At 40.6% G+C, this 105,000-nt stretch overlaps 5 protein-coding genes across 7 annotated transcripts; 3 read left to right on the forward strand and 2 right to left on the reverse strand.

Moving 5' to 3' along the window:
- Positions 1–25,516: 25,516 nt before the first annotated feature.
- Positions 25,517–30,973, forward strand: nceh1a (neutral cholesterol ester hydrolase 1a). Its single transcript, XM_054613908.1, has 5 exons — positions 25,517–25,767; positions 27,246–27,501; positions 28,019–28,088; positions 28,362–28,533; positions 28,687–30,973. The coding sequence occupies exons 1-5, from the start codon at positions 25,627–25,629 to the stop codon at positions 29,305–29,307; spliced, it is 1,260 nt and encodes a 419-aa protein (XP_054469883.1). The 5' UTR covers positions 25,517–25,626; the 3' UTR covers positions 29,308–30,973.
- A 4,011-nt stretch (positions 30,974–34,984) lies between these two features.
- LOC129103521 (tumor necrosis factor ligand superfamily member 10-like) lies at positions 34,985–41,461 on the forward strand. Of its 3 annotated transcripts, none has more exons than XM_054614024.1 (6): positions 34,985–35,449; positions 36,406–36,546; positions 37,237–37,282; positions 37,385–37,501; positions 38,678–38,910; positions 39,317–41,461. In XM_054614024.1, the coding sequence occupies exons 1-6, from the start codon at positions 35,336–35,338 to the stop codon at positions 39,524–39,526; spliced, it is 861 nt and encodes a 286-aa protein (XP_054469999.1). In that variant the 5' UTR covers positions 34,985–35,335; the 3' UTR covers positions 39,527–41,461. The 3 variants fall into 3 exon arrangements, with proteins under 3 accessions (XP_054469999.1, XP_054470000.1, XP_054470001.1); XM_054614025.1 differs by lacking the exon at positions 34,985–35,449 and adding an exon at positions 36,136–36,196; XM_054614026.1 differs by lacking the exon at positions 34,985–35,449 and adding an exon at positions 36,263–36,285.
- An 18-nt stretch (positions 41,462–41,479) lies between these two features.
- LOC129103522 (E3 ubiquitin-protein ligase MSL2-like) lies at positions 41,480–46,238 on the reverse strand. Its single transcript, XM_054614027.1, has 3 exons — positions 45,727–46,238; positions 43,102–44,513; positions 41,480–42,612 (listed from the first exon to the last, which is right to left on the reverse strand). Exons 1-3 carry the CDS (start codon positions 45,866–45,868, stop codon positions 42,310–42,312), a joined length of 1,857 nt encoding a protein of 618 aa, XP_054470002.1. The 5' UTR covers positions 45,869–46,238; the 3' UTR covers positions 41,480–42,309.
- Positions 46,239–49,390: 3,152 nt separating this feature from the next.
- Positions 49,391–55,026, forward strand: pccb (propionyl-CoA carboxylase subunit beta). The gene is made up of 15 exons (XM_054613819.1): positions 49,391–49,663; positions 50,304–50,423; positions 50,551–50,619; positions 50,892–50,948; positions 51,029–51,142; positions 51,333–51,443; positions 51,712–51,820; positions 51,908–52,028; positions 52,138–52,219; positions 52,311–52,434; positions 52,679–52,786; positions 53,068–53,168; positions 53,647–53,745; positions 54,099–54,198; positions 54,339–55,026. The coding sequence occupies exons 1-15, from the start codon at positions 49,424–49,426 to the stop codon at positions 54,458–54,460; spliced, it is 1,677 nt and encodes a 558-aa protein (XP_054469794.1). The 5' UTR covers positions 49,391–49,423; the 3' UTR covers positions 54,461–55,026.
- Positions 55,027–56,447: 1,421 nt separating this feature from the next.
- On the reverse strand, positions 56,448–97,008 carry stag1a (stromal antigen 1a). Its single transcript, XM_054613261.1, has 32 exons — positions 96,766–97,008; positions 70,650–70,871; positions 70,172–70,292; positions 69,762–69,917; positions 69,344–69,440; positions 69,165–69,241; positions 68,495–68,699; positions 67,787–67,938; positions 67,480–67,553; positions 67,136–67,259; positions 66,849–66,947; positions 66,647–66,726; positions 66,101–66,208; positions 65,760–65,874; positions 65,290–65,407; positions 64,944–65,047; positions 64,186–64,278; positions 63,568–63,861; positions 63,276–63,346; positions 62,941–63,109; positions 62,054–62,146; positions 61,451–61,625; positions 61,167–61,306; positions 60,490–60,591; positions 60,214–60,362; positions 59,772–59,900; positions 59,466–59,668; positions 59,153–59,321; positions 58,547–58,663; positions 58,267–58,381; positions 57,664–57,744; positions 56,448–57,121 (listed from the first exon to the last, which is right to left on the reverse strand). Exons 2-32 carry the CDS (start codon positions 70,676–70,678, stop codon positions 57,098–57,100), a joined length of 3,783 nt encoding a protein of 1,260 aa, XP_054469236.1. The 5' UTR covers positions 70,679–70,871; positions 96,766–97,008; the 3' UTR covers positions 56,448–57,097.
- Between the last annotated feature and the right edge of the window lie 7,992 nt (positions 97,009–105,000).

Here is a 105,000-nt window from a genome sequence, read left to right on the forward strand (position 1 = left end):
ATGTGACCGAGCTAAGAAAAAAGGAATTTCTTTACCTCAAATGTTTGTCTCCACCTAGAGAATGGCTCCTCATTTTGCCCCTTATTTGACTACAATCTAATCATGACAACAAGACGTATTTTTTAGATTCTTACAACATGACTTTTGAGAAAGCAGTCCGACAGTGTGATTAATATGCCTGAGGTGTGTGTTGCATCCAGAGGAGGGGGAGCTTACGGAGGGTGACGCTGGCGTCCTGAAGTGTACAAGCCTATATATAAGTCCTGACGCCTGCGGGTAAAGTAGCCTGCATTCCCCTGATTCAGCCTCAATGATGGATACTTTAGATACCAACTCTCACTGTCACTGCCTCCCCAGAGGGTGAATCTTAACACTCAACTCCTAGCCTCACCTCCTTTGCCCCTTTATACCCCTGCATGCCAGAAAATGTGCCACTTGATCCCCATATCTTTTCAGGGTGCACCTGGAACAAATAGCAACATGATTGGATTGTTGTATCATGTGTATGGATAGCAGTTTTAATCATTTAACTGTTAAAACATTAGTGCTGCACAATTATTAGACATTTTTTAATGGAGATTTCAATATGGCCTACAGCTATTTTAAAATCGCAGGAGGAGCTATATTTGTTAAAGGCAAAATATTTGTCAAAATTAAATATGACACTGTAGCTTTTTCATTCAGTGTATATCAGTGGTTCCCAACATGGGGTCTCGACCCCCACAGTGGGTCATGAGATCATTGACAGATTTTGAAAGGAGATAACTCAAATTTGCTACACACAAATCGCCTTTATATTTTGAGACTTTCCCTTTGTTAATACCTGGCTAACTTTACTTCTAAAAAACGTATTCAAATAAAAATTTTTACATTCTTTTGATATGTTCTACACTGATTGTAAACATAGCGTCAAAGAGGGAAGAAGGAGGCAAGAAGAGGAATCAAGGAAACAAGGAATGTGACTCAACAACAAAGTACCAAAATATTCCCCCTTAAAAGGACAGATGACGGAGGAGTCTGTTTGTTGTGTGTTTTTTGGCTCCGCTCCACATCTCTGAACTTCAGCTTTTTATTTGTTTGGGTGCATTTTATGTGCATGTGTGTAACCACACATACAGTATCTGATCTTCAGGGCATGTGAACATAAGCATTAGTGAAAGCATGTGAGGTGTGTGTGTGTGTGTGTGTGTGTGTGTGTGTGTGTGTGTGTGTGTGTGTGTGTGTGTGTGTGTGTGTGTGTGTGTGTGTGTGTGTGTGTGTGTGTGTGTGTGTGAGTCTATGAAAGTTAGTCTCCTGAAAGTTGACATTATAATGATGCCAAATTTACCCCATCTATAACTATATTGATTTTTCAGGCAGGAACTTTTCTCCTTGTATGTTCGTGTATGTGTGTGTGTGTGGGCACGCTGTATGTTTTGGCCCAAAAACCGTGGGAGTGCCTTTATCGTCAACAACAACAACAACAACACAGTCCCAGCCCGGGTCCCCGAGGACCCGAACACTAAAAGCCCCTCTGGTTCCCATGAGCGCTCCGCCCACGTACTCTGTCACTGGATTGTGTTGCCTTCTATTGTGAAGCTATTTACAATGTTGCTACAAATAAACCCGTTAAAAAAACTAGTTTAATCACAGCGTTACCATCATGAAATGACAGTATAATTACACACACGGGCCACATCAATGTAGTCAACATGAAGTTGGTCCTGTCACTTTGTTTTCTGAGATGAATGCTTCAAGACTCAGCCTTTAATCAAGACGCAATCAGAAAAGTACAGACTGGGAGAGGCTGCGCGTGGGATTGTATTCTAATTGTAGCTAAATTTACCTTGTAGTATGTTGACATTGTAAAAAGGCACTGTGACTTCTAAAGATACATTTACAAAAATAAAACCCCAACACTCTATGTCTTGATAAGATATATTGAGTTTGACTGTGTGTGTGGCAGGAGATATGTACTTCAACGGGGGGAAGGATATAAATCATCTTTAGAAAACAAGATTAATGCCCTTCGAAAAAACGATGACTCACTGTTTGTGTGAAATGGAAAACGATTAGGAAAATGAAATAAAATGTTAGGAAGAGAGAAACAAACATAACTGTTTATAACAGCCATGTCATGAGTATATTTATAAATATCCCTGCAATCCAAGGCTGATCAAGATAATCCAGATATTTATCATTGTATAATCAACAAGAACAGACTGGCTCCAACAGTAATTTACCACTAGCTTTATTCCACATGACGGATGGAAGTATAAACGTTTCCAACACCGACAGCAACAGTAATTGATATAAAAATATAATTATTCTCAAGTACTTCTTTTTAGAAAGCACCGATGCAGTTAACCAACAGCTTATTATGCAGATCAGGTATTAATTCTGAGTTTCTATCTCAATGTCAATGGAACCGTTACATTCAGTCTCAGTCAAGCTTTTATAGTACCACAACTCTCCCTGACCTCATGGTACCTTACATAAAAAAGATTCCAATCAGAAGCTGGATGCTGTACAAAACGTGGTGACGCAGGGTGTCAGTTATTAATGCAAAACAAAAAAATTGAGGGTTAAAGGATAGGTCAACATTATAAACATCAAACAGTATTGTTCTCTGTAACTGTTTCTTCTAAAATGAGTTCAGCGTAAGAGATGGATCTACAAGTCTATAAAAATCCCCTTTTTCTGTTCCCTCTTCTCTGACTCCTCATCCACCCTTGGGGAAAAAAACAATGAACAAAGCCCAGAAAAGCTATGAAAGATAGCAAAAAATAAAGAAAGAGAGGGAGAGAAAGAAAGTCAGAGTAGATGGAGTGTGCAGGTGATGTGGCCCCAGCTGCAGCTGTACAACAAGCTGTCTTTGATTCACTGCAGTTCAAACACATAGCAGGAGAATCACCTCACTGATGAAAGGGCGCCAGTGGTATCAAACTACCGAATCTTAGCTCTGACACACACACACACACACACACACACACACACACAATGATATACTCACACTGGACAGGAATCTAGAGTAACGGTCTGAGAGCATGAAGATATTTATACCAGTATTATAAACGGCAAGGGTGCAGGTATGTGCGGCAGTTTATCTTCTTCTGTATATGGACAAACACTGTAATCACACACACAAAACGAGCCATTCAGTTTGGATCAGACAGTGACGCTAACGTCTCTGGTGTTTCCCCCTGAGGGGCCTGTACCTGGACAGATGAGAAGACAGAGGAAGAAGATATGGGGGGGGGAAGAGAGGAAGAAGATGTTGTCAGGGCCGTCTGAACAGATCAGAAGACAGATGAAGAAGATATAGAGGACAGAGTGATAGGTAAGGAGACGGGAGGAAGGAGAGAAAGAAAGAAAAAGAGAGACAGCGAAAGTCAAAATCACCGAACCTACCCGCCATTTAGTCCTTATACGTGTTTGAGGCTGCTTTCAGAAAGTCGAAATAGAGGACGGAGAAGCTTTGTTTCCATCCAACCGTCAAGGGAATTTTGAGTAAACTCTCAAAATGTCACAAAAAAAAAATTAACTAAATGCTTAAATTCCTTATCCCCAGCAGCTGGGCTTAAGTGAATAAACAGGCTTCCTGAACGGGAAAAAAAAACATCCACAAGGAAAACTTAAAGAGACAAGCTGTTATTGTCTTTAACTGTCAGCAAATGATGAGCATATCTCATCCGTCCATCCTAACCGGATCAGAAATAAAAGAAAGGGATGAATTTATAATGCTATAATGCACAGATTATACAGCCGGATCAGGAAACTCACCTGTGCAGCAGCAACAGGTGTGACGTTTCTGGGAGGTTTTCAAAGAGTCTGACAGACAACATTTCAAGACCTTTCTGGGCTCTGGCACAATGGAGCTGAACCACGTGACCGATCATGCCAAACCCATATAATTTTAAAATTGAATCCACTTAAAAGTCGGAAAAAAACAGTTTTGCGTGATTGGTAAGATTTGATCTTAATTGTAGCCTTGCTTCAACTCAGTAGAGACGGGGGAAATGTCTGTGATGCCTCTCCAAGACATCAGAAGATGAGACAAAGAGAGAAAACATTAAAAAAAGACCCCGTTAGAGGAATCCTCGGGTCTCAGCTCTCAGCACGACTCGACTCTAACTACCGGTTGAAGTTACTCTCATCTGTCTGGTGTCGGTGCGTGTCTGTCTCACAGCAGGGATCCAGCACTGTCTGTAGCCATGGAAACCACAAGGATGTAGTGCTGAGGATTAAAGGAAGTGATGGTATATAATACAAATGCCACACACGCACAGAAACCGTCTTTCAATGATCAAAGCGAGCGGAAAGTCACGCAATTGGTGTCCTCAAGAGTCCGCTGGTGCTTCCTCTCTGTGTTTTGTTGGAGTGAAAATAAACTTTTCGATGGAGGCTGAGCAGAGCAGCACACTGGATGTGGAGCCCTGCTCTGCTGTTGGCAAAAGAGCAGCTTCACTTGAGTTTCTCAAGCTCAATGTGTTGCTCAAGGGCAACTTGACCTGTTTACTTTAGGCCTGTTTACTTTCCTCGCCCTGCCTGGCCCTGCCTTTCTCAACCCATAACCTCATAACCTCTTCTGGTTATGAGCCTGCGGCATCAGCTACAGCTACTTAACTCTAAAATAACAGCCTCGCAGTTGTATGCCTCTGCAAACCAGTCAAGTTGTAGTTTACATCCATGTCTGTCCAAAATGTCATCACTTCATCATTGTATCCTATTAGTCATTTGCATGACATTGTCATTGTCATGTGTTTTGTGAGGTCACAGTGAACTCCAAATCATTTCACCCTGTAGTTCTACTGAACGTTTGTGCCAAAATTTAACAAATTCTTGAGATATCACGTCCGCGAAAACGTCCGAAAACATAATCCCTCAGGCCATGGCTGTCGCTGAGACATAATAAAACCTCTTCCCTGGAACTCCAGGCCCCAAAAACGAAACCAACTCCGTTATGAATCAGCCATCATACCGTGTATGCATGTAACGGGAAGTTGAACCTCCTTCTTCATAGTACTCATATTTCCCTCCTTTTATTCTGCTGTAGACTACCTCATGAAGCAGAAATGCTGTGTAAGTGGATTGTAAAGACAACGCTCATATACAGACATGATCAGTCAAGTCCAAATGTGTATGGAGAAAGATGGATCATTTGGATTTAGGTACGCTTAGGTTGGTTGAGCAGAGAGGACAGATAATGAGGTAGACGGGTGAGGCGGTGAAGACAAGAAAGATAAAGATGGAGGGAAAGAAGCCGTCAGAAATCACAATAAATTTACCATACAGTGCATTTTATTTACCCTGTGGCATTTCATTTCAGTGTCTGAACTTATAGCGTGAAATATATGCTCTATACTGGACAGTGCTCTCAAACAACAGCAGCTTGAAGGATGACATGAAGGATCACCATCTTTAAGCATTGCTCTCCTTCCAAACAAACTGCAACCACACTTATGCAAACACAGATAGCGTGCATGTCATGTTAGATATTCTCTGTCATACAATTTTCCATATGAGCAGCTAAGAGAGAAAAAAGAAGAGCAGATCCACACACGGCTTTGTATGAAATTATCTCTGGTTTACAGCAAACTCAGTTGCACTGAACTCCACAACGCACACACACAGCCACTAGTGGTCAGACTGGCAGGCATGAGGGAAGCTTGAGTGTGCTGGGCTCTGACCAGTTCACCGTATACTGGCTGCCAACAATCCACCACACACACACACACACACACACACACACACACACACACACACACACACACACACACACACACACACACACACACACACACACACACACACACACACACACACACACACACACACACACACACACACACACACACACACACACCGCTGCTTTATCCAACCACAGCCTCTGAGCGTATGCGTGCACACATGTGTATCTACATGTGCCTTGCATACATACACAAGCAAGCATGAGTTTGACTTGTTTTTTGTTTTTGTGTGTGTGTGTGTGTGTGTGTGTGTGCACACCGCGGGCCTGCGTATCCATTTATACATAAGTGTGTGTGTCTCTGTGTGTGAGCGACTGTGTAACAGTGTCCTCTAAGTGTGTACGTATGGGAGTGGGGAGTTAGAGACGCAGTATAAACAATGTAGGGACTCCCTTGGCTTGTGTTTACTGACCGAGATAAAGGCTGTCATTCCTCTCTCACCACCAGCCTACTGTACTTCCTCCTCGTCCAACCAGAGAGAGGCAGAGATGCACTTAAGCCTTGGCAATGTCAGAGCGATCTTATCTTGCCAATAAAGCCTCTTGAATGGATTTAGATTAATATGAGAGAGGGGTGAAAAACAAGAGAGGGCACACTGGTGCAATGGGGTCATCCCCCCCCCCCCCCCCCCCCCCCCCGAGAAAAACTCTTCTTCTTCTTCTTCTTCTTCTTCTTCTTCTTCTTCTTCTTCTTCTCCTCCCATCTCACATGTTAATGTACTTACAGCCCTGCAAAAACCTTCACGCTGCCCCGAGATGCCGGCTGGCATAACAAACAGGAGCGAAGCCTGAAATAGTCTCTCTCCCCCCCGTTTCCCATGCTGCACTGGAGGCATTTTTTTGTGGTAAAGTGAACTGCCAACGTTGGATCAAACAATCTACCAACTTCGCTGTCTTCCTACTTCCCTCTCTCTGGGAGTTTTGCTGGATTACTGTCAGTCTCCGTACGCCGCCTTCCCTTCATGTCTCATTCCTCTATCTCGTTTTGTTTCTCCATATTTTCCCCCCCTCTGTCTGTGGTAGGCAGTGAGACGCATGGTCTACCCACACTGACCAATAAAAAGCAGCCTTTTGCCTCCGTCCTTTAGTCAGCCTGTTATACAGCTCAGGACGTTGCAGGCCAGGACACACAACGACGTTCTACTTATAATGTCACAAGTTTGGAGTCATCATGACCTTTACTGCAAGCCGTCCTCTCTTTTGCATGCTGTCTCTCGAATGTCTTCCCTCTGTTTACCAGCGTTTTTTTACCCAAGGGGCTACTTGTACATATTTACACCTTGAGGAACTGCAACCACAGGCTGACTCTATAAAACCAGAAATGCTATTAAACGCATCCTAATGCAGCGCAGGCCTTATTTGCATGCACTGTGAGAGAGAACACAACCGAGGAGAAGAGTAATGAGAAGAGCAGGAGGAGTAAAAGGGGCATAAAAAAGGAGGCAGTAAAATATTTTTAGCTTCAGACCCATTCATGTCTGGAACCAGAGCCAGGAAGAACCACACTGCCATATATGAATGGTACTGTTAGCTAGTTAGTACGCTCTCTCTTTCCCTTTTGGCAAAGGTCCTGTCACTGGAGGAATGCCTGGTTCAGATCTGTGTGTCTGTGTGTGTATGTGTGTGTCTGTGTGTGTATGTGTGTGTGTGTAGTCTGGACAAAGGGAGCCAGTGTGGACAACAGAACACAATCAACCACTCAATGGATCGCTATTAACTCATCGCACACAAATGCACACAAACACACACACGAATTCCAGAGTCCACGGACGAGAAGCAGTGACATTCAGACCGAAACAACCAATCAGGACGCTTTTTACTGCAGCCACAATAGCGGCAGTCAATGAACAGCAGAGGACGATGGGAGATCCGTGAATCAAAGTGTCCGGCTCCTCATCCCTGTCTCACTAATGTTCTCTGCCTTCTCTCACTCCTCCTTTCATTCTCCCCTTCCTGCTTTTTTTTTTTTTTCTCAGGGTGGATCTCTCTGTGGTTAAAGGTGGTTAGAAGAGGCCACCAGGCACAGTCCGCCTCCCACACACTCATCTATGAATCACCCCGTTGTGGACTTGGTTAGATTCCTAACACTGGTGTGGGCTTTATTGTGACAACCACATGCAACTATCATGTCAGTTGTTTTTCTGTTTGGAGGAAGGAAAGAAGTGAATCACGTTAAGACTAGGGAATATGGATTTCAAGACACCAGAAATTTACTGCATTTGAAGGATATATCCAGGATGTCAAACTGATTCCACAGTGAGAAAAAAAGATGGTGAAATGAAAAATAGAAGCTAAAGCCTACAGGTCCCAGTGTAAAAGTGAAGACCATCTGCTTTCGACCTAGACAGAAGACAATCAAACTAGGGAACAGTGTTCCTGTAAAGCCGTGTAGGTCTTCACCAGAGAATCATGTCATCTTAATTTTCCCCAAACATCTTACAAGCAGAGGTCAATATTTCCATTTTTTTTTTTTGTTATAATGTATCAATATCAAGGAAAAGATAACATAATGACAGCAGTTTTGCCCACAACTACTTCAAGGCAGCTTTAGGCTACCACCAAAACTGACAAGTCGTCACCCTTATCTAACCTTCCCCCTGTAATAGTAGCCCACTTTTATGGTTCGCCACAAAAACCACAACATGCCGGAACAACAGATGAGCTGCTCGTAACATAACTTTAAAGTATCTCCTCCTCCCTATCTTGTCATTTCCCTTTCTCGATTTCTCCCCATAAATCTCTCTTTCTTAAACCGAACAAAACTCAAGCTCTGTTCGTTGATGCTGTATTAACTTTCATACACTTCTCTATTGGAAATTTTTATTCGATTTGAGAAATGAAGGTTACCAGTATGAGTGTGTCTAAACAAACCTGATAGAAAAGTCAGAAAATCTATTTGACTGGACACTTGAAAAAAAGAAGCAGAGCATGTAACCTCGGCTTATTGAGATGCAGCTCCCCCCCCCCCCCCTGCCAAACACACCCCCACCCCCACTTCTCACTATCACACTCACACTTCCCCTGTCACGTCTTCATTTTTAGCAGCCGGCAGTGTTACATGGAATATGAGACGACCACCCACGCACACACATGCTGCTGGGAAATGTGAATGACTGTGTCACTAAAAGTGCCATGAAGCTGCTAAATACAATAGTGCCTTATGTGCTGCTGTGATGAGTAACTCAGAGCTTCTGTGTGTCTGTGTGTGTGTGTGTGTGTGTGTGTACACATGGGCACACCAGTGCATGTGCTTACTTGTGTGTGTTGCACAACTAAAGGCAGGCGAGCACATGTGGGTGCCGAGAGCTACATAAATCACACTCTGAATCAATTAGAACGCATAAATGTGAGAAGTCCTGCAGCAGTTGGTGGACTGGTATACAGTTTAATGCTGGCTTGATTTTAGACACGCCACACCCAAACAACTCACACATCCAGACGAAGAGCAGACACACACACACACACACACACACACACACACACACACACACACACACACACACACACACACACACACACACACACACACACACACACACACACACACACACACACACACACACACACACACACACACAGTGAGGGTGTGGGTGTGACGTAACTCATAATTACACATGAAAGTAATCCAAAAATGAAACTTAATTAAGATTTTGGATTCTGCTGGATTCTGTCTTCTCTTTATGTGCATCTCTCTCTCTCGGTTAATCCTTTTATTACTCCCTTCACGTAAAACACACACAAGCAGACAAAACTGGTATTATTCGCACACAGTGGCTGTCAGACGGAGATAAAAACAGTATCGGGGAGTTGTCCTGACAAGAGGTGTGTGGCTGTCCATGTGAGCTGAAACACATTTTCCTCCTTCTTTTTTTCTTCTATTATATAACTCTGTTTTATTGACTGCACTCCTGTTGTATACGACCTTGCATGTCTGTGCCGGTGTTGCTATTTGGATTTGTAACATCTGTATCTGTTGAATTTATATAACAAGGCAATTTTCTTGCATTTCTTCTCACTTGATTGGAAAACAGCGAAAGGCGGTTGTTTACGACTGAGTTTAACCATTAGGCTACTATGTCTATACTACACTATACTTTAAATTGGCCATGACTCAAACAGAGATAACTAAATTAGTAAAGACAGAAAAGGCCTGCAACCTACTGAACTCTGCTATGTGCTTAATTGGATGTACATCCTGTGATATCTTTATACCGTATTTTCCGCACTATAGGGCGCACTGGATTATAAGGCGCACTGTCAATGAATAGTCTATTTTCGATCTTTTTTTCATATATAAGGCGCACCGGACTATAAGGCGCATTAAGCGAAACAAAACAGTCAGTCAGTCAAACTTTATTAAACGTGTTCACAATAACTCTCAACATTGTTCAAACGTTAATGAGCGTATTCACAATAACTCCCAACCCTGTTCAGTTGTAACACGTAAAAAAAAACAGTCTGAAACCGCTAAATCAAACGTTAGCGTATTCACAATAACTCTCAAAATTGTTCAGTTATAACACGTAAACATAATATTTGTATGTAATATTATGGTGAAGCACAGTATGTATTACTCCGCGACGCTCCTGACTACGGTAGCCGTAATGCTGCAAGCGGTGCGGCTTTGTAGTTTAACAAAGTCGTACTAAAACATTTTGACAGAGCGCCGTGTACCACACAAAATCGCTTCGAGGTCAGTAAGCACAACCAGAATTAATCCATATATAAGGCGCTCCGGGTTTTTTGAGAAAATTAAAGGCTTTTAAGTGCGCCTTATAGTGCGGAAAATACGGTAATATAATATTCACTAAGCCAAATTCCTTGGATGTGCAAACGTACTTGGCATTAAACTGTTTCTGATTCTGTTTCTAATAATAATATAATATCATAAACAGTCCTTACAAATGTCCTCATACCTCACTGTTAAAAATATCAAATTTTTTTACACAGATTAATCAACTAACAAAAAATAATTAATGAATTAATTTCTGCAGCTCTAATTATGATCCTTATTAGGTATTGGACGGACATGACTGATCCACAACATGAAAATGAAACAGGACGAGTCTACGTTTTTGTGACTCAGCCCACTGATCCCACCTTCAACTGTCTGCACTAAACCACCCTAACCACAGTCATTACTCCATTACATCAGGACACTCCCAATATATTCCAATGGGATACATATCAACGCTAGGCACATGCTGTCCTTCTACACCTATGTGAGAAATGGATAAAAACCCAGATTAATATCACACATGCATGCACACTATTGCACAAACACAAAGCTTGGGAACAACGAGCACCTGTGAAAAGACGCACATCTGTGAGGGACCGCCGCGATACACCAGGGCTCACATAAATGCAGTTCCAAAACGTACTCGGACTCTGTCGCCCCAATCTGCCCACCAGTCCACCCCACAAACTATCCATTCGAGCTGGGAAGCAACAGACCGAATGGCTGATCAGTCGACTTATTCGAAAAGTAAAAAACACGCATAAATCAACCTCCTCTGCTATGTGTAGATGAAAGGAACAGAGAAGGGAGAGGAGAAATTGAGTCTGTGACAAGAAGAGTAATGATGTAAAATATGGAAGGCAAGTGCTACAGCTATTAAAGCCATTCATTTAAATGGATTCAATTGATATAAGTAGCCTTTTCAAACAGATAATGATGGGAAAAGAGTATCTTTTCATATAGTGTCAGCATTTTGGTATCAAGAATAACAACTCTGGCTCGGTTAAGATGATTAACACTGAAATCCTTCCCTATAAGAGGAAAACCAGAACTACTACTGATCACTGGAGGAAGGAGGATGCAGACTGTAATTGTGAATTTACTTATTTCCACACTGGGAGTTGAGATTTACACACAGAGTAGATATCTGGCCCAGAGCTAGTTCAACATCATGTTTCAAAGCATTCTTCTGCATCAGTCCATCCATGAGAAAAAGGTGAGAATTACAAGTTTGTTTCTGTCATGCAAACATAATTACACTAACAAGTTATCTTTTCTATTTCTGCTTGAAAGGAAATATCGGTTCAGATTGAGAAGAAGATGGAAAACATGCACTAAGCCCTCTGTTTTATTACAGACCCGTCATCAAGACACAATCTCTCTAGGACTGCAACTCATTATTTTGAATATTATCTCATCTGTCAATTATTTTTTTATGATTAATTAATGGCTTTGCCCATAAAATGTGAAAGAATTTTTTAAAAATAAACTAAAAAAGCCAGTCACTTATCCCAAATATATTTTCTTTTTAGGACTGCAACTAACGATTGTTTTCATGATTTATTAATCTCCCTTTTTTTTATTAACCAATTATTTTTTTATCAAGAAAACATCCAAAACTTTATCCTAGGAAAGATGATGACAGCTCGTCTGATCCACAGTCCAAAACCCAAAGATATTTGCTAATGAAAGACGTGTTGGTTTCCTTGCAGTGAGGTATTAAGAGTTTGGATTTTTACTTAAAAGAGCTGAGGTATTTGATTGGTACTCAAGTAAGGTAAACCGAGAAAACTAAACGATTAAAACAACAGATTATAGTTTATCGGAAATAATTTTGGGAATCGATTAACTGTAATCTTTTTTGGCACAATTTACAAACATTCCTTTGTTCCTGCATCACGTTTGTGAGAATAAGCTACTTTGAATTGAAAGCAAACTTTTAGACACTGGCCAACTTGGCATGCTGCTCACTTGTTTTGCCGACCCTGCGGCGTCCAAAGACTGTTGGTCACGGCTGTTACAGCAAGAAACACGTTTTAACTCACAATGATACAAAACTGTGAAAAGCAACAAATCCTTATTAATGACCTGAACCAGCAACTGGTCATTATGTTAATTATTATAATGGTGGAGATTTTGTCTGTGGGTGAGTAAGTGTGTTAAGGAGTCTGGTTGGTGATGGGATGTTTATGTGCACACACACACACACACACACACACACACACACACACACACACACACACACACACACACACACACACACACACACACACACACACACACACACACACACACACACACACACACACACACACACACACACACACACACACACACACACACACACACACACATTCCCCACAGTTCCTGCAGAGCCCTCTTTGTGGCCTTCCAAGAGTCAGTGTGTCCAGCCAGGCTCAAGTTACGGAAGACAAGATCCTCTCACTCCTTCTCCCCTCTCCCTCTCACACTCTCACACACTCACACACTCACACACTCACACACACTTTCAAGCATCCATCATCTGAACATGCCGGGGAGCAATGGTTTGATGCTCTTCTAACGTATCCCTCTCTGACTCATTCCTGCCATTCTTCACTGTCTCTAAGAGTAGAAAAAACAATAGCCATACAGCAGAAAGACAGGTAATCTGTCAAGTGCTAGGTTTGTCTGTATTTCCAAAGTGCCCTTCAGCAAGACATACCAACCAGCATCTGCGGTGATGTTTTGTGACTGTTGGACGCCCACTGTGCTCACCTCTAGGTATGAAAAAGTACCGTCTAAATCAAAATCGGATAATACAAAGAAACACATTTTCACACACACACACACACACACACACACACACACACACACACACACACACACACACACACACACACACACACACACACACACACACACACACACATATATGATTAGATATCATGATGTAGATGCAAGTAATGGAGATCGGTGTTAACATTAAGGAGAAGAACGCGGTCTATCTTCAGAGCACAACGTCACAGTTGCTGGAATAGTCCGGCTATTCACGGAGCCTTGAAATAAAGAGGATTTCAGGCAAATGAGCTACAGCAGCCGTCGCACATCATGAAATTAAAGCACTGCGGTCATTAAAATGGAAGGCATTAAAAGAAAAGACATTAAGCTGTCTGAAGATGAGCTCTAAGTGTATGCTTGTGCCGCATCTATTCTCGGAGAATTCCAGAGGGGAGACCCTGTGACTGACCCCCACCTCACAGGATGTGAAAGGATATCACCGGCCGAGCACACACACACACACACACACACGCACACACGCACACACACAGACAGATGTAGCCTCTATGTATTTATATATGCACACACACACACACACACACACACACACACACACACACACACACAGAAACAAACAAATGATGGGCGTAACGAAGGACATATGCACACTTGGATGCGGACGAGATAGACAACAGTGATGAACTGCAAGCACCACATGTGTGTATGTCAGCTAGCCACACCTAAGTTGATTTTTTTTTTTTACTGTGTTTTTAAAAAGCAGTTGTGCTTTGAAGTTCTGCTTTGTTTAAAAAGGGGGCTACAGAAATAAACTTGCCCTGTCTTATTCAGCACATTGGCAGTACAGTGAATAAACTGTGATTTAAAGTCAAACACCAAGCTCTCAAGACAGATTCATTGGATACTGGTTTTTAAATTTCACCGAATACTCCACTAAAATAAAATAAAAATACATTTTAAAAAAGAGTGGGTAGACGTTTGAAAACATTGCCTTTGGTGCTTTGTATCCAAACACAGTTCACTTCTTGAACTTCTGCAACAAACTCAAGTGTGTATCTTGAATCTAGACCACACATGCCTACACATGTTTTTAAAAGACTTTAAATCAAGATGTTAAGTTGACTTGTACAAACACAATTAGAAGTTACCTGTGCATACTTCAAGAACTGCCTTCTTTCTCAGGAAAAAGAACACTTCACTCACATGAAATATGGCTGGTTCTTGCATGAGGCAGGTTGCCCCCACCCCACCCCTTCAATGATCCACAACAATCTGTGCCTCCAATCTTCAAACTTCCTGTGACACAAGAGGATCCCCCCTCTAATGTGAAAGACAAACACAAACACACACACGCACACACACACACACACACACACACGAAATACTTTGATAAACACGCCCTAGTTATCAACAACAAAATAAACCTGCAGCTGATCCTCCACACGACACGAGACAGCAAACACACGGTGAAGTTCTCTAAACAGAGCGAAGGAGAAAACACTCGTTTTGACACCATCTCCTACCTTTCTTTTCTCTCTCTCTCTCTCTCCCCCTTACACCTCCTCCTCCTCCTCCTCCTCCTCTCCGCTGCTCCTTCAGCCGTCTCCAAACTCTGTCACGACGAGGCTCGCCGCAGACTGCGAAATCAAACAGCCGCTTTTTCGGTAAACCGGGGAGCGGCAGAGAGAGAGCAGCCCTTCAGACGTTTTCTCCAACACGCACCGACTTAGTGTGATTGAGCGTGTGTGTGTGTGTGTGTGTGTGTGTGTGTGTGTGTGTGTGTGTGTGTGTGTGTGTGTGTGTGAATATGTGTGTGTGTTTGTTTGTGTGTGTGTGTGTGTGTGTGTGTGTGTGTGTGACAGCTCATGGAGAGAATGAGCAGAGAGAGGAGAACCGGGGAACTTAGGGGGAGTTCCCGTTAACAGGCAGGCGGGGCGGGGGCTCCAGCAGAGTGACAGGCTGGACGGTTTTTAACGTTCCCAGCCTTGTTAAAAGCCCATTTATATTCAGAGTGTACTAGTACCAGGGGTGAGGAAGGAATATATACATAAACACATTAATGTTGAAATATGTGCATGTCACAGTTTCTGTTTATCCGATTGTATAGAGTAAATATACAGTACCAGTCAAAAGTTTGGACACACCTTCTCATTTAAACTACTTTGAAGAATCTAAAATATATAAACATATTCTGGTTTGTTGAGCATTTGTTTGTTTACCACATAATTCCATATGTGATCCTTCATAGTTTGGATGTCTTCAATATTAATCTACAATGTAGAAACAAATAAAAATAAAGAAAAACCATTGAATGAGAAGGTGTGTCCAAACTTTTGACTGGTACTGTATATGTTACTTTTTTTCTCTGATAGGAAGACAATGTCACAAAACATGCTGATAAAATATGATATTGCTATAAAAGTTGTAACTAACTTATTTTCATTATCGATCAATCTGAGGATGATTTTCTCAATCAATTGATCAAATAAAATAAAATTTAAAAAAAGGAATTAATTAATAATGAAAAAAAGAACTGGTTTAGTTTACCATAAACAGAAAACTAAAAGAACGCGTTTATTCACATCTAAGAAACTTAAACAAGTGAATTATGTGGCAATTTTTGCTCAAAAAATTACTTAAACTTTCTAACATTGTTGGACAATATTTTTCATTAATTGACTAATTTATTCATCAACTTCAGCTCTACAATTAATGAAACTACACAATAGTTGGGCTGGGTAACCTTTCAATACCAATACTGATATCTAAACATTCCTAATTTTGCATTTCATCACACTGAGGAATATATATATTTTTTTCTCCTAAAACCATTTTACCTTATTAACAAAATGTGTGTGTTCTTGAACTTCTCAAATGCATTGCTGTAAAGCAGCCTTACAAGAACTTTGTATAATATCTAATCTTAAACTTCCATATGAGACACAGCAGGCTTTAATGGTATGTATAGTTATGTATAGTTATAGATAAAAGGGTTGTTTTGAGAGTTTGGAAATACTTAATGATACGGCTCCTGTCTTAAAGTGAAGGAAAGTATTCCTCAACTCAATCATAATGTAAATTTGTTAAGATTAGGGGTTCCATTATGAATTCATATACCAGAATGTAAATGGACTCGACTGCAGATAGTGTATGTTGATTTGGGAGCCTTTCTTGAGCTTGGCTTATCTTTAAATTCATAAATCATTAGAGCCAGTGAGATATTGCATGACAATGTCTAATCTGTTTACTTTACAGAGTGTTGTGTCTTCATGTCCAGCAGACGATAATTCTGTTTCATACTAAATCAGCAACAAAACATTTTCTGTGGTTCATGATCTTAACAATATTGTTACACCCACAGTCTAAGAGTATGTGATATTTATGCCTCTTTCAATGATCAATGAATTATGAATTATAAAAGTGAAATGCAGCGTTCACTGCAGGCAGCAGGAATAGTTGAACCGCACAACTTATCGGATGAGGTGCAAGACTTCTGTGCTCAAAATCAGTGTTTCTATGGAGACCAGGCAGCAAGCGCACAGCACAGACTGCAGATCATGATATAGTTTAGTAAATGTAGAAAATAAGATTTTTCTTTTTTGGTTATACAGGTGGCTGTTTTGTGGTGGTAATCTGCTCTATGGCGACTCCCATTATGCATGACCTCTGCTATTAGATCCAGATGATCAGAAAGGGGTTGATGGGACTCCTGTGGCCTCCATCAATGTTGTATGAGAGGTGGTGGGGACGCCGGCGCCACTTGATTGTAGACTTTAGACCGCAGTTTTAGCGGTTGACCCAAGAGGAGGGGGAAAAACTATCTAAAACGGGATATGGTCTGTGGTTGTGTTGCTGGCGGTGTGAAGTTACCGTGCCGATGAGTGAGAGTACCTGACCTGCTGATGGATGATGTTCGGTGGATTTGGTTTAAAGCACCCCAGCTCTTTACAAAGACACACTCAGACCCAAGATCCCTCTACAAATCCTGATGGAATGTGTCTCCTATAACAACATTACTGTCACAAGGCCCGCATCACATGACAAGGAGGGCCCGTTGGTGTGTGTGAGTCTATATATTTCATGGACGTCGGTATGTGTGTGTCTACATGCTGCACAGTACCTTGCTTGTCAACCGTTACAGATAGAGGACAAGATAGAGGGACAAGAAGAAGTCTCCTAAACATTGTTAACCACTTACACAATGAGTCGCTGATGCCAGCAAAGAGAAGAATACAATTTTTTCCTGCATCTAATTTTGTTTCCCATGACCAGGAACGGTTCCCAGATACATTACCACGCGTATTGACCCCATTGACGAACAGCAACAAAGTGAAAATTAAAGCTTGTTCACCCTGAAATATAAAAAATATAAAATAATTCTCAATTACCACAGAAATATTTTGATTAAATTGCACAGCTTTTAGATGTACAGTCTTTGCGCCTCTAACCCAATACAATTGAATATTGCTGTGGTGCTCACAGCATTAAAAAAATATGGGTATTTTTTTTTCACAATATTTGATATTGATGTCTGTGGGTAATCCAGAGTAAAAAAAATTCAGTTTAACATCTACCTTAACTTCTGTTCAAGTTAGCTCGGGAAGCTGCATCCAAAAGTGCAACTAAATAAAAACGACAGCTTTAACTGGTTATACATTCCAGTAAATCACAGACTCAACCATGTTTTTTTCCACTCTGAGTAATAAAAAAGGTTGCTATAAAATGTACAGTTGGTGAAGACTTGCAAGTGATGCTAATAAGTCAGCCTAGACATAATAAGAGAGCAAATGCAGCTTTAAGTATCTTGTTCTCCATGAAATGAAGTGCTATCCCTGCTAAGTGAAACCATTAAGAAGCTGGAGGCTAGCTTTGTTTTATAATGAGTGTTAACAAGCCTTTGGGGAAGGAAATCTGAGGAGAATCAGCTTTATGCAAAAGAAAATAAAAAAACACCTTGACTAAAATGCCAAACAGGACCAGGCCACCCTGAACTGCTGAGAGCTGCAGCACAGAGCTGAAAAATAGATGGAGGAGAGGGGGCTGGAGGGGTGAAGAGAAAAAGGCAATGAGGGTGCTGACACATCTTGACAAAATGGAACAGGGAGTGTCACTCAGCACCTCACACACCAACACACACACACTACAAACACACGCACATGTATGCTGTACATGAGAGCTTTCCTGCAGGACAAGGCATCTGGATCTAAGCTACTGCTGAAAGCAACAGATGCCAGAAATACAGCATCACATACAGAGCCAAGGACAAAGAGGTCACACACACTCACACACACTCACACACACACACACACACACACACACACACACACACACACACACACACACACACACACACACACACACACACACACACACACACACACACACACACACATCACAGTTCAACTCTCCAGGCCTAAATCTGGCCAACAGAGGTGAGTTTATCACGAAGCCACAGCTAATAAGACCCTCGACTGCATGTGCATTTTTTACAAGGTGAGCCCTCTCGCCTGCATATGTGTGTGTGTGCTCATGATCAGCAGGCTGCCCCTTTGCATCTTTGGGTGTCCTTGTGAGTTTGGGTTTTTTATCTCCACAGGGAAATGTCAGTAAAAGGGGAAGAGTTTTATTAGAGTGTTACATGATACCAGCTGTGTAAACTGACCAAGATGCTTTCTTCCTGCAGATGCACTGCAGCTTCTCCAACACCTCAAGGTCCTCCGCTGCACCTCCTGGGTCCAAATGTTCTCCTCATCTTTGCATGCTTGAGCCACTCAAGCTACAAATTAGCTTCAAGCAATCCCACATGCCACAACCACGGACATATGTGCTGATAAACTGGCAATCGCTCAAGTATTTATCATATGGGATTCTGAATATGACCTGCACCACATGTCTGCATATCGGCCTATTTATCTATGCATCTCTTCTGGTTGCTGCCTACTGCATCAATCACACCCTCCCACCGCAGCAACAGCTGCCTCTTGTCAGCGTCGCTCTGCAGCTGAGGGCGATGAGGAGGAGTGCGAAACCGCGTTTAACAGCTTCGGTTCTGGCTGAAGGGAACGTGGGGAGGTGTGGGGGGGTGGTGGGTTTGGTTAACAGAACATCAGGATCGCATTTAAACCAGAGGGAGGAGGCTCATGGGAGTGGGACGGGGCGTCGGCTGAGTATGCCAAGGAGGAAATGGGAGGTTAAGTGTGTGTGTGTGTGTGTGTGTGTGTGTGTGTGCGTGCGTGTGTGTTTGCATGTTCATCTGCTTCTTCTTTTAATGCATGTTTAATCATAGCTGCTATGCTAATCCCTGTAGCCCTATGAGCTCTGCTGTGTTGTCTTTAATGTGGTTGTTTTTATTTGCCACCGTTTCCATTGAAGAGTCTTAATGAGGTTGTGTGCGTGTTTGTGTGTGTTTTTGTGTGGCGAAAACGCTGTAGCTCTCCGCTGTAGAACAGTACAGCACTGTCTTCATGCACTTCCAGGTTAAAGGTCAGGGCTGAGGCATGTAACTGTCCACATCTGTCCCTGTTTGACACTTGATCTTTGACCTCTCTCTGGCCAGGCCGGCTGCCAGACTGATGCTTTTTTCCAAACTCTGGGACGCACAGACTGAGGAAGCTGATGTTCTATTGATTGTTGGCAACAGTGAATGGTTTATAGCATCCATCTTCAAAAGTCCAGGATCCCCAGGAGACCAGTGGAAAACTTGAGTCTGACGGGAGCTAGATATGAGTGGAGTTGGTGGTGGAAAGACTTAGTTAAGAATGGAGGGGTGGGGTTTGGAAAATAAATTGTGGAACTGGTGTTGAAGAGAAGCGGAAAACTTTTCCCACCTCTGAATCAATTAATGTATTTCTGGCAGAGATAGAAGAGGTTGTTCTCACTTTCACATCTCCTCCTCTCATTTACAGTAATTCAAAGACTTTAATTGATTCCTGAAGATACTGTTAGTCACAGACTTTCTCTGCTTCTGGCTGTTTTGTGTGGGCATTTAATACTGCAAATTAGATTCGGAAAATCTTATTAGTGGGAAACCTCCTGACCCTCCAGCAAGATGTAGGTTTTCAAAATGATACATCTATCCATCCACAAAATAAGAGAAAATTAAAACCACGTTACACGTGTGTAAATTTGCGGCGCACGATGTGTGAACTCATCATTATCATCCTTCATCTTGTGTTGCAAGAGTAATTGCAACGGTTTGGGGCCAGTTTAGCTGTTAACTGTTTACTACATAAAACACATGTAGCAACAATCAGTGCTTCTTTTCTGTGGCATGCCAACAATCATATACATACTCAATGAGCCACCCAGACAAACTAAGGTAATGCAAACCGTCTATTCAAGTGTTTATACCATTTTGAAACAGATTTGCAACATCACAGATTAATGCATTTTGCTGTAGTTTGCTGGAAACTAAGAATAGAGATGATAAAGCTGAATGCTGAAGAGCAGATATGTAAAAACTGCAATGGAGATGTAGAATTAAAAATGAATTGATTCCACCCCTCTTAGATGATGTCAGTGTGTCTTCTGCAGCAGAGCACACAGCCTTCCACCAAAAAAGAACACTGTGTACTTGAACGCCTCGCACTAACAACAGCATGCCAACCAGCGCAAATCGGAGTCTGCTTCTGTTCCCGTTTTTTTTCAGATGTGACACCTTGCTTTGCAGAGGGCAGCGGTTGTTCTTTGTCATTATTCAGAAATAGAGTCTGTGTTGCAGACGTGACACCAACTGGCCTGCTGTCCATGACATTTCTGAATACCACGATACATCATTGTCAACGTGTGGTTGCATGTAGTGTGTGCCAACATACATATCTCATATGTGAGGGTATTTTAAATGGGTTATTAGCTAAAGTATGAAATCATAGTCCTATGCACACAGATTTTGCCTTCTGTCATGACTCTTTGGATCTGTTTTCTAACACACAGAAATGTACATGTATGTGAGCAGATCAGGTATTCAGATTAATTTCATTTAAGTTAAAGTGACGATAAAACAGAGTAAAAATACCCTGTAACAAGTAACATTTCATTCATTCAAAATCAAAAAAGGCTCCAAAATATAAAGTTGGAATACTATAAGTACCTCAAAATTGTATTTATACAGTATGTGAGCAAATGTACTATAATTGCACCACTGACTCAGGCTCTGCTTTCTATGAAAGGAAGGCAGTAATGCCACTTTCCACCACTTCTCTCCAGCTTCTACAATAGAACCATAGTCAAGATTGACTATACAGATAAAGTGCCTGGTTCCTCTGAATCACCACAACTACGATTTCTTCAGCAATAAAAAAAAAAAAATGACAATGAAATGGCAACTGATTATCTTGGTGTCCGTTGTTGGTCCTCACCAGTGTTGCTTCATCAGATCAGAGAATAGGAAAGCTACCAAACTGCAGTCTCCCTTTTTTAGTATCAAAGACTGACTTCCTGTCAGCATGAGAGGTGGCTGGTAGTTTTTTCATTTCAGAGAATAGTCGCTGTGGTGCTTTTAAATTCGTGCCAGTTAGATTTTAGGTGAAATATCACGTCATCCTCCTGTTGACTCAACTGAAAAAAAAGTGGCAACACATCTAACACTAGTGGCAGGTAATTGTAAGAGGAAACCGTCTGCTTTTAATGTTTTTTCAAGCAGGCCTTTTTCAGACCAGACATTTTGACTTGTCATGATAGGAAAAGCAGAGGTGTGATTTATAGCACTAACAATGACATTGTTACTTTAGAGTGTCCCAATGAATCAGCTGGTAAATGTAACTCAGCCATCATTTATGTTTTTATCGTTACATCCTTTGCTTTTCCTACTATGATATGTCCTCTGTGAAAAAGGCCTGTTATCAAAGAAGAAGACCTGAAGTATAGCTTCACCCAACAGGCCTGAATCCTGCATATGTACAGGCATCCTCTCATCCATCAGCGGGCGTAGTCGTCTAGGCCCCATCAGTTTCCAAGTCAAATTGTCTCTCCCTCACAGGCGAGCAGGGAGAACATTCCTGATTTTACAAGGGCGCTAGCCAATCAAGATGATGTAAACGATCTGTGAAGAGGTATTTTAGTGTCTTTTGAAAAAGATTTCAAAGATTAGAGAGGAGGAAAGACAAAAAATATCTTGCTCGATAAATGCTTAATGCGCCAAACTGCTCCTGACATTAACAAAAACAGTGACAAAAGTACTGCTTGTACATTTTCTTTTCATCAGAGCCCATTTGCTTGAATTCTCTCATTTTAACTCAGAGGAAGTTGTTGCTTAATTTCGTTTGACTCTTTTGAGCCAAGTCCTTGAAAAGAATACTATATGCACAGAAATCAGTTCAAAGTGCTGCTATTGGCCATACTCCTCCCAGTAATTCACGTCCAAACACATGCAAAGTCAGTGTAAAGAAAGAGGCTGAACGAGAGAGGACTGCCTGAAATGGAAAACCTCCTTTTCCGCCTTGTGCATTTAGTCATGTTGATTGACCATAAGTGTAATTCCAGTCGGCGACACAAGAGAGGCCCTCTCTCTGCCCTCCATACCACAGACTGGAGGGAGACGCCAGACCAACATACATGAGGGAGGGGGGGGCGGGACGGAATTTTAATGCACACTCTTTATGCTACACACACACACACACACACACACACACACACAAAAGCACATATATCACATTAACGTTTACAATTCAAGCTCTCTGCTGACGCTCTCATGCAGACGGCTTTTTTGGATAGAGAGCAAGTCTGGCATCTGTGTCTGACTCAAAGGGATCTTTTGGGTGTGAAACCTGATGACCCCCAGCAGGATGTAGGATTTCAAAAATGACGCAAAAGAATTTGTGGTTTTGTGCGTCATGAGAAACACCAGCTGTTGTCAGATTTAAGTATATTAGTTACAATGGCGACAACTTTTAACAGCAGAAAAAACAAAAAAAAAACAAATCCATATTTCGATCTGTAGCACAATCCGCCTTCTGCTGTTCATCCTTACGCTTAGTGTTTCACCAAAATATGCATTAAAAATAGAGTTTCTTCTTCTATCTTTAACATGTTGCACTGTACAGTGTATATGACATATATGTAATCCTTTATTCGAGGTTGACATTTTGGGAAATCATTCATCTTCTTTCTTGCTGAGAGTTCTATGAGAAGATAGACATTATTATCATTATTTTGAAAGAACAGATTTAGGTCTTGATATCCATCCAAAGTTTGTATACGGGGTCATCATTCTTTTTGCTGCGAACCTCATCTATACAAACAACTTAAGAGTTAAATGTTCTTTAATTTTCCAATATGACCGCTAACATTTAGATTTACAATTCTCTTCAGTTTTTGAAACCAGATATTGACCCTCTGCAGCCATGTCTTCTCCTGAGAACCCCACTCTGGTCTTCCAAGAGGCTAATCTGACATGGTCTGGTGGTCTAGCTGCTGTGTTTTGGAAAAACTAGTCCAGTGCAAGGGGTCAGATCCTCATCAGCTGTGATGTTTGTTTACATTCTCACTCGAGGCCGCCAGGGACGGACAGCGGCCATTTCAAAGTTAAACCGTGGGAAGAAACAGGGCGATAAATAGCACTGAGAGAGAGAGAGAGCGAGAGAGAGTGAGACAGCAACACTGAGCCCTGTGGTGTAAGACGCATAACACGTCAACCCGACCACGGAATTGCAACAGCCTTGATTTCAGATCTGTCTGGGGACATTTGTCACGACTCCACTTCTCTTTTTGAACTCATGTTTCCTGTAAGATCATTTTTGCGACCACAACAAAATCTTAAAAACAACTAAATCAGTGGATATCATACCAAATCGTTGCTGTAATCAATTCAAAAGTGATGCAAACAGCAAGTTTTCAAGTGTATACAAGCTTAGCTTTTTTAGTGGGGTCAAATTTGCTGTGATTGATGTGTTCCAGTGCAAATATTGAACACCAAACCAAACCAAAAAAGAAAATAATTACTTTTTATCGATCAGAAAAGTAAAGAGGTAGAGGGATCAATAGTCTGATCTACAGCCGATCAATTAGCGATCATGATAAATGTCTGATCTCTGTCCAACAACTTGCACCACTAATCCATTCCAGTAAGACGTCTGTCCAGTATTGATGTGTAAGCATAAAAGGAATCAGTAGTTGGTGAGAAAAGCACTTCTGACTTTACCAGAGCTACAGGGCCCTGACTTCACTCCACATCATTCTCCTGTAAATGACCTTTACAGCAATAACAGGATTTTTTCTATTTATGGACTGTGCTGTGTTTAAGTATGAACTTTACTTCTCTTACAATAAATGTTGATGCATTTTTGTAGGAATATTACAAAATTAAGAGCATATTATTATGGACATAATGATTTGTGTTTTTCATTAAGAGGAAATGGCCAAATTAAGAGTTATAACCGGTGTGTAAAGTAGCTGTTGCAGAAGAGGTAGTGTTTTGTAAAGTCGCCTCAATTCCGAGTATTCACACACACATTTTCACCAGATTGACCTTTAATATAAAGTCTACTCTATAATGCAATTCAAGTAATTCTGCATTTACCAGTCTTTGTTATAATTGTTGTTATTAAAGTAGTTATAATTTCCTAGACAACTTTCTTTTTTCAACGATTACATTTTTTACCTTGCAATATATGATGAAACTATTGATCAAACAGGATGTGTGGAGTCCTTGCTTCACTCTGCAGCTCTATCGTGCCTCTCTGTGGACACATGTATGTAATACAGCTTTGTATCCACCTGCAGAAGTCACGAAAAACACTCATTTCCCAGCTGCCCATTCGTTGCTGCAATGTAGCTTTCAAAATAAAAGTGCCAGTGTTGCAAAGTTTCTGAATAAAAAACGCTTTTGGGCTGAAAACCCCCCCACCAAATATTTTAAATGTTTTGGTTCTAATTGGATTAAAATCTACAAGTAAAACAATAAGTCAACAAAATAAAAATCGTAGGCTGATATAATAGGCTACTGGCATACATTTATGAGATAGTGCTTTACAAATGGGTATATGTAGCTATAGTTATTTCATATTTAATAACTATTTTTTTCTAAATAAAAATTAGCAACCATAATATATTAACTGCTATGTGAAATGATTGCTTAAACAGGTCGAATCTGAATCAGTTAAGCCAAATGTTTAAAAAGTATCAAACCATATTTAGTCTCCAGACATCAGGCTCAGAATAAAACGACTATCAATAAACTGTTTTATTTTGAAGATTTTCATCGGAAGTCTTCATACTTATCTGTCCCATGGAGTACTTTGGAGCTCTACCTCCGGAGCCTGATTGGACCTCCCAGGCCCTCCAGTGGCAGACCAGAGAGGATCAGCTGCAGCCAGCAGAGTCAGTCTGATCCCCGCTGTCAGCTCGTCCATCAGTCCCTGAAGACACTGCAGCGGTGAGACACAAGATGAGGCTGCTGCCAGTTGTTGTCACAGTGTCGCTGACGCTGGCGGTCGCTTATTACGTTTACATCCCGCTGCCTGATGCCATCCAGGAGCCGTGGAAGCTCCTGATGCTGGATGCTGGATTCAGAGCGACGATGCACCTGGTGAGAGAGAGAGAGAGAGGAGATGTTTTTGCATTGGTAATACATTTGAGGTGCATGTGCTGTAGGTGTAAGTGAGCAACTTGAGCAATAATTATGATCTGATCTGCACAAATAAAGGTTGATATTATTTATTATAGCAGTTGTTTACAACTTGAAAAAGATAAGTTGCATTTACTGCATAAAAACTGCTGTAATAGTGGCAAAAGACACAACTCTAACCCTACAACACTGTAACACACGTTGCCTTTGCAGACATGGACTTTGATCCTACTCACTTCAGCCATGTGTTATATAATATAATATAATGTCCAACTTTAGCTTAGTTATTATTGCATAATCCGTGTCTTACAGTGTATGTATTTAAACATTTTCAAAGCAGATGTCATGACATAAATCAACACACAGAGCTGTAAAATCAAAAATCTTTGGCACATCATGTTCTGAAACATCTCAGCATTGTGCTCTGTTATGGTTATAAGTGTGTACAGTGCTTCTCTTTACTAAGTCTGTTCACGCTTTTAACCATTAAGGCACATTAGTAACAGCATGGTGAAATGTACAAATTTTGTGAAAGAGCTTTTTCAGTACATTTACTCTTTGATTTTGAAACTTTGTTTGTCACAGGACTTATCGGTTGCAAAACAACCACTGTGGAGTTTATTCTGGGCCTTGACAACACACTCCTCACCTTCACCTTTGTTCTGCATTTTGGAAATGGCCATGTAGATCAAGAGTAATGATACAAGTTATTGCCAAACCGCCAGGGAGTCTTCAGATTAATGTTCTACTTTTAGGGACTTGTAATATTTTATCTTATCTTTCCTTTTCAAATTTTAAGTGAAAAAAACAAAACATTGAGTTTAAGATTAAATGAAGTCCTACTGGTCTGTCATTGTTATTTTAATATTTGTGCTAAAATGTTTTCTTTTATAACATTTACTATGATGTACTGTAGAAGAAGAAGCTAAAATGGTTTTAAGTTACACTGTGGTAAATTGCTCTTTTTCTGCATCTGACATTGTGACAGCAGGTTGTCGTGTTTTTTTTTAGTGAAATGTCTTTACAGCTATTAAAGGGGTTTCCATCAAATTTGGTACAGACATTCGTGTCCCTTCAAGATGAATTCTAATAAATGTGGTGATCCCCAAACCTTTTCAATTCTGTCTGATATCTGGCAAAGACATTGCGGCCTTATAAATTGATCAACCTAATATTATTTTTAAACGTTGTAAAGGACATGTCTTTGTGTGGCTGGCTGGTTCTGAATCCCCTCTGTGCCAAGCAGCTTAGTCTGCTGGCCTTGGTTGAACTATTGAGACAGTCTGAGATGTTTGTGGGGGAAGAGGGCAGACATACTTAGACACCCCAGTAAGATACAGTGCAGAAGGACAGAGGTGACTGGGTGAGACAGTTGTTTCTTCATCCTGCTGTTTTCACTATTTGCCTGAATATGTCTCGAATGTCTCCTCCGTCTTCAGGCGTCTTTGAAGGCTTGGCTGGGCATTGACCATTACATCACGTCAATCAGGCAGTCCACAGACGGTTTTGACAGCATGATGGACGGGCTGATAAGCTCTGAGTCCGGCGGAGGGGTCATGCCCGGAGTTAAAGTCAGCGACATCACTTTCGCCGGCGTCCCGGTCCGTGTGTACGAGCCCCCAGCTGGAGGGGAGGGTCATCTGAGGAGAGGGTTGATGTATCTCCACGGGGGAGGCTGGGCCCTCGGCAGTGCCAGTGAGTTCAGACATTCTGTAAAGAAAAAACTGTGACAAAACTTAATCATTATCACAAATTTGTTTGCACCACAGGAGCAAACAGTTCACCCAGTGTTTGCAGCTCAATGTGCACATCATTTCTCTCTATAATTATTGCTCTTAGCCTTTTATTCAGTTGGAAAAAAGGCAAGCTTTGTTTCTTTATTTTGTATTTTTAAAGCGTTATGAATGCAACTATAAACGCAGTATTAAGACCTTAAATCTAGCCCTTATGAAATCGATTGACCAACCGAACAGATTGCTTATAATTTTATCTGTTTTATTGAATGTGATCTGTTACATTTTCGGCCTTGAATGGAAATGATTTGTCCAGATTCCACAAAAGAAGTTTGTGTTGCAATTTGTGCATCTTGTGTGTGTGTGTGTGTGTGTGTCTTAAAGCCTTCCACTGATACTTCAAAAATTCTGATAATTCAGCTGCAAAATATTTGATGTTCACTTTTCCACACTCCTCCACCTCTCTCTCTCTTCCTCAGAGAAGGGCTCGTATGATACAATCAACCGGATGTTATCCGACGAGCTCAACACCGTTGTGGTGTCTGTTGAGTAAGTGTGCAACACCAGTCTACTATTGCTAAATGTTTCAGCACACACCTTAGAAATACAAAAACAGATTCTCAGACGTTAGAAACTCCCTTCAGAGCAGATGATGTTAAACAAGTGCTTTTTCCGTCGTACTGCTTTCGAGAATTTATCTTCATGTGCAAAATTGGTGGAGTGACCCTTTAACTACAGATAAATTGCTTACAGTCACATTCTCCAAAGTCTTTTCTAAGCCTGCAGTAAATTATCATTTTCAACCAATGTCTGTGTGTGTAGGTATCGTCTGTATCCAGAAGTGCACTTTCCAGTGCCGTATTTAGACTGCCTCGCTGCTGCCAAGCACTTCCTGTCCCCAGAGGTCCAGGCCAGGTATTCAATCGACCCTGAGCGTGTGGCCGTGGCAGGTGACAGTGCTGGGGGAAACCTGGCTGCTGCTGTCGCTCAAGAGGTAAATACAGAAGCAATCTCCTGTGGGAAAGTGTGTACCAATGCACTCTATACAATAAGATAATCCTTTATTAGTCCCACAGCGGGGAAATTTGCAATTTGTATATACAAATCAAAAGATGGAAGCCTTAAATGTTTTCTTATATTTTCCCAGATTGCTACGGATGACACTATGAGTGTGAAATTCAGCGTTCAGGCGTTGATCTACCCAGTGCTGCAGGCTCTGGACTTCAACACGCCCTCCTACCTGCAGAACCAAAATATACCCATCCTCCACCGGCCCCTCATGGTCCGCTTCTGGCTGCAGTACCTCGGTGCCGACCTGTCCCTCCTGTCCCAGTTGCTGGCCAACAACCACAGCTCCTTACAGCACTCGAACATCACCCCGGAGCTGAGGGCGCGGCTAGACTGGACCGTCCTCCTGCCCCCGAAACACAAGCAGAACTACAGGCCTCTGATTGTGGAGAAGGGGTCACAGGAGACGGTGAAGGAGGTGCCGGGCCTGCTGGATGTGAGGGCGTCACCGCTGTTAGCAGGACCAGAGGTTTTGGCTAAATGCCCACGAGCGTACATCCTGACATGCGAGTATGACGTGTTGAGGGACGACGGCCTGATGTACGCACGGCGCTTACAGGACGCAGGCGTCTCAGTCACCAGCGACCACTACGAGGACGGCTTCCATGGATGCTTCAGCTTTATAACCTGGCCAACGCAATTTGATGTAGGGAAGAGAGCACTCAGGGGTTACCTCAACTGGCTGCAGAACAACTTGTAAAGAGTGTGTATGTGTGTGTGCAAGTGAGTGAAAGGCTTTTTATGTGTGTGCATGCATGCATGTGTGTGTTTCATTGGTACTGCTTAATGTACTTGCTAAGGGCTAATACACCTGCTCTTTGTTTAAAAATACAAACTCAGGACCCTCATGTTCTTGCACACACACACACACACACACACACACACACACACACACACACACACACACACACACACACACACACACACACACACACACACACACTTGTTACATATGAAGGTCTGTCAGCAGTTTAACATCTGCCTGCAGTGGAGAAGGGCCGATTTGTTAACATTAACATGGCTAGCACTGTGACCAGCTAACAAAAATACCTGAAAGATGCATTGCTAATAAAGAAGCTAACAAACACAAGTGGAAACAACCAGTGGAAGCAGCTACACTGATTTATCCCCACCACAAACACATGAGCAATATATGTCACGTTTAAGTGGTTTTATACTGAACTTTTAGAATAAAACAAACAAATGTTCCTGTCAGCAGTGGTTTAAAATGTCTGAAGCACTTAAGAAAAAAAATGAAAGAAAAAAAAAATATTTTGTCTTTATCATTACAGAATTTGAATTTGCCCACATTTTTTTCTTTCACAAATACCTGCAAAACTAATGACATTCCCATCAGCCTCAGCAGTACTTTTTGCTGATTATCAAATGTTAGCATGCTAACATGCTACACTAAGATAGTGAACATGGTAAACAGTATCTGCTTAGCATCAGCATCACCAGTATTGTCATTGTGGGCATGTTAGCATGCTGACATTAGCATGTAGCTCAGTAGCTTTACAGAGCTGCTTGCATGGCTTTGGACTCCTGTTGTAGTGAGAAAGAACAAAGCTCACATTAAACAGAAGACAGATAAGATCTGTAAATTATATATTTTTAAAGGGGGGATCCGTGACCTTTCTTGTGGGCTTTTTGTGTGTTCAACCAGCTGTAGTATACACCAATCTTGTGCTTCCTGCACTACAAAAATGTGATGTCTTCCCTGACAGAAGATGCTTGACAATCACTAACAAAATATTTTTTTACTTAAGTTTAATGCCATTTATTAGTTACATTGTGTTCTACTTACAGAACATTTTATGTATCTGCACATGCCCTTATTCAACTACGAATTAAATGTTTTGTGATTTAAATGCCTGAATAGGGACAGTTATGAAACAGGAATGAATCACTGAAGTTGCAAGTTCACTCGACAGTATAGTCCCACAATTAGTATTATATTAATTGTCCTAATATATTGTGTAACACTGGCTATAGAGTTATGAACCACTCCTAAAACATTTTTTAAAGTACCATGCAGGACATCTAAGGTGCAACATTTGCTTATCAATGCATCAATTTAAACTGCAGGGCTTCAAATAACTTAATTTTACTTCTATATTTAATTTTAACATCTATTAAACATCACATACTTCCTGTGTCTCTGCTCTGCCTACTGTTGTGATTTTTGAACAAACTGATGAATAAAATAAATGTGATGTCATACTTATAAGCACAAATTGTTCTGTTCTTTTGCTCCTTTACAGGTAAACTGTTGTGCATCATCAACCTGTGATAATCAATATAATAAATGCTATTTTGTTACTCAGTGTTTTTCAAGAATGCCTTTTAACGGCCACCGTAATAAAAATGTGAATGCTGTGATTATTAATTACTTCAGCTGCAGTGAGTCATCATTCATCAATATGATGCTTGATTTAATGCATTGGAGTTGCTATTTGTATATTAATAGTATACATTTGTATAAAAAGTGCAAACATTAGAATTTAAACAAAGAGTTATAGCAGACTGAAACTTAAAACAAAATGCCTTTATCTTAATTAAGGATTGATTGTTTCCACGGCCTCTGTGCATTCAAATTGATATAGTTATCATATGCCACGTTTAGCTTAGTATGTTTTATTATTATTATTATTATTATTATTATTATTATTATTATTATTATTATTATTATTATTATTATATGTATAAAACCTAAAAACACTCAATGTTTTAAACTATTCTGTGGATATGCTTTCCAACTGGTAAAAAAAAAAAAGAAAAACGTGTACTCTACATTGCAATCACCAGAGAATGCAAAGACCCTCCCCGGGGCACTAACATCTGCACCAGCTCTCTATTATACTCAAGATCAGACGTGTTTTTTTTTTTTTACATAGACTGAGAGTGCATTTCTAGGTCACTAAATCCAGCAGGAGCAATAATCAGTGCAACAGCCCCCTCTAGTGGACTGACATGAACATGAACCTTCTCTGGTCTTAATCTAACACACAATTGGTAATCACAGGTGGAACCATGTACATTTACTCAAGTAGCCCATGCTACTTAGGTACAACTTTGTGGTGCTTCCAAAGGCACACAATTTTTACTTTCCTGCTACTACTACTACTACTACTACTACTACTACTACTACTACTACAGTATGACACATCGGTATAGATTAAACTACACAACAGTATGTAAAGAAGTTGAAATTAGTTACTTATTAACCAGCTACTTACACATGAATGCATTAGCAACAATAATCAAATAATATGACATATATCAATAAAACCCTCAGAGGGGTCTGTATGGCAAATATTTTTGAACTTTTAGTATATATTGCTTATAACCCTTCTGTAATTTAAAGTAACATTTTGAATGCAGGACTTTTATTTTTGTAATGAAGTTTTTGACACTGTTATGGTATTTTTACTTATACTCCGGTAAAGGATCTGAACTCTACTTCCAACACTGGAGGACATTGAACACATCCTTTTTTGATACCTAAAATTATTATTAGACTTGATGTTAATCCTCATAACTGTATGTCTTTATGTTATCCTGATCCTAACCTTGGTCAAATCCTGACGTTTTTTATTTATTTATTTTATTTTTGTCCAGTTTATCTGGTTGAACAACATTAGATATGATAAATCATATAAATAATAGATTGTGAATGTAATTGTTAAATATGAACCTGTACAGACTCTGTTTCTGTGCTCCCACATTCACATAGAGTAGTTTCCTATCAGGGAAACACCTTTCCACTGACAGTGCGGGTTAACACACTAAGTCGCTGCCAACTGTTTGCGTGCATTGTGCTGCTGTAGCATTTTTTTCGGCACTATAGTCTTTGTTTCATAAATGAGACAATGAGCAGCTGTAGTGCTCAGTCGGGAATTTAGGGAGATTCCATGACTTTACTGAGAGGAACGTGGGGAGGAGAAGCCTCAGGGGAGGGAAAAAGGGGAGTGGAGAACAGAGGAGGGTGGACGGAGCGTGATCTGTCCTTTAAATCCATTATACTCTATGTCTTCTGGGTGTTAGTCAAGCTGTTCTCCTCAGGGGGAAACTGCTTTCTTTTCCAAAGAAGCACACTTCTCCTTGTGCTTTCCTGTTTCCAATTGTTTATGTAACCGATTTCAGATCTACTGTCTGGAAAATAGTTTCATCAGAGTCACTGAGTGTAACAAGTTCACAGTACTGTTGCGTGTTCCTCACAGAGAGACAGAAGTTTTTGGTGCTGACCAACATTTGTTCCAGCTTTTTTTCCAGGGCTCTAAAGTTACAACCTTACAAATGTTAATGAATAGCAATAGCTTTCGATGCATTTACATTTTGCAATTACCTTTCTACACATTAGTTTTCATGGTTAGTGGCCGAGTCCAAAAATTCCAGCGATTGATTCAAATAGAAAAATAATTGTAACATAACATTCCCATAACACCTCAACTTGTTGCTTTGAAGCTTTGTTTTGTGGAAGGATTAGGCAAAGAAGCTATATGTTCATTTGTGAGCTTTGGAGGTGCTGGTCGGTAGATTTTGTTACCATTACACTGAGCCAGGCTAGATGTTTCCCTCTGTTTCCAGTCTTTATGCTAAGCTAAGCTAAATGTCTGCTGGCTATAGCTTCATATAGTAACCACAAGTTGTATCAATCTTCTCACTTAACCCTCAGCAGGAAAGCAAATAAACATATTTCCCAGAATGTCAAACTATTCCTTTAATCTTTAAAACACCAGAGGATTAAATCCAGTCTGGGCATGCTGCATGTGGACATGTCTGACAGAGGTCAAAGTTCACTGGCTGATTTGATCTAAGAGGAAGAAATACCAATAACGTGATAGGAAAAAAATATTTTAACATAGTTTTTTTCTCTCTGTCTGTCTGTCTGTCTGTCTGTCTGTCTGCCTGTCTGCCATGGGACTGTAGACAGGCATGTCTCTCAGGGTGTCATCTTCCCAGCCCGAGGGATATTGCTCATCCTCTACTCTAATACTTATCTGACAAGCCTGGGAATTGACACACCTAAGGCAACACAGGAACCTCTTATCACCGTCTCATCCACATTTCGAGATTTTAATCAGTGGAGGAAACAAACAAGATACTTGTTTTCCTCTTATGCTGCTGTCCTCGCTTACACTGCCACCCTTTTTCTGTTCAATCTGGTACAGCACTATCTTTCCTGTGTGAACATTACGGCTGCATGTGTGCCAGTGTGAATGTGTTACACATGCTTTACAGCAGGTCCGTTTTGATTGTTGGGAGTGTCGTGCACATCCAGGAGCTGTGAATTCCTTCAGCTCCACTCTCACTTCCTCACACTGACAATGGAGCAGGGGTTAGAGGTGAAGGAAAGAAAGTATAGGAACCACAGGGAATCACTCAAAGTTAAGCTCTGCAGATTGAATGACTCCCCTGGGACAAAAGCAGTTTAGGCCAACACATAAGAATACACAATGGCGGGTCATTTGGCACTATTATGGAATAGCATTCACTTAGATCCCTTCACAATTGCCGGAAAGAGAGGAAAATGCCCTTTTTTCATCTTACTGTTAGGATGCTGATTATCTGCTTTCTGCACTTGAGTGCTTTAGGTCATATGACAACATGACATTGTTTCTTTTTTAGCAACAGCCTCATACACTCAACTCTGTTATAAATGAAAGTGAACGAGTCACGAAAGGCCAAATATTTTCATAAAAACACAAAAATGTTTAGCACTGATTGTTTCCAGAGACTCCACGCTCACCCTAAATGCCTCATTCAACCAAGATGGTTGATGCTGCCTTCGGCTCCACATTTGGACTGGAAGTCGTAAAAACAATTTGCACTGCATTGAAGTCCTTCTGGCGGGAAGTAATCTAATATAATAATATAAATGAACCCAGCTACAAATTGTGGCAGATGTTTGGATTGAAGTTGAACAAGGATACTTTCAACCACAGAAAGGAGTAAACAATGTCAAACACTGTAAAACTGCTGCCCTAGACAAGCATCTGCTGCACATAACTAGACCCAACAGGACTTTACAAGCCATTAGAACATGTTCTGTCCTACACATGACAGAACACAAATCTTCTTCTATCTCAAAATTAGTTTTAATAAGTCACATCAGTCACATCTATTATTTTGGATTTAATAGCTTTGATTATTCTTATAAGCCTGTAAATTAAAATATTACGTATAATATAATAGCCTATATTTAATATAATGATATAATGAACTTTAAACCTCAACATTTAAGCAAACATGAACCAAATGTCTTTTTAAAGTGTTCAGAAACACATATTACACATAATAGATCCTAACTGTGGATGTTGTCAATGGTATGTGTATCATGAAAAACAATCTGAGTAACGTGTTTTTAATTATTTAATGAATCATTCAAAAAGGTCCACATTATTATAATTATCTCTGTCTGGGTTGTTAATTAGCTCTCAATTCAAAGTTTCCCCATTTCCAACAACACTTGAAGGCATCATGAAGTTGCAATGTGCAAGAGTAAGCGCCCAGCTCATTTCTCTCCATTAACAGTGACATCTTGAGGCTGTTCATCCTCCCTCTCCCTCCTCCCCTCCCCCTTTCCCTCCCTCCCCCTCTCCCTCTCCTCTCTCTCTCTCCGTGCAGGGCAGACATGCAGCAGAGCTTGATCTGACTTGTCCTCCCTGCTGGAAGTGTCTCTCGCTCCTCGGAACTTCTCTGGGTTCCCGTCCTCACGCAGCGGTATGGCCGTGTCTCTCTCTCTCCAGAGTCTGGGGCTCATCGTGCTCGCAGCGATCCTCCTGCAGACCATCGCGGTGGCCGTCAGCTTTGTGTACTTCAACAAGGTCCTGAGCACGGTAAGATATAGGAGTTTGTCTTAGAGATAATAATAATAATAATAATAGCATCAAACTGAATGCCATCTATCTAAAAGGAGAAAGGGGATATTTAACAAAGTTAACTTTACTGACAACAGAGAGCCTTATAGTGATTTAGCATTACTGTTACAGGAATGCCATGCAAGTGACACAATTGATAAACAAGACATTTAAGATATAAACTAGGTTATTGCAATGAACTCACTATCCAGTACCCCCCAAAACAGTTGAAAAGTAGGCCTAGTAAAATCTTATCGGAAATGTATGCCATCAAGTGGTCGTTATCAATATAAATAATCTGCTACTTGCAGTTCCTCAGAGGTTGAACAATGCTGGATTTGGTTTACAAATAAATAAACATACCAGTAATGCTAGAATATCTGCCACTTTTTTTTTTTAAAGCTGGACAATGAGAGAGGTGAAAGTTTGGAGAGCAGATAACATAAAACAATGGCAGGAAATGGTCCAGTTAGGACTCTGTGGTTGTGACACCCAAAGGCAACATATTTCAGATTTGACACTTTGAAAAGTGGAGAAAAAAAGCTGACTGATCAGATGCTGAGCTGTGATTGGCTGAGTCACAGTAAAACGCCCACGTGAACTCACACACACTTGTAACCACTTATGAGTTAATTGCATGCACTAATTGGCATCCACCTGTACCACTGCTATGTATTTTGCATTATAACTAAGGGACTAAATTACTCTGTCAACGATCAATAGCATGTATTCAAAATATATTCAAAATCTTTGTAGTTTGTGATTGCTTACCTTTGCATGTGTGGTACTATACAAACAAATAGTCAATTAACAATGTAACTGATTGTTTAAGACATTTTTATTTGCTGTTTTGGAGTCTCAAATGTAAGCTATAGAAATTACGAAAATAATAATAATAAATTGCATTGTTTGTCTTTCCTCTAATATGTTGACAGATGCAGGAGAGTTTCTCCCGCAGCAGCGTGTCCTGTCTGATAAACGTAAATCTGCGCTCTGAGGTTGAAGATTCAGAGGAGGAAAAGAAGAGCGATCCCTGCTGGCAAGTTACGCAACAGCTCCACTACCACATAGAGAAGGTTTTTGATTTTGATTTATCATTTGTTCTAATGTATCTTCAATTTCTGTTCCCTGATTGCAAAATTCAATGTGCAGTGTGTAGTATTTGGTGGCATGAACTATCTAGAGTCAGTGTTGGGTTTGTTGGTTTCGAGCCACCATAGAAACATGGTGGCCGTCCGAAGGGGACCTGCTCCCTATCTAGATATAAAGGGCTTCTACATTACATGCAGTTACTCAAAATTATTCTAAATCTCTTCTAAATGACACAACCAGACTAAGTACATGGCCACCCACCCAGAGCCTGGTTCTCATCGAGGTTTGTTCCCATTAAAGGGGATATCTCATTGCCGACATTGCTCTTGAGGGGAATGTTCAATCTCCGTAAATCAACAGTCTTGACCTGCACTTTATCAAAAGTGTCATGAGATAACTTCTGTTGTGATTTGGCGCTATATAAATAAAACTGACTGGACTCACCCACAGGGGAATACTGCTATTACAGGTCAACAGATGATGTATTTGTTGACCCAGGGGAAGAACTACATGATTAATGGGGCTAACAAAGCCCCTGGTGAATTACTGAATATTTATGATCTAAAGAGACCTAAAAAAGGCAAAATAACTAAAGAGGTCCAGATACTTGAACTTGTCACCCATTCACTCTCTGTTTCTTTTTCTTTCTGTCTCTCTGGGTGTTTTTCTTTCAGACGATGTCTGACAGATTCCAGAAAGAGATATCCACGGCTATGAGAAGTGAGAACAATGCCTCCATTGACTATCAGTTCGAGAAACGTATTACTTTTTTCTCCAATAAAAATGGCTTGTTTGTGTTTCTATCTGCCTGTGGTTTCACAGATAAGATGACAGGAGTGCTGCCTTTCCTGAACCCTGGGGACCGAGGGGTCCCTCTTCCTAAAGTTGCTGCCCATGTGACGGGCGTCGTCTCGTCCGCAGAGCCTCCAACGGCGGATGGTGAGGATCCTTTAATGTAGCGCAGGAGTAAAACATCCAGTGCGTGCACCGAGCAGAGTCCTGGAAAGCATAACTGACATCTTGATCACAGGACTTGGTTTTTATGTGACGCATATTCACAATGCTCACACGCCTGTGAGTACTGTTCTGTTTTACCCAAAACCTTTTCCGAGGCCAAGAGGTGAGGAATGTGCTTCGAGGCTTCTCAGGTTCAGTAACGTCTTCATGTTTGTCAGGACATGCAGATGTGCAGCTGCTTTATCCTTCTCACAATGTCTTTGTGACAAGTCACTGTCTCAATTTCTCTTCATCCAGATGTTAAACAAACACGCAGTATCTTCAGAAATGATTAGTCCTTACCAAATACAATTAGGTGGCCTTCATTGCTGTTTGTCACATTGTTACACTTTTTTAATACGACTACTGGGGGACGCCACAGTCAATTTCTTTTCAATTTGATCCGCTTTGGCTTCATAGAAAGGTCTGGTAATGTTCTATATTATTCATTATTGTAAATAAATCCCATAAAATGACCAAAACCAGCAATGAACTAATCCTACTACTTATTGGAGCGCCAAATCTATTTTATTCCGCAGTTGAATTTAATGTAATGTCCTCACCAGATGCACAATTTACTCTTTTTTTAGTTTGCTAAAATATTGAGTACCCTGCTGTTTTAAAGACTTATTTTGCCTTTCTTTTCTTTTTTTTTCTTTTTTATATTTAAACAAAGGCATATATTGATGACGCATTTTTTAGAGGTTTATGTCTGTAATGGGCACACAAATTAGCATAATTAAAGGCAAACTAACACATTGTTGGATTTGGTATTATTCATGGCATTTGTAGACAAAAAAGAAAAATAGATATTAATAAATATATATTCCTGAATGTCATAAAACCAGAGGGATGGTCAACCTTCTATCTTTACACGTATACACATCCACCAGGATGTCATCTGTTCTTGCCTTCCTCTTAACATCTGGCTTTGGTCAATTAACTTTCAAAAGCCTGCGGTCTGTGAGCACATCTGTAAGCGTTATTTGCACACTGAGACTTTCTTTAACATTTGTTTCTTATTTGAATATCAGAGACTGGTTATACTCAGTAACACCCTTTGCATCATAGTGAATGGCTTTAATTGAGGTGTAAGTGGGTGTTTACTTGCTGTTGCAGGCCAGCGGAGCAGCAGGGGGTACCTGGGGGAGCGAATCAGAGAGTGGGAGGGCCAGAGAGGTCTGTCCTTCCTGCAGAACATGGAGCTGAGGGGAGGAGAGCTGCTGGTGCCCCGAGCGGGTCTCTACTACATCTACGGCCAGACCTACTTCAGACTGCCCTCCACGGGGGAGACGGATGGGGAGGCAAAGGGGGAAGAAGAAGCACAGCTTGTCCAGTACATCTACAAGAAGGTTAGGCTTTGTGCACGCTATCGTTAGATTAAAAATGAAAAACAAGCTCCGAGCAATAATACAGAGTCTGTGTTGACTGAAAATGACACCAGCAGGAAGGAAACATCACTCGCTACTTGTAGGAAAGGGCAACACAAAACAAAATATCACTCCAAAATAGAAATAGGCTATTTATAATTATATAATGTCAGTTTGGATAAAGTGAAGCTACGTTTATTTATTGTTGGTAATGATTTGACAAGTCAACTTTCAGACTTAAAATGTCAGAGGGAACTTGAATGCACCAGAAGCAATAAAATGAAGCTATACATTGCAGATAGTATCGAAAGATTTGCTGATTATGAATTAATTCTATATGTCAATATAATGACGGAAGGTTTATGTAGTTCTTGTTTTCGGCCGACAGATGAGTTCCTACACGGTGCCCATCCTGCTGATGAAATCTTCACGGAGTGCCTGCTGGCCTCGGGGTCCGGAGCCCGGTCTCTTCTCCCTGCATCAGGCCGGTACTGCCTTTCTGCAGCCCGCTGACCGCCTCTTCATCACCGTCAGCAATGCCAGCGCCATGGAGATGGACGGGAGGGCGAGCTACTTCGGGGCCTTCCTTGTGGGCTAAAGGGAGAAAAACCTTCCGGGTAGAAATGTCCGGAACTGGGATGACTTGAAATAGACATCAACAGAAGTGACTCAGATGTTTTCTCGATACTTTGAGCAGCTGTCTGGTACAAGATTGGAGAAGAAGAATGGATTCTGAAGAGTGCAAAGGACTTCTTCTTTAGTCTCGGTACTTCTTCGGATCAAACGGAGCTGCAGTGGCAGACTCACAACCACGAAATGGAAAGGAAGAAAAGCCATCCGCTGTGTATTTACTCCAGCTGACACAGGATTTCAATTCTGTTTTTTAAGGCTGGGTAAACAGAAAGCAGTGTACGACAGAGCAAACTTGGATTACATGGTGCATTCAGAGTACTGTGCATTTGCTCAAGTACAATAGAGACAGATTAAATGTTGCACTGTCATGTGTGAATGACTTATATTGAGAACAGATTGAGTTGTCATACCTAGGAAATGACAGTGCTGTTGGACACGTGACACTTCTTTTATGAAAAAATAAGTATGAAAAAATGCCGTGAGACAAGATTTTAAATGTTCAGTATTATAAGAGAAGCTTCCTTTTGGCTTAAAGTTCTTTTGAATTTCTTCTTTGTGCAATGTCTTGAAAGAATGTGTGCCGTGACATAGATCATGATGTCCTGCGGCCTCAGACAGAAGCAGACTTAGTATGAATGGACTGAGTATTAAATGTTATGACACATTTACACTTCTGTATCGAATGGATACCAATACAGATAGTCTATTCCTTCTAATTTAGATATATATTTTATTATTTTACATATTTAATGACAAAACTGTCTACTTTTCCTAGGTCTTAATATGTTTGACTTTAGTATATTGTGTGGTAATGGAGGTGATCTAAAATGACAAAACTGATTTTTTTTTTTTAGGTCTTTAAAGCTCTTCATTGAAAGGGAAATGAGCATTTAAAGTAAAATACTCAGTTATCAGGGCAAATCATTTTTCAAAACGTTTTGTGTGGTGCAGTGTTTGCACAAAAAAAGACACAAAACTGAAAAAGTAAAAAACTATCATTTAATTCATGTTGTATTACATGTTTCCATATTATGGCAGTGAATGTTTCAGCAATAATAAGAGTCACTCCTCAAACAAGAGTTTTTTGTTTTTACATAAAAAAAAAAAACAATACCCAAAACTAATCAGGGTTCAAGTAATGCCCAAAAGAAATACATCTTGAAACAGACACGCACGCACGCAGGAAGATAGATCATATTTGCTGATCATACTGTAATCCACCTGCTACTTCCTGGTCTATGAGTTGAGAACCAAGGTGTTTTGTTTGGTCAGCCTGAGTCCTCCCACTCTCTCCTTCAGTCTCTTTTTTTGGTCACCGTGACTGGACTGACAAACATGTTGTAGTTACAGCTGAGACAGTAAACACAAACACAGACAATACACAGCCTCTCGAGTTATAGGAGGGCTTCAAGGTGCTTCAACTAAAACACAGATAAAGACAGTGGTACCAAATTTCAAACACTTGGTATCAAAAAATAGTCTCTGAGTTGGTCTCTAATCAGTCGGGTCACTACAACTGTGTGTGTGTGTGTGTGTGTGTGTGGGGGGAGATAAATGCACACGCAGAGGATATTTTGTCTTGTTAATGACAATCTATGGCTTCGGTTTATCTAAACACACACAGTCACGTACGATCCCATAATCAAACCGTAATATTGTGTAATATTTCAGAAGACAGTCAGTTATAGTCTATATAAATGTCAATACTGTAAACAACTGCGTGTGTGCACGAGAGCTGGGAGGCTCCTTGTTGGTGCTCCTATTGCTATGGTAACCAAGAATGGTTTTAGTTGTGATTTGGCCAATCAGACTAAGTGCTTACAACCCACCATCCGCCTCCCCACTGAATTTCAGTAAATCTCAGCAGGCGCATAAACACACACACATACACACACACACGTACACAAACAACACACACACACACACACACACACACAAACATACACACACTCTCTTACATGCACAGAAACTGTGGAGCCAGCCAAGTGCTTTGACATTATCTCGCTGCCTGTACAATGCCTGCATCAGTCAAGTTCATTAAGACAAATTCATTATCAGTCTAACAGTACTTTGATTGAGTGAGTTAATGAGATAGAAAAGGCATAGAGTCTTGTGTGGGACATAACTTCTCCATAGATTAGTCACAAGATTCATTCACAATTAAGGTGTGAACACATACAGGGTTAAGGATTAGTAAGGGCCGTCCTGATACCGATTATGCACTTCTTAAATACACACGGAGTAATACTCAAACATGGAAAATGCTGTGACAGGTGACGAGATTTGATGATGCGGTTTTTTTTGTTATCATTATGCACCAAAAATCACACATGCGCACACTGAAATCTATAATGGTGCGCAGACACTAACAAAAAAAACAAAAAAAAACTGATTTGGGTTCCTATTGCCTCTAATAGTATGTCTGTGGTTTATGAACGAAAAAAAAAAAGCACCTCTGGAGTACAGAACAGCCTTGGAACTGAGTATAAGTGTTTAACTACAGACAGGCAACAATACACACCGGCACACAGGCACAATACAGGAGGCTTTGGCACACCCATGCTAGTCTTACTACTCAGCATTTTCCAACACAGAAGGAGAGCAGGTTACAGAACAGGACAGACCCATAGCTGCCTTATTGCCTCCCCTCTGGTAGTGGGGAGGTACAGGTTGTCTTGACAGACACAATGATCAGCCGTCACATTCAATCAGCATCGAGCTGTCTGTTTTTTGGGAGTCCCTAGCCTCTCATCCAATCAGCAGCTCCAGGCTGTCCTCATAGTTGGGCTCTTGTGGGGGGCTGGGCGACAGAAATGTTGTGGTTACAGGGGTCCCGGTTGCTGTGGCGACGTTGAGGAGGGTGTTAGCGCGGATGCTGGTGGTTGCCGGGTTGCGGAGTGCAGCCGCCGCGGTGATGCTGGTGAGGTTGATGCCGAGTGTGAGCCGCGTCTGCTCCAAGGCTTTCTCTGGCACGGCGAAGGCCTCTAGCTTCTTCTCCCCGTTGGCCATGTAAGAGTTCTGGCAACCTCGACAGATACAATCCAAGCATGCCTGAGGAATAAGAAAATTGTCAAGGAAAATTAGTCTATTTGAATTCCTTCCATGTCACATATAAGCTGCAGAATTACCGATCTAGCCTCATGGTAATATTTAATACATTTACATTATCAAACCTGGTTTCCAGATCAAATAAATCCCAGGTGTCAGTTTTTGTTTACAGATAAATATTAAGCCCCTCGTTAAGATTTACAACTGCCATTGCTTGCATCAACAAACTGGTAAGTGTTAAAGCAATGAATCGAATTGCCATTAGTTGTTATCTTGGCAACACCTACTCTTCCAGCGGTCCATTTACAATTTTTTTTTAATCATAGCTTTATCAAAAAATGTTTACACTTGCACTTAATAAAACAATCATCTACACCCAATCGCATAAAAATGCTATTAGAGTTCTAAAATGCTGATTAAATAGAAAAATGCATCTTGCGGTTAGTAAAATAAATGAAAATTGACCCAGAAATGTTTTGGTATTACTCTCACCTTTCGGTTTGAATAGCAGGGACAGCGTTGGCCCCTGCATGTCAGTACAGATGGATTCTGGGTGGCCCTGCCACACTTACAGCCCTTCTTCTCCGCAGGCTTCTTATATGGAGGCCTAACAGGCGCTGGGGGCACAAGGCAGCCTGACAACAACCGCTGGTCTTTGACTCCGTCCTTTGACTTGGAGCCTCCACCACTGCGAGCCTTCGCATGGGGCTTCTTAGGGCCCGCATCAACATGCTTTCTGGCAGCTTTATTGTGGTTCGGCGCAGGCCGGCTGAGCTTGGGCGGCACCCCGTTAGGAAGGGACGAGTATGTGTGTGCTGGTACAGTTAAGGAGGGTGTGGGTGGTTGCATGTACAGTGTCTGAGAAGGGTTTGGAGTGTGTAAATGTGCCGAGGGGCCCTGTAGGATGGAGGCGATAGGGAGGGGCTTCACCTTTTCCCTATCACTCTCTGAACGAGAACGTTTTCGTTTAAGGCGGACTGGCGGGGGCTTGGAGGTCGGAGGGGGATCGAAGGAAGATGCGTGTATGTGAGCACCATGACTTGCCACCGTGTTAGTCCTGTCAGTTTGAATATGCGTGTAGTTGTGAGTCGAGTCTAGCTGTATGTACATTGGAGTGTGTGCTCTGTCCGTAGTTATGTGTGGGTGCGTGTGCATGCGCTCTGGCTGTGTATGAGGAGAATCTTGACCAGGTTGAAGGGGATCCAAAGTCTGTAACACCTCCTCCACACTGAGAAGCAACACCTCCCCCTCCTCCAGCTCCCTGCTGCCAGATTCCCCATCCCTGAGTGAGCACACAGTGCCTGGCGTTGGGGCTAAAGGTCCAGTGGTCAGACTCAGTTCCAGACCACCACAACCAGTACTTGACACAGACAGGCCTGCCTGTGGCTGCTCCTCTACCAGCTCACATACTTCCAGCTCAGGAGAAGAAGGATCCAGGTCCTCCAGCATTTCTCCATTGCATTCCTGTGGTCCATTGGAACGAGGAGGGTCCGAGGAGGAGCTCTGGGGTACAGCTGACAGCTCTGCAGGAGCAGGTGGTGCCTCTGTGGGGGTAAGGTACTTAAGGGCAGATGGATTCACATTTTCCTGTGCTAGGCTTGGGTCTTCCGTCTCTATCTCCTCTTCATGTGACATTAGCACCTCCTCTAGCAGGGCCAGAACCTCTGGAGACCCTCCCACATGGCTGCTGATCGACTGCAGCAGCGGCGAATGAGTTACATAGAGACAGAGCTTCCTGTAGCATTGCACCAGCAAAGAGAGCTGTTTGTTCTCCTGGAAGCAGGAATAATCCTTACAGCGGCTGCATGGCGGCCTTATCTGCATCTTCTGGCCTTTACAGCCCAAGCAAACAAAATGCTGACACTCTGCGTGTGTTGGGGAAACGGGATCCTGGAGCAGCTTACCTGAGACAAAAACAAGAGTGAGCTGTTAATCCATGTGTTTATCCCCTTTGCACTTATAGGCAGCAACTATGGCACTATCAAAAAGTAATTTAAAGTAATTTTCCATTAACCGTCAGAAGGCTATCCTTCAAATAGCTTGTTTAGTGTGACCAGCAGTTCAAAGGAGTTGCAGAATATTTTCGGTTGATCAATGAAATAGTTTCAGTATCGACTGATGCATTTCAAGCAGATCAGGGAAATCAATAACTTTAAAACCAATATCGTGACCACTGACTAATCTGGGATTTTAATTGTTTCTATAACGTTAAATGCAGGCGTTTCTTTTTTCTGAACTTATCTGTCTATTTAGTTAAATAAACAAAGAAGGCTCATAACCTGTGTAATCACTATGTTCACATCAATGATTTTCACTGCTCACATCACTCAACCTATACTTCTGGTTAAATATTGCACAAATTATAATGCCAAAAAACAACATCCCTTTTCAATCAATATTGCCCATTTCTCAATGCAAGCTGTCCCAAAATTGATATTCAACTACCTAAGCGAGGTGAGTAAATAAAACACAGATAGGAAACACATGGCTCTGCAGCAGCAGACAACAACAGAGGAGTCATCTGTCTTGTCAAGAGGACAGATGACTGGGGCTCAGCCTCGGTTGCTAAGGGGACCACGGAGAGCACGACAAAAAATCGTGTCAACTGCTGCGAGCACACGCACGCCCAACAACACATCAGTCAATATGCATAGTGAGGTTATGAAACACTAATCACTTTTAGGGAAAATAATGATGCTAATGGTGCAGTGAGGTGACACAAAACAACATTAGAGGGAGTTAAATGCATTGATATTATACATTGATATGTGTAGGATGCTTACCACAGACAAACCACATCAGAGGGAGTTAAATGCATTGATATTATACATTGATATGTGTAGGATGCTTACCACAGACAAACCACATCAGAGGGAGTTAAATGCATTGATATTATACATTGATATGTGTAGGATGCTTACCACAGACAAACCACATTAGAGGGAGTTATATATACATTGATATGTGTAGGATGCTTACCACAGACAAACCACATTAGAGGGAGTTAAATGCATTGATATTATACATTGATATGTGTAGGATGCTTACCACAGACAAACCACATTAGAGGGAGTTAAATGCATTGATATTATACATTGATATGTGTAGGATGCTTACCACAGACTAGGCATGCCACGGACTGTCTGAAGAAGGGCAGCAGCTTGTACATCTCTGTGAAGGTGTGAGGCTGCCGCGGGTCACACTGCAGCACGGCCCGGCTGGCGGACACGTACAGAGCGGTAGCATTGACGGGGTTCATAGCAGTGTGCTCCGCAGACTCGGGGAAAACACGGGCCCGGGGAGAAAAAATAAAATAAAAAAATAAATCCAGCCACTCACTGCGACGGAGCTGCAGACAGCCAAGCCTCAGAGCGGAGAGAGGAGATACGAGGAGGCCTGGTGGAGCAACAATCAGCCACTCCAGTGTGTCAGTGCAGGCACGTGAACATAGAAGAGACACAATAACAGACAAGGGACATGCTCTCGATAAACGCGCACAACGTTAGCTAGCTCTGCAGGCGGCTAACGTTAGCTACAGTTAGCATAGTTGTTTCTATTCACCAGCGAGAGCTTTCAGGTTATAATGTAAGTTCCTTTTAATAAGGACCAATCAGACCCTTGGGTATAACTACTCACATTCTCCCCACCCCACCCCACCCCCCAAACAGCGAGTCAAATGATCAGAACCACCCATGATCAGAAGGTTAGCATTGTGCAGCTAGCGTTAGCTCACGACATCAGCCGGATGATTTAAACGAGAGGTGGTCAATGTTAGCCATAGAGCCCGTTCACTATCCACCGCTGTGTGCCTGTTGATGTCTAACTGAACGAAAAGCTGCTCCGAGGACCACACATTTGTTCTGTTAGCAATTAGCTAACGTTTCCCAGGCGCGCACTTGATGTAAACAAAGCTAACCAGTTTGCGTTAGCATGGCTAGCCGAATTAGCTAGCGAACATTAAACCGTATCGTAACCCCCACCCCACCCGCAGGTCCGCCTTATGCCTCCCGCGTGGGAGGAAATGCAAGCTGTGACTCGAGAGCCTACGATTCTGATACGTTGTACTATAATACTTGGCAAGCAGCGACCGAAACATAGCTAACTAGCCGCTTTGCAAATGTATCAATCATTCGATTTTCCACTTTTCCTCGCATCAAGCTCTCTCGACAGGCATGATCATCGCGCGAGAGTTCACCTAGTTACCCTGGTTACCGTCGGTCTACGCGGCTCTCACCACAGCGCCTCGTTCACACCATAACCTGCCCACAACAAAAATACATTTATATAAAATACATTTTTTTTTTTAAAAGAAGAAGTAATAAAATGTGTCTCATTAAACAAGTAAAAATGAAATATAAAGTTATTTTAATAACAAAAATTGTACTGCTGAATCACCAGTTGACAGGACCATTGACAGTGTGATACTATTATTGAGAAAATATACATTTAACAGGCTTACATTAATGTTTAATGGTAAAAAAAATATGTTATATTATATACAGTACCAGTCAAAAGTTTGGACACACCTTCTCATTCAATGGTTTTTCTTTATTTATTTTTTTCTACATTGTAGATTAATATTGAAGACATCCAAACTATGAAGGATCACATATGGAATTATGTGGTAAACAAACAAATGCTCAACAAACCAGAATATGTTTTATATTTCAGATTCTTCAAAGTAGTTGAATGAGAAGGTGTGTCCAAACTTTTGACTGGTACTGTATATATGGTATTTCCACCAGTCTGTTGTTCACTGAATTGTCTCTCACAGTTCTGTCCATTTATTGACATAGAATTGATTGGAAAATTAAAAGTTGTTAAAACAACAAACCTCTTTTCCTACCTCTGAACAACAGAGTTTCAATTTAGGTTGGTTTCAATGCAGAATGAATTCGATTCAATCAAAAATACATCATATTACATATATTAACATTGGCAAATATATTTATTTCAGTGAAATTAAGTTGATGCATTTGTTCCTGTGGACACCAATGATCCTTGAGACATTGAATTGTTTCCCAGAAAGAAATGCTGTTATTTATCCCATCATTTAAATGATTTATTTATTTCATTTTTTAAGTTATGGTGAATTATATATTTTTTCTCAGAGGTTACAATTTCTGTTCTACTTAAAAAAAAATCACTTATATAAAGATATATCTGTTTAACTCATAAGTACATAGGCTTATCTGCAGGGAACATATTACTGTTATTGAACAGGGTGGCCTATATGTAAAACAGGATATTCCCCAGAATATCCATTGGGCAGTCTACACTTTGACTGAAATCTTTTGAACAAATAGTTTTAGAGACAAATGGGGGAAATAACTCCTTGTACCAAGGGTTAGGGTTAGGGGGAGGGAGGGAGCTTGGGTCCATGTTTACTTGATGCTATTCACAAATACTTCAACAAGAAGTAAACGGCTACTTTTACAAATGTATCATCTCTACAAACAGTTTCGGCGTACACGACGTAGTACATTTATGAACCCTTTCCGTAAATCTGCATCTCTGCATACTTTGCCCAAAGGAATTACCCACATTTCATTGCAATGCGATGTTAACCATGGGGTTACCAGTGTAAAAAAAAAAAGGGAATCATGGGTGTTCAGCTGTCTCATTACATTAACTCAGAAACATTAATGATTACAAATGGAACATTAAAAAAACCAAAACACAGCACCTCCCTCATTCACACAATAACCTGCCCACAAAAAATCAAAAAAAATTTTTTAAAGAAGAAAGTAATAAAATGTGTCTAATTAAACAAGTAAATATGAAATATAAAGTTATTTCAATAACAAAAATTGTACTGCTGAATCACCAGTTGACAGTACCATTGGCCGTGTGATACTACTATTATTGAGAAAATATACATTTAACAGGATTACAATGATGTTTAATGGTAAAAAAATCAACATGTTATATTGGTATTTCCACCAAAGTTTTTGTTGTCACTGAATTGTCTCTCACAGTTCTATCCATTTATTGACATAGAATTGATTGGAAAATTAAAAGTTGTTAAAACAACAAACCTCTTTTCCTACCTCTGAACAACAGAGTTTCAATTTAGGTTGGTTTCAATGCAGAATGAATTCGATTCAATCAAGAACACATCATATTAAATAAAGAAATCAGAGGAATGGAATCAGAGATTATATAACACAGAGTTATTCATCAAACATTTAATTTTTGAAATAACCTCTCATCTTTTGAGGAAAGAGCCTGGAGGACGTTCAAATCAGGGAGTAAAACATCTAAAATAAATACCTATAATTTTACATAATTTTTTGACGTTGTTATGGTAACGTGATACAGTACCAGTCAAAAGTTTGGACACACCTTCTCATTCAACTACTTTGAATAATCTAAAATATAAAACATATTCTGGTTTGTTGAGCATTTGTTTGTTTACCACATAATTCCATATGTGTTCCTTCATAGTTTGGATGTCTTCAATATTAATCTACAATGTAGAAACAAATAAAAATAAAAATAAAGAAAAACCATTGAATGAGAAGGTGTGTCCAAACTTTTGACTGGTACTGTATGTTGCAGCAAAGTGCTGTCCCATTCTTATTTACATCATTTCATGTCCTCTCACACTCTACCATTTACCAGGTAACTTAAATCCTTGAGGGTTCAGGGTTTAAGGCCTTAAGGATGGGACATTGTGATTGGTCCCTCCCAGGTCCCGCCCCTCACCACGTGGTACGCAATCCTTCTTTCTTATTGGCTTATTGTGAGAGCCCAGAACACACGCTTTAGTCTCTGCCCATCGCCATCGCGAGAACACACCAGTCAGGCAAACATGGCGGCCTTCAGTATGGCCCGGAGAAGCGCTGGACTGTTAAACGGGCTGAGGGCGTCTTTCAGGAGTCTCACGCCCGTGAAATATGGCGCAGTCGCTGCAGCAATGCCGCCGACGACCCTGCAACAGGACTGCCGCTGGAGCTCCGTCAGCCCCATGAGCGTCAAGCAGAGGATCGACAAGAAAAGGGAGATGGCGCTGCAAGGAGATCAGAAGAGAATAGATGTGCAACACAAAAGGGTAAAAGCAATGTTGGTTCTCTTCTATTCATGTTGAGGTAACATGTCAGTGGCTTTTGCTGCTACACTGACAGCTGGAGTTGCTCACATGCTTGGCTCAAAGTCAATAGTTGCTGCTGGAGGTTGTTTTTTCTCTCTCACACATTTTAATGACCTTCAAATACAAACTTTCTTACCTGTTAAGTGACACGTCGGCTGATTTGCAGTGTGACAGCCTACTGACACTCTGACAAAAGGTTGTCAGTATATACTGTGATGTATTTCAATATTTGGCATAAATTTGTGTCATAGGCTTAGAGATGGTACTCTATAAAATCAGTGTCAGTGAACCTAACCTATAGAAGGAAGTGATAATGATAAAACCCCCTGTAGATTTATGGAATATTATATTTTGATATCAAAATATCTGGTGAAATAGTTTATTTTTCAGAAAGTAATTAGGGTTAGTTTGGCTAATCCAGCAAGTTTAGTGTCTGTCAAATCAAGGTTGTAAAATCATAGGGAAAAAAATCAGTATTTCATCCTTCTAAATGATCAACAATACTGTGCACAAATGTGTATAGTATCATGGTATCTGTTGTAACATGCACCTGTAGTGTTCTCTCAGTAAATGTGTAGTAACGTGGTGTTTTGTGTTGCAGGGTAAATTGACAGCCAGGGAGCGACTGCAGCTTCTGCTGGACCCGGAGTCCTTCGTGGAGTCGGACATGTTCGTGGAGCATCGCTGCTCTGACTTCGGCATGGAGCAGGACAAGAACAAGGTACCAGCCGGCACGCAGAACACAACTCAGCAGCGTCATGCTTCATCCACTGGAAACAAGAAACTCTTTCTTCAACTGGGGTTTGAAATACTTGATCTTGTAATATCTTTGTCTCTTTCTGTCCTAGTTTCCAGGCGACAGCGTCGTGACAGGCCGAGGCAGGATCAATGGAAGGCTGGTTTATGTATTCAGTCAGGTACAACATGTTGTTATACTCAACGGATTCATCATTTATTGTCATTATGCAACACAGGGATGCACAATGGAATTCAGTAACACAACAAACAAAATAAAACAAAAACAGTAGTACATTCCTATAGTGCATTTATTTTAATTTGCATCATAAGGAATGTAAAACTGCAGAATCAAAAACAATTCTCTGGGCAGATAATATGGCCGACATCTTCAAAAATTCAATATAAGGCAAAACATTGTCCATCAACTTTGACTTTTTTGGGTTTCCCTCAGAACTTCACAGTGTTCGGTGGCAGTCTCTCTGGAGCTCATGCACAGAAGATTTGTAAGGTAACAGCTACTATATAGAAATATTAGCGAAATAGAAAATGAGAGTATGGATGTACAACGTAAAACAATTCTGCTCTCAGATTATGGACCAGGCTTTGACAGTTGGAGCCCCGGTCATCGGGTTGAACGACTCTGGAGGAGCTCGGATCCAGGAGGGGGTGGAGTCTCTGGCTGGATATGCAGATATATTCCTGGTATAGAAACTCATTTGCATGTCACTGCTCATTGACAAAAAAAACAACTTACTTTTTAACCTCCTCACATTTTTGTGCTTTTAACATATCAAAATGTTGGTATTTTGAAATTCACCGGGCTGGAGGTTTAAAGTTATTCAGACGCTCCAAATGACAAAAGTAAAAAAACAAAACGTTTCTCCGTTTCCAGAGGAATGTGATGGCTTCAGGAGTCATACCTCAGATCTCCCTCATCATGGGTCCCTGTGCAGGAGGAGCCGTCTACTCCCCGGCCCTGACGGATTTTACCTTCATGGTTAAGGTAGGGAGCTGCACAAATAAAACACTAAACTAATTCCTATGATTTTTTTAAAAATAAGTAATTATCTAATATCAACATTTTATGTTTTTTTTTTTTTGCCACAGCATACATCCAAAGTGAAATGTTACATATATTTTTTTAAAGTCAGCATTCTGCTACTTTTAGCTAATTGTGGATAACGGTGCAGTAAAGTGATACATAATGAATTATGCAGTTATTTTTCTAGGATTGTATTCCCTCTTACAATTGTGTGTCTGTCTGTGTCTAGGACACATCATACCTGTTCATCACAGGACCTGATGTTGTGAAGTCTGTCACCAACGAAGACGTGACCCAGGAGGAGCTTGGTGGAGCCAAAACACACACCACTGTGTCTGGTTAGTTCGTATGTCAAAGGAGGAGTTCAGGGTTCTGTTTGACTCGATATTTCAACCTTAATTGAATGTCTCCCGTCTGGTTCTCAGGCGTGGCTCACCATGCTTTTGAGGATGACGTTGAAGCCTTGCTCAACATGAGAGAGTTCTTCAACTTCCTGCCACTGAGCAATCAGGATCCCGCTCCTATCAGGGAGTGCCACGACAGCAGGTAAACAATTACCCTGACCTCCTCTTGTAAGAGAAAAACAATAACTTATTAAAGGGAGAATATCTCTTTGTTTTTTCAACTCATGCCTGACACGTCGTCCCTTTTCCAGCGATCGTCTGGTTCGCTCATTGGAAACGATCGTGCCGATGGAGACAACTAAAGCCTACGACATGTTGGACATCATTAAAGCAGTAAGTGCACACACACACACTGATATGTGCAACCACAACTTATTTAATCTCTGTAATTAATAAAGGTTTCCTCTCTTAATCATCTGTTCAGATAGCGGATGAGGGCGACTTCTTTGAGCTCATGCCCAGCTACGCCAAAAACATTGTGGTGGGCTTTGCCCGCATGAACGGACGCACTGTAGGCATTGTGGGTAACCAGCCCAAAGTGGCTTCTGGTGAGTAAAATAATTGAAGGGGCCAAAAGTAAGAGAGGCAATCGGAAGGGATTAATTATCAGTGTTGGGTCATTTCATTCTGTATTTTTTTCCCTTTTTTAAATTATAAATGCAAACAAACCCAGTCCTAAAAAGAGCATGGCGGGAATACGTTGGGAACAAAGGCATTGTTACTTAATTAATAATCTACTTTGTTGTGATTTAGTCTTACTACTCAGTTCTGAATATCTGTCTTGTTTATCAGGTTGTTTGGACATCAACTCCTCAGTGAAGGGAGCCCGCTTTGTACGCTTCTGTGACGCTTTCAATATTCCCATCATCACCTTTGTGGATGTGCCGGGCTTCCTGCCAGGTATTCTTTGAAAATCTAGCAGTGCACATACTGTACACTGGCTGCATTTAAAGATTTAGCTGCAAGCTCAGGGAGAGATACAGATACAGTAAAAATACACAACGGTAACACGTTTTGGTATGGGAGAAAGCCAGGTATCTTTCTCCTGAATATTGGCGAACCAGGATAAATCATGTACTGTACACTCAAGCTAAAAACTGTGTTACTTAACATTGAAAATGTAGCTACTGTCACATATGACCACTCACACTCAATATAACCGCGGTGATGGTTGTCAACAGGGACCTCTCAGGAGTACGGAGGCATCATCAGACATGGAGCCAAGCTGCTGTTTGCCTTTGCAGAGGCCACTGTCCCGAAAATAACCATCATCACCAGAAAGGTGCGTAAAGCAAAAAAAATAAAAATAACTGCAGCCGTATCAGCCAAGGAAGAGCAACCGAGGAAAAGATCCCATTTCAGATGGAGAGTCTTAATATATTGAACTCCACCTGACTCAGGTGTGGTTCATCAGCTGATGATCAACAGCCTGAAAGAGGAATTAGAGCCAGCTAACAGGACACAGACCCCTAGTGGAAGGGAGGGGTCATAACAATGCTATAATCTCGACTTGACAATGCTGCCTGCTCTTCAGTATGAATAGAGCAGTGCTTTTTTTTTTACTTGGCTTAGGCAAATTTGAAAAGTATTTCATTCAGATTTGCAGTAAAACCCTGGGTTTAGATAATGAATGCTTTCAAGTTTAAAAAAAAAAAGTGTGTGCTGGGGGGAAGGAAAGTCAGAATAAATGTTGTTCACTGTGGACTTGGAGACATAAGACACATGACTGGATGTGTGTTTTTTGTTTTTGTTTACCCCAGGCTTACGGAGGAGCCTATGACGTGATGAGCTCCAAACACTTGAGAGGAGATGTGAACTACGCCTGGCCCACTGCTGAGATCGCCGTCATGGGTGCCAAGGTACAAACACCCTCGTTCTTTCTATTTGTCCGTCTTTATTCTCTCTCTCTTTCCTTCGTTTGATTCGATAGTGTGCATGAAGGTCGGCAGCGAAGCACGCCATCGCATCTGCTGTGCCAGCGGGGCTTTTGTGGAAAGCTCCTTTGAAGAGTTTCTGGAAACTCTGACGTGCTCTCAAAGACATCAGCTGGAAAGAGAAGCGCACCAGTGTTTTTGCTGAGAGGACCTGGCACAAAACAGAACAGCATGGAGAAACAGTTTACATGAAGGAGCATCACAATGTGAAGACAATCTCTGACCTGGTGATCGCTGATGATGACGACACATGGTCTGTTTCTTTCTTTCCCTCTCAGGGCGCCGTTCAGATCATTTTCAGAGGAAAGGAGAACCAGGCGGAGGCAGAAGCTGAATACGCGGAGAAGTTCGCCAACCCTTTCCCAGCTGCTCTCAGAGGTCAACTTTCTCACTTCTTTCTAGCACTCAAAAAAAAAATGATGTGCCGCTCCTCATTGTGCGTGTGTTTTTAAAGTCCACACGCACCGATAACATGCATCATACACTTCAGTTTCTGACCGGCCGACTGTTTATTTCAGGTTTCGTGGATGACATAATCGAACCGGCGACCACTCGCATGAGGATCTGCAGAGATCTGGAGGTGCTGGCCAGCAAGAAGCAAGTTAATCCCTGGAAGAAACACGCCAACATTCCTCTGTGAAGCACACCCCAACCGTGTCCTCATCAACACTGTCTAAAGGAACTCGCTGTGGGATCTTTTTTCTGATACTGACCAGGCATTCAAATGAACTGCAGCGTGACCTCTAAATAACGACTTGGGTTGCCTGCCAAGTAAACGATTGTTTAGTCATGCACCACTCTAGCAGCTCCAAATTTCCCTTCCAGCTCACTGATTGTGTTTTTGAAATACAAACTTGAACACACACAATTGAGGTAATTGCTCTGTCAGTAGTGGCCATATTGGTCACTTTGACACTTGGGACAAGATTGAACAAGATCGTATCTGAAAGGTAGTAGATTAAGTTTTTCGCCGATGAAACACGGGCAACAAACTGTCAACATGATAGAATTAGTGGAGTTGTATTTAGTAAAAGGTTTCTGGTGTGTACAGTAGTTAGCACTTTCAGATGCACTCCCCGTGTTTGATGTCGTCCATTTGAGGTCATGAAAAAAAGTCATCCTGACACTGTGCCTTTCCCTCTCTGGCTGGCTCTGCTCCGCCATTTGTAAAATAAATAATGGACTCAATACCATGTGTTTGCTTACTTACTACTTTTAACAATGCAATACTTTGTTTTTCATATTTGAACAATATAATGTGTATGATGTAATTCCCATAGCATTAGGTTTAAGGATGAAAGCAGACTTTGTTTAGATTTTCAGACCGTGATATCTTCAGTGGTTGGATGCATTTTTACCATTCTAACTGCTCTTAAAACGTCCATCTCCATTCGTTCTTTTGCACTTTGAACTGGAAATAAAACCCTGACTAATCTTTTATGAGGACCCTGGTACATAGGGAACTATCAAACTCAACTTAAGCCAACGTGGAAGAGAAAAGAGCACAATATCATAGAAAGTACGAACACCTACAGTTCCATGGCAACTGAGCAAACTCAATCTGACTGCTGCAGAACAAGCGAGCAAGTTAACCTTGAGTTGAGATTGTTGTGACCTGTCAAACTCTACACACAAACACGGGTCAATCAATCGATTACAGATTTTATTTTATTAAAAAGAATTTAGGTTCACAGAAAAAAAAACAGGCTTTTAGAGCATTTTAGGGCAACTGATGTCAACTGCACTGCAGAAAAGATCCAATTGTCTCTGATATTTACAGGAGGACTGCAAAGCCAGCTGAGGGAGAATGTAAATGATTGATTAACCGACAGAGGGTAAACAACTACATGGCGGGAAACATTCAAATCACATTCAAACAAATCTGTCAGACATAAAAATCCACCACTGCACTGGATTTGAACAATGATAACAACAAATCTAAAATTCCTTGGATCAGTTAACACTGAAGGCGATGTATAAAAAAACAACTTGATTTGACCTGTAGAATGAGCAAACCTAACGGATACTCTGCTGTAATACTGAACTGTGAAACCATTACAATCAGAACCTACAGCGCTTAAAAAGTGGTGTCCCACAGCAACAATCTGAGCTTGGTAACCATTAGATATGAGTTACGGGTGTAGGGGGGAGGGGCTGGAATATACTGTAAGTATGTAGGCCACAATTTGGCAACAAACAAGATACATATTCAAGAAAAAAGCTGTACAAACATCAGACAAAAACAAAAACACACTTGATTTAAAACTTTAGTACTAAAGCTACAGAGTTCAAAATATGTTTATTGTCTTTTTTTTAGAAACATTTTAACTTCAAAACCTATTCAATGGCGCCTCTGTCTGTGTGTGTGTGTGTGTGCAGAATGTGTGAGAGGTACATCACTTCCGCCAGGTCAGTCTACAGCTGTTGACCTCAGGTGTGCATGTTCGACTACTCAACCGTCATCACCAACACTTTCACACACACACACACACACACACACACACACACACACACACACACACACACACACACACACACACACACACACACACACACACACACACACACACACACACACACACACACACACACACACACACACACACACACACAAAAGGACTCAGATGGGGGACAGAGAGAGAGGAGGGGGTCGGTGTGGGGTAATAAGAGCAAAGATATATAACACTTAGTACTGAGATCCTCTCCATGTTGGATTTAACAAGACGGATCGAAGTGCGACACCAAAAGAAGGGTGGGGGGGGCTGTACAGAGTGTTCCGCCGCTCTGTGCTGCTGATCGGGAGAGAAACCAAACGACTGTACATCTGTGTAACAGGGAACCGTAAAAACTTTGAGTACTCATTGGCCGGCAGCAGGGTTACTTAGCCAGAGCGCCATCAGAGCTACCGCTAACAAGAGCAAAACCATCAGACTGGAAAGGAGGAGGATTTAGAGCAACAAGAAGCTCTTGAATCCGGACTAGATTCTGGAGAATATTCTGGATCATCCGGCCTTGCCTGAAAGAAACAGAGCTTTATCCCGTTTCACACTTCCCGGTGGGATCCAGCCGATGCGGGATCCATCGGCATATCCACTTAACAAACATCCTTCCATCCATCGTGTCTTATAGAAAGAGAAAAGTACTTCAACAATGTTTTTTTTTCTTCTTCTTAAAGAGTTTGATTTTGCAGGTTTTCTGGGTCAGACTTCCCAAACCCCTCCCTTCTGTTTACTCCTGATGTGGATCGTGATCTTGGGGTTCTTTACCTCTTCCCAGATCAGAACATGGGCATGCTGAACCCCTGGAGAAATGGAGAGGAGAGCGACTGTCAGACATTACATTACATTACAGTCATTTAGCAGACGCTTTTATCCAAAGCGTATATATTACATATCATTCACCCATTCACACACTGATGACAGGCTACCATGCAAGGTGCCACCATCAGACTCTAACTAGCAACATCCAGTCCACACCGATGGCAAGCCTTCGGGAGCAACTTGGGGTTAAGTGTCTTGCCCAAGGACACATCGACTGTCGAAGCCGGGTATCGAACCACCGACCCTCTGATTGGAGAACTACCTTGCTCTCCACTACGCCACAGCCGCATCAGACAATGTTAGACAAAAATATCTAAGCTTCAACTCTGCAGTAAGCCAAAAAAAAACAAAAACTGCAAATTCTGACATTTTAGAGGCTGGAAGCAATCCATTTTTTAACCTTTTTGTGTGAAAAATTAATGAAATTATAATAAAGATAGTCTTAGATTAATTTGGTGTCAACTGGCTCATCAATTAATTGAATAATAGTTACTTTCAAATTGTCGTGCAAAGTTTTACTTACCGACTCGTCCTCAATCATGGCTGCAGAGTCGAAGAAGTCTGGTCTTAATTCTGCTCGTTCTCTTCTGTTCCTCGATGGCGGCTGGGAAAGACAAAAGCACAAATGAAGACATTGAATTAAAGGTTCCATATTGTATTTTTTTGTTATAATGCAGCTCAAAGTGCTATATAAATACTGTGAACGAATCAAAAAGCTCAATCCATAGAGAAATACACACAGGATTTCCGGACGGATGTGATGTCACAACTATACATACGATACATAAACCATTTCACAGTTTTAAACGCAAACATATATAACATGTCCCAGTTTATTTCCAGTTACAGTAAATGTGAATATATCAGCAGACAGGAAGTAAACATGGACCCAAGCTGTTGCCTTGCAATGCATTTTTTGTTGAAATACACTAAAACAGAGCATCAGACAGTATGACAAAAATAAAGAGTTTTTTGTACATTAAAACGTGAAAAGCTGTTAAAATAAAAGTATGAAACTGGAAATCAGCATATAATGGCCCCTTACAATTTATTTTTTTAAATAATGCCAAGGATCTTAATTATTAAGAATTTAAAAGATGTGTTTGTAGAAAGTGACATTACTGACCAGGTCGATCACCATAGTGTCTTCAAACTCTTCGTTCATGTCCTCCAGCTGGCCCCGCGATGACATCATCACGTCCTCGAAGATGGGCTCTGCGTCATCCTCCATCAACCCTCGCCTGATGGGAGATGTCATGTAGTAAAAAAACAAAAACATTTTATATATATTTTCTTATTAGCTCTTCATTCATTAAAAAACAACGTATGAACTGACATGAAACATGTTGGAGGCATAAAGTCGACCTTCAGCGAACGTCTTTCTCTTTAAAGCTGAACACACTTACACAGTCTGCCGGACGCCCTGATTACTGCGTGCCTTGATGTAGTTCAAGCCCGTCCGGTCCTTCCTGTTCACCTCCTCCATCTTCTGCTGGCCGAGCCACGACATCTGCATCTGAGGACTGAAGACAAACGGAGGATCAACATAAGAGGCGAAAATATATTGTAAAATAATCAGTAGCAATCTATAACAGAAGTATTTGCATATTCTGCATGAACTGTAAAAAAACTATTCAATTAAATTAATCATTTTTATTCAAAGGGATTGAAGGAAAATGTATTATATATTATTTATTGCTGAGTCATATGTATGTTGATGTTTTTTTGAATATGATATATGGTAACTAGTTTGGGCGCAGGTGAACACATCTGCAAGCTGAGCACACAGTCATGCTTTTCAAACATAACAGCGGCATCAAGAAAAGTGTGTGTGTGTGTGTGCGCTTCATAACTAGAGGGCACTAGGGCCCATCATGAATCAGCACTGTATTTATTCCCTTTATTGCACAAAATCCATAACTGTTATGATAACATCTATAAGGCTTCCACATCCTTTAAACCTGATTTTCAATGCTTGTAGTCCTTAAATTGGAAGGACTTTGTATACTCACTTGTGTACGAAGTCGTTCTCTGATCCGGGTTCTGAGTCCGGGTCGGGCATGTGTTCTGCTGGTCTGTTCTCTCTGAGAACCGTTGAGGTGAGCTGAGGAGTCTGCAGAGCTCCCGGTGTCTGAAGAGTGTCGTTACGCAACATCCACGAGCCCTCAACGCTGCTCTCCTCTGAAAAATCAACACACAGTATCGGTCACAGAACAGCAGATAACCCCAAACGTGTCTCACTTCCTATAACAGAGTCAGTGCAGCAAACCCAACTCGAACAAAGCATAGGAACTCTACTCTCTGTTTGTGCTCCCGTTTCCTCACCCTCGATGCGTTTCTTGTGTATCGGCGGCCGTCCCTTCTTGCTGCGGACCGAGCCGGCCTTGCTGCTGGAGCCCGACGTGACAGACATGTGGTCCTCGTCTCCTCCCGTCAGCAGGCTGTTCCTGTAGGAGATCAGCGGCAGCCACACGTCCTCTCGACGCTCTGACATGGACTCCGACATGAACTTCTCCAGGTACGAGTGGCTGAGGAGACATGGCGCTTTTTTAGCATTTTTTAGTTCATTTATTTTCTAATTAAAGAGAGTTTTGCCTCACAGCAGGAAAAAAGATAGTAGGGAGTACTTACACAGTTTTCTTGTCTTGGCGTATTAGTTTTGAAGAAAATTCACTCAGAACCTCCAGGAAGGCCAGATTGATAGGAGGAAACTCTGGTCCTCGAGGATTCTGGTACTTAAATGCAAACTCGATTCCATCCCTGACACGAGAGAGAGAGAGAGGCAGACAGAGAGTGAGAAAAACAAGGAGACAGTTAAATAGAAATGGAGAGCAACACAAACTGTGAATCAGAGACACCAAAGGAGACATAAAAAGAAAAACTAGTCCCTTTTTTAAATCTCTAGCAGAAAACATTTATTCCCGTTGAATGGCTGAGCAGAGTGCTATTTGATGAAGACAAAATCCTTAAAATCCAACAGCCGGTCTCATGGCACCAAGACGCAATGCATTGTGGGGCAGCTGAGTGTGCAGTCAGCCTATGTAAGTGATTACGAACTCAGCCACAGTCTTACTTGTGCAGCGTGGCAACGGCCTCTCTGGTCTTGATCTGATCCAGACCGAAGGTGAGGGCGAAGCGGCGGGCCAGCTCCTTGATGCCGCTGACGTGAGACGATGTCCGGTCCAGGTTTGGCCCCTGGTCCTGCAGCAGCTCGTTGAACAGCTGCAACACACACGATAACAAAATTGTTTGTGGGTGCACACACGAGAGCTCTAATAACTAAAAGAATGCACTATTTATACACGAGCTGTGTATGTAGTTTGTATTATTGTCTTCATTAATGTCTCACCTGCTGCAGACTGAGGATGAGCGTCTTGGCACAAAGGATCTTGTCCGTCTGTCTGGTTTTACTCAGAGTCTCCTTGATGATGTCGCCATAATCATTATAATACTGAGGAAGAGAAACAAAGACAGATTAGTCCATGTATGCTGACATGATCGACAGATTGTCACCAACAATTGAAATCAAAGTCAGAATTTATGTGAAGAAAATTTTCCAATTTAGGCAGATTTTTTTTTGCTTGTTTAAAAGAAAAAAAGCTCCTTGCTTTTTACATTTCATTTGCATTGGACAGTTATTTCCTCCTCCATTTTCTCATCATTGCACTTATTCAGTTCTATGCTTTATCTTGCCGCAAACTAAAAGTGATTACTAAAATACATTTTCTAGATTCTATTGCAGTCTCATTTTTCCATTTAACACCACAAACTTAAAAATCTTGCATCCGTTATAATAGGAAATCAATGATTTTGCTAAAAGAAATTGCAATGAAATCTGTTCGGCAATCTAGACTCAAGAATAAAGATCATTTAAATCACTTCTTTAGATACAGTTTTAGTTCCAGTCTAAATGTTTTAACGTTTTTTCATCATCTTATTTTGACCACATTGCTGCATTCTAATTTTTATCAGTTTCATGTTGCCTCTTTATTTTATGTTGATTATGTGAATATTGTAAATATTCACCTTCATGTAGTGTTTGAAGATGTCGGCAGCAGCGGGCATGTCTACGATGTCGTAGATGATGAGTTTGCAGAAAGCCGCGAGCAGGTTTCTCCTTTTGTGGAGAGCCTCGATCTTGTTGGCTTCGTCTTCCTCGTCTCCCTCTACAGGTTGGCGGACAAAAGAATGAAGAGGAGGAGAGGAGGAGAAAAGTAGAAAATGAATATATCAAATGAATAGGGGCATTTTGTTCATTATATGTATGCTCATCTTGTTCGTATCTTAATCCTAAAACAATGCGCTCTCACCCATGCTCTGACTCTCATCGTCCTGGTCGATGAAGACGTGGTCCAGGACGAAGTTGAGCAGCTCGTTCTGCAGAGTGCTGTCGGGGTTGAAGACCAGCGGCTGGAGGCCCTCCCTGCCGCCAGAAACCAGCTGGTGACTGAAGATCATCAGCAGGTCGCAGAGAAGCATGAACGCCTGGATGAGAGGCACAAATGAGGAGTTATGATTTGATGAAAAAGTGTTACCTGTTCATTCACAAAAAAAAACTTAAGACCTAAGAAAACATTTCTTTCTGGGTCAACAAAAACATTTCTACCCGTCTATCTATCTATCTATCTATCTATCTATCTATCTATCTATCTATCTATCTATCTATCTATCTATCTATCTATCTATCTATCTATCTATCTATCCTCTCTCCTCTTCTCGGACTAAGAAGAAATTCTAGAAATTGTTTCATCAATCAAGCTGTCATAACATATCACACACTGTAACAAACGTGTCTGTTCTCCAGAATCCAAAAAAGGTTTCTGACAATAACGCACACATTCGTAAACGTCTAAATCTTTAGTGGTGATGTGTGACGGTGTGAGCAGGTCACAGGTGTGTGTGTGTGTTGCTACCTGTTCTTTGACCGGTGTGTTGACGTTAGACAGGCACTGCTGGCACACAGCCAAGAAAGACTTCACCACTCTCCTGAGCGCCACAAGGTCATCCTGCATACACACACACACACACATACAAACACACAAACACCACACCGAACCATTAGTGTCACACATTATGAGCACTTGGAACAGAAATCGATATTAAACGGTAGTATCAATCAGGCTACATTATCGTTCCCTAACTGCACCAGAGAAGTAATCAAACTTTAATGATTTCATTAAATCATCGACTGACTTCATTGAGGCAGAAAAATCAATACAATTTGTGTGGACACATGTTGAGTCTGTCAAAAGGCTCAGAGAGCAATAATTACAATCAACTATTTTATATTGGGTTTTAGTTTAGTAGTAATGTCAGCCCAGGTTGTTTATACCAAATAATTCAGTTTAATTCAAATATTAATTTTAAGAGAAAATAATCTTTAGTTGAGCTCTAGTTTATAGTGAAAAATAAAGTATATAATGGGCGCACATGGGGAATCTTTAAGCTGCTGTAGGTCTGAGTGAAGGTCTATAGAACTATTGTCATGAGTATAACTGTTTTGGAGATTTGGGCTTTAGGCCATCCCTTAATAACAGCCTTGGGATCTGATGCCTCTGTGCTGTGTTTAAATGTTAAATCAGATAGATTGGGAATAAGCCCCTGAATGGAGGTAAGCATCCTCTCTAATACTGAGCACCTCTCTGCAGAAATACAGATAAGCTGCTGTCCCTCTGGGCCACTGATGCTCAGACACGGCAGTCTTAACTCTGAGCCCCTTGTCCCAGGATACACCTGGGATATGAGTGTGATGTGAGTGTGTGTGGTGTTAAAGCTCTTGTCGGTGAGGTGAGTGCGGCACCTTGCTGGGAGCCCCCTCCGTTATCTTGACCAGCTGCCAGAGGACGGAGTAGTGGGAGCACTGCAGGGCCTGGACGGCTATCTGCTCCGGCATGGAGCCCTGCTCGATGCCCGCCTTCAGCAGCCGGTAGCAGTTCCCAAATAAATCCCACCGTGTCAAGTCGTGCGCGCTGAGTCGGGAAACAAGAGGGAATGAGGATGTTCAGTCATCAAGTTTATTTATTATTTATCAGTCAGTTTTACAGTCACTTCTGAGTATCTTTCTGTATGGCGTTAAAAGCCAACTCGTGCTAAACAAACGCACAAAGTATGTAAGAAGTAAAGAGAGACTGTTACTTGTGGAAGGCTGTGAGTCTCTTGAGCGTTGATAAAACGTTGTAGATATCGTCATCATCGGCCTCCTCCGCCTGCAGAAAACAAACACCTGTTAGTAAACAAAGACTAGGGATGTTGGTGTTACACGTATGCGTCTAAACCACTAGGACGCCTTAAAACTGCATATTTCTAATCGTCCACAATTCCTGTGCAGCTGAAGACTGAATTTAACAGACTCCCCTAAGAGATATTATAGATCACATACACACCCCCAAACTTATCTTCCCTCCCGGACCAACTCTCCCCGTCATACCTCCTGCAGCAGCTCCTCGACGGAGTGTGCGAAGCGATCCGTCATCTCGTCGATGAGCTGCGAGCGGGCGATGTCCACGCGGTTCATGATGGTGTACTCCTCGGAGCAGAGGATGCTGTAGGTCTTACTGCAGGCCTCCAGCACGTCCATCTCGATGTGCTTCTCCACCACCAGCCGGATCTGCTTCAGCAGGCCGTCCAGGTGCTTCTCCATGCGCCCGGCGCTGTACACGTCCAGGTCAAAGAACTGAGGGATCTGCAGCAGGTTGGCTACCTTCTCCGAGTCTGCCTGGTACTGTGGTCAGGGAGGCGGAAGAGGTGGGAATTAGATAAAGAAGACTTGTAGCATACAGAAAGAAAGCACAAGCAAATACAGAGGCAGAAAAGAGAAAAAAAACAAAACTATCAATCAACAGTGTTTCAGTTTCCCAGTTTGTAAAATGGGCAATTACATTTTAAGTATTTGGCCAGCACACGTTCAATAACACTTCTCCTGACTATAAAAGTAACACCCCGATCAATTATTTCGACAAACAGATCATTCACCCAGCCCGCTCATTAATCAGTGTCTCTGGCCCCGCTGCTGCAGACTGCAGGCTGGGTTTCAGGAAGGTCTTACCTTGGACAGAAGCATGGGCAGAGCCATGATGAAGTGCTCTGTCAGTTTGTTCTTATCGTCTATCTGGGTCTTCCTCTCCTTCGCTGTCAGCACCTTGACAAGCAGACACAAAACCCAAGGTCAAATGTAGAAGGTTTAAAAAAAGAAAGAAGAAAGGGCGATAAAACAGGGCTTTTGGGTTATTTGGAACATTTTTGTCCTCTCGTTATGACCTGGAAAGTTTTTGTTGTGTAGCTTTTGCTACCTCTGTCCCAACCCATGAATCTGCCCAGGATACTGCGCCTTGCTGACAATAAATAACTAAATGCTAGGTACATACATTAATTAAACAAATATACAAATGAGCAAAAAAGCACAGTGAGTTGTTGCCATGTCACTACGACAAAGTTTGAAAAATTTAGAGAGATTTGTTAACTTTTGGATATTCTCAGTAATATTTTTCTCAAATTGAACAGTGCATGATCTCATTGCAGCTTTTAATGAATCTATTTCTCTGATCACAAAACACACAAAAAACTGATACTCGTGAACTTCATCTCTTGTACAAACATAAAGTTCACTGTGTTTGAACATAGTCCTGTAAATATCTCTTTATTGACATTGGCAGATTTCAACTGCCACATCTAAATTCAGACAGATTAGCTTTCTACATGAAGCTAATAACACATGCCTTCTCATTACATCAGTCTCACCTTCAAGTAAACTTGTGTACAATTCAAAGTAAATGCTGAAGTATCGTTTGTGATTACTCGACCTACCCGTTTGCCGGTGCCTCTGCCAACAGGTGGGTGTGCCTCTGCTGACTGTCGGATGGTGCACACCATCAGCTCTATCAGAGCACTCTCCTGTCTGTCTGACAACACTAGAGAAAGAGACAGACACAATGAGGAGAGAGAGAAAAAAATATGGAGACAAAAGGGAGAGGCAGATTGTCAGAAACACAGAGAGAGGGGTTAAAAAAGAGAAACCAAGAGAGAGTTTCAGTGAACAAGATTCCCTTACATCATCTCTTCTAGCTTGTCTTTGGCTCTGATGTTGTGCCTGATGTGAAGTAACCTCGAGCTATTTCATAAGCTTAGAGAGAGATCAGTGAGCGTGTCTTACCCTCCTCTCCCTGCACAGGCTCCTCCAGCAGAAGTTCAGTCATACACTCCCAGTCTTTCAGCAGCTCCTGAGAGCTCTCCCACAACGAGTCCACCAGGTAGGCCGCATGCTCATGAAGCTACGCACACAGAGAGACACTTGGTTTTTGCCTGCACCTTGTGAAATCTTATATCTCTTAAATACACAACTTTTAAATCAACCACAAATATGGTGATATTTTGTATAAGCAGAGCAAAAACAATGGAGTCACTGAAATGTAACATGTTTACTTTATTGTCACCATTAACCAGAACAAGACGATTCATTTTTTTGAGTGTCTCTTATCATGTAAATTATGCCAGGTTCAGGTTTCCACTATACCCCAACACACAAAAAGGATATAATATCGATCAATTATTTAAAAACAGCATAGATTTTCGCTTTGTGCATAATCATTATGTATAATTTAACATGTGTGAATCATGTGTTACCTCACTCTCCAGAAAGAAGAGCACCAGCATGCGAAGGAGGTTTCCGTTGGGACTGCTCCTCCCCCGGCGCTTAGCGAGCGCTTCTTCTGCCTGTGGGTCATGACGACTGAACAATCTGACAGAGAGAGAGAGAGAGAGAGAGAGAGAGAGAGAGAGAGAGAGAGAGAAGGAATAAAAAAGGTGATTAGACAGAAGCAGAGAGTGAAAAATAGAAAAACAGTGTTAATGGCAAATAAGAGACATTCAATACAACTGACAAATAAGATCCAACATAAAGAAAAAGGTATTTCCAGTCAGAACTGATATAAGATGAATTTGGAAAACCCTCAGGATGGACTTACTTCCTGTGCAGAAACTCTCCTGCGGCAACTGCCACTGGTCGGTGGGCCGAGTAAACCAGGTGGTAAACATTCTCACAGTCCTCATTGGATAAGGCGTCTTCACTGCCCCTACAACAGATGATCAAAACCAGTTACACTCAACGCAAAGATTTAAAAATGTACCTCAGTGTCTCCTCATTAAAAACAAAAGTGTACGAGAATTTAAAAAATCCACTTTGAACAGTTAAAAAAAAAGAGTAAGGTGAAACTATAAGTATTAAATGATTAAAGGGATATTTGTGGGCCAAAGCATGATGATCATTCTGAGTAAACTGACTATTAAAACAACCCTAGTTAAGTTCCTGGATGACAGACAAACTGTATGCTGTCTGATGTCAAAGCTCAGTGTTCGGTCCATAACCATCTGAAGCATCATGTCAAAAGTGTGAGCTTTTAATGACTTGAAAGTTATGTGAATAAGAACCATTATGAATTAATTGAAAATGGTGCAAAACTCCAGAGTCTGTGTTGGAAAAAAGAAATGTGAAAAGCATTGAAGTTACTCACTGCAGGATGAGTGTGACCAGTCTGATGGCCTCCACAGCCACGTCATACTCCTTATCCAGCGTCATCGATACAATACGGTCCTGTTAAAGCAGATACAACAGAAAAGGGACAAAGAGCTGGAATAAATAGGCAGAAATGCGAAAGAAATGTTGAGCGCCTTAAAAGCAGTCACGATTTAGATTTTCATCTTCGCTGGTGTTACCTTGAAGCGATTCGTGAACAGCTCTAGCTTGGGGAACAGTTCTCTGTTTGTGTACAGGTTCTGCAGAGCCTTCAGGCACTTCAGACGCACCTCTCCTTGCTGAAAGAGAGAAAGCAAAAGAGAGACAGTTCAAAACAAATCCTGGGGGGCAAAAAAGTATGTGTAAACATTATCAGACCAACTGAATCAATTCAACAGTGGTGTAACCAAAATATGAAGAAAAGATCAAACAAGCCTTGAAGAAATATGAGAAAAACACATTGGTGGTGGTACGACTGTGTGCTCACCCTATCGTGTAGTGTCCATCCAACATATTTCAGGTAACTATCATTAAGAAAAGCATCGCTGTACATCTTCATCCACACTCCGATCTCCTCGATACAGATGGCTCGGATTTCAGCAATGGCGTCCCTAGAAAAATAAAGAGAGAAAACGCTTATTTTAAAATCAGAACCATTAATATTCCCTTGTTAAAAATAATCTGTAATAACTTATTATTATTATGTCTAAACTTACTTTTTTGATTTATATTTTGAAGCACACTGATTCTACGCCTGTTGTATAATGTATAATTTATCTTCTAAAAAGTAAAAAAAATTGCAATAATTGCATCAACATGCACAAAGTCTACCTGTAGCGATGCACAAAGATTCCCTTGAAGATGGAGTTCATCATATTCTCTATTTCATCTTGGTTTTCTTGAAGCTGCAGAGACAAAAACACAAAGTTTTAGGCATGACTGGACCTTTTTACAAACATTTTCATATATAGTGGAATATCCCAACAAGCTAAGCAGAGACAACAGCTGTTATTCTTACTTAAAAATACAATACTACACTAAATTGAGCAGCTTAATGCACAAAAGTTCTGCATAAAAAGCTTTGGATTGTGATATTTTATTAAAAAAATGTGAAAAGTCCCATCAAACATCAACCAACCTCCTTCCTCTTCTGTAGCAGCAGCTCCAGCTTCTCATTGGCTCGTTTGCCGGCGATCTTGTTCCTCTCGGCCTCGTACTGTCTCTGGGTGTTGTCCTGGTGAATGCTCAGGTTCAGCGCCACATTCACCAGCGCCGTCATCAGCTTCATGGCTAGGCAGAGACAAAAATGCACATTATAGACCTAATTATACATATCCATTTAAATGCCTCAGAATTTGTGGGAATAACATTTTGGATGTACACAAGAAATTTAGTTTAAATTGTACATTATCAAGCTTACAACACAAGAATCACAGTGAATCCTCATTTTTTCATTGTGGCAAACAAAATATTCAGATGCAATTACAGTATATCAAAAGCAAGAAGATCCAACAGGGAAGATGTTTTCTTACATATCAAAATATGTGTCCAAATATTGAAAAACTTTTCAAGTGACTGGTGGCATTTCCACTGTTTATCTTACTTGTTTATAACTGCTTTATTATCTTTACAGACCTTCATTTATTTGAATTACCTGCTACTTGTAAGATGTAGTGTTACTAAAATAAAAAAAATAAAAAAACATGACTGGTGCTATCATTGACTGCCGGGAAATGTGGAGTTGTGTGTAACTTTCTAAATAACTGTTCAGCAATGTGCTGTAATTATAAATTTCTTCCGGTAGTGATGAGAACTGTTGCAGCGTCCATAAAGCTGGCGTCATTACCTGCTAATGTGGAGGTGTGTCTGAAGGCTCGCACTTGAGAGTCCGACAGCCCCGTGAGGAGGGAGATCACCGTGTCCATCATGTACTCGTCGTAGATGATGCTGTACTGACACTGGCGGATCAAAACGCTGATAAACTCGCAGAAGTTGTAGCGGAACTTCTTCCACAAGGGCCCCGGCATGGTGAGAGGATAATCCCCGCTGTCCTGTTGACGGAAACATAAGAGGTGAGACGGACTTCATTGTAGTTTATCAGAAGGATCTGGTTCACGTGAACTACATCAAGTCTGTGTCTTCAAACAGTTGGAATATTTGCCGCTATTAAACTGATGGTCGCCATAGATATGTGCTCAGGGACATGTTTTCAGCGAGGTGGACTCTTTTGCTGATTCTGGATGATATGATTTTTCTGTTTGTAGTTAGGAACACATTTGTTACCAATGAAGGAAACCACAACCGCTTTAATTTGTTCAACCTCTGCTATTTGTTTGTTGTTCTCTGCTCTGTCAAAAAAATTCATTTTTGAAAGGCTGGTAAAACAAAAAAGTTAAAACTGAAAACTGATGTGAGAGGTTACAGGTGCTTTTCATCTTCCTTTGTGCGATTTAAATCCAATCTTTGCAACCTATTACAAGTTCACTTGAAAATGAATCGCTGGAGCAGACATTTACCTCATCAAACTCTTCGGTCATCTTGCGGATGATCTCTGCGTTCTGCATGTTCCTGAACATCTCAATCCTCACAGTGCCTGGTTACAGAACAATGATAGATATTCTGTGAATCCGAATTTCTGAGATCATTAAATGACTGTTGTGGTTACACCAAGCTGCAGCAGTTTCCCTCGTCTTACCTTTGCATCCTGAGCACTGGATGAAAAAATTGATGAGATCCAGCAGCGCCAAGTCTCTGTCCTGTTTATACGACTCGATCCACTCGTCCACCACAGACTGTACACAAAAACACAGACACGAAACAAAAACACACACAATCACAATAGTGAGATATTTAAATCCTCCATCTTAACAAACCAGTTACACAGGAGAGAAAACTGATCACAAACAAAAAGAGCACAAGTGCAAACACAAATGTGCACTGACATCAGCTCAAAACAATCAGAAGTTTGATCAACTAGAAGTGCTGTAAAACCTGAGTTCAATACATTTCATTTAAATTAGATATAAGCTAAATCAATTCAATATATCTGATTAAATAATGCAAATATGACAAAGCTTATATTTTGCATGTATGGACACACCACAGTCACCCACCTGCATGGCACTCTTGCCCAGTTTGACCACCTCAAACAGAGTGACGGGGTCTCCGCCGTCTCCATTGTGTTGAACCACGCCGTTGGCTTTCCCTCGCCCTCTCGCTACGCCCACGGCCTTCTCCGCCGGTGACTTCCTCGGCTTCTTGTTGGATGCCTGAGGGGACGGAGACGCAGAAACAAACACCTTCAGGTAAATTCAAACAAAGGAAAACACACACTGGATGTTAGAAGAACTTGTTTACTAAAACCATACAACACACACACACACACACACACACACACACACACACACACACACACACACACACACACACACACACACACACACACACAGATTGTTACACACAGATTGTTTCTCACTCATCTCCTCTTTCTTAACACACACTCTCCACTGACAGAGACTCATACCGGGGCTTGTTTTCCAGGCCTCCCTCGCTTCTTCTTGCCCTTCACCTCCGGCTCCTCTATCTCACCCATGCTTATACTTAAAGCCACGGCGTCTGTTGCCCCAGACTCATTGGAAGAGTCCCTGAGAGAAGAAAACCACATAAGACTCGTATGCATTCAAAAGATTTTTATTCTTCCACAGAGCAAATGACGAATAACACTCTTCACAAAAGTGAAACTATGGAAAGCAAACCCAAGTATTTCGTTTTGTAATGTATAAACATTGACACACTCATTTGTTTTTTCACGTTTTGTGCAAAGATCATATGTTTATCTGGACACAAATGTGAGTCGTTGACAAGTTTTAAACAAAGGTTTAAGTTTCATTAAGGACAACACAGTAAGCCACCCACTTCCAAAAAACAACTTTTATCTAGCTTTCTACAGTACTGCAAATGCATGCAACTTGTATTTTCTCTCAATTGCCTGTTTCACTTACTGTAGGACAGGGAGCTCCGAGGTGATCATCCTGGTGAGTGCGGCTGGCGGTGAGATGTGTAACTCTGTTTATGTGTATCTTCAGGACTGAAGGTGTTTCAGGTCCAAAGATGGAGGCACAAGCCAGAAGCTCAGTTGGGGGGAAAATGTTCTGGAAGGGCAGGGAGGAGAGGCTCCAGGACGGACTGCACTCAACTTGCTGGCACTTAACTCTCTTCAGCTCCTGAATAAAAACACAGAGAAATTAGAGAAAATTATTATTGAAGCATCACTGTGAAACCAGTAACAACAATAAATGATACAGGTGCTCTGTTGCAGCTATAAATGTGCAATAGTTAGTAGTGTGTAGTGCACATAAACACAATATTTGGATCTTAAAGGAGAAGGTATCAAAGAGATGATAAAGTGATGGACTAAAATGATGATTTATTAAATGATACTGGGACAAATAACTGTTCTAAATTGTTTTAAACATTAGTTAAACATCGGCCAGTTCACATAGAGTGCGAAGGCTCAGTGTCCTAAGTGTCACAATTGTTAAAATGTCACTGAAAGCAGAGAGATGGTTCAGCTTTTCACTCTGGATGTGGAGCTGGAAACGGGGAGAGGAGGACACCAACTGGACACGATAAGAACTACAACAGCAAAATATTGTTGGACGTGTAGTCAGGATTTGAACACAGGTGTTTTTAAAGATTTCAGAAACACCACTGAAAATTGCGAGAAATTTAACATAGTACATAAATTAAGTAGGCTTTCTTTATAAAATAAAGAGTAAGATCCGCTTACAGTGTGACATTAGACTATTTTAAACTTTGTGAAAGTTGAATTATACAGAAGGCAGAGAGGTGCTATGATGTAGGCCTAATACCCTCTGGAAAGAAATAACAGTGAAACATAGTGATTGATAGAAAAATAAAATCTGTAAATAAATATGATTTTAAGAAATTCTTTCCAGAGTTGAGAAAATTCCCAGGGGCCTCAAATGATGCCCCCAAAAATCCCCAAATGCCTTGCAGCCAGATTGAAGACTCTTAGTCGTAAGACTGGCAGCTAAATGAGTGATAACATTAGTTATTGACCTGTTCATATGCTAATAGGGGCAAAGAGCAGAGGAGGAGCAATACCGCTCTTGGCCAGAAGAGGCAGTACGATCCACAAAGTCCTCTGGCCAAAGTCTATCTCCAAACTGCTTAATTGAGTTTTAACTGGGGAAAGTGGGTCAAGAAAAAAATCACCCAACACTCATTTAGCTCACAACTCAGTTCCAGTCCGGTTCTGTTCACCTACAAAGTGTTTTATGGGTCTATTTTCCCCAGAGTGTGTGTGAGTGTATACGTGTGTGTTTGAAAGTAGGTCTGGGCAACAGTAGGGGGCAGGCTAAGAGAGTGTGTATTTAAATATGATCTTCCACACAGTGTTTGTACTGAGGACTAGCACGGGAGGCACACACACACACACGCGCACACACACACACACACACACACACACACACACACACACACACACACACACACACACACACACACACACACTCATCTCTGCCTGTCTCACACAGCCAGGTAGTTGTCTGAACCAGACTGTGAGGACATCGTTACGAGCACAGGGTCTATTTTTACTAACGAAAGTAAATTCAGTAATCCTGTATGATTTTTATTTGGTTAAAATAATATTTCATGAAATCAGAAGTTGCCCTACTTCCAAGCTCAAACTTCAATAGGCAGCTTCCACAGAGGCAGAAGGGCGTTAATGGCACGGATTTGACCCGCCTGCATACATATGAGCTTCTAATCGATTTTGACACTTGATATTCCCGCTGCACGGATATTAAACCTAGAAAAGGATGTAGAGGAATTATACTGCCGACATGGCTGCACATATAAATGATGAGGGAAATAATCCTGGACGTCTGTGGAACAGAATTCAAATCAGCTGGCTGGACAAGGCTGAAATGTTAACTTGCATAATACCTCAGTAAAGATCCATCTGTTTAATTCAATCTTTATATACAAGATGTTGTTCTGCACACATGAACTGTGTGTCAACATTAGAGGGATATCTAATAAAATGGGAGTACAAAGGGTATAATCGAGGTCAATAAGCTTAGAAACAAATGAAAACCCCAAGACTAACATTGCACACACTAGTTAAATTTGAAGGGATTTGGACTTATTATGTGCAAAACTTAATTAAGATGCTGGCTTGTGATCAGTGGAAAAGGACAGCACATGAAATGATGGGAGAGAAACAGTTAAACTTAACACAGAATAAAATAAATATGAACTCCTCAAATTCAGTCAAGCACAGGCTGCTTGCAAGTTTCAACAACAAAAATGTAAACAGTCGAATAAAGAGGAAGAGAGCTTTGCACACAGAATCTTCCACCTCTAGCCCTGAAGTACATGCTGTGCCGTGCAGAGCTTTTTCTCTCCTTTTTACATTCAAATAGTCTGGAAAAAATGACCTATTGCATCCGAAACCAAGAACATTGATATTTGCAACGATGGGAAAAATGGATAACGAGAATCATAATTAAAGAATATTGAAAGATTCATGTGTTTTCTACTGTACTATCATTTTTACTTTTTCACTTTGAAATATATAAAATAACACTGTAGGAAAGGTATTACTATGAACTACATCATTAGTAAACAAATAATAAGTTCATGTGAAGTCCTGCACTCCTTCAATAAAGTATGAGAAAATAAGTCAATTCTGAAGGACCACTAATCTACATAACAAATTATTCTAGTTGCACACACACAGAAAAAAACAAAACACATTCATGCTAAAAATGATGTAACAACAGTCCTTGAGAGATCGTTTTTTCAGTAACCCATGGTGCGTGTAAATAGGTAGCCTAGGGGAGACTCTTTTCCCTCATCCTGGCTATTTTTTTACTTCACAGAGTCCAGCCACTAAGGCCAGGGGCACAAATACAATACGAACACATAAACAAAAGCAAACAAACCCACAGCAAAAGGGTAAACAACGTGGCGACAGGGACACCTATGAAACGCCTGAGGCTCTGCACAGATTCCTGTCAAAAGCCAACTGTAGTGGAGACGTGGGGAAGAGAATGGCTGTAATTGACGCAACACTGACCAAAGACACTGGTGTTAATGAGTTATCACATCGTTTAGTCTCGTCTAATCATCTTCATCAGGGATTTTAATTTGAAAATGAATCCCACTAACACATCAAACACATTTAGAGAGTTCGCTACAGCTGAAAATAATCAAGATAAAGATGCAAGACAGCATACGCACAGTGAAATTATACTACTCCTACAACTGTTTGAGACACTCAACACTGTTAATTAGTACTACTTTATAACTAATTAACAATAAGCAATCATACATTTTGGGAAGTGACCGGATAAAAGTCACATTTGTGCAACTTTAAATCAACGGAGGCAGGGCCGCTCTCATTATGTCATTTCACCACTGTCCCACCTGCTCACCCTCCACATCCACCGTCATCCCTCTGTACTTCACAGACGGTCACATCTCAGCTGCTTGCTCTCTTTCTTTTTTCTTTTTTTTTTTCTATATACCCCAGCATGCCTCATGGTCCCTTTCATCATCAGATAATCTCTCTCCGAAGGGACAGAAGCCAACCTTCATTTGAATCAACTCTTGTGTCACGTTTGTTTCTCAGAGGAAGAGGAAGAGGGTGTGTGCGTGAAAACTGGGAGTCTGCCTGACCGATTATCGACCGACAACTACATAATCCTCATCGCACATTGGCTTTCCTCATTTTCTTGACACACTGCAAGACTCCCTGGCTCTCTCTCTCACACACACTCACACGCACACACACAAAGAGATTGTAGCAGCCTCAACAGGAGGCTATGAATAATTTGCAGTGAGTCTCTCGATCTGTTCCTCAATTTCAGAGGACAGGAGAGAAGCTGCCAACTGTATTCACTTAGCACCTCTCTGAACCTTTTCTCAGTGCAGTTGACTCGGCATGAATGGAAAAAAAACTCCCCAATAAATAAACCCCAAATCTTAAAATAACAACAGTTACTTACTGCCCAAGAAGAATAAATTATTATACATTAAAAGCCCATTTCCTTTTCACTCAGTTTAGAACATCTTGTCCTGACCCGACCCGTGATGTTATGGTTCTGCAAAGGAGCACAAACTGGGGCCGTCCCTGCCTAAACCCTCTAATCCTACCAACATGTTTAAGTATAACATACTATTGTAAGACAAAAAAAAGATTTATTTTCGGAAATGTACAGCTAATCTGCATATTGTGAATAACTTGAGGAAATGAGGAAATCTGCGTCTGTTTTCCTTCAAAATGACAGAGTGTGATACTTTTAAAATAGGACCCATTGCAAACATGAACTCAATTAAAAGTTCCATCTATGAAAACTATGTTGGCAGAATTGGGTCCTTTTAACCCCCAGGACTGAAATACAGTCGTAGTTTTTTAAAAGCACTACTTAAAACAGAAACAGAAAACAATTACATGAAGTCATTTGGAACAAAAACATTGTTCCTAATTTGTTCCTACTTCCTATTCAAAACTGGAATAAGGCACCTTTGAAATTTGACAAATAGTATAGATGGCAGGATCAAGGTTAAACTGAGTTGTTTATATGTAATGATTTAAATCACTATCACAGAAGACTGAGAAATCAAACAAATATACGTATCAGTTTCCAGAAACAGTGTATTTCTGCTCTAGAACTGTGTAGTTACTTTAATATAATAGATGTCAGTTAGTTCACGTTTCCTGATTCACTAGTTTTGATTCACTATATACAGTGTGTAACCTTTTCATCACTTTCTGTCCGTTTAAATATTGCAAGGGAGAAAAAAGAGGAAATAAAGCATCCCCCCCTCCCCCCAGGTCAGCTGGTTAGATGAAGAGATGCAAGTAACACGCGCTTGTTGTGGTTTGTGTGAACCAGCAAAAGCAATATTGAACATCATTAGGAAAAACCCTTTGTACCGCTGCATCCTGTCATAATGAAACCACTCGTGCAGCTCCTGCATCGTAGGCTTGTTGCTCAATAAATTGCACAGCGTGGATGTCCCAAAAGAAAAGTTAACTGTTAACAGTGAATAGTACAGTACAAGACAGGGCATATATCTTGTCTTGCACTGAAATAAATGCTCACTTAGTTACACTAATAAACTTACAATCATAAATACACACCGAGCCAGCAGAGGGGTTTAATTTTGGTAATAGGAGAGCAGACCGTTGTACTGCTGGTAGCTGGTTGGAGGGCAGCTTCTCTATTACAAGCTTCTCAAAACATTCATTCCAGGCGGTGGTGTCAGAATATGTTTGATTCTGTTTATAATATATATATTATAAGGGTGTAAAAGAGAAACAGGGAAGCTTTATCTTGAATTAAACTGCTCAGAAACCTAATAACCCTTAAATATATAAAATGAATTACAGCCCAGTAATAGTAATAAAAACTTAATGCAGCCACTTAAAAAAAGAAAAGAACACGCCAAAAGAAATTACGTTCAGTTTATGGGTAACATTAGGAGCTAATAGCGATATAAACTGTAATCACAACTACTCTGTTTGGCGCAAATACTATTGTGTGCAGGTTGTTGGTGAGCTTCTTAAAAAATCCTGAACACCAGGTAAACCAAACTGACCTATACACAGATGTTAAGCAGCTGAGTTGGACTCAGATTGTATACACATAAGCTTAAAGAAGCACTTTGTTCTGTGAGTTACAAGAAATTAATTTAATGATGAGATATTCAGCATGTACCTGCAGCCACTCAGCTTACAGTTGTGTTAACCATCTCTGGAGTCACTTCATCCTCTGTGTGTGTGTGTGTGTGTGTGTGTGTGTGTGTGTGTGTGTGTGTGTGTGTGTGTGTGTGTCTACTTAAGAGAGAGACAACGAGCGAGCATCTGAGAACCACTTAACATGCATGACATGTTCTCTAGGAGGCAGGCCGGCGTTGCTATAGCAACTGGTGTGGGTCATAAGCCCGGCGGTGACGGCATATTTGATTGGCTGAGTGGAGACAGTAGGGACCGCAGTGAGGGGGGGGTTGGTAGTAGTGGGTAAAAGTTATTTTAAGTTTCTGAACTTCCTAAAAACAACTCAGTTGATGACAACCTATGATTGTTCCATATCTAGCTATAAATATGTAAAAACGTAATCCGTGGAGGAGATTGATCTGTAAAAGTGTAAACCAAAAACATTAATTTATTATTATATGAACTGCTGACTTTTCAGTCAAATCTAAAAAAAAGTGCAGTGTCGTCCTGCTGAACAGTTTAAACAGGCCCAACTTCTACCTGAAGCAATGTGATGTCATCTCTCAGGACCCCGCGTTGGCCAATCAAAGACGTGCCATCGCTCATCCCTGTGAAATCCCTTTGTAATGCAAAGAGTATTCATTATGAACTGATGAGCCTTCAGAATCATTGATCTATTACTCGGACTGGACTTCCTGGATTGTACTCACTGGTACCTGAAACAATACGCGGCCAATATTGCAGCTCCTTGCATTTTTTATCACAGGGCTGTTACTTTCCCGAAGGCCACATTCAGGCCGCAGAAAAAGCACTTTGTAACAAAAAAACAACAACACAAAACAACACAGCCCCCTCATTCATTTCAACAAGGCCTTGACGCCGAGGGCCTTGGAAGAAAAACAACAGAGTAGTCCAGGAAAAAGTTTTACCTAGCTTAACACAATGCAACAGCGCCAAGAAGGCTCTACATTTGTCATGAACATCTTTCTGCTGTTTACCTTGTGTTTGTCTTGAAGAGAAGAGAATACAAAAATGGCTTTTAAATATCTTTCCATGGTTGTAAATTAATTCTTATAGTGTTATAACATCTGACAAGCCTAACAACTACTGGATCAGTTATGCAAACCAGCCTTTCTGGAATGTATATCACCATTTCATCAGTATCTTAAACTCCAGCCCTCATCAACGCAGCACTTTTATCAAAGCAGTGCTGTTTTCTGAACGCAATCTGCATCAGGATGTTTTTCCGTGGCTAAAAGAACAAGCTCAATAAATGCAACCAGAAGGAGAAAAAGTTATTGATAGGATAGTGCAGACTACATGAGGGAAATGCTCAGTAATTGCTACTTAAGTGATCCCGAACACATGAGGATTTTGTGACTGATTCCCAGTGAAGTGAATTAAAGAAAAAAGGATTGATTACTTTGGCTAAGGACTGACTGCCTCGCAATAGTCTACTTAGACAAATTTGCTAGCAGGCTAAACAATTTCCAGAGCCAAAAATATGCCTTCCAGCTGCATCACTGAGCTAATTATAGTGTTAACTGAATGACGTTGGGTATAATCAATGGGTGCCACAACCGGATATTGTATGACACATCCAGCTAGTGACGCAGCCATCATAATCCACAGGTAAAATTCAAAGTATTCATCAAATCCGGTGCCAGACAAAAAATAGAAACAAAAGTAATCTCATACCAATTAGAAACTCTCATTAACACCCTTTACAAAAACCATTCAAAACATCTCAACAGCTCTAAACTAAAAGAACGGCTCCATCATTATGGCAACAATGAAAATGGTCCCAAATTATCCTTCAGCTTATTGTGATGTGTTAATTCACTGATGCCCGAAAGGAAACCTCTCTCCCTCCCTCCTTCAAGGGGGGAGATCAGAGAGTGCAGGGTCATTCACACCACAGCTGGCAATGGTTCAACATCTCTCGTTATGGTGTACTCCAGTGAGCTGGATGCAAGGAGCCAATGGGGGCTCGACACTTTTCCTACCTTCATATAAACACTTCAATATTTCAAATTTGACATGATAATGATGTGAACACACAGAGCGGGTGGATTTGCATTCCGGACATACAACACTTGAAGGACGTCTCTGACACTGTCTGCGTTTACATGCACACTCTTACATTCCACTCTTATTCTGAATATGAGAATATTCTGAATTTTATATTGCTCATGTAAAAATAAAACTCTGCTTATTATATTCAGAATTAGACCATTTTCCAAATGGAGCATTTTCCGATTTAGACATGTGGTATATGCCAATGTTATTATGGGTTTTAGGAGAATTCTTTAGACATGTATACAGCTCATTCAGAATAGGCCTCTCCATAGGATTTTTTTACTCTGTGCGTTGGACACAAACCAGCTAGTTGCAAAGCTGGAGAAAAGATGCATGCCCAAAAGGAAAGCCCAACCTGCTAGTCGGAAGGAGAAACACACCTACTTTGAAGCATAATGAAAGAGTTGGCATTCAACGGGTTTTTGGAAAATATTGCAAACCGGTGGAAAACTTTAAAAAAAACCCACATATTTTGATGCAAAGAAGCAAAATGACCAAGTGGTTCCTGACGTTCAACTTTCCCATAGTTTGACGTGATAAACGACATGTTGGGGCATCGACCCCTGTCCAACACAGTCAAGAATGGCGTTGGTGTTGGATTCACTGACCCTGGTGATGAGGACGGCATGGGGTAGTTTTACGTTAATTGGAATATGCCTGGCTGCATGTAAAAGGGAATATTAGTGGAATATTAATTTTCATTAAACATGTAAACAGCTAAATAGGAATATTGTATTTTTCAAAATAAGGGCATAAAACCGGATATATTTTGTGCATGTAAACTTGGTCACTGAGTTGTGTTTGGTATTATGCAATATTTGCCTTTAATTATTTAAAGCTTTTAAAGCACTACAAAGATGATGATTACTTTCACTTGCATTACACTGGAGAGATCTGGTCATGCAAATATTTTTTCCAGCTGACATTCACACAAACGCACACCTTCCTGCTGCCGAGGTCCCCGCTGGCCGATTCCTCTGACAACTATAACCTGAACTGGATCCGCTCCTCTATAATTGGCCATTATCTCTGGAGATGGAGTGGAAGTAAGCCTGCTTCCAACACGGTGGACTACAATTGTGCAGCGTTTGAGATGGAAAAAACACAAGACTGGATTCACCACTGATAACAGGATCAGACACTATACGTGCCCCACTGTATGTGTTACCATCAATATAACCAATCGTGACTGGAGGGCTATTCTTGTCTCGACAGTCAATATTTCAGGATAAAAGACTGGTGATAGTGTAAAGTGGTGAGTAAAGCTGGGTACAAACACTTTACCACTGGGGCTACCTATGAGAGGAATATGCAAATGGTATTTATATGGGATTAGGTCAGGACAAGTTAGAAATCAACAAATAATGGGAGAGATGAACTGAAGGAATTCTTTTGGAGAAGAAAAGAAATCCTTGTATAATATATTGGTCATTTAAATGGAAATGACTCGTAAGACTTGAAATACAAACAACTCAAGACAAGCGGAATGAGACTAAAATCCTATCCTGTAAAATCCACTAAGTAATATTTATTTGATTCACTGTGTGTAAAAGCCACACACAGAAGATGCCTCACAATGTGTTTTGAGGCAGAGTCAGCAACTGTTTACAAGTCAATGTCTTTTTTTTGTCATGGTAATTAAGCTACGATGCATAATAAGCCTGTTTTTATACAGTGTTCTCAAACGCCTCAGGTAGGTAGTCGGCACAAAACAAATAATCAAAGTGTGCTGCTGGTGAAAGCACAAACAGATACAAGCTCCACGAGAGGACAGAGCGTCAAGAGGATTCCCACCAAGTTCATTACAAATACAGGAAAAAGGCACATTGAGTAAAAAAACAAAACATGTTTCTCAAGAGAAAAAAAACACAAGACATTTCAGCAAGATATGCTAAAATCTAAATCCTGCTTAGAAACTTGAAACTAAAGAAGCACAAGTGTTATTTATAAGTACGGTTCTGGAAGAAGTCTTACCACTTTCCCTAATTTAAATGAAATGTTACCAAGATTCAGGGCAGCTGGGTAAAATGTGAGTCATCTCAAATATCAGGATGTCTCCTGGAATGAACTGGATAGCTTCAAAAAGCCAAATAGAGTTCATAATTATATAAAAAGAATGATCCGTAGTTCCCACACGACCCATTTCAGAACGATTCATTTCCTTTGCAGCAAAGTCTTAGAGGGTTAATCAGGACATTAACTCAACCTGAGTCCCATACAGAAGAATGGCTATCGTAAACTCCAGATTTATCAATTTAGGAGATACTTGGCCAATGGATACAAAAAACTAAACATTTCCATACAACTAAGAAGCATTTCCCCTCCATGCCTTCTACCGCATTAAACCATTAACTCTAACGCTCAACATATCTGCAAAATCATTTTACTCTTAAGAGCCTCTTGAGTATAGAGCACAGTGACACGCAGATAACAACACGACTACATAACACAGGGAGTCAGTTCCCTCATTATTTCTCCTAAAAATCACCACCTCTCTTCAAACAGAAAGGGAAAAAAGGGTATTGAGTCGCAAAGAAGCTGATTAGGGGGGGGTGACTCCAAACAAATATTCAGATTTAAAGCTTAATTAATGCCCTAGAAGGAAACGGAATAAAGGAAATTCAACTGGAGGACAGTGGGAAGATATTATTCTCTCTATAAATATATTACCGCTGTAGGCTCAGCCCATGTACAGCTCTGCAGAGCTCTAATTGTCAGACACAAGATGAAGCTGCTCAACTTTGTCTCTCCCGTCTCTTCACACTATAGCTGCTGACTTGCTGAGCTGATGTTACATCGAGCTCAGGGTGAAGTGGATTAACTTTCACACCTCTCTCTCTCTCTCTCTCCATTCGAAAGCGATTCGTGCAACAATTTGGCGGGCCCCTTATTAAAAACTGATCGATTGCTCTGTCAGCACAAATGCATTTTAACGCCTGCGAAAGCACTCGTCCTTACAAGGTTGGTTTCCGTAGCAACATTCCCAGTTCAGACCCAAAATAAAGTCTTAATGGCCATTTACCACTTTTGTTATTTTCTCAAAAGCCATTCATCTTGACGCTTTCAACTTGTGGAGAATTTGGCCCACTTCGGCCTCGGCTGTTATCAGTAACTGTAAAGCACGCCGCGTTATCTCCCGTCCTCCCCACCAGACTGTGATCTCCTTGATGTACTCGTACCCCCACACTTTATGGCAGCGTTAAGATGTCGTAACGGATTAAGAGGCAGAGGGAGATGCCTCTGCTCTTCACTCATTTGTGGATTTCATCCCTGAAGATTACTGCAGCAATGTCAGGGGGCAAAACGCCGGGCCCTCGGGGGTAGCGGACTAGATTAACCCGGCTGGGTTTAAATGGATTCAATTAACTTGAATCTTGGTGGAGCTGCTGGCCTGAGGGATCATCCCATGACTGGAAAATGAGAGGGTCAATCCTCCAGACTGCAGGTCAAAGGGACAAAGTCCTGAACGCACCAAGATTTCAGAAAAGGCCTCTGACTGTATTATGCTTGTGTGTTGAGGTAGAAGAAAAAGCAGAGTGTGCATAAAAACAGCATGAAAAAAGTCTATTGAATTGATTGATGAGATCTGGCAGAGCTGAATTAGGCGTTTCCTACAAATGCCAGTAGAGAAAAAAACCTTGAAAAGAATCTTTGTAAATGTATAAACCACCAGCCCTCCAGACATCTTCAGTGCACGTTGTAAAAATACATCACAGCGGCTGAAAGTAAGACAAATAGCCTGCAATCAAGTCAGACAGCTGCATGTGTAGTTCTTCTGGAGAAGAATTCAGGAAAAGCTGGTTTCCTCTCAACTTACTCTGATAATTAAGAAATGATAGAGGTATATTAATATTTCCATGTATATATTGACTGTTTACATGCACGCACACAAATACAGAGTAATTGATTTAACTGAGTTTGATCAGATGCTCTGAGATATCCGAGTTGGTCCGTGCTTGTGATTATCAATTTAGACGAGTGATTGTTCATTACAATATTGATAAAGGATTTTATAACAATACAATCCATCCAAAAACGGGAATTCCAGTGAAAACTACCAACGTTTTTAAAAGGTTAAAACATTTGAACTTCACAAACAACTAATAAATGATACATTACAGTCAACCTTTATCTCCTTTATCTACTACTTGACAATCAAATAAGACGCTGGCAAATCATTTCTACCAACTACAGGACAAACATTTAACTTCATCTGATCAAACATGTATTCATCAACAAAAGACAATCTATCTAAGAATGAACAACCAATCTAAAATCATCTTATCAATATTTTCAGTTTGGTACACAATTTGGTAGTTTGGTAGTAAAAGTGACCCATGTCCAATAATCAACTTTTGTCATGAGCCATTTAATCATTTTGTAAGAAATTGTGGAATTGCTGATTGGCGACTGTTGATTAATAAAAAATCAAGCAGCCTGTGTAAACAAAGATCGGGTCCATGTGAGAAAAATCGAAAACAGGGGAAAGCCATCAATAACTGACAGCCTTAAAAAAGATTTTTCTGAGGCTTCTAACAGCCACACTCAGATTGTATATTATGGTTTCAGTGATCTGGCCAAGGTCGTATGCATTATGCCGAGTGAGAAGCTGTGAGCCACTATGCAAATATAATTAAGGGAGAAGCACTCACAGTGAATAGCAACCAGTGCTTGTAACTGACCCATAATGCACTTCTATAATTTAATTAAATAGTGTAATGCCTGTAATCACAACCGCTAGAGGAAAACTGTTAAATCTTTGGACTTTTCTCTTCTACAAAACACTGTGGCGGGATGCCAACATCCAGTCAGCAGTTTAACTCTGAATAAACTGCTCGGTTTAAACATTCGGGGGCTGCAGGGCCAACAAGGTCCGTGCACCGGCACAATTAGTTAAACATGCCCAATTTAAATATTTCAGATTTCATCCCAGACATCTCTGCTCGTCTTGCTGAGCACAAGATATGTTTTCTACTGAAAATGTTTCAGCCAGGAGGAGTCCTGCTGCATCAGATATAGTATTGCTTACTCTACTCTGTTTTACAGTTAAGATCTGCAAAATACATCAGAGGAGAAGAGGGGGGGAACAAATCATAAAGAGGGACAAATAGTGATGATCCACTCTTTCACAAAGTCAGGCAGTATGTTGACATACATCCCAGCTATTGTGAATAACAAGATACAGATAACCCTGTGATTAAAGCCTTTATGGTGCACAGCAAAGTGGTTTCTCAAACAGCCTGACATTACATGATTTGTTGGTACTTGAGTAATGTCATAAAGGTGTGGCAGCCTGCAGGAAATATCTTATTCATGCTACAAAGGAAGAGCAACCCTTTAAATGAATCTGTATTCAATTCAGACTGAAGCCACAGTAAGGTGGCTAATGTGCAAACTATAAATGGGAACTTGGTTCAGATAAAAAGTCTGCTAGTCAGCGAAAAACATTAGAGACAACGGCAGTAGGGGAATAATTATCAAGACAGATGAAAAGCAAACAAGTAGAGATACGCTGAAAGATCAGACAGAGCTGACCAGCCTGAGAAAAAAGCAGAACAGAAACAGAGAATGACTACAGCAGACGGTAACCTATATGATCTGTATGCTGCACCAATAACAACAAACAGGAAGTACGGGTGTTCTTTTGACTCAGCAGACCAAAGGCATACATCATCACACATACTAGCAATAGCTGTAATTCATATGCACTTCTCAGCATAAACTGCATACGGCTTGCATACTTTATCTCCAGGGGTTTTTGTTAAATAAAGTCCTGTCAACTACAGAAACGTAGAGATAATTTGGCCTGATGATGCATTCGATTTTGGGACCTGCCAACTCAAATTAAAATGGCAATAATGTCAACATCTGTACAACCAAAGACAAAACATAATTTAAATGTCTGCACAATTCAAAAACCAAACCACAGGAAGGGCGCTAGACTTAGATGCCAATTTTCTTGGTGGCCAATCCATCACTTGATGCCACAGAGCAAAAAAATAAAAAATACTTCTTCCTAGAGATGAACCAATTCTGCTTTTTAAAAAGTTTAACCTGCAACTATAAATTAAAAGAAGGCTCAAGACAGACTTTTATATTTTCAACCTCTGGCCTGGAACCGTCCAAATCTTTTTTGCACGGGAATGACATTTTTTGTTTTGTTTTAAAAGGGTCTGATTAAGTTAGATGTTTGACAGAAAATGAATTGCCAACCATTTTGGAAACAGATTGTTTAACTGTGTTTTTAAGCAAATATGTCATAAATTCCAACATCTCAATTGTGACAATTTGCTGTTTTCTTTGTCTCAAATGATCATAAACTGCATACATTTGGGGTTTGGACTGTAGTTGGGACAAAAAAGCAATTTTAAGCTGCAATAATGGATTTCTTGGAAGGCAGCAGATACTGCATTGAGATACTATCACTATATGAAGTTGACATAACTTGGTATCAAACAGTCTATGTCTAGTCTATATGGAGCAACGTTAGCGTTTATTTGGAGTTGTGCTTGTGTCCATCTGAGGAATGCACGTCTGACATTCACTCTGTTTTAGCTCCTTTTTGGTCTCCTCCGGCTTCTGCTTAATGCTCAACTATGTTCAGCAAAAATGCTGCTATGCCAGTAGTTTATAGCATACTTAATATGTCATCTTGGACTGTTAGAAATTGTGATTAAAGTGTTTTTTTTGTCTTTAACATCTTAAAGACCATGCGATTAATTGAGTAATAATAAGCATGTTAACCGACAATTAAAACAATCATTTGCAGCTCTAGTGAGCAAAAAGTTAATTTGATCACATGTGATGAACTGAAGTGTGAGTCTTGATTATTTAATCATTTCCTTTCAACGATTGTGGAACCTCAAGTCCTGCAGGTATGTCACAAGACTCTAAACTACTACAAAGAAAGAATAAAAAAGAATCAGCAAGCTCTCAGACCTCTCCACAGTGAAGGCCAACCAGAGACTGACTTCTGAGCTTGAACCACAATCGGTCCCTCTGGGCCACCGCTACGAGCTGCACCACCAAGGAAATAATTGCACTTTATCATGCTGCCAGCCTCCATACATACTGAGACCAAGAGTCCCAAACTCATAACGTGGAACAGCCTTGAGGCCGACTGGTTTAACCAGATTATGATTATGTCACACGGGAGATTACCCATCCGACACAGAGAGTCTGACACAGTCATGTTCCTGCACACACACACACACACGCACAACCATCTGTTATTGCCACAAACTACTGTATGCTCGAACTCTGCAGCACACAAAGCCTGATCTTAGCATAGAGGAGGAAAGAGGGGGGGGGGAGATGCTGTGTGAGCTGCACAAACTGATAAGATCCTTGCAGAAAAATAGATTTTTATTCCCCCTCGTAATCTCCTGAGAACTACCTGTGTGAATAAAGGACAATTAGATCTATAAAAAAAAAATAGAAAAGAGGCAGCGAAAAAGCAATGAATTTTCTCCTCTCTCGGTGCAATGGCTGCCTGCTCGGCTGCAGCTGGCGCAAAATGGAGCCGCAAGAAGAGGTGGTGGTGGATGGGGGGGAAGAGAAAGAGGGGGAGAAAGTGTGACAGCAGCACAGAGGGGGAGAGCAGCAGGAGAAGGAGAGGGGTAGAAAAAGAAAAAGGGGACTCATTTGTTTTTCCTCTCATCTGTCTGGGCTCCCTCTCTCACCTTGGCCCACATTTTACAGTCGGCCTCATATTCACTCCTAACGGGGGGGGGGGGGGGGAGACGCACACTCATAAACGCACACCCAGACTGACACGCACGCACGGAGGCTGTTACTCCCAACACCCATTATTACTTCCTAATGGTCTAGCGGCATGTCAAAGATTTGACTAGAGCGAGAGAAGGCTGCTAATCTGAGCAGGCAGATGTCAAAGCGGAAAACTAAGTGCTGCTCCGGAGCAATAATTTACAGGAGGAACAATGACTGACCAGATATAGACTGAGGGAATCTGAGGAGTGAGCTCTGACTGACTCAAAGCTCGGGCATCAAGGAGGTTGTGAATGTAAATCCCAGCCAGGTGTCAAAATGTAAAAAAAAAAAAAAAATACAGAAGCAACATGCTGGATTCATGGTGAGCGGTGCATTCAGGGAAGTGTTGAGATGAGACTCTACTGACTCTACAGATGGTCTACTGTTTGAGCATTTCAGAAAACACACAACAAAGACATCGTTACTTCAGGGTGGTGCAGGGACAAGTTTGATCAAGCTATTAGTAAGCCTTCAGAAAATGTTTTGATAACCGTTCCCTCACTTCTGTTTGATGAAATAGAAATATATAACTTGTACTGGTTACACCTTCTTACAAGTGTTTTGTCTGTTTTCATAGCATTGTTAATAGAATACTTGTGGTTTTTTGTTTTTTTTTAACTGTTGCTAACCCAGAACATACAATTTTAAGAAATTGTACGAGATTCTTTATTTTTTACATTAAATGAATACATAAAATACTATTAAAGGCCATATATTGATCCATGGAAATGACCAGTAGTTGTAGCATTGATTAATCTTCTGAGCAAATTCTGGTTCCAGCTACTCAATTATGGGAATTTACTGCGTAGTACGTTATATTTTGTTGGTTTTATACTATTTCGTGTCCGTGTTTTGTATTAATTAATAACTTGACCTCTGTTCAAACAAAGCAAGACATCTCAAGATGTCACGTGTCTCTTCAGAACTTGTAATCTGCGTTTTTCTATTTGTTTGACATTCAATAGTGTAAATGAATAATCAATAATGAAATGACATTGATCTACATTGACAGTAGTACCATGATAAACATGATTAATTATTTTGTGAGGCATTTCATTGTATGACATTTAGGTAGGAAACATAAGTCATTGTTTCAATAGTTTTCTGACTCACAAAACAGTACAGACAGATAAATTAAACCAGCACACACTATTTTTTTTTTTATACACACACAACAGCACACTACCACAACAGCATGCAGAGAAATAATTTCCCCATTGTGGGACCTGATTATTATTATTATTATCATCATTTACAAGAAAATGGACCATAAACTGTCAAAACGCAAAACAATCTTCCAGTATATATAATTTGTGGTGAAAGAATGTCTTTAACTCTTACTGAATCAAATCAATAAAATCACATTAGTAGTGTTTGGGGTTTTGATGATGAAGCACATTAGTCCATCAGTCACTATAGACGGTGTTCAAACGAGGTTGGTCAAACCTTGACTACAACTGTCAAAAGTCTAAGGAAGCTAGTGAGCAGTTGGTTTCTCTGATACTGTGCTGGCTGGATAATATGCAGTCAGAAAGGAATACGGAAAAAGGGTTTATGGGTAAATAATCTGCTGGAGTCGGGCAGTGCAGGCAGGGAAACCCCTTAATCCGCTCCACACAGGCCAAAGGAGCAGATGGGATATGAGTGATACAAGCTAATGATGTCTCAGGGCAGCGTGGCGAGCAAATCTAACCGACCACATCTCCACTGAAAGGAGACCTCAATGTGAGATCCATGGAAACATGTAGACTCAGTCAGAGCATCAACTTTCTACTAATGAGTCCTTTTCCTTTTTGTGCTCTAAAATACTTTTTCTGACTTCATTTTGATGCAGAGACATTTTTTACGAGACTATCAATTTGTTTTTTCTTACACGGTAAAAGGTTTGTTTCTCATACAAATAACAGTTTCTAAAATCAGGCAGCCCCGTGTAGTAGCTCACTTTGCTGAATATATTTTGCGACCACTTCACTTCCACTCTGTACAGCTGCAGAATTGACTTGGCACAGGCCAGCGAATCAATATTAAGTAAGAGGGAGTACAAATAACACCGACCGCCGAGACACGTACTGCCACGGACGACGCTGAGGAGGTGGTGTTTGCTGTAGCTTGAAGCTGGTTAACCTCGCCTGTGTAAATGACTCTGAAAGGATTTGCAGGTCAGGTCCGGTGCCAAATGTAGATCTGGCTGCTCTGAACGTACGTAAATCATAAAAACAACAAGTGAAAACCCTCTGAAGCCGGAGCGAGGATTTTCTTTATGCCCCAGACGTCAGGCCTCGGAGAGTCTATAAGCAGGATATCAACCTCTACCTTTGAAACCGGAGGATACTCTTTAATGCCTCAAAAAGAGATCAATAATGCATCATTACCTCTCTTTTTCCATTCATAAAAAACTGGACTGCACTCCCTGGGGAGACACAGATACTGTCTACAGCTCAATCCATGTCTATGCAAATCCAAGACTTTCACTTCGCTACCTTACTGTTGACCAAAATAAATTCTTTCCATCCAGGAATCAGGAAGAAAATAAAACAGTTTTCCAATGAGCTAGATTTGAGATTTGTATTCCCTGAGCCACAAGATCTGAAAGCAGCTGAAAGCTACCTCTTTAGTCCAGCTTTTGATTAAAATGTAGCCATTACTTATTTGATTTAATTGTATTCATGTTTTTATTCCCTGCCATTTATTTTGTTTGCTTTTGTCTTTTTGTCTATTTTATTGTTCTTTCATACATTTTAATTATCTCAGTTTATCATTTATATTTCTTGTATGCATTCATCTCAAATCATTTTACATTTCTACTGAACTTTATAAGCTACACAAACATTTCATAACGGGTTTACAACTCACTTTAAGCAAGTTGAGGGACATAGGAAACGTTTAACGCATTTATTTCTGCACATTATTTAATCAGCAAGTAGAAATTCTGTAACTGTGAAAGAAACTGTAATTAATTGTCATTCCTTATTTGTTTAAACACCAGCATCCACTTATGAATGCCTCACAGGAAGAGTTATAGTTCTTAATAAAGACATTATTAAACACTTAAAATAAAGGCTTTTCTAATGCATTTCTTAATTACCTTATTTGCAAAAGCGTGCATGTACAGAGTCTGCACTTCAAACAAAGGCTTACTGCTCATACCACCTTAAACTCATTCAATGTGAGTGAAGCCCCAGTGGCAGTCTTTCCTTTGAGCCGCCTGTCTGAGGCTCAGTATTTAATAAGGTGTTCCAGTCTACAAAGCTCCACTTTACTGCGCTGATGTAAAAAAAATAAAAGAGCTGCTGTCAGAGTGAACAGGGAAGACAATCCCAACACTTCCTCGCTGTCCTAACAGTTAAAGGCAGACGAGAATCCAAGAACATCCTGTAATAAAGTCTTTTGTTCAATGCCAAAAAGAAAACAATTTTCAATCATTTTGCGAATTATTTTCATCAAATACTAGCTGTTCCACCCCAACTGTTTGTATGTAAAACACTTCCAGAAATAACATCCCATTTATGATGCAAGTGGGCTAATAAAAGCAGTGTTTTCGTTCCTTTAAACCGGATTGTAAAAAGAAAAGTACCACTGCCATGGCATTTTAATTGGATGTTTTTTAAAGTGATAAAAATAACACTTGTTATGCTGCCAGTGAGAGGAAAGTTTTTATGGTTGCATTCAACAAGGAGAATAGACAACAAATTAACACATTTCGCATCACAATTCACTTTCACATATTTCTTGCTATAACAATAATAACCTTGTTTAGTTTTTCATTGTGTTACCATGGATTTACATCCCATTGAGCTAGTGAGATTTATGATTCATTTCAGGCTTCTACGAGTGCACAGGCAACAGGACAGAAAATACTTAACTCTGTGATTTAAATAAAAGCTAAATACTGCATAACCCCCATACCTAAAGTAACCCTCCATAAATGTTTACTGACACCAAAAAATACTAATAATCTGTGCCTAATTTGTTTTTTCCAGAAAATGTTAAATTACTGTTTTAAAATCTCTTAAAATCTATTTTAATTCATCTCCCTAACTGAGAAATCCAGAATCTATGAATATGCAAAAGAATATTTAAAAAAATGATATCAAAACTACAACTACTTGACCAAAGATGTCTCCTTCTACCTCACTACGACGTCTATTTTCTGAAAACGTATGTGCTATGAAAGTTTTCATATCACAGTTGATTGTGATGTCACAAAGTCTTAAACTCTGATTTAAGTCCAACTGAAATCACATTTAGTCATCTCTTTTCGTAGACAAAAATAATATCAATATGGTATGTTAGAATGTGTTGTTGATAGTTAATTATTAAAAGGCAGGCTGCATTCACTACTTTATTTAGTGTCCTTTTAGCAAAATGCTCAGTGAATTGGAGTTCCTTTGCCTTCTTGGTTTGGACAATGGAGTCACTGTGTTGTTGTACACTATAGTGTACGTTTTGAATATGTCTGTTTCGCTCAACATGATTGGTTTATGTCTTTATTCGCAGTGCGAAAGCTCAGAAAAATTCAACTCTGGTCCTGAAAATTTTTGCAGCGTAATAATCACGTTCTGTGTGAATGTACAAAATAACTAAAAATATTTACTTGCAAATTAATCGCACAAGAAAAGAAATGCCCAAAGTGTGTAAAGGCCATTACACATTAACAAGAGACAACGTCAACAAACCTGCACTGTAGCCTGAATGCCATTGACAGACAGTGTGGTGTTAGAGATAGTGAAGATTAAGGACCACACCGGCATCCAAGAGGACAGAAGTGACATTATCCTATAAGTGTATATGCTGTTAAACGTGCTGCAGCTGAGCAGCCAATAAGCTATCTAGCCTGCAACCTGCTGTTAGCAGAGCACTTTTCTCTGAGAAATGTTTCATTGGTCGCTAAGTCAACAAGCTAAAGTGCAGGACAAGACTTATGTTCATGTCTGTAGGTTAGATAAGAAGGTGACTCAGGCTGGAAAGCCAATGTGTGTTGTTGTTCTAAGTCTGTGGCTCTTAGGTTGAGTAGCTGCTGTCTGGCTCAGTGTGACCGCCTGCTCTACCTATGACAGAACGCCGACGTTGCTGCTTTATGTAAGATATGATTGGCTGTATCGAAAAAAAGGTCTCCGTTTACGTAGATAGATACCAGAACAGTATTGCATTGAATTAATGCAAAACTAGAGGGCGTTTTCAAGGAATCCGAAAACAGATAATAGAAGTGTCTTTTGGTTTTTGTCTAGATTTTCCTCAAAGGAGACAAGGGGTTTACAGAGCAGACATGTATGCTGCAGCAGACAAAAAGTAATTCAATTAAAGTTGGACTTTGAGTGTAACTTTCCACATCTGTTCAGAGAAATCAGGGTAAACTTTCTAAACCCACATTTCTCAAGGACAGACGAGTCAGTTCAGCCTTATTCGGGGCTTTGTTTTTAAAAAAACTACAGAGACTCAATTAGTATTTAAGTTTTATAAAGGTAGTAAATCTGTACATAAGACGCATAATAGCACCTAAGTAGCAGTACGTTTTCTTTTTATGTAGCCAGTGGGCTGAGTCTTTAAGTCAGAAAGTAAAGCCTCGGTATTGTTTTCACAGTCTTGACTCTTAATAATAAAAACTAGTAAGCCTCTGCCAGTCAGTACCTTGGCTGCATCAGCTAACAGGTAAAAATCAGCTGACTCAGCCAAGAAACCACTGATCCGTGTAGGAATACCGTAGAGCGAGACCACAAACCTCTACAACAAACACAAACGACATGACGCACCTAGTCTCATTACGGATCAACCTCACAGCTCATTACTTCAACAAACACCCTTTACAACCGCTGTTTACGGATGTCACCACGTTATCTCACCTATCGTTATGTCATCACTTCTATTTCTATGTTATCTGACAACAATTTTACTTTCCAGACAGATATGCAATTTCCAACTTACTCAGCTTAGTAATATTTTTGCATTATAACACCACTGGTGTTTTTAGCCATGTGGCAAACGATGAGCCCAAACCACATGTTAAGCACAGCTAGCATGCATTCACACTTAGAATACGAGCTCTTGCGGTATGGCCGGAAACCCATGAAACCACTTTTGATATGTGTGTTAAATATCTACATCCCAGCCAGTGCAAATGATGTCGTCACCAGCTGGTACTGTAACCGTGTTGTGCTTTTTGAGTTACGAAGGGCTTGGGGATTGTACTTGAAAACTAGCTTGTATTGTGTATTGTACTGTGTATGACAAAATAATGGCATTGTATATTATAACTTGAATTAAAAAAAAGAAAAATAATGAACAGTATATTGCTACACATCATACCCCCAAAATGTGCACTTCTTCTAGTTAATGAACGTTATCCACGACCAGCAGCTTTTCACACTTTGGCATCGCTTTCAAACGATCAATATCCAACTTAATGGTGCCTTAGTTTTCTGTGTCAGGGTAATGGACTTAAAAAAGGTCATAATCAATGGGTGACATTGGTCGAATGCCTGTGCAATGAGGCTGCAATGAAATAATATTGGGGCCGTGTTGACAATTACTCTGCAAGTAACACTATGAAACTGTGAAAACAAGAGCTGGGTCAACAATTGAATTCGTCCAGCTTTCAAATGTGCAAAAAATAAATGATCAACAGCATAAAGTTGGTAATTTTCAAAAAAAAAAAACTCATATAATGTGTCTAATAAAATATTGGTGTTGTTGTGCGTTTATTTTGTCTATGATGCTGCTTCTTTATTGACACCGACTGAAAGGCTTACATTCATTAAAAAATAAGAGAAAATGCTCAGAACTACTGCTGGACCTGATCTGAACTATCAATCCTTAAGTCAACAAATACAGCTTGGCTTTACAGCAATCTTATTCCCAACTTGACCTGAGTCGCCCTGCACAAAAACAATAAAATGACAGACAACAGGTCTGACAGCAGCAATGCAGCTAATTACACAACAGGAAACCAACTCACAATGAAAGTCTTAAATCAGGCTTCAGCAAAGGGTGACACAACTATTTTAGAAAGTGTTACGCAGGTCTGTCTGCATATTGACTTCTGGGCTTTCCTGAAGAGAAAGAAGCCCATAGTAAACGCACTACTGCAGCACATTCATTTCACAAAGAGAGTAAGGCGTTAACTGCATATGCTTGTGTGATTTTACCACGCAATATACATGTTATTTATAGCACCACCATACCAATAAATTACAGAGACAGCTTGGATTGCTGGTATTTTATATGCCATTAGTACATTTCACCAAAGCACCTATTACTCATAACCATAATGAGGAAGAAGAGGAATGATCTTGAATAACTGTGCGGCTCATGTGATCATTTATACGCTTAATATATTATATTAGTAAACGGACATTCAAACAGACTAATGAGGGCAGATGGCAGCAATATTTGGTTATTCTTTGACATTCCTCTGACTATGATGAAAACCGCCAAAGGCTGGACCACAATACGAACAAGTATTATGGTTCTTTCTATGGCCAACATCTTGAATCAGGGCCACCGTGTAATAGGCTCTGACAAATGTGAAGCCCGTGACATAATCTCCCGAGCTGTATCATTATAAGCATATGGCTCTGAAAAAACCCCCACACTGCACTGGAGCAGTTAAGAGTCTCCAGCTTAGTAACTGCTATAAGGCACCATTCATGATTATGATCCAGGTCTGCTTTTTCCTATTTGATTCATCGTCTTGTCTTAAACAATACTTATTTATACCTTAATGATGACATTAAGACAACATCTTGCTTTCATTTTGATTTGTAAAGTAAATTTTCTTTGCAACATATGGACAAGCCATTTGCTTTTCTTAACAGAAGATTGCTGAATACATTTACCCTCAAAACAAATACCCATTAGATATATTTTACTGCCCATTATTACCTTTAAAATGACAACAGACTACAATATGTGCACTGCTAATAGGAACCATTATGTGATTCTCAGTCTTTTATAGGCGTATTATGGGAAGAGCTAGGGCAAAGAGCCAAACAATTCATGTGACAGAGGAAGGAGGAGGGATTATTCACCATTTATGTTAAACCTCAATGTCATCAAAAGGTTTATGCCATGACATGTTCTTCACATCAGCCACCTTTGAAAATAAATACCACCGTATGACAGCTTCAAACGGTTTGATTCCCAAGGCAAGGACAGCCTGGTGTATAACTGAATATTTATCACATGAAAAACTGTGTGGATTGGAAGAAAGGCTTTGGTTTTCTTCTTCAGGGATAAGGTCATTTGGAAGGATCTTTGTCAAATAGTTATTTCTTCTATACAACCAAAACACAGAGCGCTGTGGTTCTGCATCAAACCAACTCCATCAGTTCCTATTAACGTGGACTGTGTTCTGACATAACAAAACATGAGGGCTGCTGACAAGTTATCTGGGGAGGTCTACTCTAAAGGTTCCCAAACAGAACTGCATTTAAATCTAACATCTGATCAAGAATGACTTCACCACTCAACAAATATATTATATATAAGGGTGGGAACAGATGTCTTTGGGTATGCCATCCAAATAAATTTTATGTAAGGGAAGACTGGTTGACAGTTAGCAATACTGTACAACAGACCAAGTAGCAAGAAAACCGGATCTGTTGCATTATTCATGACAAACATGACTGTAAAAGGAAGTTTAAAAACGATAAATAAATCACATTCACTTCAAGTTATTAACTGGACTGTAAGACTCGATTTTTCCCCATATGGATGCTTATTTTAACAAGAGTATTACAAAAATAAACAGGCATTTCATGAAAACTAAACTCAATAATAACCTAAGGGGAGGAAACGAAAGACAATACCAGTTTGTCAATAATTAATCAGTTGCCATAATGTTTATATCATAGTAGCTATCCCTTTCTTTCCTATCTCTGGGTGTATTACCGGTTTTAGCCAATATTGCTAATGAATGAGCATGGCAGTTTAAGGAAATATTAAATGTGTATGTAGTTGTTCCATTTAGTATTCAAATTTTCACGTAATAAATTGCTGGTTTAGCCAAAAATGGACATTCACTTCTGCTTATTTAAGCAATTTAAAAAGTTTCGACTGAAGGTGCAAAATAATTTCTACATCACGATATAAGGTTACTTGATATAAAACGACATACACCACTATATTATGCAACTTTTCTAAAAAAAAAAACTGGTTATCCCTTAAAAATAACGAAAGTGCAACATTTTACAAGTGCATACCGAATATTGTTATGGAAATGTTTCCTAATTCAAAAATGTATTCAAATTAAATATTTTAATTTGCAGACAACACTGGTTATATGTCAACATCTCAACAAAACACAACTATGTCTAAAGAGCCATCATATATATTCATCAACAAATGCAAATTCTGCAAATATTTAAAATGTATTGCTAAACTTCTGCAGAAAAATAAATAATTAAATGTCTCGTGCAGTATGGGTTGGAAACACTGCGTGATAATGGAAGATAAATTGGCAGGAAATCGGTCTGCAGATAGCAATCCAAGACAGCCTGCATGAAAAAAATCACATGGCTGACTGTAAACAAAGCAGTTATGCAACAATCTGAGATTGCACACATCCAGCAGAAGGCCCTCTGACCCACTATCAACTCCCCCCAACTACCCCGCTGCACACAGGGCAGTGTGAGAGGGGAGGGACGGGCAGGATGAGGAGGACCGTTCAGAGGAGCTGCTGCTGGAGCCCATCCCCCCTAATGTGACTCATGTTTCCCCCGCTCTCTGTTGCCTGCTTCCCGCAAAGAAGGGGGCGGGAATGGGAAAGAAGCGCCATAATAACGTTGTTTAACATGCACAGAGTCCATACTTGCAAATATATCAACAACCAAAAAAAAGCATGCGCGTGTGAAAAGTCCCCAAAACTTGAAGGGATGAGAGGGGGGGGGGGGGGCTGATGTTGACACAAGAAAAAAAAAAAAAAAAAAAAAAAAAGTACTAATGTCCTTTTTACATATCTAGTGTGCAAAAAAACAACAACAACAAAGCAAAACTGTCAGTGGGTTGATAAAGTCAACAACGTGTTTGCGTTGATGACACATCTAAGCAGATGGCTGTAGCGCGCGGTCACAACGCGGCGGAGTCGAGCGGGAGGAGGAGGTGATGCTCCCGCTCCTGCCTCGCAAAAGAGCAAGAAAAACACACGTCACACCGCATGGCTCTTTATTTACCAAAGTCAAGAGCCGGCTGGTAGTAATGATAATAATAATAATGATGATAATAATAATAAACTGCGGGGGGACGCAGGCCCGCGCTGCGACAACCTCACGCGCCTCCGGGAAGTTGCTTTGCCCATTTTTTGTTTTTTTGGGGGGTGGTGGGGGGGGCTAGCTCGCGAGCTAACGGCTCCAGCTAGGCTATAATGTAAGTGAGCAGGAGAGAGAAAGCACATCCACATCCCCCTCTCCGTTAGCCGCTAACGCCCATCCCCCCACCGCCCAGCCTCCACTGTCTGTCCACCATCTTTAATCCGTGCTCCCTCTCCCCGCGCACCAAACAGGGCAAAAACACGCGGCACTCACCTTTAACGAACATCGCCGAATCGATGATCGCCTCCCGTGATATTAAATCGATTATCGTGTTAATATTGTGCGTATTTTAATATTGAAAAATTGGCCGTGCGAGCGGTACCGCGCCTTGAGAGAAGAGCAGCAATCCTAAACCGCCATCTGGTGGTATTTTCCTCTCTGTGATGCAGCGGGAGCGGCGCAGCCTCAGACCGAGACACAGCTGCCCCCTGGCGGACACACTGGGGCCGGGGCGGACGCGCGCCTCGGGAAAGGGAGGGACCGCAAGACCCCGCAAGCACAACACTCACGGGGACGCGCACAGCCGCACAGAGACTCCCCCCCTCAACTCTCTCTGTTCAATTAGTAATTTGCCAAAAATGTCAATTAAAAATCATTCATTCGAAGACATGTAAAGGTTGTAGATTCTTAAAAATAATATGTGAAATACTCATACAGTACCAGTCTTTGAGGTTTTTTTTCTGTCTGTAAATATTATATTTCAGTTGTTGTGTTTTTCTACTGTTTTTGTTGCTTATTTATAATACTTGTTTTTTTTTGTTTTTTTATTTTTATTTTTTATCTTGTCTTTCTTTGCTATGTCTCTTGTGTGCACTATCCTCTATGCTGCTGTAAGCCTGCAAATTTCCCCGCTGCGGGACTAATAAAGGATTGTCTTATCTGACACACCTTTTCATTCAACTACTTTGAAGAATCTAAAATATAAAACATATTCTGGTTTGTTGAGCATTTGTTTGTTTACCACATAATTCCATATGTGTTCCTTCATAGTTTGGATGTCTTCAATATTAATCTACAATGTAGAAACAAATTAAAATAAAGAAAAACCATTGAATGAGAAGGTGTGTCCAAACTTTTGACTGGTACTGTAGATTATATTCTGGAATTTGTACACACAATATAGCAGGACATTCAAATACAATGCAACCACTAAAAGTTAAAATACTTCACATAATTGCATAACAAAATACAACAGGAGATTTAATTTGACACTGATTTGATATATTTAAATATGTATTCTTTGTAATATTTGTATTTGTTTACAGTTTACAGAAACACACAACATTGTTCTTCAAAACTGCTTTTAATGTCTTACTAATGCTGTGTGTTTTAAGTTTTAAGTTTTTATTGTGTAGCTTTTAATGCTGATTTTAAATGTCTGTAATGCGTCTTTGAGTACTCTGAAAAGCGCTCTATAAATAAAATGTATTATTATTATTATTATTATTATTGTGTGTAGTTGGTCATTGGTTGTTGCTTTTTATATATGTATATTTTATTTCACTAATGTCCACATGATAGCTTTATGTTTATTTATACCTATTTTGTTCAGCTTTATTATCCTTATCTTTAGCTAAAGCCTACTTCTATCTTCTTGTAAATTGTTCTTGCGACTGTGTATATTGAGAGCAACTTAAATTCCTTGAATCTGTACACATACTTTGCCAATAAATCAGATTCTGATATGATATAGCCGACACGTGTGAACCATGGGGCTGTAATCAACAATCATTTTTAATAACTATTATTTTGTGGATTGTTTTCATCAATTAATCATTTATGAAATGTCAAAAAGTAGTGAATATTGCATTTTTTTTAATAGTTATTTTAAATGTTTTTGTCCAATCAGACAAAAACCCAAATCAATTTTTATTTACTATCATATATAACAAAGAAAAGCAGCTCAACTTCACATTGAAGAAGCGGGAACTGAAACAATGAACTGATTTTTTTTGATGGACTAATTGATTAATCAACATCAATAGTTGCAGCTCTAATACACTCACTGTGGAGCACATGTCTGCACAAACATTTTCATAGTATTATTTCCAAAAATGAACAAGATGTGGCTGAACAAAACAATAAAAGATCACTCAGCTTGCTAAGCATGTGTCACTGCATTAATGACCTTTGACCTTTATTCTTTTGATGGTTTCTCAACCTCTTTCTTCCCTCTTTTTTCATATCTGCCATCTAACCCTAACCCTAACCTTAGACAGAGAGAGAGAGAGTTGTGTGTGTGTGTGTGTGTGTGTGTGTGTGTGTGTGTGTGTGTGTGTGTGTGTGTGTGTGTGTGTGTGTGTGTGTGTGTGTGTGTGTGTACATATAATTGGGATTTATTTTGTGTGTAACCATAAAATGATCAATGCATTAGATAAGGCATTGACGCACGCACTTAAAATACCGCATGGTGTTCGCATCATCTGACGGACGCACTGTTGATCACCATAGCAACAGCACGTCTTCCCCATAAAAGCTACAGCCAGATCCTCCCCTCAGGGTTATTTCACAAACAAACACACACACACACACATACACAAACAAACACATTCAGACATTATTATAATCTTATGATCGGGGTAATGAGGTATTGTACAGGTGCCAAACAAAGTCGTGTTTGCAAATATGGTTTGACAAACCAAATGGAAATAGAAGAAGACATTATCACACATGAACACACACATGGAATAATTCACATTTTTATTGTCTTGAGGTTCTTTGTGAATTTCAATAAAAAAACATTTTTTCTTGTTCCTCTTATTTCACTGAGAGGTCAAAGGTCAGCTGCAGAAAATCAACAAAGGAATAACCAGGATTTGAGTGTTTTTCTCCAGATCAATTCAGCAGGTTAGAGGCTTGCCATCATGGTGGGCAATCTGCTTACAAGTAGCTTGTTCTATCTTTTTGCATTGTTAGTTTATCTGTCAGGTTATATGATTCATTAAAGCTGGGAAAAAAAGTAAAAAACGGTTTCTTCTCTTACACTTTGATAGTCCTGTTAAGAAAATATCTTTCTCCGGAACAAATTACATTTTGTGCAAGAGCAAAAGTACTGTTTATACTCAGTTCTTAGATTATCAGCATTCCACAAAGATGGGAAAAACTGGGTCAGAACAGCAGCATACAGAGATTAACATTGTGTTTTATCGAGAAAAACATAAAAAGAAATTACATCAGTGCCAGAAATGGATGATTTTGCAAGGCAGGAGGACAGAGTGTCACTGAAGGGGTCAAAAAAAGATCTCTTATCTTTGTATCATCTGTGTTCTGAAGTAATATTTTGCACACAATTAGGATATTTTCAATATTTTATTTACAACACTGCTGAACATGCATTTCAATTTTTAATGAAGTTGTTCTGTATCTAAAAACATGTGCCTCTATGAGAATATATCGCTTTTAAATCCTAGCTGTTGCTGTTATCATTATTGTACCTTCTGGCTGTTGACACGTTTAAAATTGTAATAATCACACATACTGTATTTTTCTAAATGTAGGATCTCACCTCTGTCTGTGATCTCGCCAACACATATTGACTCACAGCAGTGATTGTATGAATAAACATGCATCCATGAACTCATAAATAATATATTGGCATATATGCATTCTCTCGTTAGTGTGATGAGTGTGATAACCCAATAATGAAGTGTTTTAAACAGGCACACAGACACTAGGCTACATACCACCATGTATTATTTTTATTTTGTCAGGCTGTTTATCCTCTTATCTTCTAGAAAAGGGTGTGTCTGTGCAGGTGTTGCATCATATTGCAGTGTTGTTTTAACGTTTCCTTTGGGCCAAAATCTTCAACCTAAACAGTCTCAACCTCCAAAACGCATTTTGCAGACACTTGCCCGGGGTTAATCTGTCTTAAACCACCCCAGTATTTAAGCACACAAAGGCATTTCATTGAGACTACACCTTACTTTTTAAGTATGCATGGTGCAGTGTTGAGTTACATAACCAGTAGACTCTCACGGTGTCTGCATCAAAACTTCTGGATCCATGTTAGTGATTCCATTGCCCCAGTTTTAAACATTTTGATTCAGATTTTGTGAAACTGTGGTTTACATTCACACGCAAACATGGCCAAGCGTGGATGCACACACATAACGCATCAACCATAATGTAGAAACTTTTTCTCTCAGGGGCTGTAACCATGGCAACAGAGGCTGCATGGCGCGGCATCAGTGGAGCAAACCCTTTTAGACTGTCAAGGTAATCACAAGTTATCACTGACAAATAGTCAAAGAGTAGGGACAAACATCTAGAGCTGTGGGAAAACAGGCCCGGGGGGGGGCGGAGTCAAGGGTGCTTTGATGACGGTTTATTTCAAACCTTATCTCTCTGTATTTAGGCTGAAACGCACTCATTTGACGTATTGAGAGTTATGCAATGAAGGTCTGTTTCATTCTTCGTCTCATCTCTGGGGCTGTTGACTAACAGGGAGGCTTTACGTGTCTGTTCTACGTCCGTTCTATTTTTAATTCCCTCTGACCTTCCTTGCAGCTTTTTCAAACCCGAGGCTTTTTTCTTCTTGTTTTTTGCTCTCAATCTCTCTGACACCCTGTTTTCTGACTCTCTCCACATCTCTCCACATGTCTCTCTTGCCTCCCCCCCACATCGCTCCCCCTTTCCACTGTGGTAATGCAAAATGTATGAGAGGGTAAAGTGCTATATAAGCTGGGGGGAAAAAAATCTGAGTCTATCACAACCTTACTTGTGAACCAGGGAGTCATCGTCCGTCACATCCGCCTCCTTCACTGGAACACACACACACAGATGGTAGTGGACATAGCCAAGGTTTTAATTTGCTGCAGTGTGTGTGTGTCATACACCACCAGCCCAGCCTTCTAATTTTCCGTAGAAGATCCTGATTCTATCTCTATCGTCATCTCTACAGTGTCATTTTTTCCCCCCTCTTTTCTTTTTTTGACTCCCCTTGTTCTTCCCCTCAACCGCGGAGGCCCGGTGATGAATGTGTCCCTGTCTGTGGCTGCGGTTCACTTATTTCTGCTCTCATCAGCTCCTGCTGTAATGAGAACACAGACATCCAAAGACCCAAGCTATGAATAATGACATCCTGTTTAGAGTTCATAAATACTCCAACGCCCAAAACAGACCTCTTTAATAAGCCTGCGACAGTATGCGGAATATTGATGCTGAATTCAAATATATCAGTCAATGCCAACGTTTTTTCCTTTTTTTTATAGAAATTCGGTTCATTAAACTGCTCAAATGTAAAGTCAGTTTCCGTGAATGGTGACAGACTGAGAATCCTGTGTTAAGCAAGTGTGAAATTGGCAGAGAAACTCCCCAACCTACATGTGCTAAAGTGTGTGAGCATAAGTGAGACACAGAAATAGATAGTGGGTGTTTGGGAGGCAGATTGAGGAAGAAAAATGTGTTAAAAAAAAAATGAAAAGACAGTATAAAAAATGAAAAACCCAAGTTCAGCTGCCAGTCTATCCTTTTCCATACTCTATAATTAATTTCATCCCGGCCAGAGATGGAGCGAGGGAAGCACAAAAAGCTTCTTGACTCTGGTTCGCACATGTGCTTGAATTCATCAAAAACCTCTCTGCCTCTCCCGTACTCTCCATCCATCCATCGTCTCTCTCTTCTCTCCACTACACCGCTCTCATCCAACCCATTTGCCCCCCCCCCCTTTACCCCGCTTGCTCCCCCGCTGTCCGCTCAGTGTGCTCCCTTTAGCATATTCTTATCACAGCAAGTCATCAACCCCTCCCTGGAGAGGCTGCACCTATAAGGCTGGCCCGCAGAGTAGACGATGGGATTTAAACTGCGCCCTAAATAGCTGGGTCCGATGTACTCTTATTCAGCGTAACCATGGAAACACTAGATATTCCTCCTCATCCTCAGAGAAAAAGGCTAAATCAAATGCAAGAGTGAGATATAGAAACAAAGAAAGATTGTAGTCATTAAATGATCATGGCCATTATAAAAATAACCCCAGGGACAGCACATGAGGCAATTCACTTTTTTTTCAGTGCTCCATGTATTTGTCCATATTTAACTCATTTTTAACATCCAACTTTGGTGTCATTTCCAAGCTAATTATGTGAAAACGACACCCCAGTTGTGTTGTATAAATAAACAGTACAAGTTTAGAATCTGACATCCCTGATATACAAAGTGCTGTTCATGAATTTTAAGGAGAACAGGTCTCCCGGGAGTAAGATCGAATTCTGTCTTCCAAATGAGATGAAGCAGGGTGAGCTGTATCTGAGAAATATGTGAAAAATGAACATCCATAATCCCTGTTGTATTCCAGCCAACTCCAACCAGAACTCACTGTTGCATGGCGATACATTGCTCTTTGGTAATAGGCTCTGAATGGGTGGCTTCATTTAATAAACATTAAAAGTGGGTTCTTGTTTTTTTGGAGTTGCAGTGAATCTCTTCCATTGGGGAGCAAATCCACATTTTAATGCTGCAGTGCAACTCCACTTGCATTTCTCAAACACTTGGTACTGCTCCAGCAACTTAAAGCTGCCCTTATAAATGTTTTTATGATGATGGCTCAAATGAATATGTGTAATGTGGACACGACTGTTTGTAGTGACAAACCCACAGAGAATTATCACCTGACTCCGCAGTTCTCTTCATTTCATTTGGTTTTATGGCCCGCAGCTTGACTATTTTGATTCAGTCTAACCACTGTTGTCATCGTTGTTTTCAGCTGTTTGAAGGCCCAAATCTAAAATAGCAGAAAAAGACTTTACCCGCACAAACTAATTTAGCGATTAGCCGGTGAACATAGTGGAGAATTTAGAAAAATCCCCAAAATAATTACCAAAAGCTAAAAGGGGAATTAATGAATCCAAATGAACGCTAATACTGCTCCGTGTCTGCTTAATGTGTCATCAGGCAAGAGTTTGCTTGCTGCTAGATGCCTAATTACAGCTATAGTCAAGATAATCGTCCACAGCACAGATTATCTATAATTATTTGCAAGTATAAAATGACACTGTTGACAGTTATTTCTCCTTTGACTTACCCTCACCACACAGTAAAAGGCTAATTAGTGAAATCACCTAGTGTAATTGGTTGGCAAGTAAACCTGCCCACTCTCACATTTGAACACCAGATATAGAAAAAGAAAAAAATGCACTACAGAGACGAGAGAGGTGATTGCTCATATTTATTCTGTTTACCATTTCCATAATCCAAATATCTGGGGCAATTAGTGAACATGAAGAGACGTCTTTTGACTCGCATCATCTGCTCCACAGCGACGGCTGCTTCTTATTAAACAGTATAACGGTCCAACCTCACAACAGTGAACCCGGCTGCATTCAGCAAAGGTTAATACAGCTCCAAATGGAGCAGAGCGCACCAGTGTTATGTCAGCAAAATGTTAGAGCAATTACTGTCAGCTTGCAAAAAGATGAAAGTCTGCGAGATTGTGCATTGTTTGTGAGTCAAACAGAGGAGAGAAACTGGACCGAGCTCCTTCAACATCTGCCTCCTCCTTATTTAATCTCTGCTGAGGTCAGTCATTGATGTCGATGGCGATGCGGCCTTTGCTTGCAGTCGTCGTCACACTTCATCCCAAAAGTGTTGGATGGAAATGAAGTGAACATGACAGAGCCTACTCTTAACTGTTGCCACAAAGTTGGAATCACATTATTGTCTAAAATATAATGGTATGGTGTAGCATTAACATGTATCGTATTTGGAAATAAGGTACCTGGCTCCAAACCATTAAAAACCGGTCATTCACCATTTGTCCAGAATATAATGTGGAGCAGTATGTTTGACCGTATAGTGTATATCAGAAGATGCAATTATATATATTCTTTTGTTTTCAATGATTTCTTTTTTATGTTGTTATTTTTCATTGAATAGTCTTACATTCCAAGAGTTTTCTTTCAAAATTCAGATTTCTTGATTATATCATATTGTGAACCTTGTATAACCGGCTTTGGCAATGAGGGCCGGATAAACTCACCTGGGGGCCCAACGAATATGAGCCTCTATTGATTAACCATCACCACCACCTCCGTCTCTCTGAGCTTTGTGTGTGTATCCTGTTCATCTTCAAATAATTCAAAATTTGCCAATTTACAACCAGCTTTGTATCGTTGCAATGTGGGTGGTATGTGCAAATAAATGATGCTCAGCTTCCTCTCCTTGTTGCTAGTGCAGCTCCCCGCTCATTTTCCCATGAGGCGTGCCATTTTGTGTCAACGCCAGCAGCTTGGAGAGCGACCGAACATCGTTCACTTGCACGTCACCCGTAATACATTGGCACAAGGCCTGCTGACAATCTGCAAAGTTTTCCTTTAAAGAATGAAGGTATTGAAAAATGTTTAGTACGGGCCTCAGATGATGAAATGAAGATGAAGTACAAATGCAGAAACTGGCAAATCTGATATAGCAATTTCATGATGCATATTCCCAAACTAAGTTGCAAATGGTCAA

The sequence above is a fragment of the Anoplopoma fimbria genome, chromosome 15, assembly GCF_027596085.1.
Source record: "Anoplopoma fimbria isolate UVic2021 breed Golden Eagle Sablefish chromosome 15, Afim_UVic_2022, whole genome shotgun sequence".
Lineage (NCBI taxonomy): Eukaryota > Metazoa > Chordata > Actinopteri > Perciformes > Anoplopomatidae > Anoplopoma > Anoplopoma fimbria.

Coding starts and splice junctions, on each gene's coding strand:
- pccb (XM_054613819.1), top strand. CDS start 49,424: ATGGCGGCCTTCAGTATGGCCCGGAGAAGCGCTGGACTGTTAAACGGG. Junction 49,664..50,303: donor TAGATGTGCAACACAAAAGG/GTAAAAGCAATG, acceptor TTTGTGTTGCAG/GGTAAATTGACAGCCAGGGA. Junction 54,199..54,338: donor TTTCCCAGCTGCTCTCAGAG/GTCAACTTTCTC, acceptor TGTTTATTTCAG/GTTTCGTGGATGACATAATC.
- nceh1a (XM_054613908.1), top strand. CDS start 25,627: ATGAGGCTGCTGCCAGTTGTTGTCACAGTGTCGCTGACGCTGGCGGTC. Junction 27,502..28,018: donor CTGGGCCCTCGGCAGTGCCA/GTGAGTTCAGAC, acceptor TCTCTTCCTCAG/AGAAGGGCTCGTATGATACA. Junction 28,534..28,686: donor CTGCTGCTGTCGCTCAAGAG/GTAAATACAGAA, acceptor ATATTTTCCCAG/ATTGCTACGGATGACACTAT.
- LOC129103522 (XM_054614027.1), bottom strand. CDS start 45,868: ATGAACCCCGTCAATGCTACCGCTCTGTACGTGTCCGCCAGCCGGGCC. Junction 44,514..45,726: donor CGTGGCATGCCTAGTCTGTG/GTAAGCATCCTA, acceptor TTTTTGTCTCAG/GTAAGCTGCTCCAGGATCCC. Junction 42,613..43,101: donor CCTGCTATTCAAACCGAAAG/GTGAGAGTAATA, acceptor CTTATTCCTCAG/GCATGCTTGGATTGTATCTG.
- stag1a (XM_054613261.1), bottom strand. CDS start 70,678: ATGATCACCTCGGAGCTCCCTGTCCTACA. Junction 63,347..63,567: donor TCGAGGAGCTGCTGCAGGAG/GTATGACGGGGA, acceptor TGTTTTCTGCAG/GCGGAGGAGGCCGATGATGA. Junction 60,592..61,166: donor TCTTCAAACACTACATGAAG/GTGAATATTTAC, acceptor TCTCTTCCTCAG/TATTATAATGATTATGGCGA.
- LOC129103521 (XM_054614024.1), top strand. CDS start 35,336: ATGGCCGTGTCTCTCTCTCTCCAGAGTCTGGGGCTCATCGTGCTCGCA. Junction 35,450..36,405: donor TCAACAAGGTCCTGAGCACG/GTAAGATATAGG, acceptor ATATGTTGACAG/ATGCAGGAGAGTTTCTCCCG. Junction 36,547..37,236: donor TCCACTACCACATAGAGAAG/GTTTTTGATTTT, acceptor TTTTTCTTTCAG/ACGATGTCTGACAGATTCCA.